Source organism: Neoarius graeffei, chromosome 14 (assembly GCF_027579695.1).
Source record: "Neoarius graeffei isolate fNeoGra1 chromosome 14, fNeoGra1.pri, whole genome shotgun sequence".
NCBI classification, from domain to species: Eukaryota; Metazoa; Chordata; class Actinopteri; order Siluriformes; family Ariidae; genus Neoarius; species Neoarius graeffei.
This window is the reverse complement of record NC_083582.1, coordinates 9366812-9510990: the sequence shown is the minus strand read 5'-3', so window position 1 is coordinate 9510990 and position 144179 is coordinate 9366812. Positions and strand designations below refer to the sequence as shown.

General features: G+C 40.5%; 7 protein-coding genes and 1 long non-coding RNA gene across 24 annotated transcripts; 4 read left to right on the top strand and 4 right to left on the bottom strand.

Annotated features, from left to right (window-relative positions):
- Positions 1-1277: 1277 nt before the first annotated feature.
- On the bottom strand, positions 1278-5107 carry LOC132897948 (uncharacterized). 2 transcript variants are annotated; one of them, XM_060939249.1, is made up of 5 exons: positions 4768-5107; positions 3275-3319; positions 2263-2577; positions 1820-2134; positions 1278-1529 (listed from the first exon to the last, which is right to left on the bottom strand). In XM_060939249.1, the coding sequence occupies exons 1-5, from the start codon at positions 4973-4975 to the stop codon at positions 1387-1389; spliced, it is 1026 nt and encodes a 341-aa protein (XP_060795232.1). In that variant the 5' UTR covers positions 4976-5107; the 3' UTR covers positions 1278-1386. The 2 variants fall into 2 exon arrangements, with proteins under 2 accessions (XP_060795232.1, XP_060795233.1); XM_060939250.1 differs by having other exon boundaries at positions 4967-5107.
- Positions 5108-27176: 22069 nt separating this feature from the next.
- On the top strand, positions 27177-31535 carry LOC132897947 (uncharacterized). The gene is made up of 2 exons (XR_009656415.1): positions 27177-27812; positions 30125-31535. It is a non-coding gene; the product is annotated as an uncharacterized LOC132897947 (long non-coding RNA).
- Positions 31499-37669, bottom strand: LOC132897946 (uncharacterized). Of its 3 annotated transcripts, none has more exons than XM_060939246.1 (5): positions 37563-37669; positions 37174-37230; positions 33645-33959; positions 33202-33516; positions 31499-32904 (listed from the first exon to the last, which is right to left on the bottom strand). In XM_060939246.1, the coding sequence occupies exons 2-5, from the start codon at positions 37208-37210 to the stop codon at positions 32762-32764; spliced, it is 810 nt and encodes a 269-aa protein (XP_060795229.1). In that variant the 5' UTR covers positions 37211-37230; positions 37563-37669; the 3' UTR covers positions 31499-32761. The 3 variants fall into 3 exon arrangements, with proteins under 3 accessions (XP_060795229.1, XP_060795231.1, XP_060795230.1); XM_060939248.1 differs by having other exon boundaries at positions 31499-32436; XM_060939247.1 differs by lacking the exon at positions 37174-37230.
- Positions 37670-42297: 4628 nt separating this feature from the next.
- On the bottom strand, positions 42298-45322 carry LOC132897943 (uncharacterized). Its single transcript, XM_060939243.1, has 5 exons — positions 44939-45322; positions 44290-44334; positions 43277-43594; positions 42834-43148; positions 42298-42528 (listed from the first exon to the last, which is right to left on the bottom strand). Exons 1-5 carry the CDS (start codon positions 45087-45089, stop codon positions 42386-42388), a joined length of 972 nt encoding a protein of 323 aa, XP_060795226.1. The 5' UTR covers positions 45090-45322; the 3' UTR covers positions 42298-42385.
- On the top strand, positions 45096-138902 carry LOC132897944 (cell surface A33 antigen-like). Of its 2 annotated transcripts, none has more exons than XM_060939245.1 (5): positions 45096-45422; positions 136878-136922; positions 137612-137929; positions 138058-138372; positions 138678-138902. In XM_060939245.1, the coding sequence occupies exons 2-5, from the start codon at positions 136886-136888 to the stop codon at positions 138818-138820; spliced, it is 813 nt and encodes a 270-aa protein (XP_060795228.1). In that variant the 5' UTR covers positions 45096-45422; positions 136878-136885; the 3' UTR covers positions 138821-138902. The 2 variants fall into 2 exon arrangements, with proteins under 2 accessions (XP_060795228.1, XP_060795227.1); XM_060939244.1 differs by lacking the exon at positions 45096-45422 and adding an exon at positions 136023-136152.
- On the top strand, positions 45455-114122 carry LOC132897940 (uncharacterized). 2 transcript variants are annotated; one of them, XM_060939236.1, is made up of 3 exons: positions 45455-46077; positions 111269-111441; positions 113371-114122. In XM_060939236.1, exons 1-3 carry the CDS (start codon positions 45867-45869, stop codon positions 113410-113412), a joined length of 426 nt encoding a protein of 141 aa, XP_060795219.1. In that variant the 5' UTR covers positions 45455-45866; the 3' UTR covers positions 113413-114122. The 2 variants fall into 2 exon arrangements, with proteins under 2 accessions (XP_060795219.1, XP_060795218.1); XM_060939235.1 differs by lacking the exon at positions 113371-114122 and adding an exon at positions 112016-113132.
- LOC132897941 (uncharacterized) lies at positions 102006-136057 on the bottom strand. Of its 7 annotated transcripts, XM_060939239.1 has the most exons (7): positions 135701-136057; positions 106009-106053; positions 103513-103830; positions 103070-103384; positions 102673-102776; positions 102463-102559; positions 102006-102323 (listed from the first exon to the last, which is right to left on the bottom strand). In XM_060939239.1, the coding sequence occupies exons 1-6, from the start codon at positions 135798-135800 to the stop codon at positions 102476-102478; spliced, it is 966 nt and encodes a 321-aa protein (XP_060795222.1). In that variant the 5' UTR covers positions 135801-136057; the 3' UTR covers positions 102006-102323; positions 102463-102475. The 7 variants fall into 7 exon arrangements, 6 of the variants coding, with proteins under 6 accessions (XP_060795222.1, XP_060795221.1, XP_060795224.1 ...); XR_009656414.1 differs by having other exon boundaries at positions 102463-102776; positions 135701-136055; XM_060939238.1 differs by having other exon boundaries at positions 102006-102559.
- On the top strand, positions 124030-133352 carry LOC132897939 (uncharacterized). Of its 6 annotated transcripts, none has more exons than XM_060939231.1 (11): positions 124237-124548; positions 126917-127150; positions 131172-131309; positions 131402-131473; positions 131581-131619; positions 131743-131811; positions 131900-131980; positions 132069-132131; positions 132219-132428; positions 132601-132760; positions 132851-133352. In XM_060939231.1, the coding sequence occupies exons 3-9, from the start codon at positions 131210-131212 to the stop codon at positions 132353-132355; spliced, it is 561 nt and encodes a 186-aa protein (XP_060795214.1). In that variant the 5' UTR covers positions 124237-124548; positions 126917-127150; positions 131172-131209; the 3' UTR covers positions 132356-132428; positions 132601-132760; positions 132851-133352. The 6 variants fall into 6 exon arrangements, with proteins under 6 accessions (XP_060795212.1, XP_060795214.1, XP_060795213.1 ...); XM_060939230.1 differs by having other exon boundaries at positions 131037-131309; XM_060939232.1 differs by having other exon boundaries at positions 124238-124548; positions 131037-131309; positions 131581-131613.
- Positions 138903-144179: the final 5277 nt, after the last annotated feature.

Sequence of the window (144179 nt, the reverse complement as noted above, 5' to 3'; positions counted from 1 at the left end):
CGGAAATGCCCACGGAAGTTTTTTTTTTTTTAAAATACGCTGAATCGATCTGGCATGTTGCCGAATCGATGCTGAATCGTTCATGCCCCGCATTGCGATGCATTACCGAATCGATTATTGTTGACACCACTAAGGAGAAGTGCTACAGCAGCGCCCAGAGCTCTCAAAGCGAAGCATTAGCTGGCAAGTGAAGTCTTAATGATGCGCGCACACAGCTACACACAAACCACACTGTTTTCCAATCAAAGTTAATTTGATGAATATAAACTTCACTACCTGGCGACTTGTCCAGGGTGTACCCCGCCTTTCGCCCGTAGTCAGCTGGGATAGGCTCCAGCTTGCCTGAGATCCATTTTTTTTGGCATCAAATTTTAACTTTGTTTATACAACCCTGATTCCAAAAAAGTTGGTACAAAGTACAAATTGTAAATAAAAACGGAATGCAATCATTTACAAATCTCAAAAACTGATTGTATTCACAATAGAATATAGACAACATCAAATGTCGAAAGTGAGACATTTTGAAATTTCATGCCAAATATTGGCTCATTTGAAATTTCATGACAGCAACACATCTCAAAAAAGTTGGGACAGGGGCAATAAGAGGCTGGAAAAGTTAAAGGTACAAAAAAGGAACAGCTGGAGGACCAAATTGCAACTCATTAGGTCAATTGTCAATAGGTCATTAACATGACTCATGTTAATGCAACATATGCTCCCATCCAGACGACGTCTCTTTCAGGGAAGACCTTGCATTTTCCAACACGACAATGCCAAACCACATACTGCATCAATTACAGCATCATGGCTGCGTAGAAGGGTCCGGGTACTGAACTGGCCAGCCTGCAGTCCAGATCTTTCACCCATAGAAAACATTTGGCGCATCATAAAACGGAAGATACGACAAAAAAAAAAAAAAAAAAAAAAGACCTAACAGTTGAGCAACTAGAATCCTACATTAGACAAGAATGGGTTAACATTCCTATCCCTAAACTTGAGCAACTTGTCTCCTCAGTCCCCAGACGTTTACAGACTGTTGTAAAGAGAAAAGGGCATGTCTCACAGTGGTCAACATGGCCTTGTCCCAACTTTGAGATGTGTTGTCATTAAATTTAAAATCACCTAGTTTTTCCTCTTTAAATGATACATTTTCTCAGTTTAAACATTTGATATGTCATCTCTGTTCTATTCTGAATAAAATATGGAATTTTGAAACTTCCACATCATTGCATTCCATTTTTATTTACAATTTGTACTTTGTCCCAATTTTTTTGGAATTGGGGTTGTATTTATAAAATAGAATATGTGCCACATCTCTGTCTACTGATGAATTGTTCATGGACTGGAATCCCTCTTAGAGCTTTGGTTTTAATGCTGTCCTGTGTGTTAAACTCCTGATCTGGATTTCCTGAAGCGTCTTCTGACAACGTAAACAATTAATCCAATGATGCCAACCAAGATGATGCATCCTAGAAACACACACAGGACTGAAACTTCATTGCTGTTGGTGGTTGATAATTGTTGTCGCCCTGGTTAAAAAAAAAAAAAAAAAAAAAATTATTCAGAAATTTCCAAAGCTGTAGGCTGAGAAACTGTGTGACTCAACACTAAAAGGCATTTGTCTGTCAGTTTATCCTTTCACACGCTACCTGACATGCATGGAGACTGACTATACATCAGTACAAAGTGGGACTGCATTTTCAAATAAAAAACTCAAACTCCACTGGAACGTTCACTCAGCAGCTCAGTCACTACGAACAAAACCATGACCTTTCAGTTTTCAAGTGTTTTAAGTCACATTAGAATAAGGGATACTGACCTTCTACCTTCAGTAAAACAGCTTCTGGGTCTCCGTCCTGAGACTCATCATGGAGGAGACACTGATATAATCCTGCATCAGACAGATGAACTGAACTGATGTGAAGAGAGAGACAACCATCTAGAAAGCCTTTTATGGACATCATCAATCTGCTTTCTGATGCTTCAGCAGTCGTCACTGATCTGTTTGCCGGGGTGTACAGCAGAACCTTTTGTCCATCTTTCTTCCATGTGACATCTTGAACATTGTGCTGAGTGTTTCCGTAGCACGGGAGGGTGACATTCTCCCTCTCGAAAGCCTTTATAACTGTCGGAACTGTCAAGCAGAAACAAGTTCAGCTGTATGACTGTGCTTTTCTGTAAGAGCTACTCCTGTGTGTAGGATCACACTTTACTAGACACCTTAAGAATGACAGTTTTCTGCTGATGACATCAGGCACTTACCGATAACTTTCAGCTTTACTTCAGCAACTGGGTTTCTATTACAGCTGCACCTGTAGGAGCCGGCATCATTGTAGGCTACTGAACTGATCGTCAGGGAGAAATTTCCTCTGCTGGCATTTCCTGATACTGAAAATCTCTCATCGTACTGTTTACCGTGACACATCCGGCTTTCAGCAATGACGGCTTCGCTGGGAATGAAGCGGGTCCACTGGACCACTGGGCAATTTCCAGAGCAGGTACACGGGAAGGTCACGGGGTCATTCACTGTGATTTCTCTGAAGATGAAGGCTTGGCACTGCAGCATCAACACGGAAACTAACAGATCAGAGAACAAATTAGAATAGAGATTTTGAACATGACACAATCAAGTCAGACGAATTTCCTGTCCATTACTGATCTGTGTTTTAGTTTACTCTTTTGGAAACCATCTGGACACAACATGGCAAACACATTCAATCTTTACCCCCCATGAGCCCCACTTTCCAGTTTAGTGAGAACTTGTGCCCCTGTTACACCCCAGCATGGCAGCATTTAAATAAAACCCATAACAGTACATTTTCTTTAATCCTTTTCCAAAACTCTCGTCTAATGTCTCATGAACGGTTTCTGACCATCACAGGAGAATTGTGGTCACTCCGTCTGCACTTCAGGAAAACAGATAAATCACCGAATTTTATGGAAATATAAAGTGATGGAACTGAACATACAGAACAGAAGTTTTGAGCGCCTTCATTCATCTTTTGGAGTTTATGTGATTTAATCAACTTTTCTATTAATTCATTTTAATTTCTGATAATATTATGGACTATTCTGTGCATTAAGCATTATATAAGCTCAGTCCTCACAGTTTCTGTGGGATAAATATCGATTATCATCTTTACTGTTTGTTTGTAGTCACAATTGCTCAAGTTCTCACATCATTGCATGTACAGAGAAAACAGGAGCTTGCGCATGCGCACAAATACTCCATAAAAAGGTAATAGAATGATATTTTAAATGTCCCGCTACTTACCAAGCGCCGGGAAAGCAGGGTTTAAAACTGTATTCATGGTGTTATCTGAAAACAGACCCACAATGCGAGAAACCAACATCAATAATTATAATTATGTTTTTTTCACACGTGATTTCATCACCATTATACTTTCCCCTTTAAACTTTATGGCTAATGTTCTATGAGTTAATGGAGTGTTTTTAAAAAACACAGTAAAATAAAGATTTATTACATTATACATTTATTTCACAGCAGCAAAGCGAGTTTGTGGCTGTTTGGACTTGTTAAGTGTTAATGCTATTTAATAAAACAATTTAAAAAAAAAACTCCCCAAATGTGACCAAGGGCTCGGTCTAGCTCCTCTTCAAGTCTGTTTTCCCTATCCAGGGATCCCAGCAGTAATTGAAAAAAAATAGAGGAATGTATTGCCGCTTTTCCACTACAAACGCGGCTGAGTCGGGCTGAGTGGGGCTGTTTGAGTTGCATTTCGACTACAACCACACTGAACCGTGCTGGCTGGAAGTGGGTGGACACATTGGGTGGAGTTAGCGAAAGTGGGTGGGCGTCACGTGATGTCGTTAAGCAGCGCAAACAGTGACAGTGAGCTTTTAAGCGGTAGTCTCACGACCCGGATAGTAAACAATAAACATGGAGGACATGGAGTCGTTAGTGTTGCTGGTCTTGGTGCTGTGGCTTGTTGTCACCGACAACGCCAACAGATACTGGCAAGAGCGTATAGATGAGGCGAGGCGCATAAGGCTTCAGAAATTCTCGTAATTCGTAATTATTCTTCTTCCGGGTTTACGGTGTTTACAGATCCCAGCGTGCTCGCGGGGCGTGTGTGGGCATGTGAGGACACTCCTCCTCACCAATCAGTGCACAGGGGAGTGTCTGCTCACGCCCCCAGCCTCACTCGGCTCGCTTCAGCCCCACTCCAAAACAGTGCGAGTTTTAGGGGCTAAGCAGGGCTGAAGCGAGCCGAGTCGTGCTGTTCTTTGGTAGTCGAAACGCGAGCCGTGTCGGGCTGAAGTGAGCTGAAAAAGGGTAGTGGAAAAGGGCCATAAGAAACTATCAGCGTGGGTCAAGGGGGCTGCAAGCACTTTGGGGATACAGCAGGCAAAGCCCCCTGAAGCTGTTGAGATTTTAACATTTAAAGATGCTATAGAACATTTTTTTTTTACATAGATTTAACATAGAAAAGCAACAGAATTTAACAATGTGTATCTATTTGATGCCATATTTTGTAATCTATGACACGTGGGAAAAAAATTTATAAAAATTAGATGAAAATGTAGCTTTGAAGAATATACGTGCCTAAATATTCCACTGATTGTTATAATAACAATAGTATCCATAGTTCATCTCATTTATTTTTTTTTTGTTTCAAGTTAATGTCAACACTAGTCTAATATAAACCACATTCATTTTTCAAAAATCATGAATATGAGCAGAAATCAATGACTCAGTAATATTAGATATATGTACAGCAAATACTGGAGATATTTGATTTAAACCTCTCTTTTTGAAAGGTTTCACTGCAGAGGAGTTTAATGCTCTTTTCTGGGGTGCATTCTGTAATCTTTCCTCCAGTTTTCTCTGCTTTTGTTTCTCTGAGCTTTCCTTCTGCTCTTTCTGATGCTCCTGCAGTGCTGTTTTGGAGAGTTTCTTGGCTACTCTGTTCGCATGAGCTGTTGTTTCAAGTTCTGTATTCACCACATTCATTCATCTCTTCTTGGATTCAACTTCCTCTCTGGCTAAGCGCAACTACGCGTTCCACGACATACTGAATTAAATTCAACGCATTAGAAACAAAAGCACGAACGAAGTTAAAACACGTTTTCTAGCAAATAGGCGCAGCCATATTGTTTTCTCATTCTATCGCGTACAGTCTCGCGGTATTTACGTCAATTTAACTTCCCGAATGTCAACGAGAACAAACAAACCAAATCAGAACTTATCCTGCTGGTCATTTTACTTAAACATATTTTTAACGGATATACAAAAGATTTAAAAAAAAACAAACACTTTGCCTAAAAAAAATAGCGGAATTCCGCTAAATAGCGGACGTCTGGGATCCCTACCTATCCCAGTTAGTTACTACAGTAGGAGTGAACACCTGACTTTAGTAGCAACACACACCGCATGCAAATACAATTAAACTCGCGTCTTTTTCCTACCGCGGTAAAATCATAACTCATTAAAATAAACATACACTTACTTATTTGAGCTGTCTAGGGAATTTTTTTTTTTCTGTCTTGTCCGTCTTTTCTAAGGGGTTTAACCCAGTCGGCATTTGTTTGGGGAGGGTTTAAATGGCTTGCGCGCCGTCATGACGTGAGCATGAGTACGGGCAAAACCAAGTTTTGAGGGGTGTTTTGCGAACTAATAAAATAATAATGTTTGTGGGGAAACTGTTGTAAAATGGATGTTTATGCAGGGTATTGTTGATAAGCCATTTGATGGCTGTGTCATTTATGTCTAAAAATGTTTACTTGTAGTAATTTATTTTTAAAACTGTGTAATGGTATGACCTGGGGGAGGGGCTGAGAGTCTATGTTCACCCTGATCATTCAGTGGGAGAGAGAGTGGTTTTTTCCACACAGACAGAAGTTTTTTGTTTCTGGCGGAAGGTTTGAACTCTAAAAACTTCAACTCTACAGTGAATGTAAAGTGGACAATGGCAGAAGAATCAGATGGTTATAGACAAGATAAAGAGAAGGTGGATGATGATGATATGTTTTGGGAGGAAGTGAGGAGAAGGCAAGTGAGACGACGAAGATCAGATGGTAGCAATAGTAGCGGATCTGTAGAAACAGTTAAGAGAAGTAAACCTATGAGTAAACCTGATAAGGAACCAGCTCAGGGGCGTCACTAGGCCTTTTTTACTGGGGCACGTGCCCCAGTAAAAATCAGCTGTGCCCCAGTAAGAACATGTTGAAAGATTTTCGTAACAAACTAGTTTCTTTGTCAGATCATTTATCTACTGTAAGTTGTAGGACAGAGTGTGTTTCAAACTTCTATCACCTCTTCTTTCTAACTAATTTTCTGATTGGTCTGGGAGATTCGCACTGTAAACATAGCGTGCGTGCGGCGTGCCATGAGTCCATTTAGCCTACTGGAGAGATGAGTCTACTCTTTGGATGAGTCCGAGAACGGGCTCTGGATGAGTTAAGGTAGCGCGAAGTTTTTGCAACAAAACTAAGCAAACCATTTTCTAACAAACCCATTAAACTACATCGAATTAAACGATATTAAATTACTTTTCCAGATGGATATCAGACAATTCTTCTCACGAAGCAGAGACAGGGGCAGGGAAACAGTGACAGATGAGGAGGAGGGTAAGAGAGGTAAGATTAAGGTTGTAGGCTATGTGCTAGTCAGTCATAACTAACCAGCTAAGTTCATGAATCGTGAGAGTTGAGGTGACATGTTTAGCATCAGCATGCATTAAAAGCCCAAATGCCAACAATACATTTTTTGGGGACTGGGATGTGTTTTCCGTCTCGTTGACCTATTCCTCGCATAACTTCATCCACGAGAGCATGAGAATTATCCACTTTGCATAGGTTGGGGACAGGAACGTTAAGGTGCATTGTGCAGGGGGGGCATTTTGTGTGTGTGCCAGGGGGGCAGTGCCCCAGTAAAGCTTGATTCCTAGTGACGCCCCTGAACCAGCTTGGAAAGTTATCATAGTTTTTGAACAACAAGGGCCAGATTTACACCCCATTCATGTCACCAAAGCCATAGAAAAAGAAATAGGTAAAATCAATCATGCACGCTTCTTAGGAAATGGAAGACTAATGATTTTTGCGATATCTGAAGATCAGAGAAGGGAAATCTTAAAGAAAACATCACTAAATGGATATAAAATAACATCACACGTCCCAGGAGCAATAGCTAAGAAAAGAGGAGTTATAACAGGGATTCCAGTTTCAGTATCCATTGAAGATATTAAGAATAACCTGAAAGGAGGAGAGATAGTGGATGCAAAACGACTCACCAAAGGTAAAGAGAAAACAGAAAGCCTATCGATTTTACTTTACTTTAAAGATGAAATGCCTGACAAGATACAAATGGGTTTCATGTGCTACCCAGTGAGAGAATATATTCCTCCCCCTTTGCGATGTTTTAAATGCCAACGATTTGGACATGTAGCAGCCCAATGTAAGGGTAAACTTAGATGTGCAAAGTGTGGAGAAGGACATGAATATGGGAAATGTGGAGAAAATGCTCAGTTAAAATGCTGCAATTGTGGAGGTCAGCATAGTGCTGCTTATGGAGGATGTGAGAGGCAGAAAGAAGCAAAGGAGGTCCAGAAATATAAAGTAACTTATCATGTCTCATATGCAGATGCATTAAAGGAAATAAATAAAGCTAAGAAAGACACCAATGCTAATAGAAATGTCTCTCCATCAAAGCAAGTTTCTTGGACCCCAATAAGTTATGCCCACAGCTCTAGCTCTGTAAGACAGAATGATGATGGGACCAATATGTCTCAGCTAACAAAGGTAGGCCTAACAAAGCCTAACCCAGAGCCAAAATGTTGTAAATATAAAACACGCATTACAAATGACACCCTTTTGATTAAGGAAAATGAATTTATTGCATTCATTTGTACCATAGTAAATGTTACAATGCAACATTCTAGTAAGAGTGACCGAATTAGATCCGTTGTAAAAACTGCGAATGATTTTTTGGGTATTATAACTAAAGCTGATGAAATTCATGAAATGTTAAATAGCAAGTATGGAGAGTCACAAGTTAGTTAAATGCCTAATGGTTTTTATCATTCTCCAGTGGAATGCAAGAAGTCTGATTGCAAATGGACAGGAGTTTAAAAGGTATGTTGAAGAATTAAGCAGTAAACCAGATGTTATATGCATTCAGGAATCATGGTTAAAACCACATTTGGATTTTGTCTTAAAAGGTTACAACAGTATAAGACAGGATAGAATAAAAGATAGAGGAGGAGGGTGTGTGACCTTTATCAAAGAAGGGATATCATACAGACATTTAAAAACAGCTGAAGAGCATGACTGTATTGTGAGTGAAATTTTTAATGGTGATAATGGCAAATATACAATTGCTAATTATTATAACCCATGTAAAGCTTTAATAAATGGGCTGTTGAAAGATATTTTCATAAGATCTCATAGAGAAATATGGTGTGGGGACTTTAATGCCCATAACAGTCTATGGGGAAGTAATTATACAGATCTGAATGGGGAAGTTGTAGAAGAAATGATAAATGACAGAATGCTTGTATGTTTAAATAATGGTACTGGTACAAGGATAAATGTATACAAAAATAAAACATCATGTATTGATCTAACTCTGGTAGACAGGAAATTAGCCAGTATATGCGAGTGGGAAGTTGATCTAAATACAAGCATTGGTAGTGATCACTTTCCAATATTTTGCAGAGTAGGAATTGAACTGAAAATTGAAGAGAGTTACATACATCACAAGTGGAATTTTATTAAAGCAGATTGGGAGAAATTTTTATATAGTTGCAATAATGAAATGAAAAACATGCCAGAGAAAGATCAAACTATAGATCAGGTGAATAATAATATAACCATTCCTATTATCACTGCAGCTAGTCAAAGTATTCCTATCAGTAAAAGTCAGAAGAAAAAAATGAATGTCCCATGGTGGAATCAAAAGTGTCAAGAAGTCATTAAAGACAGAAACCGAGCTTTCAAAATATTGCGTAAAACATTAACTATGGACAATCTTATGGAATACCAAAGGAAAAAAGCTCTAGCAAGGAAAGTGATTAAACAAGTCAAAAGGGAATCTTGGAGACAGTTTTGTGCTACAATAGGTAGGGAGACAACTTTGAATAAGATGTGGATGATGGTTAAAAAAATGTCAGGCAGATATAAGCCATCAAATATTCCTGTGTTAATTAGTGACAAGAATTTACAAGCTATATCAGACAATGAAAAGGCTAATATGTTGGCTAAAATATTTGCAAACATACATAAAGGAGATCATCTTGACGAGTGTTATAAAAAAAGGAAAGAGGAAATTTTAAGAGCAAATAAAGGTATATTAAATGCTAAAACAGGAGCAGGGTCAATACTTGATGAAGACTTTACATTACCAGAGTTAAAAATGGCTGTTGCTAATACAGCGTATTCATCACCAGGAATTGACAATTTATGTTATGCCATGTTTAGGAAACTCCCTGACAAAATGCTAGAAAAGATCCTAGAACTATTTAATAAAATTTGGAATGAAGGCAAATTACCCATATTATGGAAAAAGGCAGTAATTCTTCCATTTCCTAAACCTGGGAAAGATTCTAGTAATCCAGGTAACTACAGACCAATAGCTTTAACCTCACACTTAGGAAAGTTAATGGAAAAATTGGTAGTGGCCAGATTAAATTACTTTCTGGAAAAGGAAGACTTGCTTAAAGGCTATCAAACAGGATTTAGAAGAAGTAAATCAACTAGTGATGCTCTTGTTAAACTTTGTAATGAGGTTGAAAAGACGTTAGTTATGAAAGAGGTAATGGTGGCAGTTTTTCTGGATATTGAAAAAGCTTATGACACAATGTGGAGAGAGGGACTATTAATCAAATTAGAGAAGATTGGAATTGATGGGAAAATGTATAATTACATTCTTGACTTTTTATCACATCGTACCTTGAGGGTCAGAGTAGGAAATGGACTATCAGATGAGATCATGGTAGAAAGTGGTATTCCACAAGGGAGCGTCATCAGCCCTATTTTATTCAACCTCATGATTAATGACATATTTGAGAAAGGAAGAGAAGGATTATTGTATGCAGATGATGCTGTGATTTGGAAAAGGGGGCGTAACATTTCACATATTGTGGAAAGCATACAAAAAGAGATACAAATACTAGAACAGTGGGGAATAGACTGGGGATTCAAGTTCTCTATACAAAAATCTAAGGTAATGTTTTTTACTAAAAAGAAGGTTCCAGAGACTTATAAAGTAATGTTATATAATCAAACACTTGAAAGAGTAAAAACATTCAAATATCTGGGGATGGTGATGGATGAAAGACTTACATGGAAACATCACATAGTACATATAGAAACTAAGTGCAAAAAGTATTAAACCTTATGAGGATGATTTCTGGGCAACACTGGGGTGCGGATAAAGAATCACTCATGAACATATACAAAGCACTAATCAGATCAACCATAGATTATGGATGTATAGTGTATAGTTCTGCATGTACAACATCTATTAGGAAGCTTGAAAGAATTCAGTTTAAAGGCCTAAGGATTGCCTTAGGAGCAATCAAAACAACGCCTACCTGTGCACTGTTAGTCGAGGCTGAGGAACCCCCAATTAAATTAAGATTTGAGAAACTGTCGTTAACATACTGGGTTAGGCTTATGGGGAGTACAAATAATCCTGCTCTGTCTGTGCTAAACAACTGTTGGGAATACCAATTAAAGAGTCCTGGTTTTGGGTGGAAAGTTCATGACATGGGGGAGAAATATGGAATTAAAGACTTTCGCTTTAGTCCTGCACTTGTTTTGAGCAAAGTTCCCCCATGGATGTTACCAGTCCCAAAAGTTGATCTAGAACTGCTGAAAGAGAAAATGGAACAAACTAATGAACGGGCATTAGCTATGTACTGTGAAAGACATCTTGTATCTAAATACTATGGGTTTGTAAAGATATTTACAGATGGCTCAAAAGATATACAAAATGGTCATTGTGGAATTGGGATTTTTATCCCAAAATTTAACAAAAGTTATGGATATAGATTAAGTAATTTTTTATCAATATACACAATAGAGTTAACTGCAATAATTACTGCACTGAGATGGATTGAAGAAATCAAACCACTTAGATCTGTTATATGCTCTGACTCACTTGCAGTTTTGCTCAGCCTTGAATCAGGTAATACAGTAAGAGAGGATCTGGTAATTGAGACAAGACATTTGCTATTAAATATTAGAAATCTTGGAATATTAGTTCAATTTTGTTGGGTCCCAGCACATGTTGGAATTAAAGGAAATGAAATGGCTGACAAAATTGCCAAGAAAATGCTGGAAAAAGAACATATAGGAATTAATATCTCAATGGGGAAGGGAGAAGCAAAAACTAAACTTAAGTCAGAAATGCTGATCAAATGGCAACATGATTGGAAGGCAGAGCACAATGCCAGGTTCTACCACTCAAATCAGGGAAATGTTTGGGGGAAAAGGGCTACAGGTCTCAACAGAAGGGAAGAGGTTGTGTATAGTAGACTAAGGTTGGGTCACACATGTCTTAATGGTACATTGCAGATAGTAGGGAAGAGTAATGGGTTATGCAGGTACTGCCAAGTTAAAGAGGATGTAGATCATGTTCTATTTAACTGTTACAGATACTCAGAACACAGACGACAGTGGAAAGAAAGAGAGGCAGAAAATGGAATAGTGAATATCCTGAAAGAAGAAGGAATGCAAAGAGATAAAATGAAATCCCTATTTATTTTTCTCAATAACTCAGGTCTAATGAAAAGGATTTAATTTTATTTATTTTTTTTTTGTTTTGTTTACTTGATCAAATAGCCATAGTCTGCTAAGTCCCTTTACACACTCCTGTACAGTAGGTGGCGGTATGCACCAAAGAGATGTAATCTGCCAATAAACGAAGAAGAAGAAGAAGAAGAAGAGAGAGTGAAGGAGAAGCAGCAGAGTACCAGCTCAGGGAACTAATTGTAATGCAGATTGTGGCTGTAGTTGTTGGAGGTAGTTTAACTGAACTAAATTGTTTTGGAATATTCTGGTGTTTGATTTGTTTCGTTAGGAGAGGTTTTTTTTTTTTTTGTAAATTTTGTTACTGACCAGCTTTATAGTTCTCACCTTTACACTGTTGGACTATTTGGGAGCACTTTGTAAAATAAACATCTTGCACTAAAGTGCTGCTGTGGTGGAGCCAGTTTATTTATGAGCGAACCTACACCTGAGCTGTATTGCTGTGTTCATGTGCTATGGCAAGATATTTACCAGTTGGGAAGTGGTATTTATCAGTGTGTTAACATGCTTTTGTTGTTGTTGACAAAGGACGCAGACTTGACTTCAGGGGCGCAGATAGGATTTTTGAACTGGGGGGACTGAGCTGTCAGCAAATGATTCCATTTTGTGTATATATATAAATAAAATACTACCGTTCAAAAGTTTGGGGTCACTTTGAAATGTCCTTATTTTTGAAAGATCACTTTAAACTAATCAGAAATCCACTCTATACATTGCTAATGTGGTAAATGACTATTCTAGCTGCAAATGTCTGGTTTTTGGTGCAATATCTCCATAGGTGTATAGAGGCCCATTTCCAGCAACTCTCACTCCAGTGTTCTAATGGTACAATGTGTTTGCTCATTGCCTCAGAAGGCTAATGGATGATTAGAAAACCCTTGTACAATCATGTTAGCACAGCTGAAAACAGTTGAGCTCTTTAGAGAAGCTATAAAACTGACCTTCCTTTGAGCAGATTGAGTTTCTGGAGCATCACATTTGTGGGGTCGATTAAATGCTCAAAATGGCCAGAAAAATGTCTTGACTATATTTTCTATTCATTTTACAACTTATGGTGGGAAATAAAAGTGTGACTTTTCATGGAAAACACAAAATTGTCTGGGTGACCCCAAACTTTTGAACGGTAGTGTATATACACATTATTTCACCTCCCTCACTGCCATCACCAGGAACTACCTGCAGGCCAGGACAATTATAACATTTTAACATAGCCTATGGAAATCCAAAGTTTACACATTATCATCACACACAGAAATTGCAAAACTAGTTTTAAAACTGCTAAGTTCCAACTGTTAAACATAGCGAGAGGCTGGGCTACGTGTGTGTGTAAAGTGTAAACCGGTGCATCCTGACTTTCTAACTATGCCTGTGTGTTGCGTGAGCGGCAGTCAGTCAACAACTCTTCGCAAAGTTTCCTTATGAAACAATATGCTCGCTGAAATTATGGCAGGGAACGCCAGATTAAACATTAAAACTGCCTTCTGAGCACTGTATCTACAGGCTACCACCAAAAGAAGGAGGCTACCAGAAAGGCATCTCTACTCCGTACGATTTTACTTTCAATACATTACTTTGAACAGACTATCAAAAAATTGCAAGGTGATATGATAAAGTAAGGCACAGTTTACTTACAGTCGTGTTTTTTTTTTTGAAAAAACGATGCAGTAATTTTCTGCCTTTTGGCACCCTTCATCATGCCGTGTTGGGGTCCTGAATTAGAAGGCGCTGTCCCCGATATGCCTGTCAAACTTGTTGTGGGTAACCATAGCAACCAAGCTCGAGCTCGCAACCTGTGCAGTCTGCGCAGTTGCAACTACGTCTGTACTGCTGTGCACCTCAATAAACCGAATGGTAATTAGTCTTTTGATTTTTCCGTGAGGTTTGCCTTATGCAAAGAAAGACAGCATAGACGTTTTTTCCTCCCTATAAGTGGGGGGGACCGAGCGAGGTGAATTTAAATCTGGGTGGGACGAATCCCCCCCGTCCCCCCCTCTATCTCCGCCCGTGCTTGACTTACTTTGACTTGGTCCTCTTCGCCTTCTCGGGAGCACAGGGCCTCAGTGAGTAGTCTCCAGCGTTTCCGGTTCTTTGCAATTTTCTTCGTCTCTTGCCAGGTTATGTTAGCTTTGTCAAGGTCTTTCTTCACACGTCTTCTCCAGGAGAGGTGGGGTCTGCCTCTTGGACGCTTCCCCTGGGGGTTCCAATCTAGGGCTGTTTTTGTTATGGATGTTGGTGGTTTTCTTAGTCTGTGTCCAATCCAGCGCCACTTTCTTCTTCTGATGGTGATTTCAATAGGTTCCTGGCCTGTTATTTCAAGGAGTTCTTGGTTCGTTATCTTTCTAGGCCACCAGATTCCAAGTAGATACCGAAGTCTTGCATTAACAAACACTTGCAGTTTCTTCATGTTGTCAGGCCCCATGTGTCACATCCATATAGCAGGATAGACTTCACATTAGTCTCGAACAGTCTGAGCTTGGTCTTCAGTGAGAGGCTTCTAGATCTCCAAACTGGCTTTAATTGGGCAAAAGCAGTTCTAGCCTTTCCTACACGGGCATCCACATCCTTAGTTGATCCTCCGTCATTGCTAATGACGCTCCCAAGGTAAGTAAATTCCCTCACTGTTTCTAGTTCTCCCCTACAGCATATGGGTTTAGCACTCCCAGTTGTTCTAACCTGCATTTCCTTGGTTTTCTTTGCACTTAGCCTGAGTCCCACTGTGCTAGAGTTCTGCTCTAGCTTTGTCTTATCTCTCATTTGGTTAATGCTGTGGCTCAGGAGAACAAGGTCATCAGCAAAATCAAGGTCGTCCAGCATGTCCATTAGCGTCCATTGCATCCCTGTCCTTCCTTCTTTTGTAGTTTCCCCCATGATCCAGTCAAGTGCAGTTATGAAGAGCAGTGGGCTCAGGAGGCACCCCTGTCTCACTCCTGTAGTCATGCTGAAAGGCTCTATCAGATCTCCTTCGTGTAGCACTTGGGCTTGGAAGTTGGCGTAGAAAACCTTGACCATGTTGATGATCTTTCTTGGGATTCTGTAGTGGGCAAGGATGTTCCAGAGTGTGGTCCTATCAACAGAATCAAATGCTTTTTCATAGTCAATGAAAATGGCATAAAGTTGAGTTGAATTCAATGGACTGCTCGACTATTATCCTCGGAGTTGCAATCTGGTCGCTGCACAATCTATTCGGTCGGAAGCCTGCTTGGTTGTCTCTAAGTTTGTATTCCATGGCATTTGCTGTCCGATTGAGGATAACTCTACACAAAATCTTGCTGGCGACTGAGATGAGCATGATACCGTGCCAGTTCTTGCACTGGGTCAGATCTCCTTTCTTTGGTAGCTTGATGATGGTGCCTTTCTGCCAGTCTAGGGGGATCTTCTCTTCCTGCCAAATTCTGTTGAGGAGGGGATGTAGGACTTCGACAGACAGCTCACCTGCCTCTTTCCATGCTTCTGCAGGTATGAAATCAGGTCCTGCCGCTTTGCCGTTCTTTAGTGATGCTATGGCCTTGCGTATTTCTGCTTTGCTTGGAGGTCCTGTGCGTATCTGTAGTTCTTCCTCATGTGCTTCAATTTCCAGTGGATCCAGTGGAGGTGGTCTGTTAGGCTACGTTTACATTAGACCGTATCTGTCTCGTTTTCTTCGCGGATGCACTGTCCGTTTACATTAAACCCCCTGGAAACGCCAGGAAACGGGAATCCGCCAGCGTCCACGTATTCAATCTAGATCGTGTCAGCTCCGGTGCTGTGTAAACATTCAGAATACGCTGTGCTGAGCTCTAGCTGGCGTCTCATTGGACAACGTCACTGTGACATCCACCTTCCTGATTCGCTGGCGTTGGTCATGTGACGCGACTGCTGAAAAACGGCACGGACTTCCGCCTTGTATCACCTTTCATTAAAGAGTATAAAAGTATGAAAATACTGCAAATACTGATGCAGATACTGCCCATTGTGTAGTTATGATTGTCTTTAGGCTTGCCATCCTTCCACTTGGAAGTGGTAAGTGATATGCGCTGGGATCACACACACAGCGGCTCAGTCCCGAATCGTGGCTTGTTCACTTCACTCGCACGCTGTGTGAGCTGCGCAGGGCCGGAGTGCGCACCCTCCAGAGGGCACTCGCTGTTCAGGGCGGAGTGATTTGGAGCGCAGGATGCCTGCGGAGCCGAGCGTATCCGTGTATTAGGCTTGCCATCCTTCTACTTGCAAGTGGTGAGCCTTGCGCGGCTTGCCATCCTTCTACTTGCAAGTGGTGAGCCTTGCGCATGCCCTAAATGCACTGGGATCATGTTACGCGCTGTCTAAAGTCATGTGATTAGCGTATCCACGTATTGGCATTGCTGTGTGCACGGCTAACGGTTTTAGTGTAAGCGCAAATCGTTTTAAGAACATTAATCTGATGATCCGCTGATTTGACGTAATGTAAACGTAGCCTTAATGTCTTCAAAGTGTTCCTTCCAGCGTTTCATCTGATGTTCCTTAGTAACGAGCAGTTTACCGTCTTGATCTTGAACCGGTTTATTGATTTGTCTCTTTCTACCACTTAGGGTCTTTGTGATTCTGTACAGTGTTTTCATGTCTTGTTTGGAAGCAGCCTCTTCCGCCTCAGTGGCAATGTCTGAGATCCACTTCCTTTTGTCTCTTTTGCAACTTCTCTTTATACTCCAGTCTGCTTTATTGTAGAGCTTCAGAGCGGTGGCCTTTTGGTTTCTGGTTCTGCTGTTGTCGATCTTTGCTTTCAGGTTGCATCTTTCCTCCACTTTCTCCCATGTGTCTTGGCTCATCCATGCCTTCTTCTCTCTCTTGACCTTTCCTATAACCTCTTCGCATGTGCTTGTGTAAGCTTCCTTAATGATGGCCCATTCTGTTTTGATTCCTTCATCCCTCTCTTCCTCATATGAGTCGTAGCGGAGAATATCGAAGCGGTTGGCTAAGGTAAGCTTGAATTCCTGTTTTATTTCTGGCATTTTTAGACTCTCCACATTGTACTTTTATCTTCTGTTCCTTCTTTTTACATGCTGCGAGGCGTATCTTGCAAGTGGCCAGTAGTAGATGGTGGTCAGAGCCCACATCCGCACTTCTCTTTACCCTGCAATCTTCTGGATATGGTGATGTGGTCTATCTGGTTCTCTACAGATGCATCGGGTGATCGCCAGGTTATCTTGTGGCTGTCCTTGTGTGGGAACAGGGTTCCTCCTATCACCAGGTTGTTAATGGAGCAGAAGTCGGTGAAGAGCTCCATTGTGATTCATGGTCCCGACACCATGCTTTCCCATCACTTGTTCCTTACCGCTGTTTCCTTGTCCCACTTTGGCATTCATGTCGCCCATTAGGATGGTAATGTCTCTCTTTTTCCGCTTGGCCATGGTGGCTTGTAGCTGCTGGTAGAACTGTTCTTTGTCAGCATCGCTTGCATCATTTGTGGGGGCATGTGCTTGTATGATGGTTATGTCTTGGCAGCGGGATGCAAACCTGGCCATAATGATCCTCTCTGAAATAGGTTCCCATTCTTTCAGACTGCGTGTGCTCGACTTTGACATGATGATTCCCACTCCCCTCTCGTGTGTTGGGTGCTCCTCAGGGAAGCCTGAATATATGATGGTTTCTCCACTTTGCAGGGAAGTTTTGCTGCTTCCAAGCCATCTTGTTTCACTAAATCCAACTATTTCAATCTTTAATCTCTTCATTTCTGCTGCTACTTGGTGGATTTTTCCAGTTTGAAAGAGGGTTCTGACATTCCACGTTGCAATCTTGGTGCGGTATTTGGGGGACAGAAGATTCAGTCTTTGGGACGTCATGGGCTGTCCCCTTCCAGAGTTGTCATCTATTTGGTTTACATGTCTCTTTCCGCAGGTTACTCCGGCAGTTGGAGACTTTCTCGTTGAGGTTTTCATAATCAGTTGTAATCCACCTATGGGTGATTAGCCCAAGGGCTTCGCGTGCACCAATTAGCCTCAGGGATTGTGGACGTACTCCATGTTGCCCTGAGTTCACCCCTGCACCACGATGAGGCACACTGACCGAGGACAGTGTGGGGACTGCAGCGATGCTGCAAGCTCCCTAGGTGCTCTGACTTCGCAGGGGAAGGACGTGGACTGCTAGTTAGCAATAGTCTGGCTAACGCAACTTCAAAGCTCTACAAGCTATTGGTCTGGCCAAGATATTAAGCTGCACCGTTTCCCAGAGCCCGTGGTTGACCCGCCTCCCTGAAATGCCTCAGTTTGCTACTGGTTGAAGCCAGAAAAGGCTGTGACGAAGCTTAAACCAATCACATCACTCTTTCCTCTGACGTATGTGACGCGACAATAGGATTCTCGCTGAGCCCCATTGATTTGGCTACCAGCGGGGCTAACTGGTAGATTAAACTCTTACCGAAGCCGGTCGGGAGCAAGGCGAAAACGTCCTTCCTCTCAATAAATACCTCCAGGGCTGCTCTTTGCTCTGTTTTCAATGAGAACTTCCCGTTGAATGCTTTCAATACAGCATGATTCTGTAAACAATCTATGGCTTCCGGTCGCAGTTCTACTACGTCACTGCCTTGAACACGCCTCTACCTAGGGCTGCTGGAGATGCTCAAAGTTGATTGGCTCCCGATTTTTCGGGAGCTTGGAAGAGCTGGAGATGGCTTGCCTTGCCAGACTAAGCTCGCAACAGGCCCTTGTGTTGCATCACGCTTAGGAGGGGCGGGCCCAGGTTAAGTTAGCAATAGCGTCTGCTCTGGATAGGTAAAAACCATAACACGTTTTTAAAGGAAACGGATTTCTAACGTATTATATTACACTTGTTAATGACGCAACATTGCATAGACACCAAAAACTACCCACTAGTACTAGTAAAAAAAAAAACTTTAGCGTACAATGCTTAGCATTCAAGTGTCTGGTACCGCTTGCTATGTTGAAAAGGTTAAAGTTCATCTCATCTTGGCAACTCGTGTATCAATTTTCTACGAGTTGCCCAGTGGAAAATACCATGAGGGGGCATTCATGTGTGCTTTCCATGTCGGCGTTTGGTATTTACCATAATTCCCATAGCACATGAACGCACCATATTACTCCGTGACACCAGTGTTCAGTTCTCTAATGCAAGCGAATCTCCAAACAGGACTGCAGGGGAAAGAGCGCCCTCTGGAGGACACGTGACTCACAGGACCAAGTCTGCCGCACCTTTTTTTTTTTTTTTTGGTTAAATTGATGCATAACAGAACACAACATACAACACCACAGCAATGGCATCATTAATATTTAATACATCATTAAAATTTACAGACATGAGGAGTAAAAGAGAAGTAAAAAGGAAATACTCAACTGGAGTGGCTGCTATGTTTTGGAGCTCCCAGTGAGGGAATGCCAGCCAGCAGTACAGGCCGCACTGGTTCTGTCTGGCAGGCTGCCCCTTTCCCAATGATGCACACAGGGACACAGGTTTATACACCCGCGGGCTGGGACCGCCTTCGACACTCAACAAGTTCAATGCTTTCAACACACACCACTAAAGTCCAGTCCACTTGCTGTATGCAGCACTCAGCAGGCTTTTCCCAACATTCAGTTGTTTTATGATGCGATTCTTTTGGATGAATAAGCATAGTATTTTACAGAACCAAGCTAAGGTTGTTTGGGATAAGTTATTTTGTGTGTGAGGCTGGGATTATTTTAATGTGTTTTTATATTAAAACAGTACAGTTGTAGTTATTGGTTAAATACAACCCCGATTCCAAAAAAGTTGGGACAAGGCCATGTTTACCACTGTGAGACATCCCATTTTCTCTTTACAACAGTCTGTAAACGTCTGGGGACTGAGGAGACAAGTTGCTCAAGTTTAGGGATAGGAATGTTAACCCATTCTTGTCTAATGTAGGATTCTAGTTGCTCAACTGTCTTAGGTCTTTTTTGTCGTATCTTCCGTTTTATGATGCGCCAAATGTTTTCTATGGGTGAAAGATCTGGACTGCAGGCTGGCCAGTTCAGTACCCGGACCCTTCTTCTATGTAGCCATGATTGATGCAGTATGTGGTTTGGCATTGTCATGTTGGAAAATGCAAGGTCTTCCCTGAAAGAGACGTCGTCTGGATGGGAGCATATGTTGCTCTAGAACCTGGATATACCTTTCAGCATTGATGGTGTCTTTCCAGATGTGTAAGCTGCCCATGCCACACGCACTAATGCAACCCCATACCATCAGAGATGCAGGCTTCTGAACTGAGCGCTGATAACAACTTGGGTCGTCCTTCTCCTCCTTAGTCCGAATGACACGGCGTCCCTGATTTCCATAAAGAACTTCAAATTTTGATTCGTCTGACCACAGAACAGTTTTCCACTTTGCCACAGTCCATTTTAAATGAGCCTTGGCCCAGAGATGTCTGCGCTTCTGGATCATGTTTAGATACGGCTTCTTTGAACTATAGAGTTTTAGCTGGCAACGGCAGATGGCACGGTGAATTGTGTTCACAGATAATGTTCTCTGGAAATATTCCTGAGCCCATTTTGTGATTTCCAGTACAGAAGCATGCCTGTATGTGATGCAGTGCCGTCTAAGGGCCCGAAGATCACGGGCACCCAGTATGGTTTTCTGGCCTTGACCCTTACGCACAGAGATTCTATCAGATTCTCTGAATCTTTTGATATTATGCATTATAGATGATATGTTCAAACTCTTTGGAGTTTTACACTGTCGAACTCCTTTCTGATATTGCTCCACTATTTGTCGGTGCAGAATTAGGGAGATTCTTCTTCTTTCAGTTTTAATGGCGGTTGGCAACCAACTAGAAAGATGCATTACCGCCACCGACTGGGCTGGAGTGTGGAACAGGTAGACGTTGGAGGTAAATTCGGGGGATTGGTGATCCTCTTCCCATCTTTACTTCTCTACAAAAGATGCTCTTTTTACAAGATGCTCTTTTTATACCCAGTCATGTTAATGACCTATTGCCAGTTGACCTAATGAGTTGCAATTTGGTCCTCCAGCTGTTCCTTTTTTGTACCTTTTAACTTTTCCAGCCTCTTATTGCCCCTGTCCCAACTTTTGAGATGTGTTGCTGTTATGCAATTTCAAATGAGCCAATATTTGGCATGAAATTTCAAAATGTCTCACTTTCGACATTTGATATGTTGTCTATGTTCTATTATGAATACAATATCAGTTTTTGAGATTTGTAAATTATTGCATTCCATTTTTATTTACAATTTGTACTTTGTCCCAACTTTTTTGGAATCGGGGTTGTATAAAACAGTAGTTATAGATGAGTTCCTACAATATTAAAGTCAATTGCTGATAATGGGAAGGAAAAAGGGCCGACTCCGCCGCATTAGCTGTAGCATTATGCTAACATCACCGACTCTGCACTGTTAGCGATGTTAGCCTAATGCTGCTCGGCTCCGGTCTGACAGCTAACGCGGCGGAGTCGCGTGTAGTTCAGGCTTTGCTACAACCACCAATGGGCTCCGTTAGATTTATCGGCCGAATCCGCCGCGTTAGCTTCCGGAGCCAAGGCTGAGTAGCATTAGGCTAACATCGCTAACTGTGCAGAGCCGGCCGGTAAAAATAACGAACCCATTGGTGGCTGTAGCAAAGCCTGAACTCCATCGTTTTGCTATTCACTGTTTATGAGCCTTACAGGCTCCCGTAGCTGTGTGACGTGTTAGGGAAAAAAAGGAAGCGGGTTTTGAAGGCTGCTCTGTGTTGTGGCTGCGAGTTGAGGAGACGAACAGTAAAGTTACGTTTATAAATGAAGTCGGTTGTTTGTCAAGCCTCATCAACAAAGCTGGAAGAGGTAGGAATACAGGCAGAAGTATGGAAGCCCATTTCCGCCAGTAAAAAAAAAGGTGGTCCGAAAAAGTCATAATTATGAGATAAGAAAGTCAAAATTATGAGAGAGGCAGTGCACATGCCTCAAGCGCCAGAAGACCCAGCAACAACACTATGTGCACAGTGCACATGCGTCAGAAGACCCAGCAGTAACACTATGTGCACATTGCCTCAAACGCCAGAAGACCCAGCAGCAACACTACCTGATGGTCGATCCCCGGTCATGTGAAGTCCTATCTACGCAAGGCAAGTTTATTTATATAGCACATTTCATACACAATGGCAGTTCAATGTGCTTTACAGAAGTAAAAACAAAAACAGTAAACAATAGAGAAATAAAATTACATAAAATAATTTTATTTTTATTCTAAAACAATTAATTAAAAGAATTAAAAGAAAATAATACGAATTAAACAATAGTAGAAATAAAATAAAATGCCAAAAAGAAAAAGAGAAAAAAAACAGCAGAATAAAATAGAATAAAGTTAAAGTAAATTTAAAACATGCAGAGAAAGTAAAGATTATAAAAAATGTAAAGAAGACAATATTAATTATTTAACAGAAAGCATCTGAAAACAGCTTGGTCTTTAACCTAGATTTGAAGCTGCCAACAGCAGGAGCATTTTTAATGTCCTCTGGCAGTTGGTTCCATAGCTGCACTGCATAGTAGCTAAAAGCTGCTTCACCATACTTTGTTTTAACAACTGGTTTTAATAGTACATTTTTCTGTTGCGATCTGGTAGATCTGATTGGGTTAGGCCGCTGCAACGTATCATAGAGGTAATTGGGCCCTGTACCATTTAGAGATTTGTACACCAGCAGCAATGCTTTAAAGTCAATTCTGTAGCTTACTGGAAGCCAGTGAAGGGACCTTAGAATTGGAGTAATGTGCTCTGTTCTTTTTGTTCGTGTGAGAACCCTCGCCGCTGCATTTTGAACCAGCTGAAGTCGTTTGATGGTCTTTTTTGGCAAGCCTGTGAAAAGGCCATTGCAGTAATCAACCCTACTAGAGATGAAGGCATGTATTAGTTTTTCCAGATCATTTTTTGTCATAAGTCCTCTTAGTTTGGAAATGTTTTTTAGGTGATAAAATGCCGTTTTAGTGATTGCTTTCATGTGACTGTCAAAGTTTAGCTCGCTGTCAATGAAAACACCAAGATTTTTAACCATTTCTTTAGTTTTAATCCCTTTTGTGTCAAGAATAGTGGTAATCCTGAGTCTTTCATCTTTTTTTCCAAATAGAATTACTTCTGTTTTATGTGTTCAGCTGAAGAAAATTTTGTGACATCCAGGGGGGCATAATCATTTGGTGATAGAGCAAAATAAATTTGGGTATCATCTGCATAGCAGTGATACAAAATTGAATTTTTATTGATAATTTGCCCAAGTGGGAGCATATAAAGGTTGAAAAGTAATGGTCCAAGAATCGACCCCTGGGGGACACCACAGGTCAAGGGCATTGACGTTGAGGAACAATTTCCCAGGGTAACAAAGAAGCTTCTATCTTTAAAGTATGATTTTTACCAATTGATAACTTTACCAGTCAATCCAACCCAGTGTTCAAGTCGATATAGCAGTATGTTGTGATCAACCGTATCAAAAGCTGCACTGAGGTCCAGTAATACCAGGACCGATGTTTTGCCTGCATCAGTATTAAGACGTATGTCATTTATAACTTTAATCAGCGCTGTTTCAGTGCTATGATTGGCACGAAATCCTGACTGAAAATTATCAAAACGGCTGTTTGATATCAAGAAGGCAGTTAATTGATTGAAGACAATTTTTTCCAGGATTTTCCCGATGAATGGTAGATTTGATATTGGCCTGTAGTTATTTAACACTGAAGGATCCAGATTATTTTTTTAAGAAGGGGCTTTACAATAGCTTTTTTTAGGGACACAGGAACAACGCCAGTCTCCAAGGATGTATTTATAATTTGAAGCACATCTGTAATTATAAGATGAAGAACAGACTTAAAAAAGTTGGTGGGCAGAATGTCCAGTTCAGATGTTGAGGAACTGAGATTTTGTACAGTTTTTTTCAAGAGTCTCATAATCAATTAAACAAAATTCTGACATTGTGTTAAAGTTATCTATCTGTGTCATTGGTGATTGCAGTTTTTCAATTTTTTGCAACTGAGATATATTATGAGCAATATTCTGCCGTATTTTATCAATTTTACCTTTGAAAAAGGATGCAAACTCATTGCATTTATTAACTGAGAGAAGTTCAGGTGCTAATTGTGGTGGGGGATTAGTTAGCTTCTCTACTGTTGAAAATGGCACACGGGCATTGTTCATATTCCTGCTGATGATATTGGAGAAGAAAGACTGTCTTGCTTTACGAATTTCATAATTATAATTACAAAGCATCTCTTTATGGATTTGATAATGGATGTGAAGTTTAGATTTGCGCCATTTTCTTTCAGTCTTTCTACATTCTCTCTTTAGCAGTTTAACAGCCGGGCACTGCTTCTATGGTGCTTTCTGCTGATCATTGACTCTTTTTATTTTGAATGGAGCAATATCATCCATAATTTGGGTCATATTTAAATTAAATTCCAGTAAATCATCTACAGAGTCTGACATTTTGGTTGAGTTCTGAGAGAGAGCTTGCTCAAAAAGAGCACCTGTGTTGTCTTTTATGACTCTCCTCCCTATAGTCGTTGAGCTATTCTGAATGTGAGGGGACATAGAAACTTCAAAGAAAACACAGAAATGATCAGATAAGGCCAGGTCAACAACAGTATAAGAAACAGTAAGACCCTTTGTGATGACGAGGTCAAGAGTATGACCACGAGAGTGGGTCAGTCCCTGTACATGTTGTACCAGGTTAAAGTTATCAATAATTGCAAATAGTTCTTTGGCATAAATGTTATCAGTATTATCTACATGCAAGTTAAAATCCCCAGATATAATAAGACAATCAAACTCTAAGCAAATGACTGATAACAGTTCACCAAACTCTTCAAGAAAGACTTTGACTGAATGTCTCGGAGGCCTATAAATAGTTAATAATAATATGTTAGGAGAGCATGTAACAAGTGCACATAAGTGTTCAAAGGACATAAAATCACCAAGTGAGGATTGTTTACATTGAAAAGAGACTTTGAATATATTTGCGATCCCTCCACCTTTCCCTTGTCGGGTAACATTCAAAAAATTAAAATTTGGGGGAGCTGCTTCGATAAGGGTGGTAGCACTATTTGCTTGATCCAGCCAGGTTTCAGTTAGAAGCAAAAAATCAAGATTGTGTTTACAAATAAGATCATTAATTAAAAATGACTTGTTTAAAAGTGATCTAATGTTCAGAAGAGCTAGTTTTACAGAAATTCTAGAAGTAATATTTGGTTGTGCACTCTGATGCTGTTTTAAAACAGGAAGGAGATTAGATTGGTTCACCCCCAGGGTTAAATGTGCTCTATGTTTTCTGTTTCTTATCAACACAGGAATAGTGTCAACATCGGGTCCCAGCTTTTTTTCAACGCTACATCCATTTGCAGGGACCCAGAGTACATCAAACAAGACTTTCTAAATGTTCCATTTGGTTTGAGGGTGAAAGGATTGGAGATGACATGTATCTTTTGGATGGTGAAAAAGATTTGTAGCCAGCTGAAAGTCCTGGACGAACACAATTTTGATGAACTGGGTACACTGCTTGTCGCGACAGATTTGGGCTGGAAAAAGAGTGTAGCCATTGGGAGCAATTTTTTCATGCTATTTGGGAAATCCATCCGAGGAGAAGTGGAGTCGTCTGTCCTTGAATGTTGGGAGGCCTGCAAGTCAGATGTTTGTGTGTCCTTGATGACGACTTGCAAAGATGATTGTTTAGGCTTTGTAACTATGTCAGTCTGCGACATCTTATCAACTGTTTTCCTCGGTGCTGGCTGAGAAAAGATTGCAAGTTTGTAGTGGTCTGCTAAGACTTTGGCTCCAATCCAGCTGAGTTCAGTGCTATTTGGCTTGTAAAATTCTCTGCGATTCCAGAAAAGGTTAAAATTGTCTATGAAGTTCATACCAAATGAAGAAAAAAAAAAATAAAAAAAAAGTGGAAATTCAATGAGAAAGTAAAGTATAGAAATAAAGATTAAGAAAGCAGGAGCAAAGCAAAGAAGCGTCCTACTCGCTTGAGTAGGAGGAGCAGAAAAACTTTTATTTTTTTAGCACTTTTGTGTTATACGTAAGTGAACGGATTGTATTTGTATAATAACTTTGAGCAGCCAGTTAAATTGGCTTTTGAAGGAACATTTCGAATCTTTATGCACTTTTGTATTACTGTTGCAGTGGGGCTCTGGAGAGCTTCAAAGTGAAGTCACTGATGGCACCATAAAGTCAATGTGAGATTGCAGACTGTGAACCGCTGGATGGGGTGGGTATTCATTGGTTTACTGAAGGTAGGAGGTCAGTATCCCTTAACTGACACATAAATGCCTTTTAGTGTTGACAGTCACACAGTTTCTCAGCCCACAGCTTTGGAAATTTCTGAATAAATAAAGTTATTTTATTTATTTACTTCATAGGTAGACAAAGATGTGGCACACATTCTGCTGCAAATCTACAGCATAAGTGCAAACCCCATTTCCATAAAAATTGGGATATTTTCCAAAATGCAATAAAAATAAATCTATTTTTTTATTTAATTCACGTGAACCTTTATTTAACTGACAACAGGACAAAGAAAATATTTTCAATAGTTTATACTGACCAACTTATTTGTATTTTGTAAATAAAAACAAAGTTAGAATTTGATGCCTGCAACACACCCAAAAGAAGTTGGACCACATAAGCTACTGTCGCACAAACTGCTGAACAAGTTAATGCGAGCTAAAACAGAAAGGTGTCAGCATGAACTTTTTCAGCAGTTTGTGCTACAGTAACTCTTCCAGACCATACCATACCGTGTGGTCCGGTCCCACAGTATAATATTTTTCTCATTTGTTTAACTGGGTTCTCTTTATCTACTTTTAGGATTTGTGTGAAAATCTGATGATGTTTTAGGTCATATTTATGCAGAAATATAGAGAATTCTAAAGGGTTCACAAACTTTCAAGCACCACTGTATATAATAAATTTAATAATTTTAGATAAATACCATATTCATAAAGCCAAGTTTAGTCATTCAAAACCTTCATTTATAGCCTTCGAAAAGGAAACTGAACAGAATATAAAAATCTCTGATTCTAAAAAACAAGAAAGCTGCTAAAACTTTTCATTTGTGCTCATTATTTAATGTCTTTATTTGAAAACTCTCCCTGGCTCTTGGTTTGTTGTTTGTGTGTGTTTTAATAACTGGATTTGTATTTTGTTGCTGTTATTTTCAATAAAAATGGAAGAAAGAAGAAAAAAAGGTTTCAATCGGTTTTTCTGAGCTCTTCATTATCTCTAAGATAAATTTGGATTTGTGGGATCTTTTACAAAGAAGCTCTGGAGAGAAATGTTATTTATTTTGGTCTCAGTATCTCAGAAGAGAAGAGTGAAACTGATGGAAAGATTTTTAATTTTTTTAAGACAAGATGTAGTTAGTATCCTGAGCCACACTCCATACCACTAGGTGGCGGTAATCACAAAAACATTGTTTGCCAACCGCCATAAAACACCAAGAAGAAGCCCGGAGGCGAAGGAGATGAGCTCGGGCTCTGATCAGAGAGACAGAGCCTTTAAAAATCCCCCACAGCCAGCTCATATACAGAGATTAGTCAGCTTATAGGGTGAAACCCCTTTCAGTACAAGTGAGTAAACGCTGGAGTCAGACAGGAAGCTTGTGTGGCACAAACGCGTTTCTCAAAGTTTCTGTCTGACAGCGAGGGCGGATATTAACCAGCCTAATGCTGGTTCCATGCAGGTCGGCTAGCACGGTGTGTTTGCATTAAGCAGTCCCTTTGCAGCCAAATAGTCTAGTTAAGTGTTAAACATTTCGCTGCAAGATTTTAGCTTTAGTAGCTGCTCAGTTAGCGCCGCTGGCTTTCGGACAGATTGTGGTTCCACTGAGGAGCCGTCGAGGGAGCAACAGCAGCCGGATAGCGCCACTGGTGACCTGGGGAAAGCCAGCGGTTCCTCCGGCTATGAGGGAACACCGGCCCCTGGCGACTGGAGCGGCCATTTAGTGTTGGAGACAACAGGGCCCTGTACTACGAAGCGGGTTTTCTGGCTTACCAGGGTAACTTCGAGAGTAACTTGATCACGTGCAGCGTAACTTCCCGATTAACCCATACTACGAAAGTTGGCTATGTTCAAACCGAGGTATGCTGCCATGGCAACTTACGCTGCATCTCAAACCTGCTCGTCTCAGGTTATGTTCTTGGTTAACCCGAGGTTTCCGATTAACCACACCCTTTTTAAACACCACCTCTCCACCGACATTTCCTCTAGAGACAATGCCAGCGTACCTGGATGACCCGTGCGATATCGGAGCGCAGATTAGAGATGGGATTTATGGCTCTTTGACGGGATCCGAATCTTTGTGATCCGTTCTTTGAAAAGAGCCGTTCAAAAGACTGGCTCATTTGGCTCTTTTTAAATATTTATTCAGTTTTAAGAAGACAGCGTCTAAAGAAGCCAGATCCCTCTGCTTAGACAGTGACATCAATATTTCTGGACATACCTTTTATATAAAGCAACCTAGACTTACATTATTAAATAACCATTATAAATAACCATTAAAAAACAATGAGGGCTTCAATGAATGTCCATGCAGAACGGCTTTTCTGTAAAAAAAAAAAAAAAGAACCCACTCTACCAAGAACGCAAGAATATTTTAAAAAAAACACTTGTTTTACAAAAATATTTAAGTCTGAGATACAAAATAGATACAACTAGACAAACAGATAAATAAATAAAATACACAAAAATAGAACAAACAAAATGACGATAGAATAAATTAAATGAACGTCCGTGCAAAGTAGTTTTCCCACAGTATTATCATTAATATCACACAACATTATAAACTATATACAAAACAATTTGAACTATTAGGCAAACAGATAAAACTTGAATAAATAAAAGGCAAATGAATGCTTGCTTGCACGCACACACACACCATTATGAATGATGTTTTTATATTTCATTTTCACCTGTTGCCAGGTGCGTTTGGCACTGCTGTTGCCTCTGAAATGTTCACAGGACATACACCAACTTAGTCAAAGGGACTGAACAGTCAGTCATCCTAATTCATGTGACTCTGTGCACATATCAGCTTAAGTAGGCTACTCCATGAATTTACCATACCAAATTTTATTCAGGATTTTTCGGACATTAAACAAGCTATATATGACTGGGGCCACGTCGAAGGACCATTTTCTGTGACTTGTGATTGATCATGAAGCTTCTCTCATCCTATACTTCTGTTCTGGAACATGTAGAGGGGAGAATGTACTTGCGCATTTACCCGATCGGCAATTCGTTGCCAACATGCTTGCCGCTCCTTACTGGCAGCCGCTGTGTTAGATTTTGCTCTTAATGTTGTTTTGAACTCCTCGTAGCTTTGCATTATGACAGCGCATTCTTCCTCCGTGAAGTGCGGCGACCGTGCCATTGTGAACAGTGGTGATTTGCGCTGATAACCTCCCCTTTAACGTGAACGCGTATTAACCCTGATTAAGTTAAACCAGGTTCAACAAATCAACTTCATAACTGGCGTCGTAGTACCGTTTAACCCCAAACAAGATAACCAGGTTTTGTCAACCCCGGTTTAGCGGGGGAACCCTGGGTTACTTCTGGGTAGGTTAACCTCCGTTCGTAGTACAGGGCCCAGGAGTGATTTTCTCTCTCGGGTTTATTTGTTTATTTGGAACAACGGGATATTGAGCAATTGAACTATTAACAGGGGCCCCATGTACAAAGATTTCCCACTAAATATGTGCGCACGTCAAAATCGGGAAATTTGCGTACGACCAAAAAAATCCGGATGTATCAATCAGTGCGTACGAAGGTTTCCACGCACTCTCCTGTTGTACATCCCAATCAACGTAGAATTCGGCGCACATGCACGAGCCCCGTTCCCCGCCCCGTCTCCTCCCTCAATTATTCCACACTGAATATGTTAATTAGTATAAATAGACCTGCAGTAAGGCCCGCGTTAGGTAAAAGACATGGCAACTTTTACTAACGCGTTAATGTTAATTAAATGTTAGAAATCTCGCATTAATCAAATTAACATTTAACATTTATTCGCGTTAATCCCTGCCTTTAGCACAGTGTAATAGAATTCACATACATCACTTAATTGTTCTGTCACCTCCAATTAAAGTGTATGCTATGAGACATGCAACGGTCACTGTATGCCACTGAATGTGAATGTAGCCTATACCAAGATAACGGTATGATTCGCATTGTCCGCAGTGCCTGCGCCACAATGAGTGTCTATTTGAGTTACATGGGTTTTGAAAACAAAACACCTTTAGTGCTCTGATGTGTACATTTTTTCGGGGACACCCTGTATTTGAGGAAATGTCTTCCTCTCTTAGTAGGCCCAATATTCCTAGCCACATGTAACCAGAAATAAAACATGTGCATATATTTTCCACAATAGGATTTTAATGACAAATGTATTCTAGCAGGGTGCCAGGGAACAACAGGAGGCCCCCAGTCCATCCCACCCGAGCAGGAAGAGGACCCCCAGCCGAGCGGATCCAGCGTCACTGTCACCTGCCCCCCTTCTCCACCGCCTGCCCCTGTCGCCGGGTCCACAGGCCGGGTGCTGACGCGCGCGGTCCTTGAGTCGCAGGGGGAAATTTTAAAGGGGATAGAGGCGATTAACGACAACCTCGAGGGAATCCGCGAGGAATTGAAGGAACTGAATAACACATTAAAAGAATATCTTAAAAAATGAATGGTGTCCCGTCTGTCCTTACCTTTTCACATTGTGGCTATTAAGCGCTGCCGGGTTTGTGTGCCATGTCGCTGTGGCACCTCGTTGTGAGGCCCAGGGTCTGGGTCCTCCGCCAGGTCTCGCTCCATTATTGGCACGCCGTGCTGCTGTGCCACATTGTGTAACACGCCACACACCGCGGTTGTGTCTGATTTGTACGCACTTGGAAATCGTTTCATATATTGATCTTGGTAATTATGTGAGAAGGCTACCCCACGCAACATCAACTAATAATATTTCAGTCTGACACCTCGCGGCAAATGCACGAGGAAGATCTATTAAGCTAGCTGCAATGCATGGTCCTGCATGTGCATTCTTTAATTTAATTAATTAACCAATAGGTAGTCAATGGGAATAATATCGAATTGATATTGCTGGGGTTTCTCATTTCCCGTAATTACAATATGGAAGGGGTGGTTGATGGATCTGTTGGCATTTACCCAACAGTCTTACATTATGTGTCTCGACAATGTCGTATGACTGACATACATTTCAATTCACGCATCCTGATGTTCCGATGCATTTTTGGATGCCTCTTATCGCCATGTCATGACTCTTGACCGAGTAGGCCGAAATGTAGTTGCGTTGCTCTGCCTCTAAGTGTCGCCAAGTACCAAGATGCACCAGAAATGTGCGTACGCCAGCCATGAGGTTTGCGTAGAGTACCGCACTTTTCCACGCCAAGTCAATCTTTGTACATACGAATGTTTGCGGAGAAAGTGACGTACGTAGCTTTTTTGTGCGTACGCAAGCTTTGTACATGAGGCCCCAGGCCTGCAGTGTTCTGTTTGTTTTCCTGAAACTGCTGACTTTTGTGTTTTCCATCGTCTCTGTGGTGCACTTTAAGTTATTGTGAGTAAATGTGACCACAAGTGTAACTAATTTTCATTAACAGTGAGAGCTGTAGAGCAGCTGTATTGGTTTTGAGTGTAACAGAGGTGTAGAGCTCGAGAACACCTTTAGTCTTAAACTGTGTGTGTAATATATATATGTATGTATAGAAATAAAAATTGTTGTTGGTTTTGAAAGAAAAGTAGGGACAAATTTTCCGTTGCTTTATTGACAAACTTTCTTGTTAATAAAATACTTTATCATGAGAGACATTCATTTTGTCATTCTCCACTCACTGTGTAGATCAGGACTTATAAGAAGATACTAAAACATTTATTACAGACATTATTAGTTAATAACCTTACAAACCCAGTTCTGGTCCACTTATCAGGACGGTGATGAGAGGGGCTACAGTAGTTACTAACCACTGCATCCCAGGAACACCCCACAAGATGTGCCATTTTGGAGATGCTCAGACCCAATCATCCAACCATCACACTTTGGCCCTTGTCAAAGTCACTCAGATCCTCACACTTACCCATTTTTTCTGCTTCCAACACATCAGCTTCAAGAAGTGACTGTTCTCTGACTTCCTAATATATCCCACCCCTTGACAGGTGCCATGGTAATGAGATAATCAATGTTATTCACTTCTTCACCTGTCAGTGATCATAATGTTATGGCTGAGGGAACAGCGGAACCTGGCGATTGGAGCAGACATTTAGTGTTGGAGACAACAGGAGTGTTTTTTTTTTTTCTCTGTCTCTCTTGGGTTGGTTTATTTATTTATTTTTTATTGCATAACCAAACTTGTCAATAAAATACTTCATCATGAGATACATTCAGTTTGTTATTGTGTGTATGAAACTTGGCCAAAAGCATCACAAAATCTATATGATGCTTCTGTTTAGACTTTGTGCCTAAAAATACATTTAAAAGTAATTAATCTTATCTTTGATAGCTAATAGATGAACAATAATAATAAATCATTCTGTTGTCAAGAACACCACTGTCGAGTCCAAGGCAATTCCAACACCAGGACTACCTGAGATCCAGTCTTAAGGGGGTTGAATCCAGATGAAAGTGAGACGGGGTCATGATTGAGTTGGTTAGTTGGCTTAATTTGTGCATTGCATCACTGATGAAGCTGTTTGAATTCTTGACAAACTTTGAGAGAAAAGAAAAAAAAAAGCGAACTCTCAGTTAAGAGCAGTGCCCAAGACAGAAACAAATTCAAGTGCGGATGCAAATACGTCCGAGTCGATACAGAAGACATCTCAAGATGTGAATCGAGTCCTCCAGCCATTATATAATTACATACATCCATGATATCGGCCCTGATTTAGCTATTCAAAATGAGAAATTTTGGAGTTGACTGATTCTGATTCCTCTGAATATGAATCAGTTGAATCAAATAAGTCAATTCTGCAGAACAATTCTAAAACAAAAAGGGATCTAGATAAGAGCTTTGGTTTTAATGCTGTCCTGTGTGTTAAACTCCTGATCTGGATTTCCTGAAGCATCTTCTCACAACGTAAACGATTAATCCAATGATGCTGACAAAGATGATGAATCCTAGAAACACACACAGGACTGAAACTTCATTGCTGTTGGTGGTTGATAATTGTTGTCGCCCTGGTTCAAAACAAAACAACAATTTGATTATTTATTCAGAAACTTCCAAAGCTGTAGGCTGAGAAACTGTGTGACTGTCAACACTAAAAGGCATTTGTGTGTCAGTTTATCCTTTCACACGCTACCTGACATGCATGGAGACTGACTATACATCAGTACAAAGTGGGACTGCATTTTCAAATAAAAAACTCAAACTCCACTGGAACGTTCACTCAGCAGCTCACAGTCACTACGAACAAAACCATGACCTTTCAGTTTTCAAGGGTCTTAATTCACATTCGAATAAGGGATACTGACCTTCTACCTTCAGTAAAACACCTTTTGGGTCTCTGTCTTGAGACTCATCATGGAGGAGACACTGATATAATCCTGCATCAGACAGATGAACTGAACTGATGTGAAGAGAGAGACAACCATCTAGAAAACCTTTTATGGACATCATCAATCTTCTTTCTGATGCTTCAGTAGTCGTCACTGATCTGTTTGCAGGAGTGTACACCAGAACCTTTTGTCCATCTTTCTTCCATGTGACATCTGTAACATTGTCCTGAGTGTTTCCGTAGCACGGGAGGGTGACATTCTCCCTCTCGAAAGCCTTTATAACTGTCGGAACTGTCAAGCAGAAACAAGTTCAGCTGTACGACTGTGCTTTTCTGTAAGAGCTACTCCTGTGTGTAGGATCACACTTTACTAGACACCTTAAGAATGACAGTTTTCTGCTGATGACATCAGGCACTTACCGATAACTTTCAGCTTTACTTCAGTAACTGGGTTTCTATTACAGCTGCACCTGTAGGAGCCGGCATCATTGTAGGCTACTGAACTGATCGTCAGGGAGAAATTTCCTCTGCTGGCATTTCCTGATACTGAAAATCTCTCATAATACTGTTCACTGTGACACATCCGGCTTTCAGCAATGACGGCTTCGCTGGGAATGAAGCGGGTCCACTGGACCGCCGGACAATTTCCAGAGCAGGTACACGGGAAGGTCACGGGGTCATTCACTATGATTTCTCTGAAGATGAAGGCTTGGCACTGCAGCATCAACACGGAAACTAACAGATCAGAGAACAAATTAGAATAGAGATTTTGAACATGTGACACAATCAAGTCAGAAGACTTTCCTGTCCATTACTGATCTGTGTTTTAATTTACTCTTTTGGAAACCATCTGGACACAACATGGCAAACACATCCAATTTTTACCCCCCATGAGCCCCACTTTCCAGTTTAGTGAGAACTTGTGCTCCTGTTACACCCCAGCATGGCAGCATTTAAATAAACCCATAACAGTACATTTTCTTTATAATCCTTTTCCAAAACTCTCGTCTAATGTCTCATGAACGGTTTCTGACCATCACAGGAGAATTGTGGTCACTCCGTCTGCACTTCAGGAAAACAGATAAATCACTGAATTTTATGGAAATATAAAGTGATGGAACTGAACATACAGAACAGAAGTTTTCATCAAGAGTAAAAAGTTAAAAAGTCAGGTCATGAGCACCTTCATTCATCTTTTGGAGCTGATGTGATTTCATGTGATTTGATCAACATTTACTTTTAATTCATTTTAATTTATGATAATATTATCTGTCTTGTTGGTACCTGTAGTTAAAAATAAGACTGGTAAATTAACTAGTATAGATAACTATAGACCTATTGCATTAGCAAGTATACTATCCAAGGTATTAGAAGGGATCCTTATAGATAGGCTTACAGAATATATAGTATCAACACATAATCATTTTGGCTTTAAGAGTAAGCATGGAACTGATTTGTGTATTTACACACTTAAAGAAATTGTCTATAGGTACAGATCACCTAGTAGCACAGTCTTCATGTGTTTCCTGGATGCGTCAAAAGCCTTTGACCATATCAATCATGGGAAACTGTGTGTTAAACTGCATGAGCGAGGTGTTCCCTCTTACCTAATTAGGATACTGCAGTTTTGGTATTCTCATCAAACTATGCAAGTTAGGTGGGGGGGTGAGTATGTCCACACCGTTCTAGGTCTCTAATGGAGTGCGGCAGGGCGGAATTCTGTCTCCACTATTATTCAATCTGTACATGGATAACTTACCTATGGAGCTAAAGGAGTGTAGAACTGTCTGTATGGTGGGGGATAACCTCATTAATCATATGCTTTACGCTGATGATTTGGTGATCTTGTCTCCCTCTAGTGCTGGCCTGCAGCAGCTTCTAAGAATATGCTCTCAGTATGGCATGATGTCTCATTCATCTCATCTCATTATCTCTAGCCGCTTTATCCTGTTCTACAGGGTCGCAGGCGAGCTGGAGCCTATCCCAGCTGACTACGGGCGAAAGGTGGGGTACACCCTGGACAAGTCGCCAGGTCATCACAGGGCTGACACATAGACACAGACAACCATTCACACTCACATTCACACCTACGGTCAATTTAGAGTCACCAGTTAACCTAAGCTGCATGTCTTTGGACTGTGGGGGAAACCGGAGCACCCGGAGGAAACCCACGCGGACACGGGGAGAACATGCAAACTCCGCACAGAAAGGCCCTCGCCGGCCACGGGGCTCGAACCCGGACCTTCTTGCTGTGAGGCGACAGTGCTAACCACTACACCACCGTGCCGCCCCATGGCATAATGTATGATATTAAATTTAACTCATCGAAGAGTGTGGTACTGATTGTTAGAACCAAGGAGGATTTGAAGCTTGTTTCTCCCTCTTTCTCATTGGCACTTGTGGTTGTAAAGAAAGTTAAATATCTGGGACATGTGATAAGAGATGACCTCAGTGATGATGATGATGATGATGTGCAGCATCAGTGTGGTAAACTGTATGGGCAGGCAAATATGCTGGCTTGCAAATTCCACATGTGTACTACTGATGTAAAAATATTGCTTTTCAAAACATACTGCACTCCACTGTATACTGCCCACTTGTGGTGCAATTATAGTAATGCGAAAATGAAAAAAACTTCAAGTGGCATAGAATGATGCTTTGAGAATTTTGCTCAAAATTCCTCGGTGCAGTAGTGCCAGTGAAATGTTCGTTACGAACAATGTGCCGACTTTTCATGCTGTCCTGAGAAATTTTATGTATAGATTCATGTGCAGATTGACTGGGTCTAAGAACACGATTATTGCGTCTTTAACTGATGTTTCTGTAAGTGACACAAGGTACTCATCTTGCTTTTGGAAACATTGGACCCGAAGTTTGTATGCATTTTAAAAATATAGGCCTATATATGTAACTGTGGGGCGGCACGGTGGTGTAGTGGTTAGCGCTGTCGCCTCACAGCAAGAAGGTCCTGGGTTCGAGCCCCATGGCCGGCGAGGGCCTTTCTGTGTGGAGTTTGCATGTTCTCCCCGTGTCCGCGTGGGTTTCCTCCGGGTGCTCCGGTTTCCCCCACAGTCCAAAGACATGCAGGTTAGGTTAACTGGTGACTCTAAATTGACCGTAGGTGTGAGTGTGAATGGTTGTCTGTGTCTATGTGTCAGCCCTGTGATGACCTGGCGACTTGTCCAGGGTGTACCCCGCCTTTCGCCCGTAGTCAGCTAGGATAGGCTCCAGCTTGCCTGCGACCCTGTAGAAGGATAAAGCGGCTAGAGATAATGAGATGAGATGAGATATGTAACTGTTGATGCCTTTTTGCATCCTTCTTAAATGTTCTGTATTCATCTCATCTCATCTCATTATCTCTAGCCGCTTTATCCTTCTACAGGGTCGCAGGCAAGCTGGAGCCTATCCCAGCTGACTACGGGCGAAAGGCGGGGTACACCCTGGACAAGTCGCCAGGTCATCACAGGACTGACACATAGACACAGACAACCATTCACACTCACATTCACACCTACGGTCAATTTAGAGTCACCAGTTAACCTAACCTGCATGTCTTTGGACTGTGGGGGAAACCGGAGCACCCGGAGTAAACCCACGCGGACACGGGGAGAACATGCAAACTCTGCACAGAAAGGCCCTCGCCGGCCACGGGGCTCGAACCCGGACCTTCTTGCTGTGAAGCGACAGCGCTAACCACTACACCACCGTGCCGCCCCTGAATAAAAGTTGATATATGTTATGGACTTTTCTGTGCATTAAGCATTATATAAGCTCAGTCCTCACAGTTTCTGTGGGATAAATATCAATTATTATCTTTACTATTTGTTTGTAGTCAGAATTGTTCAAGTTCTCACATCATTGCATGTACAGAGGCAACAGGCGCTTGCGCATGCGCACAAATACTCCATAAAAGGTAATAGAATGATATTTTAAATGTCCCGCTACTTACCAAGTGCCGGGAAAGCAGGGTTTAAAACTGTATTCATGGTGTTATCTGAAAACAGACCTATAATGCGAGAACATCCATCATCATCATCATTATTATTATTATTATTATTATTAATAAACCTTTTTCACACGTAACTTCAGCACCATTATACTCTCCCTTTTAACCTTTATGGCTCATGTTTTATGAGTTAATGGAGTATTTCTTAAAACAGTAAAATACCGGTTTATTTTATTACATTACTTAAATAAAGATGAATTAATTATTTTATTACATTACACAGAAAGATGAATAAATTAACAACACATTTATTTCACAGCAAAGTGAGTTTGTGGCTGTTTGGACTTGTTAAGTGTTACTGCTATTTAATAAAACAATTAAAAAAGACTCACCAGTGTTCAGTTCTCTAATGCAAGCGAATCTCCAAACAGGACTGCAGGGGAAAGAGACCCATGCTGGAGGAAACGTGACTCACAGGAAGTCCCGCCTTCACAGTGAAGTGATGGCACCATAAAGTCAATGTGAGATTGCAGACTGTGAACCGCCGGATGGAGTGGGTATTCATTGGTTTCCTGAAGGTAGGAGGTCAGTATCCCTTAACTGACACATAAATGCCTTTTAGTGTTGACAGTCACACAGTTTCTCAGCCCACAGCTTTGGAAATTTCTGAATAAATAAAGTTATTTTATTTATTTACTTCATAGGTAGACAAAGATGTGGCACACATTCTGCTGCAAATCTACAGCATAAGTGCAAACCCCATTTCCATAAAAATTGGGATATTTTCCAAAATGCAATAAAAATAAATCTATTTTTTTTTTATTTAATTCACGTGAACCTTTATTTAGCTGACAACAGGACAAAGAAAATATTTTCAATAGTTTATACTGACCAACTTATTTGTATTTTGTAAATATAAACAAAGTTAGAATTTGATGCCTGCAACACACCCAAAAGAAGTTGGACCACATAAGCTACTGTCGCACAAACTGCTGAACAAGTTAATGCGAGCTAAAACAGAAAGGTGTCAGCATGAACTTTTTCAGCAGTTTGTGCTACAGTAACTCTTCCGGACCATACCATACCGTATGGTCCGGTCCCACAGTAGAATATTTTTGTCTCATTTGTTTAACTGGGTTCTCTTTATCTACTTTTAGGACTTGTGTGAAAATCTGATGATGTTTTAGGTCATATTTATGCAGAGATATCGATAATTCTAAAGGGTTCACAAAGTTTCAAGCACCACTGTATATAATAAATTTGTTAATAATTTTAGATAAATACCATATTCATAAAGCCAAGTTTAGTCATTCAAAACCTTCATTTATAGCCTTCGAAAAGGAAACTGAACAGAATATAAAAATAATCTCTGACTCTAAAAACAAGAAAGCTGCTAAAACTTTATTTGTGCTCATTATTTAATGTCTTTATTTGAAAACTCCCCCTGGCTCTTGGTTTGTTGATTGTGTGTGTTTTAATAACTGGATTTGTATTTTGTTGCTGTTATTTTCAATAAAAATGGAAGAAAGAAGAAAAAAAGGTTTCAATCGGTTTTTCTGAGCTCTTCATTATCTCTAAGATAAATTTGGATTTGTGGGATCTTTTACAAAGAAGCTCTGGAGAGAAATGTTATTTATTTTGGTCTCAGTATCTCAGAAGAGAAGAGTGAAACTGATGGAAAGATTTTTAATTTTTTTAAGACAAGATGTAGTTAGTATCCTGAGCCACACTCCATACCACTAGGTGGCGGTAATCACAAACATTGTTTGCCAACCGCCATAAAACACCAAGAAGAAGCCCGGAGGCGAAGGAGATGAGCTCGGGCTCTGATCAGAGAGAGAGAGTGTCTTTAAAAATCCCCCACAGCCAGCTCATATACAGAGATTAGTCAGCTTATAGGCTGAAACCCCTTTCAGTACAAGTGAGTAAACGCTGGAGTCAGACAGGAAGCTTGTGTGGCACAAACGCGTTTCTCAGTTTCTGTCTGACAGCGAGGGCGGATATTAACCAGCCTAATGCTGGTTCCATGCAGGTCGGCTAGCACGGTGTGTTTGCATTAAGCAGTCCCTTTGCAGCCAAATAGTCTAGTTAAGTGTTAAACATTTCGCTGCAAGATTTTAGCTTTAGTAGCTGCTCAGTTAGCGCCGCTGGCTTTCGGACAGATTGCGGTTCCACTGAGGAGCCGTCGAGGGAGCAACAGCAGCCGGATAGCGCCACTGGTGACCTGGGGAAAGCCAGCGGTTCCTCCGGCTATGAGGGAACACCGGCCCCTGGCGACTGGAGCGGCCATTTAGTGTTGGAGACAACAGGAGTGATTTTCTCTCTCGGGTTTATTTATTTGTTGATTTGGGACAACGGGATATTGAGCACAAGAACTATTAACAGGCCTGCAATGTTCTGTTTGTTTGTTTGTTTTCCTGAAACTGCTGACTTTTGTGTTTTCCATTGTCTCTGTGGTGCACTATGAGTTATTGTGAGTAAGTGTGACCACAATTGTAACTAATTTTCATTAACAGTGAGAGCTGTAGAGCAGCTGTATTGGTTTTGAGTGTAACAGGGGTGTAGAGCTCCAGAACACCTTTAGTCTTAAACTGTGTATGTATATAAATAACTATAAAGTTTTGTTGTTGGTTTTGAAAGAAAAGTAGGGACAAATTTTCCGTTGCTTTATTGACAAAGTATTTTATTAACAAGAAAGTTTATCATGAGAGACATTCATTTTGTCATTCTCCACTCACTGTGTAGATCAGGAGTTATAAGAAGATACTAAAATATTTATTACATACATTATTAGTTAATAACCTTACAAACCCAGTTCTGGTCCACTTATCAGGACGGTGATGAGAGGGGCTACAGTAGGTACTAACCACTGCATCCCAGGAACACCCCACAAGATGTGCCATTTTGGAGATGCTCAGACCCAATCATCTAACCATCACACTTTGGCCCTTGTCAAAGTCACTCAGATCCTCACACTTACCCATTTTTCCTGCTTCCAACACAACAACTTCAAGAAGTGACTGTTCTCTGACTTCCTAATATATCCCACCCCTTGACAGGTGCCATGGTAATGAGATAATCAATGTTATTCACTTCTTCACCTGTCAGTGATCATAATGTTATGGCTGAGGGAACAGCGGCACCTGGCGATTGGAGCAGCCATTTAGTGTTGGAGACAACAGGAGTTTTTTTTTTTTCTCTGTCTCTCTTGGGCTGGTTTATTTATTTATTTTTTATTGCATAACCAAACTTGTCAATAAAATACTTTATCATGAGATACATTCAGTTTGTTATTGTGTGTATGAAACTTGGCCAAAAGCATCACAAAATCTATATGATGGTTCTGTTTAGACTTTGTGCCTAAAAATACATTTAAAAGTAATTAATCTTATCTTTGATAGATGAGCAATAATAAATCATTCTGTTGTCAAGAACACCAATGTCGAGTCCAAGGCAAGTCCAACACCAGGACTACCTGAGATCCAGTCTTAAGGGGGGTTGAGTCCAGATGAAAGTGAGACGGGGTCATGATTGAGTTGGTTAGTTGGCTTAATTTGTGCATTGCATCACTGATGAAGGCAGCTGTTTGAATTCTTGCCAAACTTTGAGAAAATAAATGAACTCTCAGTTAAGAGCAGTGCTCAAGACAGAAACAAGTCCAAGACCAAATGCAAATAAATCCAAGATAAGTCCGAGTCAATACAGAAGACATCTCAAGATGTGAATTGAGTCCTCCAACCCTTGTATTATTACATACATTCATGATATTGTGCCTGATTTAGCTGTTCAAAATAAGAAAGTCTGGAGTTGACTGATTCTGATTCCTGTGAATATGAATCAGTTGAATCAAATGAGTTGATTCTGCACAATTCTAAAAAGAAAAGGGATCTACAGTGGTGCTTGAAAGTTTGTGAACCCTTTAGAATTTTCTATATTTCTGCATAAATGTGACCTAAAACATCATCAGATTTTCACACAAGTCCTAAAAGTAGATAAAGAGAACCCAGTTAAACAAATGAGAAAAATATTATACTTGGTAATTTATTTATTGAGGAAAATGATTCAATATTACATATCTGTGAGTGGCAAAAGTATGTGAACCTCTATGACTAACAGTTAATTTGAAGGTGAAATTAGAGTCAGGTGTTTTCAATCAATGGGATGACAATCAGGTGTGAGTGGACACCCTGTTTTATTTAAAGAACAGGGATCTATCAAAGTCTGATCTTCACAACACATGTTTGTGGAAGTCTATCATGGCATGAACAAAGTAGATTTCTGAGGACCTCAGAAAAAGCATTGTGGGTGCTCATCAGGCTGGAAAAGGTTACAAAACCATCTCTAAAGATTTTGGACTCCACAAATCTACAGTCAGACAGATTGTGTACGAATGGAGGAAACTCAAGACCATTGTTACCCTTCCCAGGAGTGGTCAACCAATAAAGTTTGCTCCAAGATTAAAGCGTGTAATAGTCAGCGAGGTCACAAAGGACCTCAGGGTAACTTCTAAGCAACTGAAGGCCTCTCTCACATTGGCTAATGTTAATGTTCATGAGTCCACCATCAGGAGAACACTGAATAACAACGGTACCAGCGAATTCTAAAGGAAAATGTCAGGACATCTGTCCATGAACTGAATCTCAAGAGAAGGTGGGTCATGCAGCAACACAATGACCCTAAGCACACAAGTGGGTCTACCAAAGAATGGTTAAAGAAGAATAAAGTTAATGTTTGGAATGGCCAAGTCAAAGTCCTGACCTTAATCCAATTGAAATGTTGTGGAAGGATCTGAAGTGAGCAGTTCATGTGAGTAAACCCACCAACATCCCAGAGTTGAAGCTGTTCTGTACAGAGGAATGGGCTAAAATTCCTCCAAGCCGGTGTGCAGGACTGATCAACAGTTACCAGAAACGTTTAGTTGCAGTTATTGCTGCACAAGGGGGTCACACCAGATACTGAAAGCAGAGGTTCACATACTTTTGCCACTCACAGATATGTAATATTGGATCATTTTCCTCAATAAATAAATTACAAAGTTTAATATTTTTGTCTCATTTGTTTAACTGGGTTCTCTTTATCTACTTTTAGGACTTGTGTGAAAATCGGATGATGTTTTAGGTCATATTTATGCAGAAATGTAGAAAATTCTAAAGGGTTCACAAACTTTCAAGCACCACTGTGGATAAGAGCTTTGGTTTTAATGCTGTCCTGTGTGTTAAACTCCTGATCTGGATTTCCTGAAGCATCTTCTCACAACGTAAACGATTAATCCAATGATGCTGACAAAGATGATGAATCCTAGAAACACACGCAGGACTGAAACTTCATTGCTGTTGGTGGTTGATAATTGTTGTTGCCCTGGTAAAAAATCAAATTAAAAAAAAAAGAACTTGATTATTTATTCAGAAATTTACAAAGCTGTAGGCTGAGAAACTGTGTGACTGTCAACACTAAAAGGCATTTGTGTGTCAGTTTTCCTTTCACACACTACCTGACATGCATGGAGACTGACTATACATCAGTACAAAGTGGGACTGCATTTTCAAATAAAAAACTCAAACTCCACTGGAACGTTCACTCAGCAGCTCACAGTCACTACGAACAAAACCATGACCTTTCAGTTTTCAAGGGTTTTAATTCACATTAGAATAAGGGATACTGACCTTCTACCTTCAGTAAAACAGCTTCTGGGTCTCCGTCCTGAGACTCATCATGGAGGAGACACTGATATAATCCTGCATCAGACAGATGAACTGAACTGATGTGAAGAGAGAGACAACCATCTAGAAAACCCTTTCTTGACATCATCAGTCTGCTTTCTGATGCTTCAGCAGTCGTCACTGATCTGTTTGCCGGGGTGTACAGCAGAACCTTTTGTCCATCTTTCTTCCATGTGACATCTTGAACATTGTGCCGAGTGTTTCCGTAGCACGGGAGGGTGACATTCTCCCTCTCGAAAGCCTTTATAACTGTCGGAACTGTCAAGCAGAAACAAGTTCAGCTGTACGACTGTGCTTTTCTGTAAGAGCTACTCCTGTGTGTAGGATCACACTTTACTACACACGTTAAGAATGACAGTTTTCTGCTGATGACATCAGGCACTTACCGACAACTTTCAGCTTTACTTCAGCAACTGGGTTTCTATTACAGCTGCACCTGTAGGAGCCGGCATCATTGTAGGCTACTGAACTGATCGTCAGGGAGAAATTTCCTCTGCTGGCATTTCCTGATACTGAAAATCTCTCACAGTACTGTTTACCGTGACACATCCGGCTTTCAGCAATGACGGCTTCGCTGGGAATGAAGCGGGTCCACTGGACCACCGGACAATTTCCAGAGCAGGTACACGGGAAGGTCACGGGGTCATTCACTGTGATTTCTCTGAAGATGAAGGCTTGGCACTGCAGCAGCATCAACACGGAAACTAACAGATCAGAGAACAAATTAGAATAGAGATTTTGAACATGTGACACAATCAAGTCAGATTAATTTCCTGTCCATTACTGATCTGTGTTTTAGTTTACTCTTTTGGAAACCATCTCGACACAACATGGCAAACACATCCAATCTTTACCCCCCATGAGCCCCACTTTCCAGTTTAGTGAGAACTTGTGCCCCTGTTACACCCCAGCATGGCAGCGTTTAAATAAAACCCATAACAGTACATTTTCTTTATAATCCTTTTCCAAAACTCTCATCTAATGTCTCATGAACGGTTTCTGACCATCACAGGAGAATTGTGGTCACTCCGTCTGCACTTCAGGAAAACAGATAAATCACCGAATTTTATGGAAATATAAAGTGATGAAACTGAACATACAGAAGTTTTGAGCGCCTTCATTCATCTTTTGGAGTTTATGCGATTTAATCAACTTTTCTATTAATTCATTTTAATTTCTGATAATATTATGGACTATTCTGTGCATTAAGCATTATATAAGCTCAGTCCTCACAGTTTCTGTGGGATAAGTATTGATTATTATCTTTACTGTTTGTTTGTAGTCGGAATTGCTCAAGTTCTCACATCATTGTATGTACAGAGGAAACAGGCGCTTGCGCATGCGCACAAATACTCCATAAAAGGTAATAGAATGATATTTTAAATGTCCCGCTACTTACCAAGCGCCGGGAAAGCAGGGTTTAAATCTGTATTCATGGTGTTATCTGAAAACAACAGACCCACAATGCGAGAAACCAACATCAATAATAATAATAATAATAATAATAATAATAATAATAATAATAATAGTTTTTTTTCACGCGTGACTTCATCACCATTATACTTTCCCCTTTAAACTTTATGGCTAATGTTCTATGAGTTAATGGAGTGTTTTTTAAAACACACAAAAAATACCGGTTTATTTTATTGCATTACAAATAAAGGTGAATTAATTATTTTATTACATTACACAGAAAGATGAATAAATTAACAACACATTTATTGCACAGCAGCAAAGTGAGTTTGTGGCTGTTTGGACTTGTTAAGTGTTACTGCTATTTAATAAAACAATTAAAAAAGACTCAGCAGTGTTCAGTTCTCTAATGCAAGCGAATCTCCAAACAGGACTGCAGGGGAAAGAGCGCCCTCTGGAGGACACGTGACTCACAGGACCAAGTCTGCCGCACTTTTTTTTTTTTTTTAAATTGATGCATAACAGAACACAACATACAACACCATAGCAATGTCATCATTAACATTTAATACATCATTAAAATTTACAGACATGAGGAGTAAAAGAAAAGAAGAAGAAAAAAGGAAATACTCAACTGGAGTGGCTGCTATGTTTTGGAGCTCCCAGTGAGGGAATGCCAGCCAGTACAGGCCGCACTGGTTCTGTCTGGCAGGCTGCCCTTTTCCCACAGCAGCGTCGGATGGGAGTGGAATATATACACATGCGGGGCGGGACTGCCTTCAACATGTTTTTAGAGGGTTATTTGTCTGTTCAGAAGAGGGAACTTGTGGTCGGTAAATGTTCCGCTTTTCACTCTGTTTGTTGCAGAAAAACCAGGGGTTGCATGATATCAAAACCAGTCTGTACTAGTCTGGTTATGACTGGTCAGGAGATGGAGAATGTCAAGTTACGATGACAAAAAAGAGGAAAAAGCCAGATACTGTGGACTCTCGAGCTGATTCAGAAAGGTATGAAAAGGAAAGTCATAAGGTTTTTATTAAGTTGATGCAGACGGATACCATTTTTAAAGAGTGGAATCCAATCCAACTCACGAAGGGTCTAAACAAGGAAATGGGAGAGGTAAGGAGCACAAAGGTTTTGCAGAATGGACAATTGTGAGTATTGTGTAATAATGCCGAGCAATATGAGAAAGCTTTAAAGGTACAAAAGATCAATGGAAAGTCTGTACAGTGTTCAAGGGCTAATGATCAAAAGCTCAGCAGAGGTGTCATTACAGGAATTCAAACTGATATAACTGCAGAAACGCTGAAAGAAAACATCAAGAAAGTTAAAGTGAATGCAATTAAGACCAAGAGAAATGGTGGAATCTGTGACAGCCTGTCTGTAATTATTACATTTGAAGAGAAGGAACTACCGGATAAAGTGTTTGTTGGATTCATGTGTTATGATGTTAAACTATAGAGTGCTTCGAGGTCAGCGCGAACCCAGCGGCGGCCATATTGGAAGTCAAAGGTCGCTGTGTCAGTGCATTGTTGTTGTTCAGCGAAGCAAAAATGGGTGACAATGCCGAATACGTGTGTCATTGTTGGCTGTAGTAGCCGGGGGGAAAAGGGTGGCAAAAGCTTCTACAGACTCCCTAAAGTCGTGACTAACCAGGGAATTGCAGCACAGGAGAAAAGCGAGCGGAGGAGACGACAGTGGCTGGCTGCCATCAACCGCTCAAATTTAGGACAACTTAACTGTATCCGGATTTGTTCTGATCACTTTGTGACAGGTAGGTTAATATTGTCTTGAATTTCATAGTTACTAAAATAGTTATTTTAATTTCATAGTTACCGGTAGCATCCAGTATGCCTGCTGTTGTGTGACCGTCGTTCTTTCCCTCAGTCTCGTGGCCACTTCAACATAAAACAACAGGGAAGCAACATGGGAGCAACATTCCCCAAGTCCAGCAATGCAGTTGCAATGTGCACACAAAATAGCATGTCTCTTGTCAACTATTATCCAGCAGCCGGTTTCACTAAGTTAGACTATGACTTTAACTTAGACAGCGGGTATAGTCGGGCTTAGCATAGACGTCTAAGGGCCTCTGCATGCTCTTGCGACAAGGCTTTCGCAGATAGCTTTTCGCAGACAGTTGTAATTTATCGTTGAGTGGGGAGTAATAGGCATGCGCGATGTTATTCACCGCCACAACGCAAGGGGGCGCGAAGTCGCTAGGAGTAGTTGGTGGGTGTGGTTAGTGGAGTGTTTATCCTCCGGTTACTTATAATGACCAGAACTGGAGTCGTATAGATGTACGTACTTCCTCACTTCCTCGATCAACCGCTCTTCGTGCTGCTCCATCTTCGCTCGTGTTTTTAAAAATGGCGGTCGTGAAAACAAACCAAACCGGGAAAGCAGGGAAGCGGAAGTGCGTGTACACCGGATGTAGAGTGGACCAATCAGAGCCCTCTTGTCTGCGACGCTGTCTGCGAGGCTTCTGCGGTGGTCACAATTTTTGGGAGGTGCGCGCAGAGCGTCTGCGAAGGTGGGGGGGCTACGCAGACGCCATCTGCGGCACCGTCTGCAAGGACTGGGTTGTCAGCATAAATTGGCCTTAACAAATACTATGCTGCAAAGGATTGTGGGTATTTTAAGACTCTTTTCAAAACAAAAAAAATGGCGGACAGTGGTCGTTCAGTGCCGTTTAGCCACTCGGAAAATCTGGCTATATTAGAGGAATTTAATTCCTACAAAGACGTTTTATTAGGCAAATTCAGCGAAGAATGTAGCAATAAGAAAAAACATGAAGTGTGGGAAAAAATAACGTCGTCTGTGAATAGCGTTAATCCATCTGCGAGAAGAGATGTTGCTGCCGTGCGTAAAAACACCCCCACTGGAGGAGGGGGTTTGAAGAAACTAAAAGTAACCACCGAAATGGTCATCAACATTTATGGCGCCGAGTCGCCCTTATTCTGGGGAGTGAAAGGAGGAAAGGAGAGCGGAGTAACCGGCTTCGCCAGACCCAGCAGCAACTCCCTTAGCAACGTTGAAGCTGAGGCTCCTTCACCCTCGGAGTTGTCATCACCCAGTACCTGCGCGGATGTGACACTACACGAAGAGCCTACCAAAAGGAAAGACTGCAACTTAAATTGAAGAGACTCACGCAGATGGAGGAGTGATGTAGTAATGTGTGTGTGTGTGAGTGTATGAGAGAGAGAGAGAGAGATAATTGATGAGTGGTGATGTAATTATATGCATAAATGAATTGATATATTTATATTATTTATTATATATTTATATTATTTATAAGTAATAAAATGAACAAGCTGGCATTACAGTTTGTTCTTTATTGAATACTTTATAGTTAGATTATAATAGCCTAAATTTGTGTATTACATACTTGCAATGTACTTCACTGCCTTAACATTTCAAGCTTTCTTGTAGTTATTGACATGGATGGCACTTATGGCTTGACTGTTTTTTTTTTTTAATTAAATTTTATAGACCTTAGACCCATATTAGACTGGGGGGAGGGTGTCTTACTTTTTAAGCCTAAAATTAGACTTAAAAAATTAGTCTTAACTTTTGTGAAACTAGACCAGTCTAAACTACTTTAGTGAAACCGGACCCAGGGGTGTAGACCAGGCTGGGATAGTCTCTGCGAGTGTAACACTTTCCCTCTGATCACTTTTGTCTCTCCGTCTTCAGCAGTCAACACCGACACATCGCGGACCCAACCGGACACAAATCTATCGTATGCTTCCATACTCTTGTAGTTCTGGAAATCCTTTAGTTCACAAAATGGACTTGGGTGAAACACTAGATAGTTCACAAGATCGATGTATGTCACATGTGGCAACAAGCTGGGGTCAGCTTTCCATTCCTTCTCACTAACACTGTATGGATCTACATTCCCAATGAAACGTACCTTCTCAGCATAACGCTCCCGTGCCTGCTTATCTAAACTATCACAGTAGTGCTCCATCACTTCAGATGTCTAAATTCTTAAAAAATCCAAGCTTCTAAGCCCTCTAACGCGGAAACGAATCGGTGAATGTGTACTCTATGATGTGTACTCTATGAGCGCTCTGGAGCGAGTGCCTTCCAAGATGGCCACGCGGACCGCAGTGTTACTATTTTTAGCATCATCTCGGAGCACTCTATACAGTGGTGCTTGAAAGTTTGTGAACCCTTTAGAATTTTCTATATTTCTGCATAAATATGACCTAAAACTTCATCAGATTTTCACACAAGTCTTAAAAGTAGATAAAGAGAACCCAGTTAAACAAATTATACAAAAATATTATACTTGATCATTTATTTATTGAGGAAAGTGATCCAATATTGCATATCTGTGAGTGGCAAAAGTATGTGAACCTCTAGGATTAGCAGTTGATTTGAAGGTGAAATTCGAGTCAGGTGTTTTCAAATCAATGGGATGACAATCAGGTGTGAGTGGGCACCCTGTTTTATTTAAAGAACAGGGATCTATCAAAGTCTGATCTTCACAACACATGTTTGTGGAAGTGTATCATGGCACGAACTAAGGAGATTTCTGAGGAGCTCAGAAAAAGCGTTGTTGATGCTCATCAGGCTGGAAAAGGTTACAAAACCATCTCTAAAGAGTTTGGACTCCACCAATCCACAGTCAGACAGATTGTGTACAAATGGAGGAAATTCAAGACCATTGTTCCCCTCCCCAGGAGTGGTTGACCAACAAAGATCACTCCAAGAACAAGGCGTGAAACAGTCGGCGAGGTCACAAAGGACCCCAGGTGAACTTCCAAGCAACTGAAGGCCTCTCTCACATTGGCTAATGTTAATGTTCATGAGTCCACCATCAGGAAAACACTGAACAACAATGGTGTGCATGGCAAGGTTGCAAGGAGAAAGCCACTGCTCTCTAAAAAGAACATTGCTGCTCGTCTGCAGTTTGCTAAAGATCACATGGACAAGCCAGAAGGCTATTGGAAAAATCTTTTGTGGATGGATGAGACCAAAATAGAACTTTCTGGTTTAAAAGAGAAGCGTTATGTTTGGAGAAAGGAAAACACTGCATTCCAGCATAAGATCCTTATCCCATCTGTGAAACATGGTGGTGGTAGTATCATGGTTTGGGCCTGTTTTGCTGCATCTGGGCCAGGACGGCTTACCATCATTGATGGAACAATGAATTCTGAATTATACCAGTGAATTCTAAAGGAAAATGTCAGGACATCTGTCCATGAACTGAATCTCAAGAGAAGGTAGGTCATGCAGCAAGATAACGACCCTAAGCACACAAGTCATTCTACCAAAGAATGGTTAAAGAAGAATAAATTAATGTTTTGGAATGGCCAAGTCAAAGTCCTGACCTTAATCCAATCGAAATGTTGTGGAAGGACCTGAAGCGAGCAGTTCATGTGAGGAAACCCACCAACATCCCAGAGTTGAAGCTGTTCTGTACGGAGGAATGGGCTAAAATTCCTCCAAGCCGGTGTGCAGGACTGATCAACAATTACCGCAAACGTTTAGTTGCAGTTATTGCTGCACAAGGGGGTCACACCAGATACTGAAAGTGAAGATTCACATACTTTTGCCACTCACAGATATGTAATATTGAATCATTCTCCTCAATAAATAAATGATCAAATATAATATTTTTGTCTCATTTGTTTAACTGGGTTCTCTTTGTCTACTTTTAGGACTTGTGTGAAAATCTGATGTTGTTTTTGGTCATATTCATGCAGAAATATAGAAAATTCTAAAGGGTTCACAAACTTTCCAGCACCACTGTACATCCCACCACCACTCCGGTGTTATAAATGCCAAAGGTTTGGGCATGTAGCAGCTGTATGCAAGGGCAAGATGAGACAAAGCATTTTTTAACATAGTTACTGGGAGACCAAGTGGCCAGATTTGGTCTCCTAGTCAATGCCAAACCAGCTTCACTGGGAGACCAAATTTTAAACCAAGTTATGTTAGATTGATGCTGAAAGGTAAAACTGAAATGGGATTATGGGAGGTGCTTGAATTGCTGGTCCAAATTCATAAGACTGTTTGATTTGGATTGGAATGTTTAAGAAATATTGAAGTTGGGTTGGCAAGACTGTTCCAATTTCCAAATTATAGACTAAATATACAGTTATTTGATACTATGTTTCACACTGAGCAATAAAATTGAAGATTTTCTTATTTCTTATTTTTCACTGTTTCTTAAAATACATAATATTATGAAAGTTGATAAAACAATAACTTAAACTCAGTGTAATTTTAGTATTTTCCCATACTTATGATGAAGTTATGGTAACTTGGCACTGCATTAACTATGTTGATATTATGTTGGCTGAAACGAGGATTCGTAATGCGGCAATTTGCATCACAGAATATGCCGCAGCGGTGCAGCCGCGTGGACTCTGGGGCCTGTGACTGGATTGCCCAGACCAGTTGGTCTCCTAGTGTAAAATCCTTAAAAAATGCTCTGAGATGAGATGTAGCAAATGTGGTGGAGAACACGAGTACAAGAATTGTGACAAAGATTACAAACGATGCTGTAACTGCAGTGGTGAACACAGTGCAGCCTATCAAGGTTGCGAATTTAGCAAGCGAGCTAAAGAGGTGCAGAAAGTTAAAGCTTCCCAAGGTATTAGCTATTCAGAAGCCGTAAAGAAAGTCCCTAGAATCTCACCATTACTAAAACAAAATGAACATAGAGAAGTCAATAATGACAAGTCCACTAATAACTGTGAGGGGTGTAATAAGTTGAAAAGGGATGGTCTAGCTATCAATAAGAGCGACTTTGTGCTCTTTATGGCAGAGATTATTAATTGTTCAGCTCAGACTCGGAGTCGAACGGAAAGGATAAAGATCATTGTGAGGTCGGCTGAAAAGTATCTGGGTATCAAAGGATTACTCTGGGAGACAGTCAGAGATAATCTAAACACGGCTAGTCAATCTTCTCAAGTTATGTCAAGTTATGATTAGTTTAATGCTGTTAATAATATTACAGTGGAATGCCAGAAGCTTGATTGCTAATGGTCAAGAGTTCAAGAAGTACACCTAACATAATTTGTGTGCAGGAAACTTGGTTGAAGCCTGAATTAGATTTTATCATTAAGGGACATACTGCAATTAGAAGGGATAGAGGAAATGGTAGAGGAGGAGGAGTTGCAACTTTTATCCAAAATGGAATCAGCTATAAAGTTCTTGGGGTCAACAAGAATCATGAGTCAATTGTGACTAAGGTATGGACTAAAAGAGGCCCAGTGAATATTAGGGTGCATCAGTTGCCCCCTAAAAATGAAAAATTCCTCCGATCGTGATGCATTTTTGTTTTTATGTTCGTTTTGGTAAGAAAACACACTGGGTGAAATATTTTGACAAAATTAAAACGTTTAATGGTGGCACCAGGAGCTCAAAGTTATGGAAAAAGCTGCTATTTTATGACTTTTATGACAAAATTTCGATCACTTTTCATGAAACATTATGGCACCTTATAGAGTATACCAAATATCTTAGATACTGTAAACAGTATGTCTAGAATGTCTAAAAATATTTGGAGGTTTATTTTAGGGTGTCACTAGCATTATCTATCAACGTTATAACCCTGGTTTTAAGCTTGCCGCCTACGCATATGCTAGCCCCTATTAAATGCAAATGTTCTTAAAATGATCTCTGGGTCACAAGAAATCAATAAATGGAGTCCAACACTGTGATTCAAACCTTATGCGAAAACATAAAATAAGCGGTTTTTGGCAAAAAATGAACCTCATGGTGCCACCATTAGACTTTTGAATATGGTCAAAAAATTTTACAGGATGTCTTTATTGGTGAAAAGGAACACCCAAACAAAAATGCATCAGATTTTATGAAAGTGAAGGCAACTGATGCACCCTAGTGAATATAGTGAACTATTATAATCCCTGTGGGAAGCTAGATGAAAATATTCTGGAAAACATTAAGAGCCACAAGGTAATATGGTTTGGTGTGAAGATTTTAATTCACACCATTTGCTTTGGGGCAGTGATCACACAGACTCAAATGGTGATATAATTGAAGAGTTTATTGATAGTAAATGTTTGGTATGCATTAACAATGGGGAGGGTACACGATACAATGGTATCAGCAACACAGAATCTGTCACTGATTTGACATTCTTATCCAGCAAGCTCGCAGGTACTAGTTCATGGAAGGTAGTAAAGAAAACTACAATTGGTAGTGACCATTATCCAGTATCAACTAAAATAGGATCAGAAGTGTGCTGTGAAAAGATCAAAAGAATACCAAGATGGAAAATGGAAAATGCAAACTGGGAAAACTTTCAAGTATTATGTGCATTAAGATGCCTTAAACTAAGGGAGGTGAAAGAAATAGATGTTAATGAATTTAATAGTGTGTTGGTTGATGAAATAATAATGTCAGCTGAGGAATCGATACCTAAAATTAAAGGAAATGGGAGAAGTAAGAATGTTCCATGGTGGAATAAGGACTGCAGTAAAGCAGTCAAGGCAAGAAATAAAGCTTTTAAGGATCTTAAAAAGTGTCACTCTCAACATGCTTTGATTGAATATGAGAGCGCTCAGGCAGCTGTTAGGAAAACAATTAAAGCAAGAAAGCGTACCTTTTGGAGGGAATACTGTAATAGTATAGGAAGGACTGTGAAGCTGTCTGATGTATGGGGCATGATAAGAAGAATGGGAGGGATTAGAAGGAATCATGAGTTACCAATCTTGAATAGTGGAAATATAGGAGCCATAAATAATCTGGAAAAAGCTGAACTTTTAGCACAAACATTCAGGAAGGTACACAGCTCTGAAAACCTAACTAAAGAGGCTAGGGCAGTTAGAGGCAACATCTTAAGAAAGCACCCAACTGTCTTAGTAAAGAAGGAAAGTTCAGAAAACCCACTGGATCTGCCCCTTACTATGTTTGAGTTGAGGAAAGCCATATGTAGGCGCCAGATGTCTATTTTACACATTAGAATATAAAATAAGTTAAATTTCATTTAGATTCTTGATTTGCATAATTCATAATTTAAGATTTAGTATTAGTAAATTTCATAAGGGGGCAGCCTTTCGCCCGTAGTCAGCTGGGATAGGCTCCAGCTTGCCTGCGACCCTGTAGAAGGATAAAGCGGCTAGAGATAATGAGATGAGATGAGATTTAGTATTAGTAAATTTCATAAGGGGGCGGCACGGTGGTGTAGTGGTTAGCGCTGTCGCCTCACAGCAAGAAGGTCCGGGTTTGAGCCCCGTGGCCGGCAAGGGCCTTTCTGTGCGGAGTTTGCATGTTCTCCCCGTGTCCGCGTGGGTTTCCTCCGGGCACTCCGGTTTCCCCCACAGTCCAAAGACATGCAGGTTAGGTTAACTGGTGACTCTAAATTGACCGTAGGTGTGAATGTGAGTGTGAATGGTTGTCTGTGTCTATGTGTCAGCCTTGTGATGACCTGGCGACTTGTCCAGGGTGTACCCTGCCTCTTGCCCGTAGTCAGCTGGGATAGGCTCCAGCTTGCCTGCGACCCTGTCGAACAGAATAAAACGGCTAGAGATAATGAGATGAGATCTTTAGTCAGAAACCCCCCGCGTCGTGTGGAAAAGGAATATTGGAAAGGACACCAGACTAGTGGGGACCGTGGACTGCTTGGATAAAGTTAGCAAGGAACTGAAGTTTAGCCGTGCATGGTGGATGGAAGGTAACTAGCCATGTGTGGAGGAAAGAAAGTTCTGGTAAGCTGCAAATAGTTTTGCTAATTTTGGAAGTTTGCCAAAATAGATGAAGTTACTGGACAATTAGCTTGTGGAAAAAGAGAATCGAAAATGACAGAGAAGGCTATTGAGGAAAGGCTCAATAGCCTTTAATAGGTTAACTCAATCTAGAAAGGCTAAGCTAGGCCATCTAATTAGCCAAGCTAATCAGATTGAAAGGCTAATGGAAGACAGTGCTAACGTGAACACAGTTAAACAGAAATTGCGTTTGGATTATCAAGATTCATTTGGAGAATTGTGCAAGCTAAAAGATAGTTTAGAACAATTAATGGATGTGGAAGAATTTCAGAAGGACCAAAGATATTGGTATGAGCCAAATGCAAGTCGTATGCGTGGATTTATTCAACATGTGGAATTGTGGATTAAAGCAGCTGAGGAGCGCTCAGAACAAGCTAGACTCTGTGATGCAAACCTCCATCCCTCTGACAGCGTATCAGTTGCATTAAGCACTACGAGCAGAAAGCGTGGGTCAGCTACTGGGAGCAAAGCATCCAATGCTTCCTCAGCGCGCTTTAAAGCAGAAATGGAGAGAGCCACATTGCTTGCTCAGGCAGCAGCTCTTAAACAAAAACAAAATTTAGAACGTCAAGAAGCGGAATTGAAAGCAAAAAGGGAAGAATTAGATTTAGTCAAGTCGACATACAGCACAGATGAAATTTCAGTCTCTGTGATCCGTGCAGGGTTTCCCATACACATACATGTCAACCTTTGGTCAATCAAACCTGTATAACCAACCTCCAAAATCCGTATTTCCCTTATAAAATCCGTATAAGATGCAAATTAAAATAATTTACCTAAAATTTGAATGATAATTAACAATGATATATCCCAGTTACTTTTTATTCAATATTAATAACAATAAACCTTCGGAATGAATACAAAGCTCCAATGTTTGACAAAAACACAAAGTGTTATCAGCGTAGTTACGAAGGAAATACTTCGTTGTTTGGAGACAGGTTTCACCGAGCGGCTATAATGCACGAGACTTCATGTTAGCCACAAAGTCAGAAAAATCTGTTCGTAAAATTGTGTTATAATGACCAAATACAATGAAAAGTATTTTTCCAGTCTCACCTGTGAAAGGTAATCCCATGTGATCTCGTTTGGACGGTAAACCTGTTGATACAGTTAAACGCAGCACATGAATAAGGCATCTTTATTCTCGGCTACTGTCTAGACGCTATACCAAAGACGGTTGAAGAATATCCACTTTGCCACATCCAATATGGCGGCGAGGATGACGTATGATTCTACGCAGAAGGCGGCGTCTATGTTTATATGTCTATGACTTCACGGTTGGCGGGATTCTCGCAATGCGGTGTGCGCATGATCAAAAGTGGAACGAAGTCTCGCTACCACAAGATAACGCGCGATTTCATAAGACTCTTTACTGGCTGTCTGTGGTGTACAGTACGTTTGTAAATGTTATGCGCTCTTTTATCATCGTGGGAATTGATTATAGCTCTAAATAAATATTGAAGTTTTTTGAAAGAATCCGTATAACTTTATTTGTATGCCCGTATACTATGTTTATTGAATCAAATCCGTATAAAATACGGACATTCCGTATAGGTTGACATGTATGCATACATAGACCATTGTGTTGCGCAGCGCCACACAATGGATTCCTATTGCCACACAATCAGACTCGCGATTTTGAAAAAAAAAAATTCCGTTGCGTATCGTTTCGTTCATTCATGCATAAATGTCAACCTTTGGTCAATCAAACCTGTATAACCAACCTCCAAAATCCTTATTTCCCTTATAAAATCCTTATAAGATGGAAATTAAAATAATTTACCTAAAATTTGAATGATAATTAACAATGATATAGCCCAGTTACTTTTTATTCAATATTAATAACAATAAGCCTTCAGAATGAATACAAAGCTCCGATGTTTGACAAAAACACAAAGTGTCACTCTAATGTTCTGAATTGTACTCCATGACAGCTTTTTTAGCACTCTGCACCAATACCTCACTCGGCTGCATGTCACAGCAAGTGTCTGTGTTGGTCTTACACTGCAGTAGGCCAGGTCAGTGTGTCTGCATTCAGGTTCTTTCTGCTCTCTGTGTGTATCTTCCTGAATTGAGAGAAAACTCTCTCACAGTCAGCATTACTGTGGGGTAAACAGAGCACTGCCTAACTTGAACTAAAACGCCCACTACCTTGTGTTTTCTGTCTTTTCCAGTTGTTGGCATATCAGTTTTTGAGCGCGCAAATACTGTCATCAGTGGCTGATTTTGCCTTTGGCTTGCATTCCACTGATGTAGTTTCGATTTGAAATGTTCTTTCACATCATACACTCCCGATGCTGCAACTTTGATGTCACGCACACACAGTGTGCAGTGTGCGTATTCTTCGTTTTTGGAGGCTGCCGGTTGGATTATGCCATTGAAAAGGTCCTTCCATTCAGGGAGAAACCTACCGCTGTATTGTGTTTTGAATTTCTTTGCCGGAGTGCCCATTCAGAATCTTTTCAGTCGCTAGTGAAAGCCGCTCAGGTGGAAATACGCTTTTCAAACAAAATGTTACTTCACGGTTGGCGGGATTCTCGCAATGCGGTGTGCGCACGATCAGAAGTGGAACGAAGTCTCGCTACCACAAGATAACGCGCGATTTCATAAGACTCTTTACTGGCTGGCTGTGCTTTATGTGGTGTACAGTACGTTTGTAAATGTTATGCGCTCTTTTATCATCGTGGGAATTGATTATATGTAACGACCCTCTCTTGGTCTGCTCCAGGTGTAGGTGAATGACAGACTGGACCCAGGGGATTTCTCAGTGGCTTTTATTGGTTGCCTGCATTCACACATTCACATAAACAATGTTGGGCTCTATGTCGCGACTGCATGCATGGCTTCCAGCGGAGGGAAATCTAGCTGGCATACAGGAGCTAGCAACTATTGCTGCATTACTATTGCTGGATTACTTAAAAAGCTTCATAAAGCATTATGTGAAATAACAGCTCACTAATATTTATGCAAGCAATAGTGTGAAGTAGACAGGATAGAATGACAGGCAATATCTGGCACAGAGTGATCGTATAGTTTGTACAGTAACATGAACATAACATTGGCAATACATACACATTCTTAATCATATGCAATGCATATAAAACACGTACCTGCATTCGCACATTCACATAAACAATGTTGGGCTCTATGTCGCGACTGCATCACGGGCGCAGATAGAGGGGGGGACGGAGGGGATTCGTCCCACCCAGATTTAAATTCACCTCATTCGGTCCCCCCCCCACATATAGGGAGGAAAAAACGTCTATGCTGTCTTTCTTTGCATAAGACAAACCTCACTGAAAAATCAAAAGACTAATTACCATTCGGTTTATTGAGGTGCACAGCAGTACATACATAGTTGCAACTGCGCAGACTGCACGGGTTGCGAGCTCGAGCTTGGTTGCTATGGTTACCCACAACAAGTTTGACAGGCATATCGGGGACAGCTCCTCCTAGTTCAGGACCCCAACACGGCATGATGAAGGGTGCCAAAAGGCAGAAAACGATTGCATCGTTTTTTCAAAAAAAAAAACGACTGTAAGTAAACTGCCTTACTTTATCATATCACCTTGCAATTTTTTGATAGTCTGTTCAAAGTAATGTCGTAGTGAAAGTAAAATCGTACGGAGTAGAGATGCCTTTCTGGTAGCCTCCTTCTTTCGGTGGTAGCCTGTAGATACAGTGCTCAGAAGGCAGTTTTAATGTTTAATCTGGCGTTCCCTGCCATAATTTCATCGAGGATATTGTTTCATAAGGAAACTTTGCGAAGAGTTGTTGACTGACTGCCGCTCACGCAACACACAGGCATAGTTAGAAAGTCAGGATGCACTGGTTTACACTTTACACACACGTAGCCCAGCCTCTCGCTATGTTTAACAGTTGGAACTTAGCGGTTTTAAAACTAGTTTTGCAATTTCTGTGCATGATGATAATGTGTAAACTTTGGATTTCCATAGGCTATGTTAAAATGTTATCATTGTCCTGGCCTGCAGGTAGTTCCTGGTGATGGCAGTGAGGGAGGTGAAATAACATGTATACACACTACCGTTCAAATGTTCGGGGTCACCCAGACAATTTTGTGTTTTCCATGAAAAGTCACACTTTTATTTCCCACCATAAGTTGTAAAATGAATAGAAAATATAGTCAAGACATTTTTCTGGCCATTTTGAGCATTTAATCGACCCCACAAATGTGATGCTCCAGAAACTCAATCTGCTCAAAGGAAGGTCAGTTTTATAGCTTCTCTAAAGAGCTCAACTGTTTTCAGCTGTGCTAGCATGATTGTACAAGGGTTTTCTAATCATCCATTAGCCTTCTGAGGCAATGAGCAAACACATTGTACCATTAGAACACTGGAGTGATAGTTGCTGGAAATGGGCCTCTATACACCTATGGAGATATTGCACCAAAAACCAGACATTTGCAGCTAGAATAGTCATTTACCACATTAGCAATGTATAGAGTGGATTTCTGATTAGTTTAAAGTGATCTTCATTGAAAAGAACAGTGCTTTTCTTTCAAAAATAAGGACATTTCAAAGTGACCCCAAACTTTTGACGGTAGTATATTTTATTTATATATATATATATATATATATATATATATATATATATATATATATATATATATATATACACACAAAATGGAATCATTTGCTGACAGCTCAGTCCCCCCCAGTTCAAAAATCCTATCTGCGCTCCTGGACTGCATGCATGTCTAAAAATAGCATAAAACCAAAATTAGTCAAGACCATGCTTAAGTTATAGCGTGGCGCGATTGGCACCAGAATACACTTAAACTTGTTTACAATTTACATAGCATTTCATTCGTTACAATTTCAGAAAAACCCGTTAGTACACCTTATATATATCAATATGCATTAAACATTTTGTGGATTGCACGCGTCAATTTACTAAAATATCAAAGTTGTACTCAGAGCGCTTCCAAAGCATGCTTACCTTCCAGCGCAGGGAAATCTAGCTGGAAGGTACGGGTAGCGCACGGACCCAAAAAGCATAAATATGAACATGAACGAGCAGTCGCGCAGCCCCATATTCAACATTGGTGAATGCAGGACAACACCCGAAACCTTTACAAGGAAACCAATCAAAAAGTATAACATTATAATGATACTGTATGTGATCTACAATTTTGTACGAATTCACCTCACATACCAAAGGCCATTTTTAACTCTGTTACATATAGCTCGAAATAAATATTGAAGTTTTTTTAAAGAATCCATATAACTTTATTTACACGCCCGTATACTACGTTTATTGAATCAAATCCGTATAAAATACGGACATTCCGTATAGGTTGACATGTATGTTAAGGCCCGGTCCCACTGGCCGATGGACACAAAACGTATGCAAAAAGGACACAGCGGACGAGCAAAAATTCGGGGGTGGCTCTATCCGTTTTCATCCGCTCCAGAAATGGACAAAATTGGTGAAAATTTGCGAAAACAGAACGGAAAAGAACGGACGTGGGTAGTATATAGCGGGGATGTTAAACGCATGTTCATAGGAAGCCTAGCGGATGAAAGCGGATGGAAGTGGATGACAGGGGTTACCGGTGATAACTGAGAAGCGGACGCATAGCAGAAAGAGCGGATGCATAGCAGATGAAGGGGATGCATCACGTACGCCTAACGGAAACAAAGGGGATGTTGCGCGGATGTATATCGGATGCAGACCGTTCACTGCGCATGCGGGGGGTATGAATTGCGTCTGCTCCGCGGATATAAAGGGATGCAGCACGCACGCCGTCAGCATAAAGCGGAAAGACGTGCGGGCGGCTACATCGATACATCTCTACTACTAGATGATTTTCTCCCCCTTTTTATTACAAAATATCGATTGTCCGCTAGGTGTCCTTCTACATACTCTAGACATACTCCAGACATCCTAAATATACGAGATACATCCCAGATATAAACGCTTTGTCCGTTTTGAATACTTTATATACGAGATGCATACGCTTACATCCTTTCTATTTCCGTGCTACTAACGATGAATAGACGTTTCATGTACCTTATCTTTCCTCCCTCTTTCCGTTTTCAGCTGCAGCGGATGTGAGTTGCGAGGATGCCCAGAGGATGCAGAGAGGATACAGCAGACGTTTAACGGATGATGACGGACATAGAACGTTTGTTGCTCGTATATGTCGCGGATTTACATCGTACACGGCGGAAAGTTCATCCGTTCTAAAAGTTTTGTGCAGCTCAAAACTTTTTGCGCGGATGAAATCACAGTGGACGGATGCTCGATGGATAGAGCGTATGAAGCACGTATGCAGTGAGTACACAACGGATGCGTAGCGTTTTCCAACGGATGGCAAAGATTTTTTTACGTTTTACATCCTCTTTGCATCCGTAAGTGCAGTGGGACCGGGCCTTTAACGGCGCGCGCGCCGGAGCTCGTTAGGCGTGTAGGACTGACACTGTTCTGCGCAAGCGCAAAACAATCGCACTAGAAAGCATGTTCAAGCTGCCAGTAGTCAGCTGGGATAGGCTCCAGCTTGCCTGCGACCCTGTAGAAGGATAAAGCGGCTAGAGATAATGAGATGAGATGAGGTCGCCATTCTGGTTGCGACGCGGGGAGCGAATCTGTAAACAAGCAGCTCATTGGCTGGCTAGGTGTGCCACAAGCCAATCACAATCACTTGACCGGAAAGGCCTACAGTGTTGCCAGATTGGGCAGGTTTAGGTGCTTTTTGGCTGGTTTTGAACATTGTTTGGGGTGGAAAACGTTAGCAATATCTGGCAACACTGAAGGCATGTCTGCTTGGGCGGAAGCCTTCTGCGGCAGTTACATTTTGACACGCGAGCAATGTTTCACCCATCGGCGTCGCCAGGGGTATTTTACTGGGGCACGTGCCCCAGTATAGATCTGTAGTGCCCCAGTAAAAAAAATCCAGTGACGAAACGCTCTGAATTTTAAACTTGGGAATAGCTGCAATTTAATTAATTCATAACGTGGGGTAGGCTAACCGATGCGCGAAGAAGACCATCTACAATGCTTTTACATTGGTAGTTTTGGCTGGCCTCGCGCACACTAAGCAATGTGAAAAAAGTGTGCGCGTGACATGAGTAACATCTTGGTTGCTATGGGGACCGCAGACTCCAGCAGCCCTCAGATGCAATGAAATTCAGAGCAGGGGAAACCATCTCTCCGTGTTTTTCAACTGTTTACAGGTTAGTAGACAGTAATTCCACTGTCATTTTTGTAACGCTGTAGAATTAATATGTGTTGGGACATTGTTTTCGTGTTGTCTTGATTTTTTGTTTGAAACGAAGGGATATTGAAAAGTTTGCATTCATTCCGTCGTCTGCAACGTGGCAAGCCGCGAGCCCTCAGTTTGCGTGTTGCCAGATCGCGTTGATAGTTTTGTGATGGACTGTGTGAAGATAGCCACCTAACGTAATGACACACAACTGTTGTTTTGGAGGCTACGTCCAGTTGAGTATTGTAATTGAATTATTGAACCGAATTTCAATTGCACATGCACGCGCTCTGCGCACACACACACACACGCGCGCGCGCACACACACACACACACAGTAGGCCTAGCGCTTGGAGAGGCGTTTTGGACTGCCATTCTGAGCAAGCCTCCACCCTACTTGTGTAGGCTACTGGCAGGTGTTTATTAGTATGGTTTCAATTTTGCAAACTTCCTCTTCTAGATGGATATCAGAAAGCTATTTGCTAGGAGCAGGAATAAAGCAGAAAGGAAGAATGAACAAGGTAACTAGGCAACATGTGGGTGATGAACCACAAGCTGATCACTGTTCAACTAGTACACTAGCCTATGTAGCCTGGATTCAGTGTCCTCGTAATCATTTTGAGTTTTACAGCTCTAGTGACTAGTTTTAAGCAGGCCGTTTCTAAATATAAATATCAATATATAAATATATATTACATAAAATATAATATATATTACATAAAATGTAATATATATTATATAAAAAATATAAATATAAATATAGTGCAAAATTTTTAGCTCGCGCGCTTCGCGCGCTCGCATACATTTCCTGTGCCCCTTTTGTGCCCCAGTATGGTCTTGGGTCTAGTGACACCCCTGGTTTCACCATAAAAATTCCGTAATTTCCATCTGTTTTCCGCGATCACAGAAAATCATTGGCCCTATGAGAGTGAGACAGTGAGAGAGCCCCCCCCCCCCCCCCCAAAAAAAAAAATCTTAACGGATTTACACGATTTGGAAAAATGACTTTTTCAGAACCGAAAGAAACAGAGCTTCCGGCTCAACAGTATTATTTTGAGAAATAAAACAATCTTTGGATATACATTTGTTCATTTTTGCATACATATTACTCATTCTCTGCAGTGGTCTGAATTATTTGTTATTAAATAGTTAATGTAAGTAAGTAAATGTTAATAAGTCAAATTTACTACTTTAAAAAAACATTTAAAAAAAATCATGGGCGTATCGAATCGTGGGTCAAAAATCGCGATACGAATCAAATCGTGAGTTGGGTGTATCGTTACAGCCCTAATGAATATACATCATATATATCACATATTTATCAAATACAAGTCATATATAAGTGTGTATCTTTTATAAATGGGGTTAGCTTATCTAATGTAGCATGTTGGGGAGAATCATAGTATCATATCTATATTTCTGATAAAATTGTAAGTATGATGGCGTGTATAACTCTCCTCCTTATTGCTCATTTCATAGGGGGACGGAATTGCTGGCATGAGCTGCGCGGGAGCGTCTGCCCAAATTTTTTAGGCCGAGATGAAATAGTTTATTTTTTTTTTTAAATCCAATATGTAATACCCATTGTACATGCCTGTTCTTTAATTCAAAATCACCATCTTGATCATTGATCATATGGTATCTGTATTACATTACACAACATCCTGTCCAGATAAAACCTAGTTAGTCCACACAACAGTTGAAAGGGAAGTGATGAGTGATGTTGAATGTTGCCTGCTTAATATGCAAGACCTCCTGCGACCATGAAGAAGCTTACCAAGAAGAAAGCTTAAGAGAATTATATGACAGAACTTTTTTCTGGTTTGCACTTCATTGTAAAGGATTAGAGTATTCAAAGACATGAATAGCAAAAATGCAGAAATATAATACTGTAGAGCTCGTTTATATTAAAAGGTGCATTGATTTTTTGAAATCATCAAATGTGAATTGATTAAAAACAAGTCTCTTGTACCATATTAATCATTTTCACCTGGTAGTCCACCAAGAAGGGGAATTTATTTCCAAATACATTGGAACTTTTTGCTGATAAAATTAATGGTTTTGGGGTAAAAAAAAAAAAAAGCCAAAAATCATTAGCTCCCTGCCCCTGGGCCCTGCTGGGTGCCTGCAGCCCCCAAACCCCTGGCTTTTTTCAGACTTTTTTAATATTTTTCATTCTCATCCCTGAATAACGCAGCCTTCCCGATTCGCCTTCCGACCCCTTATTTTAAAAGGTAGCCTACGTCGTGCTCGTGATGAGCTTTATCATAGCCTTCTTGGCTTACATGAAACGGACATCCCTGAGTCAGGCTATAAACCAATTTTGATGCATACAGTAGCAGCTTGACGCGAGGAACCGGCCTTATTGCATTATCCCGTTTATCCCGCTTCAGCATTCATGCAAGTTATTAATAATGGCTTGACATTCACAATAAATAAGGATTTCCCACTAGCCTAAATAAAAATGTTATACTCACAGGGATGCCTAGTTGACGCTATCTGAGGCATAAAATCTAAATATTTTAAGAAACATCTTTATTAGCTTTATTGGCGAAGTAGATAAACCATCACTGCACTAGATTTCTCAGCTATGAATAGGGTAAGCACATAGAAATTCAGTATTCCTTTGTATATTTTTTTTGATGTAATGGAAATTTTTAGTGCTTTGATGAAGAAAATGTACTTTTTTATCCATAGATTAAAACAGACCTCAGGAATAGGCTCCAAGGGGCACACCTGGCAGCCTGCTTACGAATCTCCATAAATGGTCCCGAACCCAATGACTTCCCTTACGATAGGGCACTTGAGTTTTTTTTTTTTTCAGGAAGCCACGCAGAATTAAATGTTCTGATAAGGCATGCAGGCTTTGCACCAATTAGGGTAATGCTTTTTCACTGTTAGTTGCCTTGGTGTTACCTTAAGTGGTTTCTTACATCTAATTATGATATTTTATTATTATTTTGTTATTACATTATCCTTTATTTCATTTTAGTATTGGTTGAGGTAAGTGTTGAGTTCAATATTTATAATAAAAACCTCCAGCTTGTTTTTTGCAATTTATTCCTTGAATGTCAACTAAAGAATGATTGAAAGATTGCCAGCAAAAAGGCAAAAAACTAAACTTTAACTTCAATTTTGGTGAGTAATTTTCATAAATTTAAAAGACTTGTTTTCCACCAACATCAAGCCCAGCAAACTAATGGCCTGCCCTGTAATGTAAAGTTGGGTCGAGGAATGAAACCAGGCAGGGTTCTGGTAAAAATTGTTTTAGCTGTCTTCTCTTAAAGAACTTAAAAGAATTTAGATTGAACTGAATAATCTCAAATGCTTCTTGTAGCTTTAAAATAGTCCCAGCAGGTGACTCTGAAGAAAAATACTGTGTGTTTGAACACCGCCCGCTGTAAACACTTTGCATACACCCCAATGACCGACTCCACCGACCGCCACGACACCACCGCGCACGATTCCCTCATCAGCACAGTGGAGCACCACAAATTGCTACCTGGTCTGTGGGAAACACTGTACGTCCATCTGACCCAAAGACTCTGTGACAAATCATCAGTGTGCAGTGAACAGAAACAATCTTCCTCCTCAGGACACTGATGATGAAGCTAAAACCTCTGCTTCAGTCTCACTATTAGAGAATGGGTCTTACTGAGGAGCAGGTCATGTGACTCTCAGAGAGATGATCTTACCCCAGTGTCTCCAGTTTACAGTGAGGATTCTCCAGTACAGCACAGAGACGCTTCACTCCTGAGTCTCTGAGTTTATTAGAGGACAGATCCAGGTCTCTCAGGTGTGAGGGGTTTGATCTCAGAGCTGAACTCAGAGCAGCACAGCCTTCATCTGAGACACAATGACACACACTTCATCAACAGATTTCCATCTTGGTTTAATACTGACTTTAAAGATGATGAGTGTAAAATTAATTTTATTATTCAGAATGTCATGAGGATTTAATATCACCTGTTTATTCTCATTAACAGTGTCATTAATAATGATAATACTGAGTGTTATATTGAGTTTCTCTCCTCTGTTGTGTGTGATATTAAACCATCAGCAGCTGAAGCTGAACAGAGAACAGCAGAAAGACCATGAACTTTAATCAGAGAGAGAGAGAGAGAGAGAGAGACTGAATCTCAGATGGGTCTCTACTAGACTTATAGTGCACTACACAGGGACAATAAACTCGTTTCTCCGTCGTCTGCACAATGCATTTATAGAACACTATAGATTTATATTATTGGAGAATCAAGGAAGTAAACAAAGATCATTCCATATAAATCCTACAAACATTCAGCCACTCGTTCTCGAGACAGCGTGAGAACAAGAATCTCACACAAATGGGCAGAAACCCAAACTGTGAAGACAATAAAATTAACAAAACTCACTATTTTAATGAACTTTCCTGCTCATACAAAAATAAAAATTCCAAAATCTATTTTCCTGTAAAAATTTAAAACCAAGGATCAGCAAAGTAGCAGCAATTAAATAAAAAAAATCATAACCGCTAATAAACTCTCATTTCCATGTATATCTATCCTGCGCTTCTTTCTGACTAAGATTGTCCAAGTAATCCAGTCGTAGAGCTTTTTTAGCTGTAGTTTTCTTCGGATAACAGCAACAGGCACTGGACATCTCCGCTCGGCTTGAGTATGTGAACAGCCAATCAGCGGGTCCCGTATGTGTTTATGATTTTTATGTCACGATTTACACCCAACGGGAGACACCCTTTGTCGGCTGTCCACCAATCACAGGCTCCCGTGCCACAATGGAAGTAAGTTGATAAATATTTAGAAAATAAAAATGATAACATTATGAAATATATGAAACCATCAAAAACAATAAAAAATGGTAATATATATACTGGTTAGAGGTAAGGAACATTATTCAGCGATATCGTTTATTATTAACTCCAATCGTGATATAAAAGTTCCAAGTTTGACACCTGCCCACTTCAACCGCGCTGCTGGCACACGATGTCCTTGACCCTCGTCGCTCTGAGCCAGTTGGTATAATTACGTCATTGCGTGGACCCCTCTGAGCCGAGCTTTTCCAGTCCACTCGAACACACACATGCTTCAACGAATTATAACCAAAAACAAGGAAATGTGAATGATTTCCTCAAAATATTTTTGGACTTTTATATATTGTCATGTTGATGAATAAAAATTTTAACGCATTTCCCGTGAAACGAGACGAGCTACTTTAGACTGGTTCCCTGCTCTTAGTAGTGTAGGCTCATTTGTCATGAAATAAAAATGCGTGTATTTTTTTTGGTAAAAGCAAAAACTCGCCTGATTCTGTTAGAATATGATATAAACATAAGAAAAAAATAGGGTGCCATTTTTTTTTCGCGCTCTAATGCCCTGAAATCCAAGATGGCTGCCATGATACAAAAACGGCATAAATTAGACATTACGATTGATATAAATCTGGTTCCAATATTTTTTTTCAGCATCTATTACTTATAAAACTAACTTTAAATAGAGATTTCCACATGGATAACAACTTCCCTGTGATTACTAATCTTTTTATTTTGTGTTTCAGACAGACTGCCATCTTGCATTAAACACGGCGGCCCCATAATTGATGTTTGAATGCAGTCGCTGGACGCAGTTTTTCCGCATTAGCTTAAGGTTTAAACATTTGGTGTATATATGTATACAAAGATGTATTTTCTTTGTATTTGCAGGAAATGATTACCCACAGCAACCATAACGTAGCTTAGAGTCCATATATTAACCAACATGGCAGAGTCTTCATCGAACAAGAAGTCAAAAACTGTGGACTTTGAACTTTGCTTCATTTGTCAGCTGAGGAGCAAACAAACAGATTATACAAACTATCTGCTTCACTCTTCTTTGCTTTCAGTAGAAAAACTAATTGCATCGACTGATGTTTGATGTTCATACGGGGAAACAGAGTACTCTGCATTAAAGGATTGCATAAGTGGTTCGTCTGCCGATGAACTGCTACAGAAAAGTGTTTCCTACCACAAGACATGTTACAAGGATCTCACAAACAAAACACACGTTGAACGAGCAAAAAGGAGATATGAGAAGGGACAAGCAACAGGCAGTGTCAGTGACGTACACTGTGTGCACAATTATTAGGCAAGTTGTATTCCTGATGATTAATTTTATCGTTGAACAAATACAGTGCTCTCAGTCAATCCAAATTGTTAATAAACCTAAAACCAGAATGATTAACAAAGGAAAGGGGAGTTTAGGCCTTCTCAAGGGAATATACAAGTGTGCAGAATTATTAGGCAACATTTAGTGTGCAGAATTATTATGCAACTAAATGAAAAGCTTAAAGTTTCCCATCTCACTTGTTTATTTTAATTTTCAGTGTAACAAATAAACAACTCAGAATTAACAAATAAACACTTCTAGCATTTCAAAAATATTCAGTGACCAATATAGCCACCCTTCTTTTCAATAACTGCCATGAGCCTTCCATCCAGTCTGTTAGTTTTTTGATTTGTTGACGATCAACTTTTTGTGCAGGAGCAACCATGGCCTCCCAAATGCTATTCAGAGTGGTGTATTGTCTTCCCTCGCTGTAAATCTCATGCTTAAGAAGGGGCCACAAGTACTCAATAGGGTTTAAGTCAGGTGAGGAAGGGGGCCATGTCATTACTTTGTCATCTTTAAAGGCGTCGTGCGGTAATTTCAGCAATCAGGCTATATCATGTGTCAAAATGTCGGGTTTGGTGGGTTATTCAAGCCCCTCGGTTTCCCGCGATCTCAGTGTCACGATGCGCCCGCTACAAGCATTTAAAGTTGACGCGCACAGCCAAATTTAGGCAGCCAGCCGTTAACTAGGTCAACTTATGTGTGACGTCATACCAGTAACCTCCCTTGGGTGATGCTGGCCTGTCCCCATGTTTTCTCTATAGCGTGCGTTTACCAGAGTTGTTTACATTGCGGATTTTGTGGATTTATTCAGTTTGTGGATAGTTTTGAACACTCAAAACACTATGAAATGATGTATTAATATTCTGTGATACAAAATGCCTAATCGGTGTATTGTGTTTGGCTGTAACAACGAACACTGAACACTATTTGTGACTGTTGTTATCAATGGATCTGATTTCAAGGTCGTGGCTAGGTATTGATAGAAAAAAATTATTTTTTTAAAAACACATTGTGGCAGCGGGGGCGTGGTCAAGCGCTGGTCTGTGACAGGAGGGCGGAGCCAGGGAAGGTGAGTGGCAGAATCATTACACCTGACGGTAATTAACCTGTGTTTTGTGTGTTTTCCCAGGCACCGCGCCCAATTTAAGGAGGCAGAGCTCATCCCGGGACAAGAACGCAGTGTGTGTGTTTCGCTATCAGATTAAAACTGGCGGTTATACTGAAAAGTCTGGCAATAAAAAGCCTATTTGCATCTGAAGCGTTGTCCTGCCGTCCTCAGTGCTCCACCCACACTTCAGAGAGCTCTACAGTGGTGCCAAAACCCGGGACAAGGTGGAGCACCAACCTCGCAGCCCCATGGAATCCTCCCCGTTCACGGACCTGGTCCACGCCCTCGCCACGGCTCAGCAAAGCCAGCACCAGGCGCTCGTCACGCTCCGAAAGGAGCAAGAGCGGCGCTTCGAAGCCCTGGTGCTGGCCCAGCAGGAAGATCGCGAGGCGTTCCGGCATCTCCTCGCGTCGGCAGGGTCCACCAGCGCCCCGGCCGCGGGCCCGTCTCCCCTCACCGTGACCAAGATGGGCCCGCAGGACGACCCCGAGGCGTTTCTCACATTGTTCGAGCAGGTCGCCGAAGCCTCGGGGTGGCCGATGGAGCGGCGCGCCTCCTCCCCCTCCTGATGGGAGAGGCGCAGCTGGCCGCGCTATAACTCCCCGCCGGCCTACGCGGACCTTCGCCGGGCCGTCCTCCAGCGCGCGGAAGCGCTGGCGCTGTTGTTCTGGCGTGCGCCCCACGCGCTGGAGGACGGCCTGGCGAAGGTCCGCGTAGGCCGGCGGGGAGTTATAGCGCGGCCAGCTGCGCCTCTCCCATCAGGAGGGGGAGGAGGCGCGCCGCTCCATCGGCCACCCCGAGGCTTCGGCGACCTGCTCGAACAATGTGAGAAACGCCTCGGGGTCGTCCTGCGGGCCCATCTTGGTCACGGTGAGGGGAGACGGGCCCGGGGAGCTGGTGGACCCCGCCGACGCGAAGAGATGCCAGAACGCCTCGCGATCTTCCTGTTGGGCCAGCACCAGGGCTTCGAAGCGCCGCTCTTGCTCCTTTCGGAGCGCGTTGAGCGCCTGGTGCTGGCTTTGCTGAGCCGTGGCGAGGGCGTGGACCAGGTCCGCGAACGGGGAGGATTCCATGGGGCTGCGAGGTTGGTGCTCCACCTTGTCCCGGGTTTTGGCACCACTGTAGAGCTCTCTGAAGTGTGGGTGGAGCACAGAGGACGGCAGGACAACGCTTCAGATGCAAATAGGCTTTTTATTGCCAGACTTTTCAGTATAACCGCCAGTTTTAATCTGATAGCGAAACACACACACTGTGTTCTTGTCCCGGGATGAGCTCTTCTCTGCTCTCCCTCTGCCTCCTTAAATAGGGCGCGGTGACTGGGAAAACACAGGTTAATTACCGTCAGGTGTAATGATTCTGCCACTCACCTTCCCTGGCTCCGCCCTCCTGTCACAGACCGGCGCTTGACCACGCCCCCGCTGCCACACACATGTTTTAAGTGTTTATGTATCAATCATTAATTGTACAAAATGATTTTCATACATTTATGTATTTGTCATATCTTTCTTTGTCACATGAAGTGTTGTCTTGATAACACATGTGGCACATAATTTTAGCAAATGGATGACAGAAGATTAATTGAAAGATTTATGCCACAGAGCTGCCTTTAACTAATAATTATCACTTATTACTGACGATTGTACGTTTACTATACAATACAAAGCTCAATACTCCCAGCCTATAACATACTGAATATCAAGTTAAAATCAACCACAATAAAAGGAAAATGATGAAAACTGGAATATCAAGGGGTCTACTGTATCAGAAGGCCCACTGCATTTCGCGAGATCGCAAGCTGTCAAGTTGCTAGAATTCAATCTTTCTAGCTATACTTTCACCCCCTACAGCTATCAGTATTACACATAATCATAGATTAATCACACAGCATTCTAATTCAAGTGAAAATGGTCTTTAAAAATACACACAAGTAGTGATTTAGTCAGAGAAACCAACCAAAACAAGTCTTCAAGTCGCCGGTCTTCTTCATTCTCGTCTTCGTTTCTGTCGTCGTCAGAACTGTCCTCATTTTCTTCTGAAGATGAGCGCTCAGGTTCAAATCTGTAAGGCTGGATACCACCAGGACATTCAGCTGTCAAAATCTCTACTTGTGGGCCATTTTCTTCTTCTGTATCGGTAAAATCAAAGCTAATTTCCTCAGCATCGCTCCTATTTTCTGGTGTGTCCGTCATTGCAACTGCACCGAGTGGTTACTGGTATGACGTCACGCAGCTGTTCCATTGACCGAGAGGGGGCGCTGCGAACGCGGAAAATTTCAAGTGATGGGCATGATCAAATAAGGACCGATTACAACCGCGGGAAGCTTTTGAAAAATCGACGGTCAACTTATTTCGAATCTCGAAAGCATTCTGGTGCAGAATAATGCGACTTTTATCGCCACTGCGTGACGCCTTTAAGGCCTTTGTGGGCTCGCCAAGCAGTGGAGTACTTGGGTGCATGTGATGGTGCATTGTTCTGCATAACAATCATGGCCTGCTTGAATGATGCAGACTTCTTCCCATACCACTGCTTGAAGAATGTATCTTTTAGAAACTGGCAGTAGGTTTGGGAGTTGATGTTAAGTCCATCTTCAACCTGAAATGGTCAAACTAGCTCATCCTTAATAATAGCAGCCCATGCCATTACCCCTCCACCACCTTGCTGGTGTCTGAGTCAAAGTGCCCTGTGTCCATTAGTTATCCAGCTATGGGCCCATCCATCTGGTCTATCCAGAGTCACTCTCATTTCATCCGTCCATAAAACCTTTGGAAAATCTGTCTTCAGATATTTCTTGGCCCAATCTTGACATTTCAACTTGTGAGTCTTGTTTAGTGGTGGTCGTGTTTCAGCCTTCCTTACCTTGGCCATGTCTCTGAGCACCGAACACCTTGTCCTTCTGGACACTCCAGGTCAGTTGCAGTTCTAGAATATTGTGGCACTGGAGGATAATGGGTTCCTGGTAGCTTCATGTTTAATCTTTCTCAAGTCTTTTGCGGTTAATTTGTGTCTTTTCTTCTCCACACATTTTCTGCGACCCTGTTGACTATTTGCAACAAAACATTTGATTGTTTTGTGCTCACATTTCTATAGCTTAGCTATTTCAAGAGTGCTGCATCCCTCTGATAGGCATTTTACAATTTTTGTCTTTTCAGTGTCTGTTAAATCTCTTTTTTGGCCCATTTTGCCTGAGATAAAGAAGCTGCCTAATAATTATGCACACCTTAATATAGGGTATTAATGACTTTAGGTCACACCCTCCCTCATTACACAAATAAATACCACCTGAGAATGCTTAAATCCAATTAGCATTCAAGTGTATCTAGCTTGCGGTTGGAAAACATGCATAGAAATAATGGTAGGGTCAGAGTACTCACTTGCCTAATAATTGTGCACACAGTGTAAAACAGAAGAAAAAAGGACGACCATCAAAATCCACTTCTACCTGTACTTCTACGTCACTACCCACAGTCCCCTCCAAAAGTATTGGAACGGCAAGGTCAATTCCTTTGTTTTCTTTTTTGTACACTGAAGACATTTAGGTTTCAGATCAAAAGATGAATATGAGACAAAAGTTCAGAATTCCAGCTTTTATTTCATGGTATTTACATCTAGATGTGTAAAACAACTCAGGACAGAGCACCTTTTCTTTGAATCCAGCCACTTTTCAAGTGAGCAAAAGTATTGGAACATGTGACTGATGGGTGTTTCTAGTTGCTCAGGTGTTGCCTTTTAGATTGGTTGCTGAAACTTTAAATAGTTCTTGTTTTTGGCTTTGGGTTTCACCTGTGAAAACTGTATTTGCTGCTAAGCAAACATGAAGACCAGAGAGCTGTCAATGGGAGAAAAGCAAACCATGTTGAAGCTGAGAGAAGAGGGAAAATCGATCAGAGCTATTGCACAAACATTGGGCATAGCTAGTACAACAATTTGGAATGTACTGAAAAAGAAAGAAACTACTGGTGTACTGAGCAACAAACATCGAACAGGTCGGCCAAGGGTAACAACAGCAGTTGATGACAGAAACATTGTGAGAGCTGTGAAGAAACACCCAAAGACAACAGTCAGTGACATCACTGCCAAACTCCACAGGGCAGGGGTGAAGGTATCACAAGCCACTGTTCGAAGAAGACTTCGAGAGAAGAAATATAGAGGCCATACCACAAGATGCAAACCACTCATCAGCAAAAAGAATCAGAAGGCTAGATTGGATTTTTCAAAGAAGTACAGAGATCAGCCACAAAAGTTTTGGGACAAAGTTTTATGGACTGATGAGACCAAGATTAACCTCTACCAAAGTGATGGAAAGGCCAAAGTATGGAGAAAGAAAGGATCTGCTTATGATCCAAAACATACAAGCTCATCTGTGAAGCATGGTGGAGGTAATGTCATGGCTTGGGCTTGCATGGCTGCTTCTGGAACGGGCTCACTGGTCTTTATTGATGATGTAACTCATGATGGTAGCAGCAGAATGAATTCTGAAGTCTACAAAACCATTTTGTCTGGCAATTTACAGAAAAATGCATCCAAACTAATTGGGAGAAGCTTCATCATGCAACAAGACAATGACCCAAAACACACTGCCAACACAACAAAGGACTTCATCGGGGGAAAAAGTGGAAGGTCTTGGACTGGCCAAGTCAATCACTGGACCTTAACCCAATAGAGCATGCATTTTACCTCCTGAAGAGGAGACTGAAGGGAGAAACCCCCAGAAACAAACAACAACTGAAAGAGGCTGCAGTAAAGGCCTGGAACAGCATTTCAAATGAAGAATGCAACAGCCTGGTGAAGTCAATGGGTCGCAGGCTCAATGCAGTTATTGCAAGTAAGGGTTATGCCACCAAATATTAAATGTTACTCACTAAGTTAATTTAATAATGTCTGTTCCAATACTTTTGCTCACTTGAAAAGTGGGTGGGTTCAAAGAAAAGGTGCTCTGTCCTGAGTTGTTTAACACATCGAGATGTAAATACCATGAAATAAAAGCTGGAATTCTGAACTTTTGTCTCATATTCATCTTTTGATCTGAAACCCAAATGTCTTCAGTGTACAAAAAAAAAAACAAAGGAATTGACCTTGCTGTTCCAATACTTTTGGAGGGGACTGTATACCATGTGACTTTTTGCATTTTTTTCGTTCCTAAAATGACTGAACAATAACTAACGTGGTTTCACTATAGTTATATAGATTTGTTTATTGACTTGTTCATATAATGTGTACCACGTGACCAATACATTACTTTAATCAAACAGATAAGGTCTTTGAACATTTATTTCCAATATCATTGTATGGACTACGGTGTCGAAATAAGTAGAATTTAGTGTAAACGGTAGCCATTTTGGACGCCATCTTGAAATTAGGCATGTAAATCACAACTTTAGCCTAAATTTGACGATTCCATTGATTTTCTTGTGTCAGAAAACCTATGTTTAGATACTTTGTTTGTAATTATCATGTGTACTAGCGAAGATATTGAATTATTGCTAAACGGCGGCTATTTTGGCCGCCATCTTGGATTTCGGACCCTTAGAATGTGAAGAAAAAATGGCACCCTAATTTTTTTTAAAACTTATGATATCTTCTTTCAAAATCAAATGAGTTTTTACTTTTACCAAAAAAATTACACGAAATTACAAATGAGCCTACACTATAGCGCAGAGTGAGGATACAGTCCATGTCTCTGACGCTTGGTAGGATTCATTTTATTCAGGAACCAGTCCAGGAAAACACGATTTTCAATAGACACAGGTGAACTTTGTTTTGAGGAGTCAGATGTCATGATGCATGATTCATTTTGCATAATAATAATAATAATAATAATAATGAGAGAAATATGCTACTGCCGGACTGACAGTTCAGACCTGCATCACGGAGCAGTTGCCTGTGTTGTTTAGGTTGCCAGCACTAACTTTTGTCGTCCGATTGGAGGATTACCATTCAAGTTTTACTCGTCCTTGCACAGACTTTAGTCGTCTCGGACGATCGGACGTGGGGGTTTTCCGAGCATAGCACTTCTTTCAAAAATTCAATATTTTAATCTTTCTTGCTCATCCAAAAATAAAAATTCCAAAATCTATTTTCCTGTAAAAATTTCAAACCAAGGATCAGCAAAGTAGCAGCAATTAAATTAAAAAAATCATAACCGCTAATAAACTCTCATTTCCATGTATATCTATCCTGCGCTTCTTTCTGACTAAGATTGTCCAAGTAATCCAGTCGTAGAGCTTTTTTAGCTGTAGTTTTCTTCGGATAACAGCAACAGGCACTGGACATCTCCGCTCGGCTTGAGTATGTGAACAGCCAATCAGCGGGTCCCGTATGTGTTTATGATTTTTATGTCACGATTTACACCCAACGGGAGACACCCTTTGTCGGCTGTCCACCAATCACAGGCTCCCGTGCCACAATGGAAGTAAGTTGATAAATATTTAGAAAATAAAAATGATAACATTATGAAATATATGAAACCATCAAAAACAATAAAAAATGGTAATATATATACTGGTTAGAGGTAAGGAACATTATTCAGCGATATCGTTTATTATTAACTCCAATCGTGATATAAAAGTTCCAAGTTTGACACCTGCCCACTTCAACTGCGCTGCTGGCACACGATGTCCTTGACCCTCGTCGCTCTGAGCCAGTTGGTATAATTACGTCATTGCGTGGACCCCTCTGAGCCGAGCTTTTCCAGTCCACTCGAACACACACATGCTTCAACGAATTATAACCAAAAACAAGGAAATGTGAATGATTTCCTCAAAATATTTTTGGACTTTTATATATTGTCATGTTGATGAATAAAAATTTTAACGCATTTCCCGTGAAACGAGACGAGCTACTTTAGACTGGTTCCCTGCTCTTAGTAGTGTAGGCTCATTTGTCATGAAATAAAAATGCGTGTATTTTTTTTGGTTAAAGCAAAAACTCGCCTGATTCTGTTAGAATATGATATAAACATAAGAAAAAAATAGGGTGCCATTTTTTTTTCGCGCTCTAATGCCCTGAAATCCAAGATGGCTGCCATGATACAAAAACGGCATAAATTAGACATTACGATTGATATAAATCTGGTTCCAATATTTTTTTCAGCATCTATTACTCATAAAACTAACTTTAAATAGAGATTTCCACATGGATAACAACTTCCCTGTGATTACAAATCTTTTTATTTTGTGTTTCAGACAGACTGCCATCTTGAATTAAACACGGCGGCCCCATAATTGATGTTTGAATGCAGTCGCTGGACGCAGTTTTTCCACATTAGCTTAAGGTTTAAACATTTGGTGTATATATGTATACAAAGATGTATTTTCTTTGTATTTGCAGGAAACGATTACCCACAGCAACCATAGTCCATATATTAACCAACATGGCAGAGTCTTCATCTAACAAGAAGTCAAAAACTGTGGACTTTGAACTTTGCTTCATTTGTCAGCTGAGGAGCAAACAAACAGATTATACAAACTATGTGCTTCACCCTTCTTTGCTTTCAGTAGAAAAACTAATTGCATCGACTGATGTTCGATGTTCATACGGGGAAACAGAGTACTCTGCATTAAAGGATTGCATAAGTGGTTCGTCTGCCGATGAACTGCTACAGAAAAGTGTTTCCTACCACAAGACATGTTCCAAGGATCTCACAAACAAAACACACGTTGAACGAGCAAAAAGGAGATATGAGAAGGGACAAGCAACAGGCAGTGTCAGTGACGTAAAACAGAAGAAAAAAGGACGACCATCAAAATCAACTTCTACGTCACTACCTACAGTCCCCTCCAAAAGTATTGGAACAGCAAGGTCAATTCCTTTGTTGTTGTTTTTTTGTACACTGAAGACATTTGGGTTTCAGATCAAAAGATGAATATGAGACAAAAGTTCAGAATTCCAGCTTTTATTTCATGGTATTTACATCTAGATGTGTAAAACAACTCAGGACAGAGCACCTTTTCTTTGAATCCAGCCACTTTTCAAGTGAGCAAAAGGATTGGAACATGTGACTGATGGGTGTTTCCAGTTGCTCAGGTGTTGCCTTTTAGATTGATTGCTGAAACTTTAAATAGTTCTTGTTTTTGGCTTTGGGTTTCACTTGTGAAAACTGTATTTGCTGCTAAGCAAACATGAAGACCAGAGAGCTGTCAATGGGAGAAAAGCAAACCATGTTGAAGCTGAGAGAAGAGGGAAAATCGATCAGAGCTATTGCACAAACATTGGGCATAGCTAGTACAACAATTTGGAATGTACTGAAAAAGAAAGAAACTACTGGTGTACTGAGCAACAAACATCGAACAGGTCGGCCAAGGGTAACAACAGCAGTTGATGACAGAAACATTGTGAGAGCTGTGAAAAAACACCCAGAGACAACAGTCAGTGACATCACTGCCAAACTCCACAGGGCAGGGGTGAAGGTATCACAAGCCACTGTTCGAAGAAGACTTCGAGAGAAGAAATATAGAGGCCATACCACAAGATGCAAACCACTCATCAGCAAAAAGAATCAGAAGGCTAGATTGGATTTTTCAAAGAAGTACAGAGATCAGCCACAAAAGTTTTGGGACAAAGTTTTATGGACTGATGAGACCAAGATTAACCTCTACCAAAGTGATGGAAAGGCCAAAGTATGGAGAAAGAAAGGATCTGCTTATGATCCAAAACATACAAGCTCATCTGTGAAGCATGGTGGAGGTAATGTCATGGCTTGGGCTTGCATGGCTGCTTCTGGAACGGGCTCACTAGTCTTTATTGATGATGTAACTCATGATGGTAGCAGCAGAATGAATTCTGAAGTCTACAAAATCATTTTGTCTGGCAATTTACAGAAAAATGCATCCAAACTAATTGGGAGAAGCTTCATCATGCAACAAGACAATGACCCAAAACACACTGCCAACACAACAAAGGACTTCATCAGGGAGAAAAAGTGGAAGGTCTTGGACTGGCCAAGACAATCACTGGACCTTAACCCAATAGAGCATGCATTTTACCTCCTGAAGAGGAGACTGAAGGGAGAAACCCCCAGAAACAAACAACAACTGAAAGAGGCTGCAGTAAAGGCCTGGAACAGCATTTCAAATGAAGAATGCAACAGCCTGGTGAAGTCAATGGGTCGCAGGCTCAATGCAGTTATTGCAAGTAAGGGTTATGCCAACAAATATTAAATGTTACTCACTAAGTTAATTTAATAATGTCTGTTCCAATACTTTTGCTCACTTGAAAAGTGGGTGGGTTCAAAGAAAAGGTGCTCTGTCCTGAGTTGTTTAACACATCGAGATGTAAATACCATGAAATAAAAGCTGGAATTCTGAACTTTTGTCTCATATTCATCTTTTGATCTGAAACCCAAATGTCTTCAGTGTACAAAAAAAAACAAAGGAATTGACCTTGCTGTTCCAATACTTTTGGAGGGGACTGTATACCATGTGACTTTTTGCATTTTTTTCGTTCCTAAAATGACTGAACAATAACTAACGTGGTTTCACTATAGTTATATAGATTTGTTTATTGACTTGTTCATATGTGTACCACGTGACCAATACATTACTTTAATCAAACAGATAAGGTCTTTGAACATTTATTTCCAATATCATTGTATGGACTACGGTGTCGAAATAAGTAGAATTTAGTGTAAACGGTAGCCATTTTGGACGCCATCTTGAAATTAGGCATGTAAATCACAACTTTAGCCTAAATTTGATGATTCCATTGATTTTCTTGTGTCAGAAAACCTATGTTTAGATACTTTGTTTGTAATTATCATGTGTACTAGCGAAGATATTGAATTATTGCTAAACGGCGGCTATTTTGGCCGCCATCTTGGATTTCGGACCCTTAGAATGTGAAGAAAAAATGGCACCCTAATTTTTTTTTAAAACTTATGATATCTTCTTTCAAAATCAAATGAGTTTTTGCTTTTAACAAAAAAATTACACGAAATTACAAATGAGCCTACACTATAGCGCAGAGTGAGGATACAGTCCATGTCTCTGACGCTTGGTAGGATTCATTTTATTCAGGAACCAGTCCAGGAAAACACGATTTTCAATAGACACAGGTGAACTTTGTTTTGAGGAGTCAGATGTCATGATGCATGATTCATTTTGCATAATAATAATAATAATAATAATAATGAGAGAAATATGCTACTGCCGGACTGACAGTTCAGATCTGCATCACCGAGCAGTTGCCTGTGTTGTTTAGGTTGCCAGCACTAACTTTTGTCGTCCGATCGGAGGATTCCATTCAAGTTTTACTCGTCCTTGCACAGACTTTAGTCGTCTCGGACGATCGGACGTGGGGGTTTTCCGAGCATAGCACTTCTTTCAAAAATTCTATATTTTAATCTTTCCTGCTCATCCAAAAATAAAAATTCCAAAATCTATTTTCCTGTAAACATTTAAAACCAAGGATCAGCAAAGTAGCAGCAATAAAATAAAAAACGACACCAGTTTTCCCTTCATCAGGTAAACCACACAACCATCTAAATGTAAACAGTGAGGAAGGAACGTGCTTTCTGCAGCCTCAACTCTGTTACAGCTAAATCAGGCTCCAATCCCAGTTCTGTACTGAAATGGAGGAAAGTCAGCATCTCCACATGCTCTTGTGAGAGACTCGCTGTAGCTCCGCCCACCAGACAAACCAAATCCAAAAATAAATCAATTAAGTCGTTAATTCCTCAGTTATAAAATAATGACTCAACTAAACACCAAACACTTCCTGTTCACCCAGACCCCTTTACACACACAAAATACCCATATTTACCATTTCCATTAAATGCATAAGATGGGTCTAAATAGACCCGGCAGAGTTTTAAATTTTCTATATCTTTATCATAATACATTTTTTTTGCTCAGCACTCCATTAATTCCTCAATTGACTTGTTTATGTCCCTTAGAAAGCTTCATTTCATTTTTGGCATCATTGCATTTTACATAAAAATACCTTTTTTGTTAATACCCCTTTAATGCATAAGATGGGTCTAAAAAGACCCGTATTCATTTTCTATGCAATTTCACCAAAGGCTTAGTTTTTCTTAGCTATATTGTAAAATGATCTTGATTCCTCATGCAATAATGCATCTTTTTATGATTTATGGAGTATTTATTCCCAGCACCAATACTTAATTTTCATACTTTATGGTTACTCTTTGAAGTAGAAGACATTTTACATAATTATGTATTATTTAGACACATGGGTCTAAAAAGACCCGCTTTCATTTTCTATGTAATACTGTTCAAGGATCAGTTCTTTGCAGTATTTTCTTTGGCAAAAATGTATTTAATCATTCAAAATTACAATTATTTCATATCTGACTTATGATATTTAAATTATTTAAAAGTATAAAACAATACATTGACTCGGAGCATTGCATGAAAAGAGTTCATTCAAAGACTTAGTGTAACAAGAACTTATTTTCTGAATGACATTTAAAACATAAAACATGTAAAACAGTAAAATGACTGTGACTGAGATTGTAAAATATGAATGAGTAAATTGATAATGTCAGTGAACCACTATAAAACGGACCTGGTATGTAAATACACTAAGTAAAACTGCATCTAATCATGGGAAAAGGTCAGTATTGACCTACATTGTTACAGCTTTCTCAGTTCTTGCACATTTCACAAATCACCTGAGTGAATTTGTGTTCTTTGCACACAGGCCGTGCACATCGGGAGCATGAGTGAGACACTTTTTTGTCTCGCCCAGAGGGACACAGGCTGCACCTCTTTCTCTTACTCTGCAAGACACGGTTTGGCTCCTGTGGCTGGATGAACTGCCTCTGTAAGCCACACATCTCCATTGCCTGAATGACATGCTTCTGCAGATGGAGACTGGTCTCCAGTCGCCTCCTCATGTGAGGCGTGATTAGCTCTTGAGCCAATTCCTTGATGAAGAGGCGCCGGGCATTTGGCACACCACCCATATAATCAGGGTGATGTGCTGTAAAAACAGTGAATGCATTCAGAGCAGCAACATCGACCACATTTTGCCAGAGCACCATAGGCCACCTCCTTGTTCGCCGCTTTGATGTGTATGTTTGGACCATTTGGTCCATGAGATCCACGCCTCCTTTGGTTTTATTGTAGTACTGTATGACCTCTGGCTTTTTTTTTCATGCTTTCATCCACTGCTGTGTCGTCGTGCATGGTGCTGAGAAGAACGACAGCTTTTTTCTTCTTGGGGACGTAACTCACCATGGTCATGTCCCCACAGAAACCAAATGTGGAACTGTAGCACTCCCTGGAGTCGGATGGCATGTAATTTTGGAGTTTTGAAGTTCTGATTCTTCACAATCAACAGGTCAACAGTGGTCAACAGTGGTCCGCAGTATTTGTGTTCCTGACTGGAAACACTTGCAAATATATTTTAGTTCCTAATGTGAGTCACTTTAGATCCATGTCTGCAATAATAGATCAATTATTTGTCTGTGCTTGTTTATAATATATAAAATAAATAATAGTGTTGTACATAGAAAACTACCTAATTTATGACATTTTAATCCATTTCCTATTTAAAATATAATAATTGTGGAAGTTGTAACTGGAAAAACAACAACAACAACAACTTACATTTCCATTATAAACGATTTCCATTGTGGTCCTCAAGATGACAAGATGGTTGTGGCAAACTTGGCACGTAAAAATAATAAATTTGACAACGTAAATATTTAAATTATAAACATACTATGATTAAACTAATTTATCACTAGAAACAAAAATTGTATTTAAAAAAACATAATTAAAATTAACATAGTAGATACTCGTAAAATAATAAGTATTTAACCATTATAAAAAATAAAAATTACTATACAATTTTGGCACCTAATACATACATAACTAATAATAACTAAAATGGTTATTTTCTTCATTCATTATTTTAGCCATTAGGTGTTCCTTTACACATTTTTTGAAAGTAAACTTTGAATCTATTTGTCTTACTTCGATTGGCAATCCATTCCAGCATTTAACACCACAAAATAAAAAAGAATTCTTTCCAAACCCATTCACCCTAGGGACAAAAAAAAGCTGATTGACTCTGTCTTGTATTATGTGTTTGTGCTGCACTATGAAATTGACCTTTCAGGTATGAAGGAGCATTTCCACGCTTAATGTTAAACATGTGATTTAGTTGGAGTTGCTCAACTCTATACTGTACAGGCAACAAACCAACTTTGGAGAACTCTGCTACACCAATGTGTGCTCTGGGAGAGAGGTCTAATATGAACCTTATCACCTTATTTTGGGCAACTTTTCTTAAACTTCCGTTTAAGAAATCTACATTTAAACCATATTTTTGTTTTGATTCTAGAATCCTGTGTAGATATCGAAACGTGCTCTAAATAAATGTTTCCCCTCTATCGGCCCAGTTTCACGATAAATGGAGATGTTCGTTATTCAGGCTGTCACTTTTTCCCCAAACATCAACTTCACCGAGATCAAACCCAGAAACCCTTCACTTTGGCCACGCCCATAAACAGGAGGTGCAGAATTTTCATTGCGGTTTTGTGAGAAAATATCAAATTCTCCAGACATCTGCAAACTCGTGCAGTCAGCAGCAGCACCATCTCCAGCTGTAAACGTCGCCGTGACATTATGACGTCGATGTAACGTTTAAAAGTGGAAATGGTATTTGGACTGTGAACAGGTTCGCTGGGAATAACAGGTTGTTAGTTGCTTCTCTGTTCCAACTCCATTAACAAATCAAGAGACTCTGCATTTCCAATAAACGTTACAGCTTAACGTGGTAAGCTGCTTAAGACCTGTGCAGTGCAGCTGGGGCCAATTTTTCACAGCATTTTTATGAAATCTCTGGATGAGCAGAAGATACCTGTAATTTGGAAACATGCCACTGTAGTCCCTGTCTCAAAGTGCCCAAATCCCAAAACCCTGAATGATTTTAGACCTGTTGCCCTTACTTCTCTGGTGATGAAGGTGTTTGAGAAGGTGGTAAAGCAGGTGATACAGATACAGGTACAGGGGTCATTGGATCCCATGCAGTTTACATATAGAGCAGGGAGAGGTGTTGAAGATGCTACTTTGACACTGCTGAACTGCCTCTTTCACCATCTTGAGACCCCCACAGCCCATGCAAGACTTCTGTTCATTGACTTTTCATCTGCTTGCAGAGAAACTTTTTTATGAGTTTAAGTTGGATTTTAGATTTTATGACAGAGGACACAATATGTTAGAGTAAATGGTGTACTCTCTGAAAAAAGCTGTTCTTCCACTGGATCCCCCCCAAGGATGTGTTCTTTTTCCTCTTCTGTACATACTGTACACAAACAACTGCAGAAGTCAGTATGACAACAGAAAGATTATTAAATTTGCAGATGACTCTGTTATAGTCAGTCTTTTGAAGGGGGGAGAAGCAGAGCATGGTCAGGTGGTCAATGACTTTGTCAGTTGGTGTGAAGACTCGTATCTTGAACTCAACGTGACCAAAACCAAGGACATGGTTATTGATATTATAAATATTTTAAGTTCGTTTCTTAGACAAGGATATTTTTTAAGCTTGTTACCTCGTTAACAGTTTCGGCGAGAATCTCCCGCCTTCTTCAGAAACAGTCACCAGATGTCGAGTGGTGACGTGCCTTATCAGCTGATGTTGCGTTACGGAGGCGTGAACGTCCCGCACATGGTTATTGATTTTAGAAAATCGGCACCTACCGGTATCCCTAAGCCCACTGAGATGGGGGGGTGGAGGATATTGAACAGATGGATAGCTATAAATACCTTGGGACTGTCCTAGACAGTGACTTGTGCTTTCAGCCAAATTCAGAGGCCATATGTAAAAAGGTCCAGCAGCGTCTCTATTTTTTAAGAAAAATGAACACTTTTAATGTATGTACTAAAATGATGTCTTTGTTTTACAAATCTTTTATTGAATCGGTCCTGTCTTTTTCTATTATTGTGTGGTTTGGTAACCTAAAACTTGCAGAACGCAACAAGTTGGGTCGACTTGTTACTGTTGCGGGGAAGGTCATAGGGGAGAAGCAGACTCCCCTTTGTGAATTGTTTAATCGCCATATTCTCAGGAAGGCACTTTCAATCATAGACTGTGTTGATCACCCTCTCTATGGGGAGTTTGAACTTCTGCCCTCAGGCAGAAGATTTAGAGTTCCTACCCATAGGACCAATAGGTACAAATGCTCATTTGTTTGCACAGCCATAAACATGTTGAATTTGCACAAATAATGCTTCCTCCTGCACTTTCTGCATTTTTTGCACATTGGACTCCTGGACTGGACTACTCTCCATGTTTTGATTTTGTTTTGACCTTATTTTTTAACTTATTTTTTTTATCTGTTTTTATGTATATTTTGTGTATTGGTCTCAGTCTATATGGTTGGGGGCCTTATGTCTACGTGCCTACCTGTGTCCCTGTTTTTATGTTGTTTTTATTATCTGGTTGTCTGTTTGTGTTTTTAAATACCTGCTACAAACTAATTTCCCCTTTGGGGACAAATAAATCAACTTGAGCTCATAACATGAAGACCATAAGACGGCTTTCACCATTACCGTTAGCCAACTAGCTAGCTAACTTCCTGAGATGAACCTTCATCCAGTGAGCCGACCTGCTTCCTCTTCACACGCTCCGACAGAGAGGATGTGCTTCCATACCAGCAGAGGTGGAAAGAGTACTAAAATATTATACTCAAGTACAAGTACTGTTACTCTGATGAAATTTTACTTAAGTACAAGTAAAGTTACCAGACAAAAAATCTACTCAAGTAAAAGTAAAAAGTAGATCATTTAAAATGTACTTTGAGTAAAAGTAAAACGTTACTTTTAACAATGGGTGTTTTCTGCCTCCATTGTGTTGTGCAAAAATGAAAAAGAAGAGGAAACAAGGATATATGTACATCTCAACCCAGATGTTTTATTTAAAGGAAGTGTATCAAATTGAATGCTTAGGATAATGCTGCATTAAAACTGAGACAAACAAAAAAGGTCAATACAATACCATGGCCAAGCCATAGATTTTTTATGAGATTTTTTAACTTTTGTGTGATTTCACATACAATGGAATTTAAGACACTTAAGTGTGTGAGTGAAATATCAGCTGGGCTTAGTGTCACCATGTGGATGACAAATGAACTGCTTAAATATATACTGATTTTTATTTATTCACCTATTTGCAAAAAAATGGTAGGGATATGTGTCTTACTAACACTCACACAAAGATCGGCACAGTGCCATGGCCATGCCCAAAAGGAGGTGACAATTCAACCACTACTTGATCTCACATACAATGAAATGAACTGGCAGTGTACCACAAATAGACATCTTCCTCATACCTTTAAGAACACAAAATAAAATCAAACAAAATCCTAACAGAAATGTATCTTCTCTTATTCTCTAAACTTCCTATTCAGTCTCAGCAGCAGTTATGTTACAGTACCAACAGGTTGCTACTTCAACATTAGCAATGGCATCCACTATTTTTGGAATATAACCAGCCTATTGTCGGTTTTACTATGGAAAGGAAACATTATGATGCCAATGACAATACTTACCTCAACATGCTTGCGCAGATTAGACGTCGAATTTTTGTATGCCGCAATGGTTGTCTTCTTGGGCACACATAATCTGCATTGCATAATGAAACTGTCACCCCTTTTCTCTATGAAGCTGAAGTGATCACGTATGTAGGGCCAGGGGTGCACTTCATTACTGGAAGAAATTGCGTTTTCTGCAGGGTCGTCCACCACAGGTTTCTCGGTCTCCTCCATGTCCACCATCGTCTGTGTGAGACTCGCGCGCGCGACAACTGTCCTTCCCATGATTCATTTCCAGAACGCATTTCCCCTTCTCCGTTTTAACCTTTTTTTAATTTATTTTTTTTTACTCAGTAACGGTTGTGATGTACGGTAAAATGTACCGAAGTACACTACTTAAAAGAAAACATACTTAAGTAAAAGTAAAAGTACACTCTTTAAAAATTACTTGAAAAAGTATAAGTACACAAAAAAGCTACTCAAGTACAGTAACGTGAGTAATGTAATTCATTACTTTCCACCTCTGCATACCAGCTAAGGTCAGCTTTACAAACTGGGTCATTCACAACCTTTCCTTTCAGAGTTCAGTGTGAAAAGCTCCCACACTTTGGAGGTTTTTGTTTTTGAAGCTGCCTTCGAAGCATTCAGAGTTAGCGTGAAAAACACACGTGATGATGTCACCAACTAATCAACTATTACATCAGTTGGGAACTAATTTGGTCAGGCTGGGCAGACACTGTGCGATTTTTGGCCCGATTTTGACACGATTTTCACTCGTGCGACTATTTTGGAGATCAGGCCGATTTTTGGCTCAATCGTGCTCAATCATGCGTCTCGTATCGTGTAGTATACATGGGGTAACGACACGCGATTAACACCTCACGACCTCCTCCCGATCGATCGGATGAAAATCAAACATGTTTGAAATCCTGGTCGCCGCTCGTGAGGCTATCGCACTGTTGAAGCAGTGTCACGAGCCGATTTACTTCAACCTGTCACACTACACATGCGCGAACACAGATACGGAAGAGAAAACAAACACTGAGCAGCATGGCAGCAGCAGCACCGCGCGTAATTTGGACCCAAGAAATGGAGGCTCGACTTGTGGAATTGTGGCAGGCACAGCCGAGCCTTTTTGACGTGTCCTCTGAGAGCTACCACGACCGCAGTAACAGAGAGAAGAGCTGGGTGGAGATTGCGGCACAATTGCAATTGCCTGGTAAGTTTTTGTCCGGACTAGCATTTTAGCAAAGTGGATATGTTGTTGTTGTTGTTGTTGGTGTGTGTGTGTGTGTGAAAGACAGAGAGACAGATTGGATGTAATTTATTTGCTCCAATAATTGGAGATAACGCTGAATGCTATCGAACTAACAATTGCCTAGATTACGAAGTGTGTGCGTGTGACTGAATTTCTTTCTAGTGGAACTATCGGAAAATGTTTGATTACCAAATAGTAGCAGTAGATGTAGTAAATATACATCATACAGTACATGTTAATGTTTTATTACAGTGAGTGAGGTGAAAATCCGGGTCACATCACTGCGGACGCAGTATGGCAGACTCCTTAAACCCAAGGCCAGTGGCAGTGGCCAAAAACCACTTACGCCCAAACAGAAATGGATTCTGCAACACTTGGACTTTCTGAAGGCCCATGTCACTCACAGACATACAGAGTCCACTCTGAGAGTAAGTTTATGATCAAGTTCTTTGACAATACACAAACTCACACCATATGAAAATGAAGGGATATTTGTGGGGAAATCATAGGAATGAAATTGAAGTCCAAAGAAAATTCCCAGTGTGTCTGTAGATTCTTGTTCATCCAGGTCATGGTAGTCAAGTTGTTCTCTATAGGCAGCTGGACTTTTGTAGCTTGAAGACGTTTCACCTTTCATCCAATTCGAAGTACACATGTTTAGTCAAATAAATGCCACAAATTTAAACTATAATCATGATCATTTTTCCATAGCAGCACTATATCTAATGTAAGTTACTCCCCCTGACAGTCTAGGTTTAGTGATAATACAGTGAGAAATTGGTATCTGACCTCATTCTCATCTCATTATCTCTAGCCGCTTTATCCTTCTACAGGGTCACAGGCAAGCTGGAGCCTATCCCAGCTGACTATGGGCGAAAGGCGGGGTACACCCTGGACAAGTCGCCAGGTCATCACAGGGCTGACACATAGACACAGACAACCATTCACACTCACATTCACACCTACGGTCAATTTAGAGTCACCAGTTAACCTAACCTGCATGTCTTTGGACTGTGGGGGAAACCGGAGCACCTGGAGGAAACCCACGCGGACACGGGGAGAACATGCAAACTCCACACAGAAAGGCCCTCGCCGGCCCCGGGGCTTGAACCCAGGACCTTCTTGCTGTGAGGCGACAGCGCTAACCACTACACCACCGTGCCGCCCCGGTATCTGACCTAAAGAACAGTATTAAAATCTTAACTTGTGTGTCATCTCATTGCCTCTGTCTGCTTTCTCTACTGTGTCCTACAGCTTGGGTCGGAGTCAGAGGACACGGGTGCAACGGAGGAGGGAGAGGAGGATCAGAGCACTGTGGATATCGAAGGCGATATCTTCGCTTCTTCAAATGCCAGTAGCCCGGTTTCGGTGACTCATGAATACCCCTCAAACCCTGTACCAGTCAGAGAGCCCAGTGGTCAATCTATGAAAAGACCAAGATTACAGAAGCCAAAACCACAATCTGCGGAACACAATATCGAGTTGGCCAAACTGTCCCTGCTGCAGCAGGTGCAAAACACACTGTCAGCATCTAATGCAGATTCGGAAGACCTTTTTGGCCAACAGGTAGCCTCTGAGTTAAGAAATGTAAAGAATCCATCTACAAAATTAAGGCTTAGGAGGAACATAATGAATTTAATTTATGATGCTCTGGAGATGGAACAGAGCAGCACTTCAGTGAGCCTGCATGGCAGCCAGGTGCAATATGCTGGTTTACAAGCTAGGCCATATTCCATGCACCAATATCAGGCCCAGCCACCCCCCCCCAAAATTACCAGGCAACATCTACCCAGCCTACGCCTTTTCTGAACATGCTGAACTCAGAGTAGCTGGGTAGATTAAAGAATTAGTGTAGTGAAATGCAGGAACCAATGTAGTGGTGTTCTTTCCATATGTTCAGGATTACATGTTGTTTATATGTCACTATGATGTGACTTGCCATCTACCTCAAGTTTACTTTTTGTTACGTGAAATATTTTTTTTTTTTTTTTTATATTTAATGAAGAAAATCTCATCTCATCTCATCTCATTATCTCTAGCTGCGTTATCCTTCTACAGGGTTGCAGGCAAGCTGGAGCCCATCCCAGCTGACCACGGGCGAAAGGCGGGGTACACCCTGGACAAGTCGCCAGGTCATCACAGGGCCGACACATAGACACAGACAACCATTCACACCTACGGTCAATTTAGAGTCACCAGTTAACCTAACCTGCATGTCTTTGGACTGTGGGGGAAACCGGAGCACCCGGAGGAAACCCACGCGGACACGGGGAGAACATGCAAACTCCACACAGAAAGGCCCTCGCTGGCCCCGGGGCTCGAACCCAGGACCTTCTTGCTGTGAGGCGACAGCGCTAACCACTACACCACCGTGCCGCCTAATGAAGAAAATAATGTATTTTTCCCACAAAGGTAGATTTATTTTTGTTATAACAAAGGGATTTGTGTAATATTCCTGTATAGTTTCTATACAACATGGTCAATAAACAAAGTAACATTTGTTCAAATAGTGAAGTGTCATTTTATACTAAACCAAAAATAATGCATTGTAAGGCTAGAAAGAAAACTTTATTCAGACAATATTATGTTTATGTCTCTGATCTCCCTACACCATGTTCTCTTGCCAAGAAACACTCCCTGCAGGTGTGACAAAGTAGTTGCAAAGGAGGTCCCGCTGCATCTTTGCCTCCACTGAAGGGTTTCTTGCTCGGCCCATTGAAACTGATTGAAGCCCTCCCTCCCTTCTCCAGGCTCCTTCAACAAGCTGATGGTTGGCGTCCTCTGTGTCTACGTATCCAGGTGGTACGTAGGCATCTGGCCTGCGTTGCCGAAGGAAATTGTGCAGGCAAAGACAATTTTCACAACCTTGTCAGGTTCCAGGCAGATAGTTGTTCTGAACACTCGGAAGCGGTTTGCCAGAATTCCGAATGCGTTTTCCACCACACGTCGAGCTCTGGACAGGCGGGAATTGTATATTCGCTGATTGGTGTTGAGGTTCCTAAATGGATATGGTTTAATGAGGTCAGGGCGGAGAGGATAAGCCTCATCACCAACCAGCACATATGGCATCACAGCATCAGTGCCTGGCAGGGTATCTGCGGGGGGGAAGTTCAGGGTGCCTGTGTCCATTGCTTCCCTCAAGTCCGAATGGGCAAACACTCCTGCGTCCGACACCCTTCCCTGTGTCCCTGCGCATGCATAGACAAACCTGTAACTTGCATCCACTACAGCCATAAGGATGAGTGAAAATCTTGATTTATAGTTGTGGAACATGCTTCCACTCTTGGCAGGGGGTTGAATGAAGATGTGCTTGCCATCTATAGCCCCCAAGCAGTGGGGAAACTGCCACTTGCTGCAAAAGTCGCTGGCAATGGCCTTCCATTCAGCATCAGTTGATGGTGTCTGAAACAAGTACAAAGTGATACATGAAATGAATTTGGTGAATTAATGTTTTTCTTTTCTTAACCACACATTTGAAACCACTTAGAATTTACAAAATATACACAGGAATAATTGTAGGTGAGAAATCATTGTGCAAGTAAACCTTTCAGTAGTCTGGCCATGGGTAAAAGAATAGAAGGAAGTTTATTTGTCACATGCATATGATTACTAATGTAAACAATGCAGTGAAATGGTCAGTTCCTTTGCCTAATTTGCATGGGGGGGCTAGGAAGGTAGATAAGTGCATATATTGCATAAAGTGCATATGGGGGGGGGGGGGGGGTGATGACAGGCAGACACCACGGAACAACCAGGGGCAAGGAAAATCTCCCTTGTCCCAGGAAGAAATTCTTGGCTCAAGGGGCCAACCCAACTGCCTGGGGTCGTGCTGGTGTGTGTGTGTGAGGGGCATGTCTGGGGTGTAGTGGTGGTGATACAGTGAAAAAGGGAGGGGGAGGGTGTTAAGATGAAGAAAGGGGTAGAATGATGTGTACTGTATGTATGTAGGGGTTGAAGAGGTAAGGGGCACTGTGTGTGTGTGTGCTTGGGGGCAGGGGGTGGCCAGTTGCTGTGTATGTGGGGCAGTGGCTTACTGACCTTACTGATGATGCAGTAATGAGCTAATTACTAATGCAGTGTTGGAGTGGGGAGCAGTGAGCTGTGTGTATGAGGGGATGAGGAGTTGCTAGTGATGGCAGTGGAGTGAGTGGCAGGGGGAGGGGGATGGCATGTGCTGGGTGTATGGAGTGGAGAAGTAAGGCAGGTCCATGTTGCTGATGATGGTAGTGGTGTGATTGTGTAATGTAATGTGATGTTCTGTAACATGATTGTACTTCCAGTTATATTTACCTTCAAGTACTCTTCACACAACACAGAGGTAATGGCTGTGCATGTTTCCATCACGATCTTGCTTATAGTGGTGCTTCCAATCCTATACTGGAAACTCAACGAGTTGAAGGTCTCTCCTGTCAAAACAAAGAAAATGTCTTAAATAGCGTTGGGTGGATTTAGATATATGGGCAGTCAGCAAAGTTGATTTAGTAGCGTGAATTTGAGAGTAGTGTTTTGTTTGGTATTTTGGTGTTTACATGGAACGTCAAAAGAGGTGACATCATGCAGGATCTCATAGTCCACCATTAATGTAAGGGATGGTGAACATGGATGGATCATGGTAATATTGACAGATTTTAGTCATTGGATTGAGAATAGAATCTAGTAGTAGTTGTATCTAGGTGATGTAGTGTAACTTTGTAGAAAGGTGAAACTTGGATGATGTAGTGCAGATGTATGTACAGTAGTTGCATGGGTGAACTTGATTAACATGATAGATGACCTTGCCTCATGTCCACCTTTCAATACTGTAATAGGGAGCATATGTCAAATGTCAACACACTTGCCTGTTGCCAAAAATCTCAGAGTAACAGAAAGCCTCTCCCTAGGGCTAATGGCTTTCCTGAGGTGTGTATCCTTCTTGACAATATGAGGAGTTACCCTCTCCAGAAGATAAGTGAAATCCTCTACAGACATTCTGAGAAGGTCCCGAAAACCTGCCATATCATCAACCTAAAAACAGAGAACCCAATACATAGATGTTGGATGTTTTTGGTAGTTTAAGAGTCTGATTATTTAACAAATGTTATACAGCACATGGAAGTCACATTTGAGTAGAAGCACGGGTACCTTCTCAAAAAATACTTGTGTGACATGTTCTAAGTCACTCACTACAATGCTACCCAAGTAGGCCAAAGTAACTTCACAAGTTCTTACTTCACCGTATGATCAGTAATCTACAATTAAATGTTGCCTACTTAAGCATGCAAAGCTAGTAGTTTCAGTAAAAAAAAAAAAGAGGACAATCAGACTCATCACTCTCAGATAAAGCCTATCAACATGTTTGAACCTTAAAATATATTGCCATGATATTAAATAAAAAGGCAAGCTGTCAAAATAAAACCAAGATTGTTTGCACAGTTTCTCCCCTATGGTTGCAGTCACTGGATAGATAGACCACCAAATCTCAACAGATATGTCCTTATATGTAGCCTACTAGGCTACAAATGCAGAAGAGTAGAAAGTAAAAGTTGACAGAACTATAATAAGTAGCCTACAGACAGACAGACAGCAGGTGTTAAAAGGTCTGTGTAGTATGCTTACCTCCAGCTCTCCTTGGAGAATTGACAGACCATACTGTCCACGTCTGCCAAGCCATTTCCTCATCCATACACGCCGTTGGTGCCTTTTCTTTTTCGTGTCTGCGCACAGAATAGCACAAATTGCCAAGGCAAGGCGTTTATTTTTGTTGAGCATTCTCATTATAACGAAGGATCTGTGAGCATCCGAGCATCTCCCACTTCCGGTCTCCGCTTCTTCTTCTTCTTCTTCACGTTGCAGTTCCGGATACAAGAATCCGACGAGTTGTACAGTGTGAGCAGTCAGATCGCATCTGACTACAGCGTCACTTCCGTCTACAGCGCCTGGGGCGGTGATTCACATAGACATATAAACATAGACGCCGCATTGAGCTGGTGGCCCGTTGCTGGGATACGTCAGAGTGTCCGCCATATTGGATGTGGCAAATCTTCCCCGTAAACCAATGCAAGTAAATGGACTGAACTTCATAAAGCCCCTTTCTACAATAATATTTAACTCGATGCCTTTTATTCACCCATTAAGACACACACGTATATATTTGGGAAACAAACAGGCATCAAAACAACATATATAACTTTTAATATGATGGTTATAAATAGTGTGCGAAATACCCTGTACACTGCAAACTAGTGACAGATACGCGATAGATAGCTCAGGTAAGCTAATCAGTCAGCATACCGTAGCAAGCTACCAAAACCTGAGGCCACAATAACCAACCTACAAGACTGAATATGATAAATGATGGAAATAGTGGAAAAACTGGAAATAGTGAATGAAAATTTTTAAAAAATGTACTGTTTTATTTATTGAGTCACCACACAGACCTGCTCTCGTTGAATAAAGTGAGCTGAATGACCGCCAAACTGAGTTCGGCCAGGTTCTAACGTCATACCAAAACAAAATACATCACTGATTCCTTCACATTCAGAAAGGTTAAAAACATTCATCATACGTTCAAAAACGTTCATCATAGTGTGGCACTGTATTACCCAATTCTCACTGCTTATAACTCTACACCTCCCCGGTGGAGATGAGCTGGGAAACTGAAGACCGAAGGAACAGCTCCCTCTCTGATCCTGACTGTCTGACCTGTTCTGTCAAAATCCTCCGTTCTGAAGTGTTCACTGCAGAGCATGGATGACGGAGTAGCAGAAAACCCTTCCCGTCGCACAGCTGTCTCCCACTGCTTTTTCATGTCTTTATTTTTGGGAAACCTACATAGTATGTGAAAAGTTAGCTAAACAACTAACAACAATCAGCGTAGTTACGAAGGAAATACTTCGTTGTTTGGAGACAGGTTTCACCAAGCGGCTATTATGCGCGAGACTTCATATTAGCCACAAAGTCAGAAAAATCTGTTCGTAAAATTACGTTATAATGACCAAATACAATGAAAAGTATTTTTCCAGTCTCACCTGTGAAAGGTAATCCCATGTGATCTCGTTTGGACGGTAAACCTGTTGGTACAGTTAAACGCAGCACATGAATGAGGCATCTTTATTCTCGGCTACTGTCTAGACACTATACCAGAGACGGTTGAAGAATCTCCACTTTGCCACATCCAATATGGTGGCGAGGACGATGTATGATTCTACGCAGAAGGCGGCGTCTATGTTTATATGTCTATGGGTGCTGGCTGGGCGGAAGGCAACAGCTGGGCTGTGACTGGCCAGGAGATGGAGGATGGTAGTGACGACACAGGAAGTAAAGCAGGAGAGTCTGAGCAGTTTGAGGTTGGCGGGACCGGGGCTTAACAGAGCGAGGAATGGGATTATTATCGGAATAAAAAGAAAAAGAGGAAAAAATCTGAGTGTGAAGATTCTAGATCTGATTCAATAAGAACGTATGAAGGGGAACAGTATAAAATGTTTGATAAACTGGTGCAGGAGCGTGCCACTTTCAGAGAATGGAATCCAATTCATCTTACAAAAAGTCTAAATAAGGACATGGGAGAGGTAAGAAGCGCAAAGGTGGTCAACTGCTAATTTTCTGTAAAAACGCAGAACAATATGAGAGGGCACTAAAAGTAAAGAAGGTTAATGGTAAAATAATGCAATGCACTAAAGCTAATAGGAAACTCACTAGAGGTGTAAATCACTGGAATCCCAACTAATGTGACTACAGATGCACTAAAAGAAAGTATTGAGAATGTAAAAGTGAGTGAAATTAAACAACTTAGGACAAAGAGGAACAGTGAACTTTGTGACAGCCTCTCTGTAATGATCGCATTTGATGAGGAGAAGTTGCCGGATAAGGTGTTTGTTGGGTACATGTGCTATGAGGTTAAATTGTACATCCCGCCACCACTCCGTTGTTACAAGTGCCAAAGATTTGGTCACACAGCAGCTGTATGCAAAGCTAAGTTGAGATGTAGTAAATGTGGTGAAGAGCACGAGTATGGCGATTGTGATAAGGATTACAAACGGTGTTGTAACTGTGGAGGTGAGCACAGCGCAGCTTATCAGGGCTGCGAGTTTAGTAAACGAGCCAAAGAAGTTCAGAAAGTCAGAACTACCCAAGGTATTAGTTACTCAGAAGCAGTGAAGATAGTCCCTAGAGCAATACCATTACCTAAACAGAAGGAAGGCAATAACGCCAGGTCCTCAAGTAACTGTGAAGGGGGTCATAGGTTGGAAAGCGAAGGTCTAGTCATTAATAAGAATGATTTTGTGCTGTTTATGGCAGAAATCATTAACTGCTCAGCCCAGATGAAGAGTCACACTGAAAGAATTAAGATCATTGTGAAATCAGCTGAGAAGTACCTAGGAATCAAGGGGTTACTATGGGAAACGGTCAGAGACAATCTAAGCACAAATAATGTTAATCAATCTTCTCAGGCTACATCTAGCTATGATTAGTCTAATGTTACTGATAATTTTACAATGGAATGCTGGAAGCTTGATTGCAAATGTCCAAGAATTCAAAAGGTATAGATAGATTAAAAGACAAACCAAACATAATTCGCGTGCAAGAAACATGGTTAAAGCCAGAGTTAGATTAGAGAAAATGGAAGAGGGGGAGGAGTTACAACTTTTATTCAAAATGGGATAGGGGTTGTTTTACAATCAGGGTACGCAAGCTAAAAATCACATTTAATGCTTATTATCTTCAATATCAAAAGGCTTGACTAAATAAACTTGGTTGTTTATTGTAGCCCTGTGATAGCTCTGTTTACCATGCAAAAAAAAAAAAATGGTGATAACGTTATTTTTGGTGTATGTATGGCAATATATGTCATATTTAGCAAAATTACTCGTGTCATTTAGAAAGAGTGCTTTTTTGACCACAGGTCGCTCCAAAAGGGATGCACTTAAATCATTCTTTATACCATAAAACAAATATTTGATTCCATATCATTGGAAACATAGTTAAGTTTTAATGTTGAATGCCAGTAAGTTTTCAGACTATTTTGATCAAATTAGTATGCAATTGTGTCAAAAAAAATGTCCTCTCCGAGACAGCTAATTTTTCAATGGAAAATAACATATCTAAAATGATTATTTTCATCCTAAAATGTGGTCAAGATATTGGGACATAAATATTAGAGACAACAAACACAAAGCTTACAGCCTTATATTTAAAAGCACTATGGAAGTAGTGGATCCTGAATTGTCAAAAAAAAAAAAAAAAGTCCTCTCCGAGAATCACTTCATTTGTTTCTCCCAGCCCTGCTTAAAGCTACACTTAATCTTCTTTATCTTATAGCAGATTACACAAAACTACCATACACACGTCACAAAATTACCTGAAATCTGTTCTTTAACTTGTCCTTCACTTAAAAACTGGTACAAGAACCAGTTTGAATCAGTTTGAATTTTGGACCCCTGTGACACAAACTTTGTACCCTGATTGTAAAACAACCCATAATGAACCCATTGGTGATTGTAGAAAAGCCTGAACTCCATCGTTTCGCTATTCGCTGTAACAGATTTATGAGCCTCAGAGGCTCCTGTAGCTGTGTGACGTGTTAGGGAAAAACAGGAAGCGGGTTTTGAAGGCTGCTCTGCCTTTTCACTCCTACATTGTCTTAAAGTGTACACTTCCAATGCTCGTCCCGATTTAATTACTGATATTCTTATGCTGCTGAACAACCTACATAGGAGAGGTTGTGACATATCATTTTTGTGGGTTCCTGCCCATATAGGTATAAAGGGGAACGAGGTAGTTGACCAACTGGCAAAAGAATATTTAAATAATGATGTGGTTACGTTGCCAGTTAGTCCAGGAAGGACTGAGTTGAGGAGCCAGCTTATGGAAAAAGTGTTCCAGACATGGCAAGCTCAATGGGACAAGGATTTAAAGGGGAGACACTTGTATTCAATCCAGCCTTCAGTAAATGCACAGTGCACTCTATCAAGAGCTAGGTCTCAACAAGTGGTGCTGACCCGTCTCAGATTGGGGCACTGCGCCCTAAATTCTACGTTACATCTGATTCATAAACACAGAGACGGATTATGCGAAGTGTGCAGAGTTCCTGAGACAGTTCCTCATGTTTTATTAGAGTGTGTGCAATATTGTGAGTCTAGACGTACGTTTTTTAACGACTTGTCCGGCTTGGGTGTTACTACTGTTTCCCTCCCTGTTCTGCTTCAACTGAAGGATTCTAAAGTTGCATCCAGTCTAGTTAGATTTTTAAAATCCTCTGGCCTTTACGCCAGAATCTAAGAGACTCATGGACTAGTAGTGGACTTAATTATCCTGTAGGTGGCGGTAATACACCAGATGGTGTCTAATCCACCATTATATCCTGAAGAAGAAGAAGAAGAAGAAGGCTGCTCTTACCCCTTTTCCACCAAAGCAGTTCCAGGGCTGGTTCGGGGCCAGTTCTTAGTTTGGAACCAGGTTTTCTGTTTCCACTGACAAAGAACTGGCTCTGGGCCAGAAAAACCGGTTCCAGGCTAGCACCAGCTCTTTGCTGGGCCAGAGGAAAGAACCGCTTACGTCAGCGGGGGGGCCGGGTTGTTAAGACCAACAACAATAGCAAGACCGCGAGAGGGCGCTATTTTTAAATAAGTGACGAGATATCATGGATGCAATAAAGCAGCAGTCATCCATTATTATTGTTGTTGCTGCTTCTTCTTCTTCTTTTCCGTGTTGTTGTTGCTTCGATGTTCGCGCCAAGGTTTATGCAAATGCAGCGACGTAACTGACGTAATGACGTGGCTCCCCTTAGCACCGCGAGGTATGGAAAAGCAAACTGGTTCTCAGCTAGTTCGCAAGTTGAACGAGTTGTGAACCAGCACCAGCGCTGGCCCCGAACCAGCCCTGGAACTGATTTGGTGGAAAAGGGGTATCTGTGTTGTGGCTGCAAGTTGAGGAGACGAACAGTAAAGTTACGTTTATAAATGAAGTCGGTTGTCAAACATCAATATAACATCCACATTGTCCGGATTCACTGTCAAGTTAAGATATTTTATTATTAAGTGGTCAAATATTGTTAGGCTGTGAGTTAGCACAGTGTCAGGGCTTTGGCGCTGTTCAAGGTTTTTTTTTTATGGCCATTTGTGCATAAACACATTGGAATTTTTGTGCAGGGCTCTCAGTCAACAGATTAGAAAATAAAAGCACTATATAATACTAAATATTATAGTGTGAAACGGAGTGAAGTGTTCCAGAATAGCGTAAAACAGCTCATTACATCGCTAGCTTTTAAAGCAGCAGTGTGTAGTTTTGAACGGCATCTAACGCTGAGGTTGTAGAATTTCCCTCTAGCGCCCCCTCCCTTCCGGAGAGCAAGTAACGGTGGCCTCCGGGAACCAAACGTTTTCTTCTGGAAGAAAGTAGTATTAAAATACAAACAGTTTCGGTTGTAAACTTCTCACAACAGTGTTTCCCCGGTATAAATCCATCCTGCACCTGTGAACAGAAATCTGACCATCACTACCGGGGAGGAGAGGAAAAGGGAGCAGATCAGCTCTCTGATGATTTCTTTTGTCTGCTCTGTGTGTAATCAGACAGTTTGTACACTCACCTCGGTAGTTTTAGACCTGGACGTAGTTTCACATCGAATAAATTATTCATAGACACGAACAATTTTGGCGTCGGTCCCAGACTTGCCAACTTTTCAAAATTCTCACGAGGGAGAAAAGCGCGTGAAGGACATTTTCAGTTGGACGATGGTCTGAAACCCCTTTCAGTACAAGTGAGTAAACGCTGGAGTCAGACAGGAAGCTTGTGTGGCACAAACGCTTTTTTTGATTCAAGACGTTTCTCAAAGTTTCTGTCTGACAGCGAGGGCGGATATTAACCAGCCTAATGCTGGTTCCATGCAGGTCGGCTAGCACGGTGTGTTTGCATTAAGCAGTCCCTTTGCAGCCAAATAGTCTAGTTAAGTGTTAAACATTTCGCTGCAAGATTTTAGCTTTAGTAGCTGCTCAGTTAGCGCCGCTGGCTTTCGGACAGATTGTGGTTCCACTGAGGAGCCGTCGAGGGAGCAACAGCAGCCGGATAGCGCCACTGGTGACCTGGGGAAAGCCAGCGGTTCCTCCGGCTATGAGGGAACACCGGCCCCTGGCGACTGGAGCGGCCATTTAGTGTTGGAGACAACAGGAGTGATTTTCTCTCTCGGGTTTATTTGTTTGTTTATTTGGGACAACGGGATATTGAGCACAAGAACTATTAACAGGCCTGCAATGTTCTGTTTGTTTGTTTTCCTGAAACTGCTGACTTTTGTGTTTTCCATTGTCTCTGTGGTGCACTATGAGTTATTGTGAGTAAATGTGACCACAGTTGTAACTAATTTTCATTAACAGTGAGAGCTGTAGAGCAGCTGTATTGGTTTTGAGTGTAACGGGGGTGTAGAGCATACCTGTCAACCCTCCCGTTTTTCCCGGGAAATCCCTTATTTTGACTTATTTCCCGCTGTCTTCCCGTTTTTTTTATTTTCCCGAAAATATCCCGTATTTTCACATTATATAAAAGTCCTGTATTTTCACAATATAAAAAAGTCGGTAGGTCCAGAATTCATGACGCGCCTCTGACAGGAGTTTACAGCAGGAAGTCGGGCCATGAATTCACGTCCCCGCCCTCTCAGGCATCAGTAATTACAGAACTCCGTCCGGAGGCGAGGCTGAACAAGTGATTAGGTCCAGTGTTGCCAGATTGGGTGGTTTCCCGCCCTAGTTGGGCGGTTTCAAGTGCATTTTGGCGGGTTTTGAACATATTTTGGGCTGGAAAACGTCAGCAGTATCTGGCAACACTGATTAGGTCTGAGGTGAAGATGGCGATGCTAATAGCTAAGAAAAACATTAGCCTCTCTTTCTTTGATGATTTCAACAAGTGTGTGGCTGGAATGTTCCCAGACTCTTCCATCGCAAAGAAATTTTCCATGGGGAAAACGAAAGCCTCCCAAATAATCAAAGGTAAGCTACACATGTTTACATTAAGTATGTCCTGGCTAAGACCTCATATATAGCCTAGTGTAAACTAATTGGTGTATTAACTGTTTTATCCACTCATTGTCTATTTTATTTTCTATCTGAAACTTACCCATTTTAAATCACTCTTGGTTTAATATCTTGTATTACTCTTTATCTCTTTATTACTCTATCTATCTATCTATCTATCTATCTATCTATCTATCTATCTATCTATCTAGTGTTCCAAGGCCATGACTATGGTAAAACCATAATAAATTGCAATGGAATTGAATTTACTGATTGGTTATATAATGACCTTTCTTATTTTAACATAAGATACGTATTTTAGCCCTTAATTTGGGAAATAACTGGTACCACTGAAAGCAAATAAAAATAAATGTATAGTTTATTCACAAATGCACTCTATAAACCATAAGCATATTGAGTTTGGGTCTTGGCTATCACCAACATGCACCAGAGTACAGGAAATCACAAATACGAGATAGAAAATTGCCCCCCATTCAACTACACACCCACTTTTGGTGAAGGGTATGACGTTCCGAAATTTTCCCTTATTTTGATTTAAAAATCTGGGAAATATCCCTTTTTTTTCAAACCTCAAAGTTGACAGGTATGGCGTAGAGCTCTCGAACACCTTTAGTCTTAAACTGTGTGTGTGTATATGTATTTGTTGGTTTTGAAAGAAAAGCAGGGACAAACTTTCTTGTTATCAATAAAATACTTTATCATGAGAGACATTTCATTTTGTCATTCTCCACTCACTGTGTAGATCAGGAGTTATAAGAAGATACTAAAACATTTATTACAGACATTATTAGTTAATAACCTTACAAGCCCAGTTCTGGTCCACTTATCAATCAGGACGGTGATGAGAGGGGCTACAGTAGGTACTAACCACTGCATCCCAGGAACACCCCACAAGATATGCCATTTTGGAGATGCTCAGACCCAATCATCTAACCATCACACTTTGGCCCTTGTCAAAGTCACTCAGATCCTCACACTTACCCATTTTTCCTGCTTCCAACACATCAGCTTCAAGAAGTAACTGTTCTCTGACTTCCTAATATATCCCACCCCTTGACAGGTGCCATGGTAATGAGATAATCAATGTTATTCACTTCTTCACCTGTCAGTGATCATAATGTTATGGCTGATTGGTGTGTAATTACAGTACAACCCCAATTCCAAAAAAGTTGGGACAAAGTACAAATTGTAAATAAAAACGGAATGCAATGATGTGGAAGTTTCAAAATTCCATATTTTATTCAGAATAGAACATAGATGACATATCAAATGTTTAAACTGAGAAAATGTATCATTTAAAGAGAAAAATTAGGTGATTTTAAATTTCATGACAACAACACATCTCAAAGTTGGGACAAGGCCATGTTTACCACTGTGAGACATCCCCTTTTCTCTTTACAACAGTCTGTAAATGTCTGGGGACTGAGGAGACAAGTTGCTCAAGTTTAGGGATAGGAATGTTAATCCATTCTTGTCTAATGTAGGATTCTAGTTGCTCAACTGTCTTAGGTCTTTTCTGTCATATCTTCCGTTTTATGATGCGCCAAATGTTTTCTATGGGTGAAAGATCTGGACTGCAGGCTGGCCAGTTCAGTACCTGGACCCTTCTTCTACGCAGCCATGATGCTGTAATTGATGCAGTATGTGGTTTGGCATTGTCATGTTGGAAAATGCAAGGTCTTCCCTGAAAGAGACGTCGTCTGGATGGGAGCATATGTTGCTCTAGAACCTGGATATACCTTTCAGCATTGATGGTATCTTTCCAGATGTGTAAGCTGCCCATGCCACACGCACTAATGCAACCCCATACCATCAGAGATGCAGGCTTCTGAACTGAGCACTGATAACAACTTGGGTCGTCCTTCTCCTCTTTAGTCCGAATGACACGGCGTCCCTGATTTCCATAAAGAACTTCAAATTTTGATTCGTCTGACCACAGAACAGTTTTCCACTTTGCCACAGTCCATTTTAAATGAGCCTTGGCCCAGAGAAGACATCTGCGCTTCTGGATCATGTTTAGATACGGCTTCTTCTTTGAACTATAGAGTTTTAGCTGGCAACGGCGGATGGCACGGTGAATTGTGTTCACAGATAATGTTCTCTGGAAATATTCCTGAGCCTATTTTGTGATTTCCAATACAGAAGCACGCCTGTATGTGATGCAGTGCCGTCTAAGGGCCCGAAGATCACGGGCACCCAGTATGGTTTTCCGGCCTTGACCCTTACGCACAGAGATTCTTCCAGATTCTCTGAATCTTTTGATGATATTATGCACTGTAGATGACGATATGTTCAAACTCTTTGCAATTTTACACTGTCGAACTCCTTTCTGATATTGCTCCACTATTTGTCGGCGCAGAATTAGGGGGATTGGTGATCCTCTTCCCATCTTTACTTCTGAGAGCCGCTGCCACTCCAAGATGCTCTTTTAATACCCAGTCATGTTAATGACCTATTGCCAATTGACCTAATGAGTTGCAATTTGGTCCTCCAGCTGTTCCTTTTTTGTACCTTTAACTTTTCCAGCCTCTTATTGCCCCGTCCCAACTTTTTTGAGATGTGTTGCTGTCATGAAATTTCAAATGAGCCAATATTTGGCATGAAATTTCAAAATGTCTCACTTTCGACATTTGATATGTTGTCTATGTTCTATTGTGAATACAATATCAGTTTTTGAGATTTGTAAATTATTGCATTCCGTTTTTATTTACAATTTGTACTTTGTCCCAACTTTTTTGGAATTGGGGTTGTAGATGGTGCCGCATCACAAAATCCATATGATGCTTCTGTTTAGACTTTGTGCCTAAAAATACATTTAAAAGTAATTAATCTTATCTTTGATAGCTAATAGATGAACAATAATAAATCATTCTGTTGTCAAGAACACCAATGTCGAGTCCAAGGCAAGTCCAACACCAGGACTACCTGAGATCCAGTCTTAAGGGGGTTGAGTCCAGATGAAAGTGAGACGGGGTCATGATTGAGTTGGTTAGTTGGCTTCATTTGTGCATTGCACCACTGATGAAGCTGTTTGAATTCTTGACAAACTTTGAGAAAAAAAAAAAGAACTCTCACAGAAACAAATTCAAGTGCAGATGCAAATACATCAGAGTCGATACAGAAGACATCTCAAGCTGTGAATCGAGTCCTCCAGCCATTATATAATTACATACATTCATATCATACCTGATTTAGCTATTCAAAATGAGAAATTTTGGAGTTGACTCTGATTCCTCTGAATATGAGTCAGTTGAATCAAATGAGTCGATTCTGCAGAACAATTCTAAAAAGAAAAGGGATTTAGATAAGAGCTTTGGTTTTAATGCTGTCATGTGTGTTATCCTGATCTGGATCTGATCTGAATCCTGATCTGGATTTCCTGAAGCATCTTCTCACAACGTAAACGATTAATCCAATGATGCTGACGAAGATGATGAATCCTAGAAACACACACAGGACTGAAACTTCATTGCTGTTGGTGGTTGATAATTGTTGTCGCCCTGGTAAAAAAAAAAAGAACTTGATTATTTATTCAGAAATTTCCAAAGCTGTAGGCTGAGAAACTGTGTGACTGTCAACACTAAAAGGCATTTGTGTGTCAGTTTTCCTTTCACACACTACCTGACATGCATGGAGACTGACTATACATCAGTACAAAGTGGGACTGCATTTTCAAATAAAAAACTCAAACTCCACTGGAACGTTCACTCAGCAGCTCACAGTCACTACGAACAAAACCATGACCTTTCAGTTTTCAAGGGTTTTAAGTCACATTCGAATAAGGGATACTGACCTTCTACCTTCAGTAAAACAGCTTCTGGGTCTCCGTCCTGAGACTCATCATGGAGGAGACACTGATATAATCCTGCATCAGACAGATGAACTGAACTGATGTGAAGAGAGAGACAACCATCTAGAAAACCTTTTGTTGACATCATCAATCTGCTTTCTGATGCTTCAGCAGTCATCACTGATCTGTTTGCCGGGGTGTACAGCAGAACCTTTTGTCCATCTTTCTTCCATATGACATCTTCAACATTGTGCCAAGTGTTTCTGTAGCACGGGAGGGTGATATTCTCCCTCTCGAAAGCCTTTATAACTGTCGGAACTGTCAAGCAGAAACAAGTTCAGCTGTACGGCTGTGCTTTTCTGTAAGAGCTACTCCTGTGTGTAGGATCACACTTTACTACACACGTTAAGAATGACAGTTTTCTGCTGATGACATCAGGCACTTACCGATAACTTTCAGCTTTACTTCAGTAACTGGGTTTCTATTACAGCTGCACCTGTAGGAGCCGGCATCATTGTAGGCCACTGAACTGATCGTCAGGGAGAAATTTCCTCTGCCGGCATTTCCTGATACTGAAAATCTCTCATAATACTGTTCAGTGTGACACATCCGGCTTTCAGCAATGACGGCTTCGCTGGGAATGAAGCGGGTCCACTGGACCGCCGGACAATTTCCAGAGCAGGTACACGGGAAGGTCACGGGGTCATTCACTATGATTTCTCTGAAGATGAAGGCTTGGCACTGCAGCAGCATCAACACGGAAACTAACAGATCAGAGAACAAATTAGAATAGAGATTTTGAACATGTGACACAATCAAGTCAGAAGAATTTCCTGTCTATTACTGATCTGTGTTTTAGTTTACTCTTTTGGAAACCATCTGGACACAACATGGCAAACACATTCAATCTTTACCCCCCATGAGCCCCACTTTCCAGTTTAGTGAGAACTTGTGCCCCTGTTACACCCCAGCATGGCAGCGTTTAAATAAAACCCATAACAGTACATTTTCTTTATAATCCTTTTCCAAAACTCTCGTCTAATGTCTCATGAACGGTTTCTGACCATCACAGGAGAATTGTGGTCACTCCGTCTGCACTTCAGGAAAACAGATAAATCACCGAATTTTATGGAAATATAAAGTGATGGAACTGAACATACAGAACAGAAGTTTTCATCAAGAGTAAAAAGTTAAAAAGTCAGGTCATGAGCACCTTCATTCATCTTTTGGAGCTGATGTGATTTCATGTGATTTGATCAACATTTACTTTTAATTCATTTTAATTTATGATAATATTATCTGTCTTGTTGGTACCTGTAGTTAAAAATAAGACTGGTAAATTAACTAGTATAGATAACTATAGACCTATTGCATTAGCAAGTATACTATCCAAGGTATTAGAAGGGATCCTTATAGATAGGCTTACAGGATATATAGTATCAACACAATCATTTTGGCTTTAAGAGTAAGCATGGAACTGATTTGTGTATTTACACACTTAAAGAAATTGTCTATAGGTACAGATCACCTAGTAGCACAGTCTTCATGTGTTTCCTGGATGCGTCAAAAGCCTTTGACCATATCAATCATGGGAAACTGTTTGTTAAACTGCATGAGCGAGGTGTTCCCTCTTACCTAATTAGGATACTGCAGTTTTGGTATTCTCATCAAACTATGCAAGTTAGGTGGGGGGGTGAGTATGTCCACACCGTTCTATGTCTCTAATGGAGTGCGGCAGGGCGGATTTCTGTCTCTAATATTATTCAATCTGTACATGGATAATTTATCTATGGAGCTAAAGGAGTGTAGAACTGTCTGTATGGTGGGGGATAACCTCATTAATCATATGCTTTACGCTGATGATTTGGTGATCTTGTCTCCCTCTAGTGCTGGCCTGCAGCAGCTTCTAAGAATATGCTCTCAGTATGGCATGATGTCTCATTCATCTCATCTCATTATCTCTAGATCGTTTTATCCTGTTCTACAGGGTCGCAGGCGAGCTGGAGCCTATCCCAGCTGACTACGGGCGAAAGGCGGGGTACACCCTGGACAAGTCGCCAGGTCATCACAGGGCTGACACATAGACACAGACAACCATTCACACTCACATTCACACCTACGGTCAATTTAGAGTCACCAGTTAACCTAACCTGCATGTCTTTGGACTGTGGGGGAAACCGGAGCACCCGGAGGAAACCCACGCGGACATGGGGAGAACATGCAAACTCCGCACAGAAAGGCCCTCGCCGGCCACGGGGCTCGAACCCGGACCTTCTTGCTGTGAGGCGACAGCGCTAACCACTAGACCACTGTGCTGCCCCTGAATAAAAGTCTCATCTCATCTCATTATCTCTAGCCGCTTTATCCTGTTCTACAGGGTCGCAGGCAAGCTGGAGCCTATCCCAGCTGACTACGGGCGAAAGGCGGGGTACACCCTGGACAAGTCGCCAGGTCATCACAGGGCTGACACATAGACACAGACAACCATTCACACTCACATTCACACCTACGGTCAATTTAGAGTCACCAGTTAACCTAACCTGCATGTCTTTGGACTGTGGGGGAAACCGGAGCACCCGGAGGAAACCCACGCGGACACGGGGAGAACATGCAAACTCCGCACAGAAAGGCCCTCGCCGGCCACGGAGCTCGAACCCAGGACCTTCTTGCTGTGAGGCGACAGCGCTAACCACTACACCACCGTGCCGCCCCTGAATAAAAGTTGATATATGTTATGGACTTTTCTGTGCATTAAGCATTTTATAAGCTCAGTCCTCACAGTTTCTGTGGGATAAATATCGATTATTATCCTTACTTTTTGTTTGTAGTCAGAATTGTTCAAGTTCTCACATCATTGCATGTACAGAGGAAACAGGCGCTTGCGCATGCGCACAAATACTCCATAAAAGGTCATAGAATATTTTAAATGTCCCGCTACTTACCAAGCGCCGGGAAAGCAGGGTTTAAAACTGTATTCATGGTGTTATCTGAAAACAACAGACCCACAATGCAAAAACATCCATCATCATCATCATCATTATTATTATTATTATTATTATTATTATTAATAAACCTTTTTCACACGTGACTTCAGCACCATTATACTCTCCCTTTTAACCTTTATGGCTCATGTTTTATGAGTTAATGGAGTATTTCTTAAAACACAGTAAAATACCGGTTTATTTTATTACATTACTTAAATAAAGATGAATTAATTATTTTATTACATTACACAGAAAGATGAATAAATTAACAACACATTTATTGCACAGCAGCAAAGTGAGTTTGTGGCTGTTTGGACTTGTTAAGTGTTACTGCTATTTAATAAAACAATTAAAAAAGACTCAGCAGTGTTCAGTTCTCTAATGCAAGCGAATCTCCAAACAGGCCTGTAGGGGAAAGAGCGCCCTCTTGAGGACACGTGACTCACAGGAAGTCCCGCCTTCAAAGTGAAGTCACTGATGGCACCATAAAGTCAATGTGAGATTGCAGACTGTGAACCGCTGGATGGGGTGGGTATTCATTGGTTTCCTGAAGGTAGGAGGTCAGTATCCCTTAACTGACACATAAATGCCTTTTAGTGTTGACAGTCACACAGTTTCTCAGCCCACAGCTTTGGAAATTTCTGAATAAATAAAGTTATTTTATTTATTTACCTCATAGGTAGACAAAGATGTGGCACACATTCTGCTGCAAATCTACAGCATAAGTGCAAACCCCATTTCCATAAAAATTGGGATATTTTCCAAAATGCAATAAAAATAAATCTATTTTTTTTAATTCACGTGAACCTTTATTTAACTGACAACAGGACAAAGAAAATATTTTCAGTAGTTTATACTGACCAACTTATTTGTATTTTGTAAATATAAACAAAGTTAGAATTTGATGCCTGCAACACACCCAAAAGAAGTTGGACCACATAAGCTACTGTCACACAAACTGCTGAACAAGTTAATGCGAGCTAAAACAGAAAGGTGTCAGCATGAACTTTTTCAGCAGTTTGTGCTACAGTAACTCTTCCAGACCATACCATACCGTATGGTCCGGTCCCACAGTAGAATATTTTTGTCTCATTTGTTTAACTGGGTTCTCTTTATCTACTTTTAGGACTTGTGTGAAAATCTGATGATGTTTTAGGTCATATTTATGCAGAAATATAGATAATTCTAAAGGGTTCACAAACTTTCAAGCACCACTGTATCTAATAAATTTGTTAATAATTTTAGATAAATACCATATTCATAAAACCACGTTTAGTCATTCAAAACCTTCATTTATAGCCTTCGAAAAGGAAACTGAACAGAATATAAAAATAATCTCTGACTCTAAAAACAAGAAAGCTGCTAAAACTTTATTTGTGCTCATTATTTAATGTCTTTATTTGAAAACTCCCCCTGGCTCTTGGTTTGTTGTTTGTGTGTGTTTTAATAACTGGATTTGTATTTTGTTGCTGTTATTTTCAATAAAAATGGAAGAAAGAAGAAAAAAAGGTTTCAACCGGTTTTTCTGAGCTCTTCATTATCTCTAAGATAAATTTGGATTTGTGGGATCTTTTACAAAGAAGCTCTGGAGAGAAATGTTATTTATTTTGGTCTCAGTATCTCAGAAGAGTGAAATTGATGAAGATTTTAAATTTTTTTAAGACGATGTAGTTAGTATCCTGAGCCACACTCCATACCACAAAAACATTGTTTGCCAACCGCCATAAAACACCAAGAAGAAGCCCGGAGTCAAAGGAGATGAGCTCGGGCTCTGATCAGAGAGAGAGAGTCTTTAAAATCCCCCACAGCCAGCTCATATACAGAGATTAGTAAGCTCATCTCATTCATCTCATTATCTCTAGCCGCTTTATCCTTCTACAGGGTCGCAGGCAAGCTGGAGCCTATCCCAGCTGACTACGGGCGAAAGGCGGGGTACACCCTGGACAAGTCGCCAGGTCATCACAGGGCTGACACATAGACACAGACAACCATTCACACTCACATTCACACCTACGGTCAATTTAGAGTCACCAGTTAACCTAACCTGCATGTCTTTGGACTGTGGGGGAAACCGGAGCACCCGGAGGAAACCCACGCGGACACGGGGAGAACATGCAAACTCCACACAGAAAGGCCCTCGCCGGCCCCGGGGCTCGAACCCAGGACCTTCTTGCTGTGAGGCGACAGCGCTAACCACTACACCACCGTGCCGCCAGATTAGTAAGCTTATAGGGTGAAACCCATTTCAGTACAAGTGAGTAAACGCTGGAGTCAGACAGGAAGCTTGTGTGGCACAAACGCGTTTCTCAAAGTTTCTGTCTGACAGCGAGGGCGGATATTAACCAGCCTAATGCTGGTTCCATGCAGGTCGGCTAGCACGGTGTGTTTGCATTAAGCAGTCCCTTTGCAGCCAAATAGTCTAGTTAAGTGTTAAACATTTCGCTGCAAGATTTTAGCTTTAGTAGCTGCTCAGTTAGCGCCGCTGGCTTTCGGACAGATTGTGGTTCCACTGAGGAGCCGTCGAGGGAGCAACAGCAGCCGGATAGCGCCACTGGTGACCTGGGGAAAGCCAGCGGTTCCTCCGGCTATGAGGGAACACCGGCCCCTGGCGACTGGAGCGGCCATTTAGTGTTGGAGACAACAGGAGTGATTTTCTCTCTCGGGTTTATTTGTTTGTTTATTTGGGACAACGGGGCCCTGTACTTTTTCAGGGCTTCAAAGAACCGTTCATGCAACAGTTCTTTAAAGAACCATTTAAACCATTTGTTTGAGCAGTGAAGACAGATTTCTGTAAACATAGCCTATGTGCATTGACCAGCAAATGGTAAGAGAATGCCAGGCTCTGAAGAACCATTTCCAATGTGAAGAACCTTTCGCATAATGTAATGATTCATCACAGAGTTTTGACTCTCCATGGAACCATCCAGAGATTTGAAGAACCACTGAAGCACCTTTATTTTTTAGAGTGTATATATGTGTGTGTGTGTGTGTGTGTGTGTATGTGTATATATATATATATATATATATATATATATATATATATATATATATATATAATACTGTATGTATATGTATGTATGTATATATAGTATGTGTGTGTGTGTGTATGTATGTATGTGTATATATATATATATATATATATATATATATATATATATATTATGGCATGCCGTTCAGGAAATTAATCTTTGAATATATGGAATGAATCCCCGAATATATTGAATGAAACTCTGAATATATGGAATGAAACTTTGAATATATTGAATGAATCCCCGAATATAGTGAATGAAACTTTGAATATATTGAATGAATCCCTGAATATATTGACTGAAACTTTGAATATATGGAATGAATCCCCAAATATATTGAATGAAACTCTGAATATATGGAATGAAACCTTGAATATATTGAATGAAACTTTGAATATATTGAATGAATCCCCGAATATATTAAATGAAACTCTGAATATATTGAATGAATCCCCGAATATATTGATTGAAACTCTGAATATATGGAATGAAACTCTGAATATATTGATTGAAACTCTGAATATATGGAATGAAACTCTGAATATATGGAATGAAACTCTGAATATATGGAATGAAACTTTGAATATATTGAATGAATCCCCGAATATAGTGAATGAAACTTTGAATATATTGAATGAATCCCTGAATATATTGACTGAAACTCTGAATATATGGAATGAAACCTTGAATATATTGAATGAAACTTTGAATATATTGAATGAATCCCCGAATATATTAAATGAAACTCTGAATATATTGAATGAATCCCCGAATATATTGATTGAAACTCTGAATATATGGAATGAAACTCTGAATATATTGAATGAAACTCTGAATATATTGAATGAAACTTTGAATATATTGAATGAAACTTTGAATATATTGAATGAATCCCCGAATATATTAAATGAAACTCTGAATATATTGAATGAATCCCCGAATATATTGATTGAAACTCTGAATATATGGAATGAAACTCTGAATATATTGATTGAAACTCTGAATATATGGAATGAAACTCTGAATATATTGAATGAAACTCTGAATATATTGAATGAAACTCTGAATATATGGAATGAAATTGGCTGACATCATGAAGGCACTGCCGCCGTCCTGCAGCAAAAATGAGTCAGTCGGCTCGGGATTTGGTTGCGGCTATTTTAAACAAAAAAGACATTGTTAACACTCTGGCGAATGCTTGTGGTTTTATTAGTGTTTACTTCTTTTATGTGCAACGAAGCTACGGTGACAAAGTCATTTCCCTCGTGGATCATATTTGTATAACGGTATAATTTTGTCTGTCGAGTTTTACAGCGTTTCTCAATATACTCTAATACTCTCCTCTGAGTCAGAGTTTTTCTTGGGACCTGTTGTCTGTCTGCCGAGCTGTGGGAGCGGGGGCAGAATATAAAGTTTCATCCCATATATTCAGGGTTTCATTCAATATATTCAGGGATTCATTCAATATATTCAAAGTTTCATTCCATATATTCAGAGTTTCATTCAATATATTCGGGGATTCATTCAATATATTCAAAGTTTCATTCAATATATTCAGAGTTTCATTCCATATATTCAGAGTTTCATTCAATATATTCAGGGATTCATTCAATATATTCAAAGTTTCATTCAATATATTCGGGGATTCATTCAATATATTCAAGGTTTCATTCCATATATTCAAGGTTTCATTCCATATATTCAGGGATTCATTCAATATATTCAGAGTTTCATTCCATATATTCAAGGTTTCATTCCATATATTCAGGGATTCATTCAATATATTCAAAGTTTCATTCAATATATTCAAAGTTTCATTCAATATATTCGGGGATTCATTCCATATATTCAGAGTTTCATTCAATATATTCAAAGATTAATTTCCTGAATGGCATGCCATAATATATAATGTATGTATGTGTGGGAAAGGGGGATTGTGAATTGGGCAAATGCCCCCTAGACTGGCCAGGTTAGGCCGGCATAAGGGGACATTATGCTCAATTTTTTTTCACCATACTTGCACATTAATTTGCAACAGGCTTGCAATAGAAAATAGTTTTGTATAGAATATTGTAAGATCAACAGCTATGACACTAATTTATATATTTTGTTAAATAACAAGATTAAATGACAACCATGCCATTTTACAATAAATCTAAGATATTCAGAGTGAAATGTTTTATTCTTAGAAAAATTGAAGATCACCAAAACGAACTATCAGTTGCCTTCATCAATGCAGACTGCAGCCACATCAAGCGCATCACAACCACAGCAGACATATGCCATGTTTCAAGGTCAACAGGTGAAGGAGCCTGAGGTGAAACCACTTATATCAGTGAGTGATCGAGTGGCCAATTCACAGGTATGGATTTTTATTGACTTTAAAATCACAAAAACTATTGGTATTTGAAAGTATAAGCAATTCAACATATGCTATTTCATAACGAGAATATATTGATTTGTATTTTGCTTACTGTAGCAACCTGTCTTAGACTTAAAAAGTAAAAAGGTAAAGTGGGTTTGTATAAGAATTAGGTGCTTATTTGGTGTTCATATGTTTTTATTATGAAAAAAATTAAGGTCTTTGCTTTTCATATTTTAATACTAGAAATCTTTTTAAAACAGGTGTAAGCTTTTTAGCATAAAACAAACAATGATTCATCTCTCTCTCTCTCTCTCTCTCTCTCTCTCTCTCTCTCCACACACACATACATGTGTGTGTGTGTTGTATATGGTATAGTTTTAGGAATAATTGGTGATAGTATTTTACATAAATTAGGTGATGGTTTCTTAGAATTGAAAAATAATTTGTTTTAATGATATAATCATTTATATAATGAAAGATTTTTCTTGAGCCTATTTATGTTGTGTGTTTACAAGGTGATGATACTTCCTTAAAACTTGCAATACATTTTTCTCATAATTTTTTGTTTTAGGCAATGGTACTTGGGGTGGTTGCTGAACACAACCTTCCACTTACAATGGCACCTGCACTGATAGATTTAGCAAAGGAGCTCGCCAAAGACGAAAAGGCTTTGGATAATCTGTCCATGGATAGAACAACAGCCTCCTATCGCATTAGGCATGGCCTCAGCAAAACATTCTCGGAAGAAACAATCAACAACATCCGGTCATCGCCATTCAGTCTGAACATAGACGAAAGCACTAGTAATAGCAACAAGAGAGTCCTTGCTATCTTAGTTAGTTACTATTCTCAGAAAAATGAGAAGGTTTTACTTGAACATTTGGCATCGATTGAAGTAGTGAAGGTAGACTCTGAATCCCTGTATAATGTAATTTTAGACTTGTTTGATAAGTATGACATTCCATGGTCTAATCTTATTTCCATCCTCATGGACTCCTGTGCAGTGATGCGAGGATCAAAATCTGGTTTGGAGACAAGAATTCGACAAAATAAAGCCCCTCATCTGCTCAATATTGACGGGGACATATGTCATCATGTTCATAACACGTGTAAAAGTTTTGTGAGCCCTTTCAGTATTGGGTCGAGAGCCTCTTTGGTGATCTTTATAATGACATCAAATGGTCACCAGATCTCAGCGAACGACTCTCTGAAGTTTGTGAAATTCTAGGAATATCCTACACAAATCCAGAACGTTTTGTGAATCACCGTTGGCTGTCTGTTTATGACTTGTCTGTGAGCACACTGCACATCATAGATGTCCTTCAGATTCTCTACTTTGGGTTCATTCCTCAGGGTAGTCAGCAAGACTACCGTAGTATTCTCGTAGACATTTATAGAAAATACAATGTAAGCATAGAGGGGAGGGAGAGGATCCGAGAAGTCATAGATACCATGAAAGAGAAGAAACTCACAGAAGACGGCAGGAATAGAAAGTTGCGGATTGTTGACAAAGTAATGTTCAATGAAAAACAAAATTGATCCTGAACTTCTATCAGTCTGCTTTGCCTCTCCTGAAAAGTTATGTTTGTCTCTTCCAGAGTAAGGAACCGCTTATTCATGTTGTGCATGACAAACTGGAAGACCTCTTTCGGAATTTCCCTGCTTGTTTTGTAAAGCCTGAGAAAATACCCAAATCCTCAGTTCAACTGAAACAGATGAACCTTGACAATGAAAACATCTATCTAAAGACAAGTGAAGTGTTCATCGGACATTCAGCAAAAAAGATTATTAAAGCGGCTCATCAAGATGATTCAACCAACATTTTTTTCCTGAGAAATGTGATGCAGGCATATACCAGCTCTGCCGTGTATATGCAGAAGTAGTTCCCACTGAATAACAAACTATTGAAATGTGTTTCCGCCATAGATCCTTCTGCGAGAGGGCATAGCAAAACTGCAGAAGCTTTAAGGAATCTAAAAGATATGGTGCCCCTCATCTATGATGACGAGGAGAAGTATGACCTAGAGGTTCAGCAGTTGCAAGTGGACTTAAGCCTGAAGTCAGCAACTGAACATGTCAGAATTGATGCATGGTGGACTGAAGTTGCCAAGTCCAAGAAGTATCCACTTCTGTGTAAATTAGTATTTGCATTTCTTAGCATCTTTCATGGACCACAAGTAGAGTCCTCTTTCAACACCATGGGGGATGTAATTGACATCAGATCATGCCAAATGAACATTGAAACGTATAGTGCCATTCAGTGTGTGAAATATCATCTTTCGACCAGAGGCCTTTCAGCTGTTGAATACTTCAAAAGGAAAGATGTAAATCATGACAAAGTTGATAAGAACCTATGCACAAACATGAGGAACTCTGCTGCTGAATACAAGAAAGAGCTAGAGAAAAAAGAGAAGCAAGAGAGTTCAGACAAAATAAGTTAATGTTAAAAAAAAATCAGTTCTGACCAAGGCACAGGCCAACAGAAATGTATCAGCAAAAGCTCTTAAAGCCCTACAAAAACATAGACTATCTAGAAAGAGAAAATACACAAGTGAGAATCAGATGTCAAAATGTAAGTAAATCTGTCAAATCTACAACTGCTCTCAAGAAATCTGCCAAGTCACCTCCGGTCACAAATGAACCTGCTGAGCAGCCAACCTCTTCCTCTATTCAGCCATCATCTAGCTCAAAACCAAGTTCTACTAATCCTGCAGCCACATCTACAACTGCATTACCATCTACCAAACCCTCTGCAACATCTTTTGTTCCTTTTCTCAGTAAAAAGAGAAAAGAAAGATTAAATATTCTGGAAGAGATGGTTAGAAAGAAGGCAAAAAAAACAATAAACAAACTAAACATCTATTTCTATTAATTGAAATTTTCAAATTTGTCTATGGTGCTGACATTTTATGTGACATTTGGTGTTTAATACTGTGCTTCCAAACATTTTTCAATCTCTATAGATTGTAAATATATGGTGAGGTTTTTTATCTTATTTATAAAATATCTTTCAAGTTCCTATGTGAAAGCACTTTTTAAAGCACCAAAATAAAGGATTTTTATTTGAAATAAAATGTCTCATTCTCATCTCATCATCTCTAGCCGCTTTATCCTTCTACAGGGTCGCAGGCGAGCTGGAGCCTATCCCAGCTGACTACGGGCGAAAGGCGGGGTACACCCTGGACAAGTCGCCAGGTCATCACAGGGCTGACACATAGACACAGACAACCATTCACACTCACATTCACACCTACGGTCAATTTAGAGTCACCAGTTAACCTAACCTGCATGTCTTTGGACTGTGGGGGAAACCGGAGCACCCGGAGGAAACCCACGCAGACACGGGGAGAACATGCAAACTCCGCACAGAAAGGCCCTCGCCGGCCACGGGGCTCAAACCCAGACCTTCTTGCTGTGAGGCAACAGCGCTCACTACACCACCATGCCACCCCTGAAATAAAATGCTATATAATTGTGTTTTAGAAAATTTATATATAACCATTGATTGATATTATCTATGTTTTAGAAAATGTATACACAAACATCAATTACTTATAATTATTTCTTGAATTTGACTTGAAAGTTCAATAGTCTAATATTTATTTCACACAGAATACAGTTGTTTGCAAATATTTCAGAAGTTTGGGAAAATGATTAAGGTATTGTTGGATATTTCAAGCTTTCAAAGGTAATGATTTCCCTTTATTTTCAATGATAGAAGTCATCAGAGGTCACCATTTCTGAGTGCATTTTATAAAAATTTTCCATGCTCAAAGGGGGGCGCACCCCCTTATGTCTGCCCTTGGCAGACATTTCAGAGTTTTTTTTAAATGTCCCATTCTCATCCCTGCAGAACGTGGCAGAGCTTCCTGGGTCCGGGAAGGCATATGTCCACACCGCTGCACTTCCCCTCTTGGCTTTAACCTGAACAGGAACAATTATATGTTTCACATTTTTGAGCAATAAAATTGAAGATTTTTTAAACTTTTTAAATTTTTTAAACAAACTTTTTAATCCCGTATACTACGTTTATTGAATCAAATCCGTATAAAATACGGACATTCCGTATAGGTTGACATGCATGTTCATAGTAGGGTGACCACCTGCTCATAAGCCCAAGGGGGGACAAGGGGTATGTTTTTGAGGGACAATGTGGGACGCCGCCCCCACTGCGCTGCGCCGGCCGCTGGAAGACTCACAGATAGTGGTTTACCCATTTCTCGCACATATACTACCTTACATGGTATATCAATAATACCCTAATCTGCTGTTATTGGTGATGTTTGGTCATGAACAGGCCACCAAATATGTTTTTTTTTAAATAAACATTCATAATATTTTGACCATTCAATTATGACTTGACAGACACACTTCCACTTATGATTTACTTAAGCTACTCAATTTTATTTATTTTCCATTACAATTTATTCACAGGGGCGGCACGGTGGTGTAGTGGTTAGCGCTGTCGCCTCACAGCAAGAAGGTCCTGGGTTCGAGCCCCGGGGCCGGCGAGGGCCTTTCTGTGCGGAGTTTGCATGTTCTCCCCGTGTCCGCGTGGGTTTCCTCCGGGTGCTCCGGTTTCCCCCACAGTCCAAAGACATGCAGGTTAGGTTAACTGGTGACTCTAAATTGACAGTAGGTGTGAATGTGAGTGTGAATGGTTGTCTGTGTCTATGTGTCAGCCCTGTGATGACCTGGCGACTTGTCCAGGGTGTACCCCGCCTTTCGCCCGTAGTCAGCTGGGATAGGCTCCAGCTTGCCTGCGACCCTGTAGAAGGATAAAGCGGCTTGAGATAATGAGATGAGATGAGATGAATTTATTCACTTTAAATCAATCATAATATAATATTGAGTCTGAGGCTTTGCAGTGCATCAGTACAGCAGGAATAGTGACAAGTCTCCATTTAGTTTTCAGTGGATTAACAGGAATTGTAGTGGCTCAGCACCACAGAAACAGTAGAAAAAAAGTCCTGCCTGATATGATATTGCGTGTTGGACAGTGTGATACACACTCGTCACCTCTGCCGCAGTCACTTTGTCAGGTAGAGATTTAGGTCGGAGGAAAGCATCCATAGATTTAGACGTTTCTTTCTGTTGCACACGTTTCTTGTGAGTCTCCGCGAGCCTGTGTCGTTTCACATCGTATTCCCCGCCATGTCCGATTGAGAAAGATGTTTTGCAAAGGTCACAAAAAGCCCTCTCGGTATCCCCCTCAACCCCTTTCAGCCACAATATTCATTTTCCCACTCTTTCCTGTACATACACCTTCTCTTTTTAACTGGAGGTGGCGGTGCCTCACCTGCCATCGCCCCGGTACCTTTCTCCATTTTTTAATATGAAAGCAATGCATGCGTTGCACCTGCGTCCCTCGTCACTGTCTGTGCACGTGAGTGCGGTGTCATGGCAACAACAAAAAGTTGACAACAACCAGTCAGTTGTGAGGGGTGTGTGTGTGGTTTTGTTCTACAGTCTATAGTGGTGACGGTGGTGTGCTGAAATGTCAAGTAATATTCGTTTGGCTGCCTGGGTGGCCCGGGGAGAGCGACATCCCCCTCAGCAAGCATCGATTATGCGGGACACGTTCTGAATTTGCGGGACGCATAAATTCGGCTTCAAATGCTGTACGCGCACGCGCTATGCGGGACAGGTGGTCACCCTAGTTCATAGTGCTCTTTCTTCTCGTTCACGCGCGCGCGCACACACCCACATACAGAGACGGAGAGGCGTGTCCACAGCCCGGACTGCAAGTAGGCCTGTTAGGCTAATTAAAAATAACGCAGCCTTCCCGATTCGCCTTCCGACGCCTTATTTTAAAAGGTAGCCTACGTCGTGCTCGTGATGAGCTTTATCATAGCCTTCTTGGCTTACAGGAAACGGACATCGCTGAGTCAGGCGATTCTGATGTAGACAGTAACAGCTTGGTACGAGGAACTGGCCTTATTGCATTGTTCCGCTTCAGCAATCACTTCCCTCACGAAAGGGCACTGGAGGGTTTTTTTCAGGAAGCTGCTTTTCATTATTGTTGGTTGCCTTGGTGTTACCTTAAGTGGTTTCTTACATCTAATTATGATATTTTATTCTTATTTTGTTGTTACATTATACTATTTATTTCATTTTAGTATTGGTTAAGGTAAGTATTGAGTTCAATATGTAAAATAAAAACCTCCAGCTTGTTTTTTGCAATTTATTCCTTGAATGTCAACTAAAGAATGATTGAAAGGTTGCCACCAAAAAGGCAAAAAACTAAGGTCAAAACCAGAGATGCACCGATTGACCGGCTGCCGATCGGAATCGGCCGATTTTCACGTGATCGGCCATGACCGGCAACCGGCCGGTCAAAATTAAAATATGCTGATTTTCTGCCAATCAAAACTTGTGTATCACATAGAGATGAAAGTGGAAATACTCGTAATTCGCAACTAAAAAGACTGCAGCTACACTGGCAGCTTGAACATGCTTTCTAGTGCGATTGTGTTGCGCTTGCGCAGAACAGTGTCAGTCCTACACACCTAACGAGCTCCGGCGCGCGCGCCGTTAACATACATGTCAACCTATACGGAATGTCCGTATTTTATACGGATTTGATTCAATAAACGTAGTATACGGGCGTACAAATAAAGGATTCTTTAAAAAAACTTCAATATTTATTTAGAGCTATAATCAATTCCCATGATGATAAAAGAGCGCATAACATTTACAAACGTACTGTACACCACAGAGTCTTGTGGTGTAAAGAGTCTTATGAAATCGCGCGTTATCTTGTGGTAGCGAGACTTCGTTCCACTTTTGATCATGCGCACACCGCATTGCGAGAATCCCGCCAACCGTGAAGTCATAGACATATAAACATAGACGCCGCCTTCTGCGTAGAATCATACGTCATCCTCGCCGCCATATTGGATGTGGCAAAGTGGAGATTCTTCAGCCGTCTCTGGTATAGCGTCTAGACAGTAGCCGAGAATAAAGATGCCTCACTCATGTGCTGCGTTTAACTGTACCAACAGGTTTACCGTCCAAACGCGATCACATGGGATTACCTTTCACAGGTGAGACTGGAAAAATACTTTTCATTGTATTTGGTCATTATAACGTAATTTTACGAACAGATTTTTCTGACTTTGTGGCTAATATGAAGTCTCGCGCATAATAGCCGCTCGGTGAAACCTGTCTCCAAACAATGAAGTATTTCCTTCGTAACTACGCTGATAACACTTTGTGTTTTTGTCAAACATTGGAGCTTTGTATTCATTCTGAAGGTTTATTGTTTTTTTTTTGTAATTGAATTTATTTATTTCGAACATGTATAAAAATGTATGGAACTATTTGTACATACAAAAGAAAGAAAACGAGAAAGTGACAAAAAAAGAATAAATAAAATAACATATAGAGCTAAGACATTGTTCGAAAAAGGAGCGGGAAGAAGTACAACACTTTTTTTAATTTCCCACCCCTTTTTAACTATCCCGAAATCCAAACTACATCAATACACCCATAAAAATATATACCATATATACACTTCATGAATATCTATATAAATATATAATTACAAAAATATATACAACATACCATATATATATATATATATATATACACACACACACACACACATTATATATATATATATATATATATATATATATATATATATACACACACATACACATATACATATATACACATATACATACACTTCATAAATCTCATCTCATCTCTATCTCTAGCCGCTTTATCCTTCTACAGGGTCGCAGGCAAGCTGGAGCCTATCCCAGCTGACTACGGGCGAAAGGCGGGGTACACCCTGGACAAGTCGCCAGGTCATCACAGGGCTGACACATAGACACAGACAACCATTCACACTCACATTCACACCTACGGTCAATTTAGAGTCACCAGTTAACCTAACCTGCATGTCTTTGGACTGTGGGGGAAACCGGAGCACCCGGAGGAAACCCACGCGGACACGGGGAGAACATGCAAACTCCGCACAGAAAGGCCCGCACCGGCCACGGGGCTCGAACCCGGACCTTCTTGCTGTGAGGCGACAGCGCTAACCACTACACCACCGTGCCGCCCCCTTATGAAATTTACTAATACTAAATCTTAAATTATGAATTATGCAAATCAAGAATCTAAATGAAATTTAACTTATTTTATATTCTAATGTGTAAAATAGACATCTGGCGCCTACATAATGGCTTTCCTCAACTCAAACATAGTAAGGGGCAGATCCAGTGGGTTTTCTGAACTTTCCTTCCTTACTAAGACAGTTGGGTGCTTTCTTAAGATGTTGCCTCTAACTGCCCTAGCCTCTTTAGTTAGGTTTTCAGAGCTGTGTACCTTCCTGAATGTTTGTGCTAAAAGTTCAGCTTTTTCCAGATTATTAATGGCAACTATATTTCCACTATTCAAGATTGGTAACTCATGATTCCTTCTAATCCCTCCCATTCTTCTTATCATGCCCCATACATCAGACAGCTTCACAGTCCTTCCTATACTATTACAGTATTCCCTCCAAAAGGTATGCTTTCTTGCTTTAATTGTTTTCCTAACAGCTGCCTGAGCTCTCTTATATTCAATCAAAGCTTAGAATGACACTTTTTAAGTTCCTTAAAAGCTTTATTTCTTGCCTTGACTGCTTTACTGCAGTCCTTATTCCACCATGGAACATTCTCACTTCTCCCATTTCCTTTAACTTTAGGTATCGATTCCTCAGCTGACATTATTATTTCATCAACCAACACACTATTAAATTCATTAACATCTATTTCTTTCACCTCCCTTAGTTTAAGGCATCTTAATGCACATAATACTTGAAAGTTTTCCCAGTTTGCATTTTCCATTTTCCATCTGGGTATTCTTTTGATCTTTTCACAGCACACTTCTGATCCTATTTTAGTTGATACTGGATAATGATCACTACCAATTGTAGTTTTCTTTACTACCTTCCATGAACTAGTACCTGCGAGCTTGCTGGATAAGAATGTCAAATCAGTGACAGATTCTGTGTTGCTGATACCATTATATCATGTACCCTCCCCATTGTTAATGCATACCAAACATTTACTATCAATAAATTCTTCAATTATATCACCATTTGAGTCTGTGTGATCACTGCCCCAAAGCAAATGGTGTGAATTAAAATCTCCACACCAAACCATATTACCTTGTGGCTCTTAATGTTTTCCAGAATATTTTCATCTAGCTTCCCACAGGGATTATAATAGTTCACTATATTCACTAGGGTGCATCAGTTGCCCTCACTTTCATAAAATCTGATGCATTTTTGTTTGGGTGTTCCTTTTCACCAATAAAGACATCCTGTAAAATTTTTTGACCATATTCAAAAGTCTAATGGTGGCACCATGAGGTTCATTTTTTGCCAAAAAACGCTTATTTTATGTTTTCGCGTAAGGTTTGAATCACAGTATTGGACTCCATTTATTGATTTCTTGTGACCCAGAGATCATTTTAAGAACATTTGCATTTAATAGGGGCTAGCATATGCGTAGGCGGCAAGCTTAAAACCAGGGTTATAACATTGACAGATAATGCTAGTGACACCCTAAAATAAACCTTCAAATATTTTTAGACATTCTAGACATACTGTTTACAGTATCTAAGATATTTGGTATACTCTATAAGGTGCCATAATGTTTCATGAAAAGTGATCGAAATTTTGTCATAAAAGTCATAAAATAGCACCTTTTTCCATAACTTTGAGCTCCTGGTGCCACCATTAAACTTTTGAATTTTGTCAAAATATTTCACCCAGTGTGTTTTCTTACCTAAAGGAACATAAAAACAAAAATGCATCATGATCGGAGGAACTTTTCATTTTTAGGGGGCAACTGATGCACCCTAATATTCACTGGGCCTCTTTTAGTCCATACCTTAGTCACAATTGACTCATGATTCTTGTTGACCCCAAGAACTTTATAGCTGATTCCACCTCTACCATTTCCTCTATCCCTTCTAATTGCAGTATGTCCCTTAATGATAACATCTAATTCAGGCTTCAACCAAGTTTCCTGCACACAAATTATGTTAGGTGTACTTCTTGAACTCTTGACCATTAGTAATCAAGCTTCTGGCATTCCACTGTAATATTATTTACAGTGTTGGGAGTAACGTGTTACAAAAGTAATTACTGTAATGCATTACTTTTTGGCGTAACGCAGTAATGTAAGGCATTACAGGAGAGAAAACCGGTAATATTTACTCATTACAGTGCCAGTAACGCACGTTACAATGCATTTTTAACCTGGATTGTTTTGTGGGTTTTGTGTGTTTTCTTCATACAAAGTTCGCGGATCACCGCGAGATCAGCTACTGATAAAAGTCCGCGCAGAACTTTTTACTTCCTTTTACTAACTAGTCACGGACACGGAGACCGACACAGATGCATATATGCATCTAGGGAGGGGTTTGTGTGTGACAGAGAAAACGTTAGAGTTCATACACAAAAACAGCCACATAGCAAACTCTCACTTTTTCTCTGTCACACACACACACACACACACACACACACACACACACACACACACACACACACACACACACACTTATGTACATTGACAAAAAACAGCCACATAGCAAACAGAGAGAGAGTGTGTGTGTGTGCAGGGGTTAAATTGGGATTGGTTATGTGGGGGGGCTCTGCCTCGTACCCGCCCCTGCCCCCGCCGCCCTGCCCCAATATACTTTTAGGAAAATAACCCTCTAATTTGATAACCATATCATATTGCACAGAGATATACACCTTATCTGTGTGTTGTAGGCCTATGTGTGTCTTGTAGTGCCCCCCTACACATTATGGCAGTTTGAATGTAGATTGGTTGGCCAATGTAACAGATTGTACAGGTTGTTGTACATTGGTTTGAAGGAAATGATTAGTGGGGGGTCTGGGGGTCCTCCCCCAGAAGTTTTTTATTATCATACATGTTATTTGCTGAATTCTGGTGCATTTTAATAAGTTGTTAGCTGACTTTACAGAGGTAGGTTGAGCAATATCATGTTAAATCTTGTCACATGCCTACAGGTGAAAAATGTGAAGGAGAAATGTTCAGTGAGAAAATTTGAAGGCTTGCACAATCTTAAACCAAAACAGTTGATTTATTTTGGAGGATAAATGTTAAATATGCCAAAACACTGTCAGTCAAATTGTCAATCAAATATATTCATGCAGTGAATGCAACCAAATACAAACTACACTATAACATTGGAAGCATTTATTATTATTGTTATTATTATGTATTCAATTATTTATTTGGCATGTGGTGCTTTTTGTATTGTCTAGAACATACATAAGATGAGCATATTATAGCAGCAAAATAGAAGCACAATCATTTGAATGCAGCAAAACACATACTGTCTAAAAATAAAAACACAACATATTTAGATCAGTATTATTTTTCCCCTCTTCAGTATTATTTGATATTTTGTTTTTAATAATAAAAAATATGATAATGATTATGTTCGTATGCAGGTAAAAGGGGAGACGGTGTACGGAGAAAATTATAAACAAGTCACAACGCTGAAACACAAGCCCAAAAACCCGCAAACCACGACTTCTGATTTTTTTTTAAAGCGAGCTCACAAAAAAAGAAACCCCAAAGTCGCTTATAAAAAGCGGAATTGGCAACCCACGCAGTGTTCCAGAAACCAGAATCTCTGATCGCAAGTCACATCACATCACATTATCTCTAGCCGCTTTATCCTTCTACAGGGTCGCAGGCAAGCTGGAGCCTATCCCAGCTGACTACGGGCGAAAGGCGGGGTACACCCTGGACAAGTCTCCAGGTCATCACAGGGCTGACACATAGACACAGACAACCATTCACACTCACATTCACACCTACGCTCAATTTAGAGTCACCAGTTAACCTAACCTGCATGTCTTTGGACTGTGGGGGAAACCGGAGCACCCGGAGGAAACCCACGCGGACACGGGGAGAACATGCAAACTCCACACAGAAAGGCCCTCGCCGGCCCCGGGGCTCGAACCCAGGACCTTCTTGCTGTGAGGCGACAGCACTAACCACTACACCACCGTGCCGCCCCTGATCGCAAGTTCTGTTCTAAATAGCTTTGACAGGTCGTCTTGTTATCAGGAAAACTATGATCTATCTCATAAAAGTCATGGGTTTATTAATTAATAAAACGATATTTAATTATTCAGAACTGAAAATCGTGAAAAGGGTTTGTTGCTTTTGATGTGTGCGTGATCATATGCCATCCGCTCCGAGCTTATGTGCCGGGGCTCAGCCCCGGACAGCCCCGACCCAATTTAACCCCTGTGTGTGTGTGTGTGTGTGTGTGAAAGTGAGAGTGAAAAGAAATTATATATTTCTGTCATGTGTTATTGTGTGTGTGTGTGTGTGTGTGTGTGTGCGCGCTCATGCACATGTAGTATGGCCATTGATATGTAGGGCAATAGTTATGTGCAGATTATTTACAAGTAAGTTATGGGTGCAGAATGTACAGGTAGGACAATGAAAAAATGGGTATAAATTATGATTAACAGAGGGTAATGCAGCTGGAACTATCTTAATAGATGTCCTATAGAGAAGGGCTACACTCACAGACGTGTATATAACACCAGATGTGCAGTTGTGAAAATGCAGATTGCTACAGAATTGAAGAGGACAGCACTGAACTTGCTGGTGTGCATGGTAAGGTCCCTAGTAACACAGAACGTTAATGTACCATTAGCCTATGGTTCCCTAAAGGTTTGTTAGAACGTAACCAACAACTAACATTTAGAGAACGTTTCCTCATGGTTATGCAGAAACCTAACGAAGCCAAACATCCCCGAAACGTTGAGGTAACTAACCAACTGAAACGTTATCATTTGGTTACACTATAACCTCCACACAACGTTATGTTTGGTTGTTTTTTTGTTGTTCTGAGAACTATACGATGCACATTACCCAGAATTCTCTGTGCTTTCAAACAGCTCTAAGGCAAATAACAAAATGACGGACTTAATGGATGTTACGATAGCCCTTTTATTTAGCTATTTGAAAATTTCACCAAGTCTCCTTGTTGGATTTAGAACTACCAGCGCCAGTGTACGTTATCTGGATTTACAGTACGTGTGATCAGGTAATGTGTTATTTTATTCTGGTTGTTTGAGTTCTATGATGCAGTGTATGTTTCACTATTCACCTAGCAGTTAGCTGCTATGCGTGCAACCATCTCCGGTCACCGGCTACATTATACGAAGTGAATCGTTGGTATCTCTAAAACACGTCTTTTCCAGTCTCCCATCTGACAAAGAACTCGTACATAATTCTTTCACCTTTGTTGTGATTTAGCATGCTCTTGATATAATGCTATGTAGCATACCTTAGCATGGCTAACGCCATAGCGCCGAGGTTACGCATGATTACCCCATATCGATATACATGTCATGTAGGTGACGGTGTTCTCTGTTAAAATGTCTGTGTATTTGTGCCTCAGAACGGCGGCATAACAGCAGTACGGATTTCCCCATGTATTATTTGACGAAATATGTTGGTGGATAAAACCTCAAGTGAGGGCCTACTTTTGTAGGCTGCAAAGATCAGCAACACGTTTACTGCAGTACTCTGTTAGCCTAGCTCACTCAAACCACATTGCTTAGAGTTTAGAATATAGCACGAGACAAGCATTGTAGTTCAGAAGTTGCACAGAAAACAGAAAACGTAACGTAACTTTTATTGTCTGTCGAAAAACAACACTTTGTTGGTGTGAAGGGTTGTCATAAAAGTTAATAATCATCATGTATTAAATCCAATGCATAAGGGAATCTGAACTATAAAATACAACCCCGATTCCAAAAAAGTTGGGACAAAGTACAAATTGTAAATAAGAACGGAATGCAATAATTTACAAATCTCAAAAACTGATATTATATTCACAGTAGAACATAGACAACATATCAAATGTCGAAAGTGAGACATTTTGAAATTTCATGCCAAATATTGGCTCATTTGAAATTTCATGACAGCAACACATCTCAAAAAAGTTGGGACAGGGGCAATAAGAGGCTGGAAAAGTTAAAGGTACAAAAAAGGAACAGCTGGAGGACCAAATTGCAACTCATTAGGTCAATTGGCAATAGGTCATTAACATGACTGGGTATAAAAAGAGCATCTTGGAGTGGCAGCGGGTCTCAGAAGTAAAGATGGGAAGAGGATCACCAATCCCCCTAATTCTGCGCCCACAAATAGTGGAGCAATATCAGAAAGGAGTTCGACAGTGTAAAATTGCAAAGAGTTTGAACATATCATCATCTACAGTGCATAATATCATCAAAAGATTCAGAGAATCTGGAAGAATCTCTGTGCGTAAGGGTCAAGGCCGGAAAACCATACTGGGTGCCCGTGATCTTCGGGCCCTTAGACGGCACTGCATCACATACAGGCATGCTTCTGTATTGGAAATCACAAAATGGGCTCAGGAATATTTCCAGAGAACATTATCTGTGAACACAATTCACCGTGCCATCCGCCGTTGCCAGCTAAAACTCTATAGTTCAAAGAAGAAGCCGTATCTAAACATGATCCAGAAGTGCAGACGTCTTCTCTGGGCCAAGGCTCATTTAAAATGGACTGTGGCAAAGTGTAAAACTGTTCTGTGGTCAGACGAATCAAAATTTGAAGTTCTTTATGGAAATCAGGGACGCTGTGTCATTCGGACTAAAGAGGAGAAGGACGACCCAAGTTGTTATCAGCGCTCAGTTCAGAAGCCTGCATCTCTGATGGTATGGGGTTGGATCAGTGCGTGTGGCATGGGCAGCTTACACATCTGGAAAGACACCATCAATGCTGAAAGGTATATCCAGGTTCTAGAGCAACATATGCTCCCATCCAGACGACGTCTCTTTCAGGGAAGACCTTGCATTTTCCAACATGACAATGCCAAACCACATACTGCATCAATTACAGCATCATGGCTGCGTAGAAGAAGGGTCCGGGTACTGAACTGGCCAGCCTGCAGTCCAGATCTTTCACCCGTAGAAAACATTTGGCGCATCATAAAACGGAAGATACGACAAAAAAGACCTACGACAGTTGAGCAACTAGAATCCTACATTAGACAAGAATGGGTTAACATTCCTATCCCTAAACTTGAGCAACTTGTCTCCTCAGTCCCCAGACGTTTACAGACTGTTGTAAAGAGAAAAGGGGATGTCTCACAGTGGTAAACATGGCCTTGTCCCAACTTTTTTGAGATGTGTTGTTGTCATGAAATTTAAAATCACCTAATTTTTCTCTTTAAATGATACATTTTCTCAGTTTAAACATTTGATATGTCATCTATGTTCTATTCTGAATAAAATATGGAATTTTGAAACTTCCACATCATTGCATTCCGTTTTTATTTACAATTTGTACTTTGTCCCAACTTTTTTGGAATCGGGGTTGTATGTTATCTCTCCGTTGACTTCCATACATTTTTTTTTTCTTTGTTCCCATGGGGTCTACAGGAAGAAACGAGACCTAGCCACTGTAAGTTGTTGATTGGTCAGGTTGCCTGACGCAACGGCATGTGACGCAAAACGAATGGTCCTCATTGGCTGGACAGATGGATAAGAGGACGTAGGTGCGTGTAGTAAAGTCACTACCTGGAACTTGGATTGTTGAAGTTGGATTTGGAAGCAAACGTCTCTGTTGGAAGTACTGAAGCCTACGTTTTGTTCAAGTACTCTACTTTTGAAAAGGTAATTTGTGATTTCGTTCTGGTTGTGGTTATACCTTAAAGGAGAATTCCGTCTGTTTTGCAAATATGTCTCAAACGTTTGTGGTCAAGGAAAGTTGGCAGTAGCACAAACCGTGAGAAAAATCCATCCCGTCTAAAAAAAAAAAAAGTTATGCATATAGCTGCTACGCGGATTTCAAATGAAACGGTGGCTACGGGGCAGCCTTTCAACGTTCGTATATTCACATAACTTGTTTCAAAATGGTTTTCATGGGATTGCCCGTGGTGTGTGGACACTGATGTTTGAAAACATTGCACATTTACTGCATTAGCTAGCACATAGGTGTATAACTTTTGAACTTTTCGAGCCAGCACATACCTTTGTTGCCTTCCGGATTCCCCAGAAGTCAGCACTGAGCGCATCAAATGCTTCACCGGTGCTCAGCGCTGACTTCTGGGGAATCAAAAGTTCAAAATTTTATTTGCAAAACAGCCAGAATTCTCCTTTAAAGGATATGTGCAGTATTTTGAACATGAAGCTCCTTTCTGAGTTCTTTGCAATGTAAGAGTGGTCCTCACCGATTTTATGTTTGCTGCTGTCTCAGTTATTTGGCAAATTTGGGGTATGTCTCAGCCTGCTTCAGAATGGCAAGATATGGGCTTATGCACATCTTTTAATGTAATTTTGAGTTCCATGTTACAATGTCCATGGAAAGCGTTGTAACAGTTGTATCTTTTTTTTTTTTTAGCAACGCTTCACTCTGCAATGTTTTTGGATTTTGATAAAGTTAAGTCATTCATTGAATGATGAACGTGTTTTTAGTATCATCAATTGACTTGTGGCATTACTGTGTACTGTGCCAATGTGCTGTTAATGTGTTAGTCATTTAGTTTTGTCATTGCAGTCACATTGTATTTCCCCACAATGAGTGAAAAGCGATTGGCCAGACAAGCCTACACAAAGAGATGGAAGAGGGTGCGGCGAGAGGTGGAAGCGGTGCGAAAGGCTTTGAGAGCAGAAATGCAAGAGGAGAAGGACGCACTAGACGCTGCACGGGCAGAGCAGGCTATGCAAGAAGCAGCCAGGCTTCGTCAACATCAGCAGCAACTGCAAGAACAATCTGTACTACTGGCAGAGGAGAATGAAGAAGAGCCAGAGTGCATGGCAGTACCAACAAGCAGTAGTTTTGGTACTGAGTTTGCATCAGATGCGCTGTGGAGCACACCCATGAATGTGGAGGATAGCAGTGACACCAGTTACTCTTATATTGAGGAAAACGACCCACAAGGCTCACTAAAGGACTTTTTACAACACTGGGCCTTAAAACACCAGATTACACACTCTGCACTTGATGACCTTCTTGTAGGATTAAAAGCCAATGGACACACAGAGTTGCCTTCAACAGCAAGAACCCTTCTCTCAACCCCAAGAGACATCAGGTCAACTCCGGTATCAGGAATGAAGTATGTTCACTTTGGTTTAAGGAGAGCTATTGAAGCACAACTAAACCACTACCCACAAGAGGTTCTGAAAAAAATAACCACCCTGGAGTTGTCTCTGAACATTGATGGTGTTCCACTGTTCAAAAACAGCAAGACCACTCTGTGGCCTGTCTTGTGTGCCATCCATCTGAGTCCAACTCATGTTTTTCCTGTCACCTTAACATCTGGTCCTGCTAAACCTAATGATTTGGAGTTTCTCAACGATGTGGTTGCAGAAATGAAGGATCTGCTTGAAAACAGAATTCAAGGGAAAATGGTTGTCATGCGTTGTGTTGTATGTGATGCCCCTGCCAAGGCAATGGTCAAAGCAACAAAACTGTGCACAGGATACTATGGATGTGACAAATGTGCACAGAAAGGGACATGGGAAGATGGCCGTGTAACATACCCTGATGTCCAAAGCACCCTGTGAACCAATGACCTGTTCAGAAGAGAGATGGCTGTCAAGGAAACTGAGGGCCATACAGTGTCCCCATTCCTGCAACTTCCCATTGACATGATCATAATGTTTCCCATTGATTACATGCACCAAGCTTGTTTAGGTGTCATGAGGAAACTGTTAGTGGAATGGGCGAGGGGAAGCAGGAAGGTGAGACTGTCGACTACACAGCTCCAAGAGGTCAGCAGAAGACTGTGTGGTTTGAGAGAAAAAAAAAAATATATATATATTGCTTTACCAGAAAGCCCAGGAGCTTGGAAGAAGTCGACCGCTGGAAAGCTACAGAGCTGTGCCAGTTTGCCCTGTATACAGGAAAAGTAGTGCTCAAGGGCATTCTGTCCAGGCCACTGTACAGGCATTTCATGGCTTTCAGTGTGGCACTGAACATTTTGGTTTCTCCCAACCTAGCCGGCAAGTATGCAGACTAAACCTGATGGTGTATTTTGTGTCACAGACTGCAGAGCTGTATGGCAGACACTTCATGGTGTATAATGTGCACAGCATGCTCCATTTAACAGATGAAGCAGAGACCTTTGGATGCCTTGATGCATGCAGCGCCTTCCGGTTTGAAAACTACTTGGGCAAGCTGAAACGTCTGGTCCGATCAGGGAATAGACCACTAATTCAAGTGGCTAAAAGGCTCTCGGAGATGGACCAGGATCAGACTCCCACAGCTCCAGCACCGAAAAAGAAAACCCGAAGACCAAACAATACTTACATTTTGGCAGGTGCCAAATGTTGTGAGGCCATTGAAGAAAGGAATGACATGGTTTTGTGCAAGGTCTTTCAGAGGGCGGATCCTCTGTTCACAGATCCTTGTGATTCAAGAATCATTGGGTGCTTCAGAGTGAAAAGGAGTGAGTGTCATGAAGCTGGTGCCAGAATGTGAACGCACAAAACAGGCCTTGATGATTGAGGAGCCACAGAAACAGACTAATGTTTTCATGACAGTCCTGCATGATTTTTAGGAGACATCCACACACACAATTTAACCATCACAATGATTTTTTTTTTGGAGGGAATCCTTTTAGGGTAATTGCTGTGTACACTTGCAAAATATGATACAAAATATGTTTTGCTAATGGGAGATTCTGTGTTTTAGCCATGTAAAAAGGATGGATTGGGAAAATATGTCCATCTTAATGCCATGTTTATTTGTAATGTTTTCTTAAAACCAAATAGACTGTTTCACACCTACAGGAGTTTTCATAGGCCAGCCAAGGGAACTAATGCCGCTTTTCCACTACAAACGCGGCTGAGTCGGGCTGTGCCGTGCCGTGCTGAGTTGGGCTGAGCGGGGCTGTTGGAGTTGCATTTCGACTACAACCGCACTGAACCGTGCTGGCTGGAAGTGGGTGGACACATTGGGTGGAGTTAGCGAAAGCGGGTGGACGTCAGGTGATGTCGTTAAGCAGCACAAACAGTGACATCAGTGAGCTTTTAAGCGGTAGTCTCACGACCCGGATAGTAAACAATAAACATGGAGGACATGGAGTCGTTAGTGTTGCTGGTCTTGGTGCTGTGGCTTGTTGTCACCGACAACGCGGACAGATACTGGCAAGAGCGTATAGATGAGGCGAGGCGCATAAGGCTTCAGAAATTCTCGTAATTATTCTCCTTCCGGGTTTACGGTGTTTACAGATCCCAGCGTGCTCGCGGGGCGTGTGTGGGCATGTGAGGACACTCCTCCTCACCAATCAGTGCACAGGGGAGTGTCTGCTCACGCCCCCAGCCTCACCCTGCTCGCTTTGGCTCGCTTCAGCCCCACTCCAAAACGGTGCGAGTTTTAGGGGCTAAGCAGGGCTGAAGCGAGCTGAGTCATGCTGGTTTTTGGTAGTCGAAACGTGAGCCGTGTCGGGCTGAAGTGAGCTGAAGCGAGCTGAAGTGAGCTGAAAAAGGGTAGTGGAAAAGGGCCATAATACCTTTTGCTCCATTTTCCTTGCTAATGATGCCTTTGTTTTCACAGATGAGCTTCACAGTTGTTGAGTTCACAGACAATGCTATTGAGGTTGTGCCATCTTCATGGCTTGGACACACTTCTGAGGTACGAGTCTTTTTTATTTTTTTTTTTGTGCCACTGACTAAAAGTCATTTTCCATAGATTCATACCCCAAAGCTGAACAGAAGTGTTTGCAATTGATGGAGTCCTCAAGTGTTGAGACAGAGGATGATGTGAACACTTTTGCAATAAGGCAGCGTAAGCGCCCAAGGAGGTTTGTCTCCGAATCCTCTGATGATGGTAAGCTCTCTTCACTAATGACAACATTAGTTACTCAATTCAGTGTTCAAGTCATTTACAAGAAATTTACATTGCATGGTCTTTCCTTCCAGATGATTCTGCTCCAGTGGTAGCAGCAACCAAGAAGCAACCCAAGACTCGGACTGTGCCTGGAAGCCCTGTGTGCAAGTTAACAGTTCCCAAATCATCATTCATAGCTTGGAGCTAACATTCATGATGAATAACCGATGCATATTACGTGACTGATCTGATGTTTGTGTGCTCTTTTCAGGTCGGCAGGACCCAATGCCCCTACCACCACAATGTAAGTGTAAGTGTTTTTCAATTTATTTGTAAATGTCTAATGTATTATCATAGGTTCTTTTGCGAATACCATGTATAAGAACCCCCCCCCCAATAAATGACTTAACATCCATATGCACCATCTTTTCAGGGTCAACACCAGCCGGGACTGGAGCCAGTCATCACCACCCTAGCCCAAGTCCTGTTGACCCTGTTCAAGGTACAGTTGCTTTCAAGTTCCCATTTACAGATGTTGGAATACAAAGTCATGAACAGGAAAACTAACATTTTCTTTTTGAAAACTTCAGCCAGCAGCTGGGCACTACACCCAATTCAGTCAGCCAGGCACCTCCAAGAATCACTGGAAACCTCTTTTGACTCTGTTCAAGGTACAGTTGCTTTCAAGTTCCCATTTACAGATGTTTGAATACAAAATCATGAACAGGAAAACTAATATTTTCTTTTTGAAAACTTCAGCCAGCAGCCGGGCGCTTCATGACGGACAGGGTGTCTTGGCTATCGCAGCCATGTTTGAGAGAAGTAAGTACTTTTATACACACTTAACTAGTTCACTCACTCAGGAAAGTACATTATAAATTACAACTTCCATCACATTTGTCCCCATAGTCACAGAGGCCCACAGGAGTCGCTTGATGCGGAGGATCGAGGCTAGGTTTGACAGGACCGAGGCTAGGTTTGACAAGATAGAGTCATTGGTGGAGACCAACGCCCCGACTCCAGCAAGAAGATGTGGTGTTGGCTAAACCATGCAGCAAGGTGATGGAGCTGCTGGAGTTGGATAGGAGTCTGGAACACCCAGACAAGAGGAAGAGGATGGTAATTTGCTAGCTAGCTAGCTATCTATCTATCTATCTATCTATCTATCTATCTATCTATCTATCTATCTATCTATCTATCTATCTATCTATCTATCTATCTATCTATCTATCTATCGTGTATTGTATAAGCTCGCTACAGTAATTTTCATTGTATAATTATTTTTTTACAGCAACATTTTCTTGAAACTGTTGGAGGGGCAGGTTTAGGGGCAGCCATTCACCGTATGCTACACCGAGAGGCAAATAATGAGGTACTCGCCCAGTACAGCTTGCGGGGCAGATGGGCCAAAATGTCCTTTGATGACCTCATTCTGTGCAAGATTATAAAGGGTAAGTGTTTATATATTGATCACATCACTTTTATGCCATGCTTGACTGACTAGGTTTTGATGTGTAACTTTCCTTTATTTTGCCTTCTAGCTGCATGTGTCAAAAAATTTCCCGGCCATACGGAAGCTGAAGTGGAGGAATGCCTTGGGCAGACTCTAAAATTTGCACCACACAGACGGTATACTTCTGCTCTCTAATTTGGTGCAATCACAGAAATTTCGTGGTTGGTAATAGGGTGGTTTTATCATCCTTTTGTGGACGTGCTCATTGTTCTTGTTTTTAAACATTTGTTCCTCTTTCCGATCCGTTGGTTAGCAGCAATGGATGGACAATTGAATTGCGAACAGTGAATTTTTATTCTTTTTTTTTGTGAACAGTGATTTTTATTCTATTTTTTTGTGAAGTGATTTTTTTATTCTATTTTGTGTTATTGAATGCACAGTTACACTTTTAAAAACTGTTATTTCTATTTTATTCTGTTTTGAATGTGTTTTATTGAATGCACCGTTTCAGAAACTTTTCTATTTTATTCTGTTTTGTATATATATGATTGTTTTATTGAATGCACCGTTACACTTTCAGAAACTTTTCTATTTTATTTTCAAACATTTTTATATTCAAATTTGTTATTGATATTTTATCTCATTAAACTTTCAAGACCTGCCAAATTTGCCTGTTCATTCATCACTGACAGTTTTCTCATGTAGATGTGCTAGCAGTTATGTGTTGATGTTGCTAATTAGTTGCAAGCAAAATCTAACTAAAACATAACATTCTACAACATCAGGGGGACGTTAGGCTAACATTCAGGGAACCAAACATGCAACCAGCAAGGTTAGGGGAAGGGCAGGGGAAGGTTGTTGTTGTAACCAACAGGAAACGTTTGGGCAACGTCAGAAAAACTTTCCGTGGCAACCAAGTGGCAACCAAACCTAACGTATATGCACCGTATAGGCAACCAAAGGCATACGTGCCCAGAACGTTCTGGGAACGTAAAATTTTTACGAGGGGTATGGCAAGAAGGGAAAGGATGATTTATCCTTGGTATTGTGGGCGGGTAAGAAGCTATTCCTGAACATGCTGGTTTTTAGTCTGCAGGCTTCCTGGATGGGAGGTGAAAGAGTCATGACTCATGAGCTAGATTTGCTCTGTAGGTTACCAAAATCCATTCCAGTCATTTTGGTGAGAATAAATAAAGTAATGTAAAAGTAGTGTAACGCCTTACTTTTTAAATGCATTAATATTGTAACGTAAAGCATTACTTAAAAATGACAGCAAAAAGTAATTAATGCATTACAGTTCTTGAGTAACTTGCCCAACACTGATTATTAACAGCATTAAACTAATCATAACTTGACATAACTTGAGAAGATTGACTATCCGTGTTTAGATTATCTCTGACTGTCTCCCAGAGTAATCCTTTGATACTCAGATACTTTTCAGCCGACCTCACAATGATCTTTATCCTTTCCGTTCGACTCTGAGTCTGAGCTGAACACTTAATAATCTCTGCCATAAAGACCACAAAGTCGCTCTTATTGATAGCTAGACCATCCCTTTCCAACTTATTACACCCCTCACAGTTATTAGTGGACTTGTCATTATTGACTTCTCTACATTCATTTTGTTTTAGTAATGGTGAAATTCTAGGGACTTTCTTTACGGCTTCCCTTGGGAAGCTTTAACTTTCTGCACCTCTTTAGCTCGCTTGCTAAATTCGCAACCTTGATAGGCTGCACTGTGTTCACCACCGCAGTTACAGAATCGTTTGTAATCTTTGTCACAATTCTCGTACTCGTGTTCTCCACCACATTTGCTACATCTCATCTCAGAGCATTTTTTAAGGATTTTCCACTAGGAGACCAACTGGTCTGGGCAATCCAATCACAGGCCACAGAGTCCTCACGGCTGCACCGCTGCGGCATATTCTGTGATGCAAATTGCCGCATTACGAATCCTCATTTCAGCCAGCATAATATCAACATAGTTAATGCAGTGCCAAGTTACCATAACTTCATAAGTATGGTAAAATACTAAAATTACACTGAGTTTAAGTTGTTTTATCAAATTTCATAATATGTATTTTAAGAAATACTGAAAAATAAGAAAATCTTCAATTTTATTGCTCAATGTGAAACATAGTATCAAATAACTGTATATTTAGTCTATAATTTGGAAATTGGAACAGTCTTGCCAACCCAACTTCAATATTTCTTAAACATTCCAATCCAAAGAAAACAGTCTTATAAATTTGGACCAGCAATTCAAGCACCTCCCATAATCCCATTTCAGTTTTACCTTTCAGCATCAATCTAACATAACTTGGTTTAAAATTTGGTCTCCCAGTGAAGCTGGTTTGGCATTGACAAGGAGACCAAATCTGGCCACTGTAACTATGTTAAAAAATGCTCTGTCTCATCTTGCCCTTGCATACAGCTGCTACATGCCCAAACCTTTGACGTTTATAACACCGGAGTCGTGGTGGGATGTATAGTTTAACATCGTAACACATGAATCCAACAAACACTTTATCCGGTAGTTCCTTCTCTTCAAATGTAATCATTACAGACAGGCTATCACAGATTCCACCATTTCTCTTGGTCTTAATTGCATTCACTTTAACTTTCTTAATGTTTTCTTTCAGCGTTTCTGCAGTTATATCAGTTGGAATTCCTGTAATGACACCTCTGCTGAGCTTTTGATCATTAGCCCTTGAACACTGTACAGACTTTCCATTGATCTTTTGTACCTTTAAAGCTTTCTCATATTGCTCAGCATTATTACACAATACTCACAATTGTCCATTCTGCAAAACCTTTGTGCTCCTTACCTCTCCCATTTCCTTGTTTAGACCCTTCGTGAGTTGGATTGGATTCCACTCTTTAAAAATGGTATCCGTCTGCATCAACTTAATAAAAACCTTGACTTTCCTTTTCATACCTTTCTGAATCAGATGGAGAGTCCACAGTATCTGGCTTTTTCCTCTTTTTGTTTTTCTTTGTATTTTGATAGAATTTCCACACCTCGCTCTGCTGAGCATTGGATCCAAGAAACTCAAACACTCCTCTCTCACTTCCTAAATTGTGCCTTACATTCTCCATCTCCTGACCAGTCATAACCAGCCCAGTGCTGGCAGGCTGGTTGTGATATCATGGAACCCCTGGTTTTTCTGCCACAAACAGAGTGAAAAGCGGAACATTTACCAACCACAAGTTTCCTCTTTTGAACAGACTAATAATCTGAAAACATGTTGAAGGCAGTCATGTGTATATATTCCACTCCCATCTGACGCTGCTGTGGGAAAAGGGCAGCCTGCCAGACAGAACCAGTGCGGCCTGTACTGCTGGCTGGCATTCCCTCACTGGGAGCTCCAAAACATAGCAGCCACTCCAGTTGAGTATTTCCTTTTTTTTCTTCTTCTTTTCTTTCTTTTACTCCTCATGTCTGTAAATTTTAATCTCATCTCATCTCATTATCTCTAGCCGCTTTATCCTTCTACAGGGTCGCAGGCAAGCTGGAGCCTATCCCAGCTGACTACGGGCGAAAGGCGGGGTTCATCACAGGGCTGACACATAGACACAGACAACCATTCACACTCACATTCACACCTACGGTCAATTTAGAGTCACCAGTTAACCTAACCTGCATGTCTTTGGACTGTGGGGGAAACCGGAGCACCCGGAGGAAACCCACGCGGACACGGGGAGAACATACAAACTCCGCACAGAAAGGCCCTCGCTGGCCCCGGGGCTCGAACCCAGGACCTTCTTGCTGTGAGGCGACAGCGCTAACCACTACACCACCATGCCACCCGCAGTAACACTTAACAAGTCCAAACAGCCACAAACTCACTTTGCTGCTGTGCAATAAATGTGTTGTTAATTTATTCATCTTTCTGTGTAATGTAATAAAATAATTAATTCATCTTTATTTGTAATGCAATAAAATAAACCGGTATTTTTTTTGTGTGTTTTAAAAAACACTCCATTAACTCATAGAACATTAGCCATAAAGTTTAAAGGGGAAAGTATAATGGTGATGAAGTCACATGTGAAAAAAACATTATTATTATTATTATTATTGATGTTGGTTTCTCGCATTGTATGTCTGTTTTCAGATAACACCATGAATACAGTTTTAAACCCTGCTTTCCCGGCGCTTGGTAAGTAGCGGGACATTTAAAATATCATTTTATTACCTTTTATGGAGTATTTGTGCGCAAGCGCCTGTTTCCTCTGTACATGCAATGATGCGAGAACTTGAGCAATTCCGACTACAAACAAACAGTAAAGATAATCGATGTTTATCCCACAGAAACTGTGAGGACTGAGCTTATATAATTCTTAATGCACAGAATAGTCCATAATATTATCAGAAATTAAAATGAATTAATAGAAAAGTTGATTAAATCACAAACTCCAAAAGATGAATGAAGGCGCTCAAAACTTCTGTTCTGTATGTTCAGTTCCATCACTTTATATTTCCATAAAATTCAGTGATTTATCTGTTTTCCTGAAGTGCACACGGAGTGACCACAATTCTCCTGTGATGGTCAGAAACCGTTCATGAGACATTAGACGAGAGTTTTGGAAAAGGATTATAAAGAAAATGTACTGTTATGGGTTTTATTTAAATGCTGCCATGCTGGGGTGTAACAGGGGCACAAGTTCTCACTAAACTGGAAAGTGGGGCTCATGGGGGGTAAAGATTGAATGTGTTTGCCATGTTGTGTCCAGATGGTTTCCAAAAGAGTAAACTAAAACACAGATCAGTAATAGACAGGAAATTCTTCTGACTTGATTGTGTCACATGTTCAAAATCTCTATTCTAATTTGTTCTCTGATCTGTTAGTTTCCGTGTTGATGCTGCTGCAGTGCCAAGCCTTCATCTTCAGAGAAATCACAGTGAATGACCCCGTGACCTTCCCGTGTACCTGCTCTGGAAATTGTCCGGTGGTCCAGTGGACCCGCTTCATTCCCAACGAAGCCGTCATTGCTGAAAGCCGGATGTGTCACGGTGAACAGTACGATGAGAGATTTTCAGTATCAGGAAATACCAGCAGAGGAAATTTCTCCCTGACGATCAGTTCAGTGGCCTACAATGATGCCGGCTCCTACAGGTGCAGCTGTAATAGAAACCCAGTTGCTGAAGTAAAGCTGAAAGTTATCGGTAAGTGCCTGATGTCATCAGCAGAAAACTGTCATTCTTAACGTGTGTAGTAAAGTGTGATCCTACACGCAGGAGTAGCTCTTACAGAAAAGCACAGTCATACAGCTGAACTTGTTTCTGCTTGACAGTTCCGACAGTTATAAAGGCTTTCGAGAGGGAGAATATCACCCTCCCGTGCTACGGAAACACTCAGCACAATGTTCAAGATGTCACATGGAAGAAAGATGGACAAAAGGTTCTGCTGTACACCCCAGCAAACAGATCAGTGACGACTGCTGAAGCATCAGAAAGCAGATTGATGATGTCAAGAAAGGGCTTTCGAGATGGTTGTCTCTCTCTTCACATCAGTTCAGTTCATCTGTCTGATGCAGGATTATATCAGTGTCTCCTCCATGATGAGTCTCAGGACGGAGACCCAGAAGCTGTTTTACTGAAGGTAGAAGGTCAGTATCCCTTATTCTAATGTGAATTAACACCCTTGAAAGCTGAAAGGTCATGGCTTTGTTCATAGTGACTGTGAGCTGCTGAGTGAACGTTCCAGTGGAGTTTGAGTTTTTTATTTGAAAATGCAGTCCCACTTTGTACTGATGTATAGTCAGTCTCCATGCATGTCAGGTAGCATGTGAAAGGATAAACTGACACACAAATGCCTTTTAGTGTTGAGTCACACAGTTTCTCAGCCTACAGCTTTGTAAATTTCTGAATAAATAATCAAGTTCTTTTTTTTTTTTATTTGATTTTTTACCAGGGCGACAACAATTATCAACCACCAACAGCAATGAAGTTTCAGTCCTGTGTGTGTTTCTAGGATTCATCATCTTTGTCAGCATCATTGGATTAATCGTTTACGTTGTGAGAAGATGCTTCAGGAAATCCAGATCAGGAGTTTAACACACAGGACAGCATTAAAACCAAAGCTCTTATCTACAGTGGTGGTTGAAAGTTTGTGAACCCTTTAGAATTTTCAATATTTCTGCATAAATATGACCTAAAACATCATCCGATTTTCACACAAGTCCTAAAAGTAGATAAAGAGAACCCAGTTAAACAAATGAGACAAAAATATTAAACTTCGTAATTTATTTATTGAGGAAAATGATCCAAGATTACATATCTGTGAGTGGCAAAAGTATGTGAACCTCTGCTTTCAGTACCTGGTGTGACCCCCTTGTGCAGCAATAACTGCAGCTAAACGTTTCTGGTAACTGTTGATCAGTCCTGCACACCGGCTTGGAGGAATTTTAGCCCATTCCTCTGTACAGAACAGCTTCAACTCTGGGATGTTGGTGGGTTTCCTCGTATGAATTGCTCACTTCAGATCCTTCCACAACATTTCGATTGGATTAAGGTCAGGAATTTGACTTGGCCATTCCAAACATTAACTTTATTCTTCTTTAACCATTCTTTGGTAGACCCACTTGTGTGCTTAAGGTCATTGTCTTGCTGCATGACCCACCTTCTCTTGAGATTCAGTTCATGGACAGATGTCCTGACATTTTCCTTTAGAATTCGCTGTTACCGTTGTTATTCAGTGTTCTCCTGATGGTGGACTCATGAACATTAACATTAGCCAATGTGAGAGAGGCCTTCAGTTGCTTAGAAGTTACCCTGAGGTCCTTTGTGACCTCGCTGACTATTACACGCTTTAATCTTGGAGCAAACTTTATTGGTTGACCACTCCTGGGGAGGGTAACAATGGTCTTGAGTTTCCTCCATTTGTACACAATCTGTCTGACTGTGGATTTGTGAAGTCCAAACTCTTTAGAGATGGTTTTGTAACCTTTTCCAGCCTGATGAGCACCAACAATGCTTTTTCTGAGGTCCTCAGAAATCTCCTTTGTTCATGCCATGATAGACTTCCACAAACATGTGTTGTGAAGATCAGACTTTGATAGATCCCTGTTCTTTAAATAAAACAGGGTGTCCACTCACACCTGATTGTCATCCCATTGATTGAAAACACCTGACTCTAATTTCACCTTCAAATTAACTGTTAGTCCTAGAGGTTCACATACTTTTGCCACTCACAGATATGTAATATTGAATCATTTTCCTCAATAAATAAATTACCAAGTATAATATTTTTGTCTCATTTGTTTAACTGGGTTCTCTTTATCTACTTTTAGGACTTCTGTGAAAATCTGATGATGTTTTAGGTCATATTTATGCAGAAATATAGAAAATTCTGAAGGGTTCACAAACTTTCAAGCACCGCTGTAGATCCCTTTTCTTTTTAGAATTGTTGTGCAGAATCAACTCATTTGATTCAACTGATTCATAGGAATCAGAATCAATGAACTCCAGACTTTCTTATTTTGAACAGCTAAATCAGGTACAATATCATGAATGTATGTAATAATACAAGGGTTGGAGGACTCAATTCACATCTTGAGATGTCTTCTGTATTGACTCGGACTTATCTTGGATTCATTTGCATTTGGTCTTGGACTTGTTTCTGTCTTGGGCACTGCTCTTAACTGAGAGTTCGTTTCTTTTCTCAAAGTTTGGCAAGAATTCAAACAGCTGCCTTCATCAGTGGTGCAATGCACAAATTAAGCCAACTAACCAACTCAATCATGACCCCGTCTCGCTTTCATCTGGACTCAACCCCCTGAAGACTGGATCTCAGGTAGTCCTGGTGTTGGAATTGCCTTGGACTCGACATTGGTGTTCTTGACAACAGAATAATTTATTATTGTTCATCTATTAGCTATCAAAGATAAGATTAATTACTTTTAAATGTATTTTTAGGCACAAAGTCTAAACAGAAGCATCATATAGATTTTGTGATGCTTTTGGCCAAGTTTCATACACACAATAACAAACAATGTATCTCATAATAAAGTATTTTATTGACAAGTTTGGTTATGCAATAAAAAATAACTAAACAAACCCAAGAGAGACAGAGAAAAAAACACTCCTGTTGTCTCCAACACTAAATGGCTGCTCCAATCGCCAGGTGCCGGTGTTCCCTCAGCCATAACATTATGATCACTGGCAGGTGAAGAAGTGAATAACATTGATTATCTCATTACCATGGCACCTGTCAAGGGGTGGGATATATTAGGAAGTCAGAGAACAGTCACTTCTTGGTGAGAGGAGACTGTCAGAGGGTTGTGCTCACTGGAGCTCACTAGATGGAGGCAGTTGCAGGAGCATGGCTAGTGGGAGAAGAGGGATACTTTTGGATACACATTGACTTTTCCAAAAAGCTGTTTGTTTACTATCTATTTGTTGCAGTACCAAATAAGAGTAAATGGCAAAAAGATCTTGCAATGAATTAGAAATTGAGGAAATAGAAAACAATTGTAAAAACATGAGAACTGATTCCACTGTAACTGTGGGACTTAGTGCCACAGATCCAACAATCAATCTAGCTAAGGTCAACCTATATAAAATTTGGCAACATCTTAGTAAAAGAATTGGAGAAAATATTGAAATTTCACCAATAGGGGAAAAAAGTTAAGGTGCAAATACCAGAAAATAAACTGACCTCTATAACAAGCCTGAAAAAATTGACTAATATTGATGTCAATGTAAGTAAACTGGAAGAGTACAATGAGATCAGGGGGGTGATGCATGGGGTGGACCCTGGCTTTTCAGAGGGAGAACTATTAGAGGGATTTAAGGAATGTAACAAAGATTTGACAATAACCCAAGTTTCCAGATTCAAAAAGGGTGAGAATCCAATACCAACAATTATGATAAAAATGAAAGAAAAATCATTATCAGAATTTTTGAAATTTGGCTATTTACAATTCAGAGTAAAGGAGTACATTCCTCGACCCATTAGATGCTACAACTGTCAAAGATTTGGTCATACTGCAAATAGTTGCAACTCCATCAAAAGATGTAAAAAATGTGGGCTAAATCATAATGTAGAGGAATGCCATGAACAGTTGAAATGCCCAAATTGTGGGGGCTCTCATGAAGCTAGTTCAATTGAGTGTAAATCTTTTTTGGAGGCCAAAGAAATGATCAAAATTAAGTCTGCCCAAAAGGTGTCTTATGCTGAAGCAGTCAGAAGTGTCAGAAAAATGCAAATAGAAACTTCTTCTAAACCTGATGCTTCCCCAAATAAACAGGATAAACAAAATGTCAATCCCCAAGAAGATAGCAACAATTTCATTAAAGCAAAGGACTTGGCCATCCTCCTTTTCAAGATATTTACAACTTTCTCAGAGATGAAGAGTACAATGACTAGCAGAACTTTCTTTGTAGCTCAAATGGTTGCCAATCTAAATGAGTTATTAGACCTTCACTTGAATAGAGATGAAATTTTAACATCTCTCGGAATTGGAAAAACAACTGAACTTTCTAAAACAAATGAAAATAAAACTACCAAAAATACATAATGAATAATGGTTTACATGTATTGCAATGGAATTGTAATAGTTTCCTTAATAAAACTCTAGAATTCAAACAGTATCTTAATTCTTTAGTCTCCCTGACTTGATATGTCTTCAAGAATCATTAATTAAAAATAAAATAATTACTTTTGATAACTACACAGTACTATTTGCAGATACAAATAGAGGTTTAGCTTTCTTGATTCGTAAAGATATTTCTTTCTCATCTTTCCAAACTCTTAATCTTAATTGTGAAGCAATCTCTGTTAAAATCAATACTTCTTTAGGTATTATTAATGTGGTAAATGTTTATTGTTCTCCATCTTTTCCGTTGAGTGTTGAAGACATGAACACTATCTTGAATTTAGAAAACTGTATCATTTGTGGTGATTTCAATGCTAAAAGTGTTCTTTGGGGAAGTCCTTTTTCTGACCTTAGAGGCAGAATAATTGAGGGAGTACTGGATAATTGTGATACTGTTTGTCTTAACACAGGTTCTCCTACCAGAATTTATAATACTGGAGTTTCACATATTGATGTATCTTTTGCTTCTCCTAATATAGCCTGTCTATCTAATTGGGAAGTAACTAATTTTGATGGAGGTAGTGATCATAATTGTATTTCAATGGAAATTAAGTGTTTAGTTCCATATGAAAAATTAGGTATTCCTAGATGGATTTTTAAAAAGGCTGATTGGGACAAGTTTTCTAAACTTTGTGATGAAAATTTTCAATCTATTGATCTTGATAATTCAGATGTTAATGAATTAACAATAAAAATAATAGAAGCTATTCATTCTGTTGCAATATCTAGTATTCCTAGATCTAAAGGTGTTGGTAAAAGAAGTAAAGGCTTTTGGAATGATGAATGCCAACAAGCTGTTAATGATAGAAATACTGCAAAATGCAATGCATAGTTTTAATTCAAATTATTATATAAATTTCAAATGTAAAAGGGCTATGGCTACAAAAATTATTTAAAAAAGCTAAAAAATCATTGGCATTCCTTTTGTTCTACCTTGAATGAAAGATCAAGGCTATCTAAAATTTGGAAAGTTTTGAAAAATCTGGACAATGTAGGGAAAAAATTTAAAAATCCCAGAATTTAGAAAAAATGATGGTTCTTTTACAAATGGTAATGCACAAAAGGCAGAAGTGTTAGTTTCTCATTTTGCTAAAGTTAGTAGTGATGAAAATTATACTGATGCATTTAAAAAAACAAACAGTCTTTTGAGAAAGAAAATGAATGTTTTTTTCATTTAGATCTAATGATTCCTCTTATAATATTGTATTTTCCTTGTCTGAGTTTCGAAGGGCTTTGAAGAAGTGCAAAAACTCTTCTCCTGGAGGTGATGAACTATGTTATCAAGTGTTTAGAAATATGTCTTTTTCTCAGGAATTTATAGTAGAATTTTTTTATTATATCTTGGAAATATGGAGTGGTTCCCTCTTGTTGGAAGGAGGCTATAGTTGTGCCTATTCTTAAACCAGGAAAACCGAGTTCAGATCCTGCTTCTTATAGACCTATTGCTTTAACATCAAATTTTTGTAAATTAATGGAAAAAATGATTGTTGCCAGACTAAATTGGTTCTGTGAAAAGCATAATTTTAATAATAATCAATCTGGCTTTCGACAGAAAAGAAATACATTGGATCATCTTTTAACCTCCTAAGGCCCAAGCTGTTTTTTTTACATGCATTTTTTATTTCTCTTTGCTATTTGGACTTATTAGAACCTGATTAGAATAAAAACTAAGCATCTTTTGATAAGATGTACTTTTAGAGAAAAAGTATGTCCACATATTTGGATTCTTGTTCCGAATTTCCATAAAGTGCTGTCCACGCATGTGACCGCTAAGCCCTAGGAGGTTAAGATTGAGTGACAATATAATTAAAAGTTTT

What these genes read in the sequence shown, in the direction of transcription:
- LOC132897948 (XM_060939249.1), bottom strand. Translation starts at nt 4,975, where the DNA reads ATGAATGTGGTGAATACAGAACTTGAAACAACAGCTCATGCGAACAGA. An exon ending in AGTAAAGCTGAAAGTTATCG is followed by an intron (nt 2,135 to 2,262) that starts GTAAGTGCCTGA and finishes TCTGCTTGACAG; the next exon opens with TTCCGACAGTTATAAAGGCT. An exon ending in TGTTTTACTGAAGGTAGAAG is followed by an intron (nt 1,530 to 1,819) that starts GTCAGTATCCCT and finishes TTTTTTAACCAG; the next exon opens with GGCGACAACAATTATCAACC.
- LOC132897946 (XM_060939246.1), bottom strand. Translation starts at nt 37,210, where the DNA reads ATGAATACAGTTTTAAACCCTGCTTTCCCGGCACTTG. An exon ending in AGTAAAGCTGAAAGTTATCG is followed by an intron (nt 33,517 to 33,644) that starts GTAAGTGCCTGA and finishes TCTGCTTGACAG; the next exon opens with TTCCGACAGTTATAAAGGCT. An exon ending in TGTTTTACTGAAGGTAGAAG is followed by an intron (nt 32,905 to 33,201) that starts GTCAGTATCCCT and finishes GTTTTGAACCAG; the next exon opens with GGCGACAACAATTATCAACC.
- LOC132897943 (XM_060939243.1), bottom strand. Translation starts at nt 45,089, where the DNA reads ATGTTGAAGGCAGTCCCGCCCCGCATGTGTATATATTCCACTCCCATC. An exon ending in CCCTGCTTTCCCGGCGCTTG is followed by an intron (nt 43,595 to 44,289) that starts GTAAGTAGCGGG and finishes CTGATCTGTTAG; the next exon opens with TTTCCGTGTTGATGCTGCTG. An exon ending in AGTAAAGCTGAAAGTTGTCG is followed by an intron (nt 43,149 to 43,276) that starts GTAAGTGCCTGA and finishes TCTGCTTGACAG; the next exon opens with TTCCGACAGTTATAAAGGCT.
- LOC132897940 (XM_060939235.1), top strand. Translation starts at nt 45,867, where the DNA reads ATGCCGAATACGTGTGTCATTGTTGGCTGTAGTAGCCGGGGGGAAAAG. An exon ending in TTCTGATCACTTTGTGACAG is followed by an intron (nt 46,078 to 111,268) that starts GTAGGTTAATAT and finishes TTTTATTCTTAG; the next exon opens with AAAAATTGAAGATCACCAAA. An exon ending in ATCGAGTGGCCAATTCACAG is followed by an intron (nt 111,442 to 112,015) that starts GTATGGATTTTT and finishes TTTTTGTTTTAG; the next exon opens with GCAATGGTACTTGGGGTGGT.
- LOC132897939 (XM_060939229.1), top strand. Translation starts at nt 128,054, where the DNA reads ATGAGTGAAAAGCGATTGGCCAGACAAGCCTACACAAAGAGATGGAAG.
- LOC132897941 (XM_060939237.1), bottom strand. Translation starts at nt 135,800, where the DNA reads ATGCTCAGCAGAGCGAGGTGTGGAAATTCTATCAAAATACAAAGAAAA. An exon ending in TCTCCATCTGATTCAGAAAG is followed by an intron (nt 106,054 to 135,700) that starts GTATGAAAAGGA and finishes TGTTGTTTTCAG; the next exon opens with ATAACACCATGAATACAGTT. An exon ending in CCCTGCTTTCCCGGCGCTTG is followed by an intron (nt 103,831 to 106,008) that starts GTAAGTAGCGGG and finishes CTGATCTGTTAG; the next exon opens with TTTCCGTGTTGATGCTGCTG.
- LOC132897944 (XM_060939245.1), top strand. Translation starts at nt 136,886, where the DNA reads ATGAATACAGTTTTAAACCCTGCTTTCCCGGCGCTTG. An exon ending in CCCTGCTTTCCCGGCGCTTG is followed by an intron (nt 136,923 to 137,611) that starts GTAAGTAGCGGG and finishes CTGATCTGTTAG; the next exon opens with TTTCCGTGTTGATGCTGCTG. An exon ending in TGTTTTACTGAAGGTAGAAG is followed by an intron (nt 138,373 to 138,677) that starts GTCAGTATCCCT and finishes ATTTTTTACCAG; the next exon opens with GGCGACAACAATTATCAACC.